The 120366-nt window shown below is 45.0% G+C and overlaps 3 protein-coding genes and 2 pseudogenes across 6 annotated transcripts; 3 read left to right on the plus strand and 2 right to left on the minus strand.

Moving 5' to 3' along the window:
• Positions 1–1300: 1300 nt before the first annotated feature.
• LOC118635431 lies at positions 1301–1833 on the minus strand (annotated as a pseudogene).
• Positions 1834–12116: 10283 nt separating this feature from the next.
• LOC118635432 lies at positions 12117–27645 on the plus strand (annotated as a pseudogene).
• Positions 27646–37625: 9980 nt separating this feature from the next.
• On the plus strand, positions 37626–40372 carry HSD17B10 (hydroxysteroid 17-beta dehydrogenase 10). Of its 3 annotated transcripts, none has more exons than XM_036270801.1 (6): positions 37626–37698; positions 38041–38205; positions 39230–39394; positions 39522–39650; positions 39732–39840; positions 40038–40372. In XM_036270801.1, exons 1-6 carry the CDS (start codon positions 37672–37674, stop codon positions 40226–40228), a joined length of 786 nt encoding a protein of 261 aa, XP_036126694.1. In that variant the 5' UTR covers positions 37626–37671; the 3' UTR covers positions 40229–40372. The 3 variants fall into 3 exon arrangements, with proteins under 3 accessions (XP_036126694.1, XP_036126693.1, XP_036126695.1); XM_036270800.1 differs by having other exon boundaries at positions 37655–37922; XM_036270802.1 differs by having other exon boundaries at positions 37655–37840; positions 39180–39394.
• A 3123-nt stretch (positions 40373–43495) lies between these two features.
• RIBC1 (RIB43A domain with coiled-coils 1) lies at positions 43496–58149 on the minus strand. Its single transcript, XM_036271233.1, has 8 exons — positions 58013–58149; positions 57598–57712; positions 50643–50759; positions 49001–49082; positions 48486–48830; positions 44766–44884; positions 43741–44135; positions 43496–43628 (listed from the first exon to the last, which is right to left on the minus strand). The coding sequence occupies exons 3-8, from the start codon at positions 50757–50759 to the stop codon at positions 43547–43549; spliced, it is 1140 nt and encodes a 379-aa protein (XP_036127126.1). The 5' UTR covers positions 57598–57712; positions 58013–58149; the 3' UTR covers positions 43496–43546.
• Positions 58150–58345: 196 nt separating this feature from the next.
• SMC1A (structural maintenance of chromosomes 1A) lies at positions 58346–92280 on the plus strand. 2 transcript variants are annotated; one of them, XM_036270366.1, is made up of 25 exons: positions 58346–58546; positions 64914–65102; positions 65214–65326; positions 66712–66915; positions 67012–67250; positions 67918–68176; positions 68273–68413; positions 69182–69264; positions 69404–69611; positions 70490–70675; positions 70864–71043; positions 71140–71286; positions 71381–71518; positions 72279–72395; positions 72499–72605; positions 75219–75360; positions 77712–77857; positions 77947–78100; positions 79067–79177; positions 86791–86947; positions 87685–87839; positions 87956–88107; positions 89199–89268; positions 89537–89647; positions 90073–92280. In XM_036270366.1, the coding sequence occupies exons 1-25, from the start codon at positions 58438–58440 to the stop codon at positions 90154–90156; spliced, it is 3702 nt and encodes a 1233-aa protein (XP_036126259.1). In that variant the 5' UTR covers positions 58346–58437; the 3' UTR covers positions 90157–92280. The 2 variants fall into 2 exon arrangements, with proteins under 2 accessions (XP_036126259.1, XP_036126260.1); XM_036270367.1 differs by lacking the exons at positions 64914–65102; positions 65214–65326 and having other exon boundaries at positions 58429–58546; positions 90073–92256.
• Positions 92281–120366: the final 28086 nt, after the last annotated feature.

Raw genomic sequence — 120366 nt, forward strand, 5'->3', positions numbered from 1 at the left:
TCAGAAGCAGGGGGCGGGGTGGGGACAGAACAGGGCCTACCTTGGGTGCCCTATTTCAGCCATGCTCAAGCTCTCCTCCACCTTCTTGAAAATAAAGAGCATATCTATAAAGTTGTTTTAAAGTCTTTGGTCTTGCCCTGGCTGGTTTGGCTCAGCGGTTAGAGCGTCCGCCTGCGGTCTGGAGAGGCCCGGGTTCAGTTCCCGCTAAGGGCATGTACCTCGGTTGCAGTTTGTCCCCGGCCCTGGTTGGTCGTGCGAGTGGCAACCACTCGATGTGTCCCTTTCACGTCGATGTTTCCCTCTCTCTCTCTTCCTCTCTCCCTCCCGCTCTGTCTGTACAAAAAAATGGAAAAGTGTCCTCGGATGAGGATTAAAAAAACAAACAAACAAAAAACATAAAGTCTTTGGTGTCAACCTGTGGGTCGTGACCCCTTTGTGGGTCAAACGACCCTTTCACAGGAGTTGCCTAAGACATAACAGTAGCAAAATTACAGTTATGAAGAAGCAACGAAAATAATTTTATGGTTGGGAGTCACCACAACATGAGGAACTGTATTAAAGGGTCGCAGCATTAGGAAGGTTGAGAACCACTGAGATGTACTTAGAGGGTATTATACTAAGTGAAAGAAGTCAAAGAAAGACAACTACTATATGATTTTACTTATATGTGGAATCCAATGAATAAAATAGACAAACAAACAAAATAGAAACAGACTCATAGATGCAGAAAACAGACCAAGGGGAGTCAGAAGGGAGGGGTATTGGGAGGCTGAGTGACAAAGATGAAGGGATTAAGAAAACAAAAACTCATAGACACAGACAACAGTATAGTGATTACCAGAAGAAAATGGGGGTGGGGGTAGGTGGAAGAGAGTAAAGGGGGGACAAATGGTGATGGAAGGAGACTGGACTTGGGGTGATGAACACACAATACAATATGCAAATGATGTATTCTAGAATTGTACACCTGATATCTATATAATTTTAATAACCAATGTCACCCCAAGAAATCCAATAAAAATTTTAAAAGAAGGAAACATGACCCTCGTAATTCCTATAAAGACCATGTCCCATCAAGCTGTGTCTTTCCCTTTTGAGCCCCATGGAATAGTTAAGGGCATATTCTCTCACTCATTATAAATTCAGAGCATACAATGCAAACAGACCTTTCAACTATTATAAATGGAAAGGTTCAAGTTAGGTAACAGACCAAGGCCTCTAAGTATCTCTTGCTTACTTTTTTCTTCAGGGTAGTTGGCAGAAGAGCCGAGGCCCCCAAATCCTTACCTCCTAGAACCTGTTAGGCAGGTTTCTGTGATTCAGGCAGGGAGGTAGAGGTGCAAAAACCTACATTCAGACCAGAAGAGAAAAGCTTTTGTAAGCATTTAATGAACTTTCCTCCATGTGGCTTCAAGCTGCCAAGACACAGTCTCCCGCCCCCAAGACCCTTAATCTTCTCCTCAGCTCTTTCTTCTGCTGAAGAACGTGGCCTTCAGGACGGCCGGCCGCTGTGGGAACTTTCCCTTCCCCAGAACTTTGCCGTAGCCCGATCGCACCACATCAATGATGGAAGCAGCTCCAGTCTTGTTTCTGGCAGCATTTCTGTGTCTGCTCACTGACCGAACTCCACGGTTTAACAAGGTTGACAGTTGGGCAAAAGCTTTGGTTCTTTTTTAATGGTAATGCCTCACATTAACTTTCCCAACTGGGCAATATTTGTGGAAGTTGGTTCTGGGATTTTACATGCCACCAGCATTACCTCGGCCTCCAGTGCTGCCGAGGCGTGGCCGACATGGCCCGAAGCTCCTGGGTCTTCCTCAGTCTCCGTGGCATGTTGATGCTGAGACGAAAGAGCCATAGCAACTTTCAAGTTTACAACGCTATATTCTTTCTGATTGGTGTTTCAGGCTTCTTAGGGTATATTCCCAGAAGTGGGATCACTGGATCAAAATGCAGTTCCATTTTTAATTTTTTGAGGAAACACCATATTGTTTTCCATAGTGGCTGCACCAGTCTGCATTCCCACCAGCAGCGTACTAGACACAGAAGTTTATATATTGCTTAACTCTGTGCCAGACCATGTTCTAGCTGCTGGGGTTACCGCAACACAGCAACCAAAGACTGTGACTTCATGGATGTCATTTTCTCACAGGACAGACACAAATAATAAACAGGTAATAAAAATAAGAAACTCAGATGACAATACTGGGTGCAAAGTAAAACAAAGGAAGAGGGTGGTTGGGGATAGGGAGGGCTTGCTATTTTATATGAGATGGGCAAAGCATATGTCACTGACATTTGAGCAGAGACCTAAAGGAAGTCTGATTATTAGGTTGATTACTTCTCATTGTCTTGTACAATACTAGGTAGAAATACAAAGCCTACATATCTCATACCATGGACACAGAATACCAAAGAGATGTGAGACCTTGCACCTTGAGACATAGAAATCTGATGTTTATATCAGATCCTGGGAAAGAAAATTTACATCAGCTCACAGATCCTCATTCCACGGCCCATTTCCACGAAAACATCATAGAGAACTTAATACCCAGAGACACCAGCCTAGAAAGAGTTCAGAGACATTTAATTCTATGATGGACTGTCCCAAACCACCTTACATGCCACACTTCTAGGAATACAGACCCACAAAGTACTTGGGCTTGATCATCTTGGACAGAAACCCAGACAGCTGAGTGACTTCAGATTCTGGTTATAGGTACTAGATCAGCTTAGAGGCCTGAAACATAACCAAGAATGAAAACCTTAAAATGCCAAAGCCTCCCTACTCAGGGATATAGACCCTCCCTCAGGATATCAAAAGCTGACCTTCAGGGAGAGTCTCAACAAATCAGCTGGGACAATTCACAACTTACAAAACAGGGCACAAAACAGCTTAGAGACCTCACATCTGGGACACGGATTGCTAAAAAGCTCAGAGACCTCACACCACAGGCCACCCACAGGCCACAGAAGAGCTCAAATTTCACTCCATGGAATGAAGACACAAGTTACTCAGATACCATACTCCATGATGTAGAGACTCTACAAAATACAGATTAAAGATATCATGACCTGTCCTGGCTGGTTTGGCTTAGCAGTTAGAGTGTCAGCCCACGGACCAAAGGGTCATGGGTTTGATTCCCAGTCAAGGGTTGTAGGTTTGATCTGCGACCCTGGTAGGGGTCGTGCGGGAGGCAACCAATCGATGTGTCTCTCTCACATCGATGTTTTGCTCTCTCCCTCCTTCCCTTCCACTTTATCTGAAAATCAATGGAAAAAATATCCTCGGGTGAGGATTAACCAAAAAGATATCGTGACCTGCACAAAGGCCCTAAAGCAGGTCAGACACCTTGTACCCTGGGACACAGAACCCCCAAACAGCTATTATCACCATATGATAAAATGCCCCCATCAGCCTTTGAGATTTCCCCCAATTATTCGTATATTTAACATCCTGCCAAGACACTAAAAATCTCATTGACCTCACATTTTGGACATAATTGCTAAATCAGCTCAGAAACCTGGCACATGGCTAAACACACCTTGGAACAGCAAGGTGGCCTCAAATTCAAGGAGATAACCTCAACAATTCTGAGATGTTTACAGTCAGGGACACTGACCCTCAAAATACCAAACACCTCACAACCATGGAAATAGACCCTCGAAGACTTCAGAGAACATGGTAAAAAATAAACCAGCTCAGCACACACTAGGAAGTATGAGATGCCACATGTTAGGTAGAAGAACCCCAAGGGGTTCAGGCGTCCCACAGTTTAAGATACAGCCTAGAGACTGAAAACATCCCAAGGTTTTCAAAGCCTGTGACAGAGAGACACTCATTCTGTGACCCAGATTCCCAAACACCTCAGGACCTCATACTGTGGGTCAGCAACTCCCAAATACCTCAGAGGGCTCCTACCCCAGAAACATAGACCCAAAGTACTCAATGTCTTCACATAGTAGGAAACAGGACCCCAAATTATGCATAGACCCCCTCACCTTAGGACCCAGATCCTTAAAGAGCTAGGGGATCTCACACCTGGAGCATGGTCCCTCAAACAGCCTAGAAGCCCTACACTGCCCCCTGCCGGAAAGGGAGACAGTCTAGCTGCTGTGGCATTGTGGCTGCTGTGTTCGTCCTCAGCCATGGGGCCAGCAAGGGAGCTTTCTCTGGATTCTCCCTTATCCTTCCTGTCTGCCAGGTAGGGTTCCTAGAGTAAAACACCACTGCCCCCTGCACTGTGGCCCCCAAAACTTCACACTCTCTTCCTAGCCTGCATTTGGTCTCCAGCAATTTGTCACAATTTCTAGCTTAACGTTCCTCTCAGCTCATATAGTGTCTGGTGGTTCCCACCCCAGGTGAGCAAATGCTCTGGTCCTGAGTGTCCGAGCAGGCACTTGGTTCTTTCTGGATTTCAGGATGGTCACTTGTCCTGTGGCCTCAGTTTTCTGATGAGTGCACACCGCTATTAATTTGCTCCCTGTAAAACGTCTTCCTTGTTGTAAAGATGGCAGTTTCTCTTCTTCAGGTTTTTACATGTCTAAGTCTTTTTTTATTTATTTCTTATCTTAACAACTTTCCTCCTCTTCAACTATTTCTCTTAAATCATTGTTGTGTTTATTTGCGCTTATATTCCTTCTAGTTTAGTCTTCGTTTCGAAAATAATTTTGTTTTTAATTCTTTCTTGAATTCTATTACTTCGTTCCTGAATTTTTCTCATTCTGATTTATATTGTTCTCTCTCTCTCTCATTTCTTAATCCCTTAGCTCATTTGGAAATACTAGCATAAAGTTTTCATTTGTTTTGTAGGCATTCCCTCGTTGTCTATAAGGGTGTTATATTGCTCCTTGTCCTCTTTTATTCTTACAATAACTTTATGTGGAATTGACCAGCATTCTTTTTTTTTTTTTTTTCCTCACCCGAGGATATTTTTCCATTTTTCGTACAGATAGAGTGGGAGGGAGAGAGAGGAAGAGAGAGAGAGAGAGAAACATCGATGTGAAGGGACACATCGAGTGGCTGCCACCCGCACGACCAACCAGGGCCGGGGACAAACTGCAACCGAAGTACGTGCCCTTAGCGGGAACTGAACCCGGGTCTCTCCGGACCGCAGGCCGACGCTCTAACCGCTGAGCCAAACCGGCCAGGGCTACCAGCATTCTTTTATATCAAGTTAATTTTCTTGGCTGTTCAGAAGGGAGGCATGGTTCAGGATCACTCTTCTAACTTCATGGATCAATTGCTTTATGACTCGATCGCTCTTCTGTTTTTGTGAAGAGCACAAAACTATAGGATCTTGCTTTGGGAGATGTCAAGTTTCTGTTCTCCCTTGCTGTTTCTTTTTTATATACTAAGTATTTTATTTGTATGCTGCTGCCAGTGTATATAAAATACTCATCCTTGTGAAATAGAAATCCATGAAAATTCAGAGAGATAGATGTTAAGAACTGACAAAAGCAGAAGCTTGTACAGTATGGCACCTCTTATAAGGTCCGCTTTGTGTACAGGTTTCAAATTTAGCTCTCTTTGAATATTCACTGGTTCAAGAAAAGATTGAGCCTTCAAAGATTCATTTCACCACAAAAAGGAATAGACTTTCTGGGATCTGAAGGGATTGGCACTTGAAGATACTCCAGTCAGCAGGGGGTCATGTTGAGCATTCCCCAGACACAATTGGTTCACACCTGCAGCCGCCTAGGAAACCTTCATGTGGTTGAACTTCCAGCTGGAGCTGTGGAGCGGTGAGGCTGGAGGAACCAGATATGGTGTACTTGAGAGCCAGGCAGACTTGTCGGTAGTGGGTCGGCCGGTCGTGGGTCTGCGGGGCCAGATGGCGGGGCAGCCCATCTGAACCTTCTTTTTCCTTGAACTCCATGTTCTTCCTGCTCACTTTGGATTCTTCTCCCAGTGTCTCCAGTGTGGTTGGGATTTTTTTGTTTTGTTTTGGGTTTTTTTTTTTTTTTTTGCTTTTATTATTTTTATATATTTATTTATTTTATTCTTTTTTTAATTTTATTTTTGTTACAGATGTTTTTCTTTTTTTACCCCATTGACATCCTCCTCCCCATCCCCCCCCCACCCCATCCCTGGCTTTGTTGTCCATGTCCCTTGGTTATGTATACATGCATATAAGTTCTGTGGTTTATCTCTTCCCACCCTCCACCACCCCCTCTTCTGAGGGTTGTCAGTCTGTACCCTACTTCTGTAATTCTGGGTCTACCCGATTCCTCAGATTGTTATATTCATTATATTCCACATATAAGCGAGATCATGTGATATTTGTCTTTTTCTGCTTGGCTTGTTTCACTTAGGATAATACTTTCCAGGTCCTTCCATGTAGTCTCAAAGGATAAGAGAGATCTTTCTTTCTTACAGCTGCATAGTACTCCATTGTGTATATGTACCACTGCTTTTTTATCCATTCATCTACTGATGGACACTTGGGTTTCTAGATCTTAGCTATTGTAAATAGTGCTGCTACAAACATGGAGATACATATATTCTTTCTGATTGGTGTTTCAGGCTTCTTAGGGTATATTCCTAGAAGTGGGATCACTGGGTCAAATGGAAGTTCAATTTTTAATTTTTTGAGGTAACACCATATTGTTTTCCATAGTGTCTGCACCAGTCTGCATTCCCACCAGCAGTGCACTAGAGTCCCCTTTTCTCCACACCCTCGCCAACACTTGTTGTTTGATGATTTGTTGATGGCGGCCATTCTGACAGGTGTGAGGTGATACCTCATTGTTGTTTTAATTTGCATCTCTCTGATGATTAGTAATGTTGAGCATTTATTCATATGTCTCTTGGCCATTTGTATGTCCTATTTGGAGAGGTGTCTATTCAGCTCCTCTGCCCATTTTTTAATTGGGTTCTTTGTCTTCCTTTTGTTGAGTTGTATGAGTACTCTATATATTTTGGAAATTAACCCCTTATCTGATGTATCATTGGCAATGATGTTCTCCCATACAGTAGGTTGCCTTTCCATTTTTATGGTTGTTTCTTTTGCTGTGCAGAAGTTTTTTAGTTTGATGTAGTCCCATGTGTTCATTTTTTCCATTGTTTCTGTTGCCCTAGGTAATGTGTCAGTGAAAATTCTGCTGCGTATGATGTCCGAAATTTTGTTGCCTACGTTTTCTTCTAGAATTTTTATGGATGCACAGGTCACATTTAAGTGTTTTATCTATTCTGAGTTTATTTTTGTGTATGGTATAAGTTGATGGTCTAGTTTCATTTTTTTGCATGTAGCTGTCCAATTTTCCCAACACCATTTATTAAAGAGGCTGTCTTTACTCCACTGTATGCTCTTGCCACCTTTGTCAAATATTAATTGAGCGTATTGCCTTGGGTCCATTTCTGGGTTCTCTATTCTGTTCCACTGGTCTATATGCCTGTTCTTGTGCAGTGTGGTTGTTTTGACAGTAGGACTCAGACTGCACAGCCCTTTCCAGGACTCTCCGGTCCACGGGCCAATGCTCTAACCGCTGAGCCAAGCCAGCCAGAGTTTTTTCTTTTTTTTTTCTTTATTGATTTTTAGAGAGAGAGGAAGGGAGAGGAAGAGAGAGATAGAAACATCAATGAGAGAGAACATCGATTGGCCGCCTCCTGCATCCCCCCACTGGGGATCAGGCCCACAACCTGGGCATCTGGCCTGACCGGGAATTGAACTGGCGGCCTCTTGGTGCATGGGTCGACGCTCAACCACTGAGCCACACTGGCCCGGCCAGAATTACTCTTTACTTTTGTGTGTGTTTGAAAAGTTCCATTAATGACTTTTTAAAAATCATTATCAGAGAGAGAGAATATGAAAACACTAGATTATATAATAATGAATACTAACGGTTAATGTGTGGGGAGGGTGTACACTGGGTAGATGGATAGTGATGGCAGGAAGTTTTCCCCTGCACACCTCTGACCTTATTGAAGTATATGCATATTACCCATTCAAAAACTAAGTAACTCTTTAAAGCATGCCTACAAAAAAAGACATCAACCCATAAGAACAAAAAGAATTGGAGAGGAAAACTCTGAAATATACTTTGGTATGTGGAAAGTGTATGGATGAGGAGTAAGGAATAAAGGAGACATTGAAAGTTAAATCCGAAGATGGCGGGTAGGTAAACGCGGTATCCGTCCTCCCACAACCACATCAAAGTTACAACTAAACTACAGAACAACCATCATTCAAACCCGCCTGAAATCAAGCTGAATGGAAGTCCTACAACTACGGAATTAAAGCAGCAGCCACATCAAGTCCCCATAACTTCTGGCTGGAAAAACCAGCGGGAACTGAGGCTCAGGGAGGCTGAGGCGGCTGGAGCCCGAAGCAGCTCCTTAAAGGGCCCGCGCACAGACTTCTCAGGCTCACTCCCTCTGAGCTTGGAGGGGAGCCAGCTCGAGGGGCACCAGAGACACACAGGGAAGAATTGAGCTGTTTGGCACTGGAGCGAGGGCTGGAGAGGGGGCTTTCTCCGGGACAAACGTGCTGTCAGAGGCCTTTGTTCCTTTGGTGAGCCCTTCCCTGGGGCGGCAGACAGAAGCCATATCTGGGACTCCAGCGACCTGGCTCACACTGGTAGCCCCGCCCTGCTGACTCCCTGAGGCCCCGCCCCACCCAACTTTCAGGCCCACCCAAGCTGTTGCCACTTGCTAAACCACAGGATTGGCCTGTCTTAGATCCTACTTCAGGTTTTTCCTAAATTCTTTCAAACAGGCAGCATCTGGTCTCAGCTAGCTCCATACCTCTCGTTAAATAATACACAGAAACAAACACAGGGAGGCAGCCAAAATGAGGAGACAAAGAAACAGGCCGCAAATGAAAGAACAGAACAAAACTCCAGGAAAAGAACTAAGTGAAATGGAGATAAGCAACCTAACAGATGCTGAGTTCAAAATACAGTGATACCTCGGTTCTCGAACGCCTCGGTTTTCGACCAAATCGGTATTCGACCAGGAGATTCGAGAAACTTTTGTCTCGGAATCCGAACAAATATTTGGAACTCGAACTTCCGAGATGAGCCGAGTTGAGCCGAATGGCGTTCATTCGGCCCAGCGCGCCTTGCTTGCGTCATCAGTGTGAGTGCAGAGAGAGAGTCACGCTTTGTGGAGTCACGCTTTTCTATTGGTTTCATTGCTTCGGTTCTCGAACAATTCGGTTCTCGACCGTCCTCCTGGCACGAATTATGTTCGAGAACCGAGGTATCACTGTACTGCTTATAAGGATGCTCAATGAACTTAGTGAGGGCCGCAAGAGCATTAAAAAACACCAGTCAGAAATGAAGGAGGCACAGTCAGAAATGAAGGAGGCACTAACTGAAATAAAGAATAATTGACACAGATTCAATAGTAGAGTAGGTAAAGCCAAGAAGCAAACCATTGATTTGGAATACAAGGAAGCAAAACACACCCAATCAGAACAGCAAAAAGAAAAAGGAATCGAAAAAAATGAGGATAGTGTAAGGAGCCTCTGGGACAACTTCAAGTGCGCCAACATTTGCATCTTGGGGGTGCCAGAAGGAGAAGAGAGAGAACAAGAAGTTGAAAACCTATTTGAAACAATAATGGCATAAAACTTCCCTAACTTCGTGAAGGAAACAGACATACAAGTCCAGGAAGCACAGAGAGTCCCAAACAAGATGAACCCCAAGAGGCTGACACCAACACACATCATTATCAAAATGCAAAAGGTTCAAGATAAAGAGAGAATCTTAAAAGCAGCGAGAGAAAAGCAGTCAGTCACTTACAAGGGAGTTCCCATAAGACTGTCAGCTGATTTCTCAAAAGAAACTTTGCAGGCCAGAAGGGAGGGGCGAGAAATATTCAGAGTGATGAAGAGCAAGAACCTACAACCAAGATCTCTCTATCCTGCAAAGCTGTCATTTAGAATCGATGGCCATATAAAGAGTTTCCCAGACAAGAAAAAGTTAAAGGAATTCATCACCACCAAACTGTTATTATGTGAAATGTTGAAGGGTCTTTTTGAAGAAAAAGATAAAATATATGAACAAACAAAATGGCAACGAATACATATCTATCGACAATTGAATCTACAAACAAAATGAACAGGCAGAACAGAAACATTCTCATAGATAGAGAACATTTTGTTGGTTGCCAGATGGGAGGGGGGTTGGGGGAATGGGTGAACAAGGTGAAGGGATTAAGAAGAACAAACTGGTTGCTAGACTGACAAACCTCAAAGAGAAGGGGGTTGGGGGACGGGATGAAATAAACCAAAGAACTTATATGCATAACCAATGGACACACAACAGTGTGGGAAAAGGCAGGAGGGAGGTGGGAATGGGGAGGAAGGCGTCAATGGGGAAAAAAGTGAGGAACATCTGTAATACATTCAACAATAAAGATAAAAAAATAAAAAATAAATTTAAAAAAACAATAAAGATAAGAATAAAAAAAAGAAAGTTAAATCCGTTACTAGCAGCTGAGAGGATGAAAATCAGCATAATATTGCACAGTGTAAGCTCTGATATTTGGTTTTTATTCTCTTTTGTAATGTAAGTGCCTGATTTAAACTTTGATTGCCTGAGACATCCATTCAAAGAGGCACCCACTTCCATTAAACACATTCCCAGCCACAGGACTAGATAAGAGCCAGGCGCTTTCCCTAACTGAGGCTTATTTGTTTTAGAGATCTTGGTTGATCTCCTTTTTCTTTTTTGAGAGAAAGTATACATTTTTATTGTTTTAAGCCACCAAGTTTATGGGGTGATAAATACACAATACAATATAGAGATGATGTATTGTAGAATTGTATACCTGAAACCTGTATAATTTTATTAACCAGTGTCACCACAATGAATTCAATTAAAAATTCTTTTTCTGATTGAATGGAATGATTTCATTAACTGACCATTTGGGCTATACGTTTGTTTTCTTTTAACCACGTTTTAGATTTCCACTCTTATGTTTTAAATTCACTAACAAAGAGTGAGCCAGCAAAACCCTATGCTCCTACCCTTGACCCCAATAAAAATAGAACCCCAGGCCGAGCCTTCCTCTCCTCCTTCCCCTCTCCCTCTGTGGCCCTGGTGGGCACTATGTAATTTCCAGGTCTGGTGAGTAATAAACCTATATCTTGTCAAAGTTTCCTGATGGTCATTGCTGAAGGGCGTCTTGCAATCACAGTAAGAGCACAAGGGCTGTTCCAGCCACAACATTGCCTGAGACCAGTACAAAACATATTGGAAGTGGAATCCCCAAAAGACTCCGAAATTAACAGCACCAGGTACCTGTGGAAGTAAGAGTGCATCCAAAAGTAAAGATGGATTGGTTACAAGTTTATTTAAGAAGAACTTAGACCCAAGCATTTTTTCCCAGTCCATGAATCTGGAAGGATATAAAACATGTGAAAAATTATTGATCGACATAAATAGGACACCACAGTCAATGACAACAGAGTAAATTTTTTTTGAACTGCAACAGTTACCAAAATTAACCATATCCATAGCTATAGAGTAAGCTTAATTAATTTTAAAGGACTGACGTCATCCTCTGATCATGGTGGAAATACATGACATCATAAATAACAATATGATAACTAGAAGATCTATAACTGCTGGGAAATTAAGTAGTATATCACTAAATAACAGAAGAGTCAATGTAGAAATCAAATTAGAAAATATTTCAGATGGAACAGTAATGAGCATAAACTATATCATGCACATACCTAGGTTGCAGGTTCGATCCCTGATTCCGGCATGAATGGGAGGCAACTGATCGATGTTTCTCTCTCACATTGATGTTTCTCTCTCACATTGATGTTTTTCTCTCTCTTCCTCTCTCTGAATCAATTAAATATATATATATGTCCTCGGGTGAGGATTAAAAAAACAAACTAGCAAGCACAGCCAAAGCAGTCCTGAAAGAAAGTTTTATAATCTTGAGTGCATGTCTTGACAGACGAAAAGCCTGAACTTCAATTCATCTTAAGGAACCAGCAAAAGAAGAACAAATAAAACCCAGTGTAGCGGTAGCTGGCTCCCCCTCTCACGGCCATTGCAGTACCTTGAGCTCCATAGAGACAGTGCCGGGGGCAAGTGCCAGCCGGACCGGCACTAGGTAACGCTGAGCTCCTTGATGAAAAACAAACGTGGGCAGAGGAGATCCTAAGATGCTGACAGGCAAAATGTCATCACTTGCTTTCTTTGTGCAAACTTGCCGGGAGGAGCACAAGAAACACCCAGATGCTTTAGTCAACTCAGTTTTCTAAGTGCTCAGAGAAGTGGAAGACCATGTCTGCTAAAGAGAAAGGAAACTTTGAAGACAAAGCAAAAGATGGACAAGGCCTGTTATGAAAGAAAGGAAAACTTATATTCCTCCTAAAGGGGAAGCAAAAAAGGAGGTCAAGGATCCCAATACACCCAAGAGGCCTCCTTTGGCCTTTTTCTTGTTTTATTCTGAGAATTGCCCAATAATCAAAGGAGAGCATCCCAGCCTGTCCATTGGTGATACTGCAAGAAGCTGGGAGAGATGTAGAATCACACTGCAGGCTGATGAAAAGAAGGCTGCTAAGCTGAAGGAGAAATACAGAAAGGAGATTGCTGCATATCGAGCTCAAGGAGAGCCTGGTGCAGCAAAGAAGGACGTTGTCAAGGCTGAAAAAAGCAAGAAAAATAAGAAAGAGGAGGAAGATGACGATAAAGAAGGTGATGATGATGAATCAGTTGGTTCTAGTGCAGTTTTTTCCCCTTGTCTATACCTCCTATATATACCTTACTACTTTTAAAGAAAAAAATGGAAATGTAAGGCTGTGTAAGACTTGATTTTGAACTGTACAGTGTCATTGCTTTTTTTTGTTTGTTTGTTTTTAATCCTCACCCAAGGATATTTTCCCATTTATCTTCAGTTAGAGTGAGTGGGAGGGTGAAAGAGAGAGAGAGAGAAACATCGATGTGCGAGAGACACATCAATTGCTTGCCTCCCACACAACCCCAAACAGGGCAGGGGATGGAACCACAACCAAGGTGCAAGCCCTTGACCAGAATCAAACCCAAGATTCTTTGGTCCTTGAGCCAACACTCTAACCGCTGAACCAAACCAGCCAGGGCTCATATATGAGGATAGCAGTTTTTTGCATCTTCAGTTGTTTCTGATGCAGCTTATACAAAATAATTGTTATGTAACTGAATACCACTGTAATTGCAAAAAAAAAAAAGTTGCAGCTGTTTTGTTGACATTCTGAATGCTTCTAAGTAAATACAAGTTTTTTATTAGGAAAAAAACCCAAGGTAGTAAGAAAAAGGGTAAAAAAGGAAGTACAGAAAAGAAACACAGAGAAACAAATGTACAAAAATATCAATAACCAAGAGTTGGTTATTAAAAATTTATCTTAAAAATTGATAAACACCTAGAAAAACTAATCAAGAATAAAGACAAGATACTGATAACAAATGTCAGGAATAAAAAGGATATTCCTATAGATCTTATGGGCATTGCAAATATTAAAACAGTGTTATGAACAACTTATGCCAATAAATTTCACAATGTAGATTAAAACGGGCTAATTCCTTGAAAAACACGACTCTCCAAATGAACCTGAGAAGATATAGCTAATCAACTTTTGGTCACAGTAAGCTGACATCATAAAATAAGGTGAGAAATATCCCTCATCCTCTCTTTTCTGTAAATTATCATGTAGGATTGATATTGATTAATCCTGATATGTTAGATTTATTCAGTGGTCACACTATCTGGGCCTGAAGTGTTTTGTGGGTGAATGTTGTTGAATGCAATTTCTTTAATAGTTATGGAGCACTTAAGAGTTTCTATTTTTTCTGATGTCAATCTCATTAATTTCATTTTCAGGGAACTTGCTCATTTTATGTAAGATATCAAATTGTTCAAGTTGGTTCATAGCAGCACTATTTATAATAGCTAAGATCTGGAAACAGCCCAAGTGTCCATCAGTAGACAAATGGATAAAAAAGCTGTGGTACATATACACAATGGAGTACTATGCAGCTGTAAGAAGGAAAGATCTCGAGGTATCACCTCATACCTGTCAGATGGCCGCCATCAACAAATCATCAAACAACAAGTGTTGGCGAGGGTGTGGAGAAAAGGGGACTCTAGTACAGTGCTGGTGGGAATGCAGACTGGTGCAGCCACTATGGAAAACACTATGGTATTACCTCAAAAAACTAAACATTGAATTGCCATTTGATCCAGTGATCCCACTTCTAGGAACATACCCTAAGAAGCCTGAAACACCAATCAGAAAGAATATATGTACCCCCATGTTTGTAGCAGCACTATTCACAATAGCTAAGATCTGGAAACAGCCCAAGTGTCCATCAGTAGATGAATGAATAAAAAAGCTGTGGTACATATACACAATGGAGTACTACGCAGCTGTAAGAAAGACCTCTTATCCTTTGAGACTACATGGAGGGACCTGGAAAGTATTATCCTAAGTGAAATAAGCCAAGCAGAAAAAAGACAAATACCACATGATCTCACTTATATACGGAATATAATGAACATAACAGTCTGAGGAATACGGTAGACCCAGAAACATGGAAGTAAGCACAGACTGACATCCTCAGAAGAGGGGGTGGGGGGATGGGAGAGATAACCACAGAACTTATATGCATGTGTGCATGACCAATGGACATGGACAACAAAGCTGGGGACAGGGTGGGGGGTGGGGTGGGGAGGGGGGTGCCAATGGGGTAAAAAAGAAGAAACATCTGTAACAAAAAAAAATAATTTAAAAAATTTAAGAAAGAAGAAAGAAAGAAAGAAAGAAAGAAAGAAAGAAAGAAAGAAAGAAAGAAAGAAAGAAAGAAAGATAGATAGATCTCTTGTCCTTTGAGATGACATGGAGGAACCTGGAAAGTATTATCCTAAGTGAAACAAGCCAAGCAGAAAAAGACAAATACCACATGATCTCACTTATTTATGGAATATAATGAACATAACAGTCTAAGGAATAGGGTAGACTCAGAAACACGAAAGTAGGGTACAGACTGACAACCCTCAGAAGAGAGGGTGGTGGAAGAAGGGAAGAGATAAACCACAAAACTTATATGCATGTACGCATAACCAATGGACATGGACAACAAAGTCGGGGATGGGGTGGGGGGAATGGGGAGGAGGGTATCAATGGGGTAGAAAAGGAGAAACATCTGTAACAAAAATAAAATTTTTTTTAATAAAATAAAATAATTGTTCAAGTTGTTTATTGTGTTTGTTTATTTGTTTGTTTGTTTATTTATTTTATCCTCACCCGAGGACACTTTTCCATTTTTTGTTCAGATAGAGTGGGAGGGAGAGGGAGAGAGAAACATCGACGTGAAAGGGACACATCTAGTTGCTGCCACCCCCTCGACCCAACCAGGACCGCAGGCCAATGCTCTAACCGCTGAGCCAAACCGGCGAGGGCCATTTATTTTTTTAATATGTTTTTATTTATTTTTTAGAGAGAGAGGAAGGGAGAGATAGAAACATTGATATGAGAGAGAAACATCCATCGGCTGCCTCCTGCACACCCCCTATTGAGGATTGAGCCCTAAACCCGGGCATGTGCCCTGACAGGGAATCAAACCAGGTCCTCTCAGCCCATGGAATGATGCTCAAGCCACTGAGCCACACCAGCTGGGTGTGTTTACTTATTATCCCTCATATATCTGTATGCTATGCAGTGATGTCCTAATTTTTATTCCTGGTAGTAGTGATTTTAATTTTCACTTTTCCTGCCTTGATCAGTTCTGCTAGGAGTTCTTCAATTTCATTGACCTTTGAAATGATTAATAAAACTTGTTTACCAAAAAAAGTGCCTACATACTGTCATTCACTACAGGTAGGAATGAAAATAGAACAAGACCTATGTAGGACAATTTGGCAATATCTATTAAAATTACAAATTACACATATACCCCTTGACCCAGCAATTCCATTTCTGGGAATATGCAAAAATGATGCATATACAAGGTTATTTATTATAGCATTTTGATAGAAACTGGAAACACCACAAGATTAAATAAATTATGGTACATGAACACAAATGAATGCTAAGAAGCTGTAAAAAAAAAAAAAGAATGAGGAAGCTTTCTATGTACTGATTTGTAAAGATTTCCAGGATATTTTGTTAATAAAGCAAGATACAGAACAGTCTATCTAGTATGCTACCTTCTGTGTACGAAACAGAGGAATACATATTCATATTTGTTTATATATGCATAAAGAAATTCTGGACAGATACAAACTAAATTAGTCAAGATGGTCACAGAAGCAAACCCAAGCTCTTTGGCTTGGAATACAAGTCTTGCTATGATATGCTAGGAAGCCAGACTGCCTGCCACTTACTTTAATATAGGACTTTGGTCAAATTATTATTTACTCATCTGCCACATAAAGATAATAGTACCTATCCTCACAGGATGGTGAGGATTAAACAGATTAATAAAAATGTTTGGCACATAGTTAACATTCAATAAATGATAGCCAATTCATCACCACTGTTATCTGGCTCTAGCCTACCTTTCCACTCGTGTCCTAACCAGCTCCCCTACAGCTACGGCTCTCAAGCCCAGCTGTATATTAGGATCACCTGGGAGACTTTTTAAACTAATGGGGGAAAAAAAGCCCGGCTGGTGTGGGTCAGTGGTTGAGTGTCCACCCAGGCACCAAGAGGTCGCTGGTTTGATTCCTGGTCAGGGCACATGCCCAGGTTGTGGGCCCGATCCCCAGTGGGGGGTATGTAGGAGGCGGCCAGTCGATGTTCTCTCTCATTGATGTTTCTATCTCTCTTCCTCTCCCTCTCTCTCTAAAAATCAATAAAGAAAACAAAAATTTTAAAACAGACTCATAGATACAGGGAACTTTTTGTTGGTTGCTAGATGGGAGGGGGATTGGGAGGATGGATGAAAAAGGTGAAGGGATTAAGAAGTACAAATTGGTTGTTAGGCTGATGAACCTCAAAGGGAAGGGGGGAGGGAGGGCGGGAAGAGAGAAACCAAAGAACTTCTATGCATGTGTGCAGAACCAATGGACACAGACAATAGTGTGGGGAAGGCAGGAGTGGGGTGGGAATGGGGAGGTGGGGTCAATGGTGGAAAAAGGGGGTACATCTGTAATACATTCAACAATAAAGGTAAGTTTAAAAATAATAAAGTAAAAAATGGGGGGGGGGGATTAAGGCCTGGGCCCCACCCGCAGACAATATCAATCAGAATCTCTACCGGAGGAGGGGAAGTAGGGCCCAGGCAGTGATATTTTCAAAAAGTGCCCCAGATGGTTTCCATCATTTCTACCAGATTGTTGGTTCCTTCACTGCACCTGACACATCAGGCTCATCCTGCCTTCATTCCTTCGCTCACACTGTTCCCCCTCCTCTCCCAACCCCCATTCATCCCACGTCCCTGCCCGGTAAATTTCTACTCGCCTTCCAAGCCCTAAGTTAGATGCCCTCTCCTCCATTAGGACCTCTCTGTTCTCCACACACTCCTCCCTTTGATGACTGCCTGTGCTGCCTGCAAGGTGAGGCCCTGACCCCTACCCCCCACATGGCACACAGGCCTATCTTTCCAGCCTCATCACCTGCTTCTCCTCCACCATATATTTACTCCCTGTGCTTCTACTGCACCAAACTATTTGCCCTTCTGTAGGTGCACTTACATCTGAGCCTTTGCGCATGCTCTTCCTAACCCTCAGCCTCAAGGATGCCTTCAGCCAACTACTACTCTTCCTTTAAGACCCAGCTCATGCAGCACTCCTGTGAAACCCTCCCATATTCTCCTCGAGGTGGAGTTAGGTGTTGTCTTCCCTCTGTTCCCTCACGCTTTGGACTAATCTCTAGCATTCAAGCACTTTGTGTTTATTGTATATGTGTCTGGGTTGCCGGTCAGTCTGAGCTTGAAGGCAAAGATTGTGGTTTCTCCATCTCTCTTACTTTCATGCAACATAGACCCTGAATAAAGGAAATACTTAGAGAATGTTTGCTGAATTATATTACCCTGTGGGGGTTTACTGGTAGTCATTGTGAAAATTGCTGCTCTCCCCTTCAAGTAAAAACCCCGTAACTGAACACAATAGTTTATGACTAGTATGAACAGCACTGAGGAAACCAGATTATCACCTCTCATTTTAGCCCATTTTTGTCCATAGATCTGGGGCTAAGATCTCAATACCTTATTTACATTGTATTATCAAGCCAGGCTTTGAGGTCTAAGATCTTATTAATGTTAACAAAACAGCCTTTGAGTACCGCCCCCTCAACGGTTTCACTGCCTGACAAATCGCTTTGCTTACTCAATTATATGCAACCAAAGTCCAAAATCAGCTGGGAAGCTTTCAACATCCTCCTGCCCAGGCAGCCCAGCAGGCCAAATACATTCGAACCTCTGGGGGTGGGTCCCAGGCATCAGTGTTTTTTGAAGTTCCAGTTGAGAGTCACAGGCAAATTTAAAGCCATACAGCTCCCTTCCCTGGCTCTGCCCCCCCCCCCTTTTTAACATCAAATCTTCAATTTATTTGAAGCAATTCAATTTCAAAACTTTTAAGTTACAGCAGTCACAAAACACAAAAAAACAGGGAACAGTCAGAAACAATAAAAGAACAATCAGAAGTACCGTGTTTTTGTTTGTTTTAACACTGTCATGGCTTTATTCAAAACACAGTTGCACAAAAGTATTAACTTCAAAGGTTTTTGAGGAGAGTTTTGAGGAATTTAACACACTATATACATACTGCCATACAAAGAAATGTTAAAATAGGACCGAAAACGTCTACAAAATATAAAACCCACCCTTACTTATTTGCATGAAAAAATCACCCACAAAGCTAAACAAGTCTTAAAAAGTTATTTGGAGGCTCTTACACACTGTTCAAACAAACCAAAGAACTCTTCATTTTGATTGCACAATATGATGATTGATAAGAAAGTCGATATATAAATTTAATTTTAAAAATAAGTATTTTATAATCTGGCAAACAATGTGATGAGAATTCTTAGGGCATGTCAATTGTTTAAAAGGAGTAAAATGTTAGCTATTTGGGTATTTGAATCCCCCCACTAAAGTTATCCCAAGAGTTTTATTTCAGTCAGTGGTGCAACATTTTTCGTTTATCTACAAATAACTCTAATTTTTACTTTAAAACCCCAAGTCATGCATTTTTAAACTAAAAAAGCAGTACTATACTCAGTAACTTAAATTTGTCCCAGTATGGAATTGTAACTTCAGTTAATTTGCTGACACTAACTTAAAAAAAAGCTTACAAGTATTCAAACGAAGGGGGCGGGGTGGGGGGTTAGAGAGCCAAGATTAAAAAAGCAATTGCCCTGAACATGGAGCCTCCACAACAAAAAGGGAAATGAACTTGTCTCCTCATATTATATAATTAGTAGCCGTATAAGAAAACACACACACATACTTTTCCCAAATATTTTTCTACTTTTAATGGACATCCACTTGAAAACAAATCTTAATTTTAATATGGATTTAGTTTTAAATATTTTTCCCACTGCCTAATATAGTCCAGTCAAATGCTGTACCTTTAAATTATAGAAAGAATAATTAAAGATTCTACTCAGAAAAATTAGAGATACTTGCAGTGGGGTAGCTAAGTCATTTGGGAAGCTAACTTAAAATTTTGACTTGAGCCCTGGCCGGTTTGGCTCAGCGGTTGGAGCGTCGGCCTGCGGACCAGAGAGACCCGGGTTCGGTTCCCGCTAAGGGCGCGAACCTCGGTTGCAGTTTGTCCCCGGCCTGGGTTGGTTGTGCGGGTGGCAGCCACTCGATGTGTCCCTTTCATATCGGTGTTTCTCTCTCTCTCTCTCTTCCTCTCTCTCCCTCCTGCTCTATCTGAACAAAAAATGGAAAAATGTCCTCGGGTGAGGATTAAAAAAATTTGACTTGAGCCCTGGCCAGTTTGGCTCAGTGGTTGAGCGTCGGCCTGCGGACCAGAGAGTCCCGGATTCGGTTCCAGCTAGGGGCACGTACCACCAAAGAAAAAAAAAATTTTTTTTTGACTTGACTGTCTCATTAATTATCAACCGGCAATTATTCTGAGTTTTGAGGAACACTATTGCTGCTTCCAAAAGCTCATCTGCTTATTTTCTTTCTTCATCCTTCTGCAGTCTATACATCTTGTCAACCAAGAAAGATTTCCAGTAAGCAGTCTGTTGCATAAAACTGCATTGATAATAATATTCTTATCTCAGAAAATACTCAGTTTGTTTCACTTAGCTTTTTAAAAACTGAGACAGGTTTGAAAAGGTAGTTGAGGTATAAGAATAAAGGTTTTCCTGGGTATTCATAAATTTCCCAACCTTTTTTTTTTTTAGAAGAGGGAGGAGTGAAACAAGAAAGGAAGGTGATCATAAAGGAATTGCTGAAAAGAAAATGCAAAATGCACACTGAAAAACTAAACAAAATAAACAACTGTTAGCATGTCATGATCTTCATTCAGCTTGAGAACAAATGGTTTACCTGCATGTCTCTGAACTTACTATAAGCAGTTTTTCCTTCGAAAAAAAAATCTTATTAGTCACCTGGCGTAAAAGGTTTCAGAAGCCTCCCAAAAGTCATGAACTATATACTGTTGAATAGAACCTTTACTATTCTGCTCCTACTTTCCAAGTTACTCATGTGACAAATAAGCACCCAAAAACCCTTAGCCAAAAAAAAGCCATTGCCTTCAAACTAAAGATCTCTGGGTCACCTCTAAAAAGAATAACCAACTTATCATGTCATATTCCAGCTGACTGTAATTTCACTTAATTCATAAATAACTTTAAAACCTTATGAATAAAATGCACCGTACTATGCTATCATGTTTTAATTATGGGCTAAAAATGACTAATACAGTAAACTTATATTAGAAAAATTAAGATTCTAAAAACTACCCTTTTATTTTGTCCTCCCTTGTCTATCCTTTCTTCCTACCCCTCAACTCCACTCTCCCCCCCCCCCCACTTGCTTGCTCTCCAGTTACTTAAACTTATTTTCTTGATATGACTCACAGTACCACCCAGATTACCACTAAGCAGTGGAAACTGCACTGAGCTGGGAGTCAGTCAGCCTAGGCCTCTGTCCCTTTGTGGTCTTGGGGTCCCGTCCCTTCATTCTCTGGATCTTTGTTTCTTCTTGAGTCACATGGGGATCATGACACTTTTTCTTTTTTTTAAATTATTTCTTTGCTAATATCCTTTCAGTTTTATTTTGTTTTTTATCCTTACCTGAGGACACTTTTTAATTTTTTGTTCAGATAGAGTGGGAAGGAGAGAGAGGAAGAGACAGAGAGAAACATCGACGTGAAAGGGACACATCGAGTGGCTGCCACCCACACGACCCAACCAGGGCCAGGAACAGACTGCAACCGAGGTACGTGCCCTTAGCAGGAACTGAACCTGGGTCTCTCTGGACCGCAGGCCAATGCTCTAACCGTTGAGCCAAACTGGCCAGGGCTCATGACACTTTTTCTGCCACTTAAGAGGCCTGTCCATGTGAACTCTAAGTTCAGAACAGTGGTAACTGGGAGAGGAAAGGAGATGCACCTGGGAAGAGCGCCTGCTTTCTTTTCAAAAATCAAATCTGACAAAAATGTGAAGATTTGATAAAACTAGGGGTGTTTTATAGTATTATCTACTTTTCTGCACATTTGAAAAGAAGATAATAAAACAACTATAATAAAACAACTTTATAATATAAAAAATTTTAAAGCAAAATAAATAAAAGGGATTCTTATCGTCATCTTGCCCTAGTGTAGTTCTATTGTCCACCCTGGTATAGTAGCAGAAAACGATAGATCTTGGAGTTGACAGTTGGTTCAAATCCATTTCATAAGATAGAGATGTACAAATCAATAACTCAATAAATTAAACACTGCCTGGCCAATGTGGCTCTTTGGATTGAGTGTCCTCCCACGGACTGAGAGGTCCGGGTTCAATTCCCGGTCAGGGCACATGCCCAGGTTGTGGTCTCGATCCCCAGTAGGAGGCATGCAGGAGGCAGCCGATTAATGCATCTCTCTCACATCCATGGTTCTCTCTCTCTCTCTAAAAAAGCAATAAAAACATTTTTTAAAATTTTTTCCCTTTATTTATTTTAGAGAGAAGCCCTGGCCAGTTTGGCTCAGCGGTTAGAGCATCGGCCTGCGGTCCGGAGAGCCCCGGGTTCGGTTCCCGCTAAGGGCACGTACTTCGGTTGCAGTTTGTCCCCGGCCCTGGTTGGTCGTGCGGGTGGCAGCCACTCGATGTGTCCCTTCACGTCGATGTTTCTCACTCTCTCTCCCTTCCTCTCTCTCCCTCCCATTCTATCTGTACAAAAAATGGAAAAATATCCTCGGGTGAGGATAAAAAACAACAACAAAACTTACAAAAACTTACAATTTGTTCAGATAGAGTGGGAGGGAGAGAGAGGAAGAGAGAGAGAGAAACATCGACGTGAAAGGGACACATCGAGTGGCTGCCACCCGCATGACCAACCAGGGCCGGGGACAAACTGCAACCGAGGTACGTGCCCTCAGCGGGAACCGAACCCGGGTCTCTCCGGACCGCAGGCCGATGCTCTAACCGCTGAGCCAAACCGGCCAGGGCCATTTTTAAAAAATAATAAAATAAGTTAAACACTTGTCTGTTTTCTCTACCTGATTTTGGAGAAATCACTGAAGACATTTTTGCATGTACTGCACCAAGTAATTAAGAGTTCAGGTTAAGCTACCCTGGCCAGTTTTGCTCAGTGGTTAGAGCGTCAGCCCATGGACCAATGGGTCACGGGTTCGATTCTGGTCAAGGGCACGTACTTTGGTTTCGATTCGTCCCTGGCCCTGGTTGGGGTCGTGCGGGAGGCAACTAGTTGATGTGTCCCTCTGATGTCAATGTTTCTCTCTCTCTCTCTCTCTCTCTTCCTCTCTCCCTCCCACTCTATCTGAACAAAAAAATGGAAAAATGTCCACGGATGAGGATAAAAAAAAGAGTTCAGGTCAAGGAAACAAAAGCAACAGGAGAGAGACCCAGGAAGAGCCTGAAGAGGGAGAGGGAAGGGGATACAGGAGGAGGAGGAAAATGGGTTCATTCATCTACATGAAGTCACAATGAAGTACCAGTAACAGACATATACTCTCGCTTGTTCAGTCGTCAGCTGCGGTTTGTCCGTGGAGGGGTTGAACACCCCCGCCCACCGCACCAGCGCTATGGGCCCTGTAAGAAGGTAGCATACATTCATTGTTCGTGGTGCTCTTTTTAAACACACCTGCTCAGCTTTTTCAGTAATCTCAACTGATCTGCTACCCTGGCAACCACTAGCTCAGCACCTGGCACACTAGCCACAGCTCGCCCGTCTAGCACCTTCATTCTATTTAGACAAAGGTGCCCTTCTGGGCAGAGACAGCCTCTCTGGCTCACAGTGCAGCTAGCTATGTTTAATAGAAAAAGGGACTGCTCCTCCTGGCTCATGCAGCCCTGCACCAGGATGCACAGCACAGCTGGGTGAGCACAGGAGAGGTTGACTTGTAGATCCCCGTTCTCACCCCATCAGTGCAAGGTGTTCTATACAGTGAAAACTTGCATGACTTTATGTAGGGGGCGGTCCTGATGTGATTTGCGATTTGGCCCCTGTCTATATCCAAGACCTCAGATTGCTATTATCCTGGCCCTGCTCTTATTCACTGCTCTCGCTGGGTTACCTGCATTCCAGAACACTGGCCTTCACTCCTGCCCTAGCAGAAGACAAGCCCAGTCCTGCCTCAGATTTACTCACACGCTCTTCCCTCTGGACTGCTCTCCTTCCCAGACCTTTGCATGTTCAGGTTCTTACTTCACCACGACAATCCCTTCTCCAGATCTCCCAGGTCTTTCATATCATCACTACCTGAAAGTTGAATTTACATGTTTATTGTTGATTCCACCTCCCTTGAGAACTGCAAAAAGAACACTCCATTCAAACACTCACCCCTGCTTAACTCAGTAAGCCTGGGCTGCTCAAACCTCGCAAATTCTGAAGGAAGGCCTGTCTTCAGGACTGGCCCTTGGCTGGTTCTTGGGAGATAACCTCTGAACCCTGGGAATACTCTGTGGATAAGAATTGTTTTTATACTTGAGGCTTTGGGTCATACTATGTCAATGTGACCTCGCAGTATTGTTGGAAAAAAGCCCACTCCACCCACCCCTATCCCTGCACAAAAGGACTAAGCCAAACTTTAGCTTGGCTTCTAGAAGCCTAATCCATGGGATGACCCAATTCCCTTCTGGAAAAGCTCACTTGACAAAGGCCCCTGACCTCCCCTGCTTAGAGCATTACTGAAAGGGGTTTCCAGCTGTGAATTCTTCCCCTGTCCCTTTGAGATGGAGATGTATCTCCTACAACTCCATTGTGTCTCTCTCAAGGACCATTCCTTTGAAATGCAACCACCAGGAAGCCTAGGGTCTCTATCTCCTGATCTCTGTGGGAGGATAGACTCCCAACTTCAATAATTGACAGCTAGCAGACACAGCGGGCCTAACTGTACTTACCCTGACCAACCCTTTGTAATTCCTCACTTTCCTGACTCCACTGAACCTCTGCTTGCTCCTCTCTCTCCTTTATTTTATTATTATTACTATTTTTAATCCTCTTTCCATTGATTTTTTTTTTTAGATGGAGGGAGGGAGGGAGAGAGAGATGTGACAGAGACGCATTGATTGGTTGCCTCCCGCACGACCCCTACTGGGGCCAGGGATTGAAACCACAACCGAGGTATGTGCCCTTGACCGGGAATTGAACCCTAGACTCTGGTCTGCAGGCCAACGCTCTAACCGGGGAACCAGGGCTCCTCTCCCTCCTTTAAAATGACCAGTCACCCCTTCACAAATGGAAATGGGGCTCAGCTTTTTTTCCTACTGTTAGTAATGACTGAATAAAATCTGTCTTCACTGTTTTAACTACTGTCCGCCTTGGTATCTTTGACACCCTCCCTCAGAGACATGAGGACAGGGACCTCGTCTATTTTGTTCAATACTGAATACTAAGTGCCTCCAAGAACGCCTGGAACAACAAACATTCACTGAACAAACAAATACATGTTTGTTAAAATGCACATAGTAAAAAAAGGGGGGCGGGGGCAAGATTGGGCGATAGGAGATCTAGATTTCATCATTTGTCTAGGTTAAGTAGTCACCTGACTCAAGTTGCTTCATCAACACAGTCCAACTACTGTCTGTGTGAGCTGGGGCAAGATATGGAACCTCTCTGCCTCAGTTTCCTCAACCAGCAATTCTTTCCTCTCTGGGGGAAGATGAAAACAGTGTGAAAGAAACACAATAGTGTGGGAGTAGGCACTCAGGAAATGAGTTCCAAATTTGACCTTTTTTCCTGGGTCTCTCTTATCTGGTCTCTTACCCAGAGCAGCAGAGTTTGTGTTCATAAGGGTGCGGCCCCTGGAGCCAGAATGTCTGAATTTGAAGTTCCTCTTTGCTCCTTACTAGTTATGTGACTTTGGAAAGTGGCTTAACTTTTCAGTACCCGCCCTAGCCTGGTTAGGTCAGTTGGTTACAGCATGGTCCCCAAGACCAAGATTGTGAGTTTGATCTCTGGTCAGGGAACATACAAGAAGCAACCAATGAATGCACAAATAAGTGGAACAACAAATCGATGTCTCTCCCCCCACCCTCTCAAATCAATAAAAAAACAACAACAACAAACAAACCAAAAAACACTTTTTAGTACTCAATTTCTTCACTTGTAAACCAAGAATGATTGTAATCATATGGTTGTGGTGAGGATCAACAGAGTAAATACACTCACAACAGAGCCTGACATGTCATATATCAGTGTTAAATAGTATGATTGGGCCTCAGGATCTTCACTCACAAGAAGCATTAGACAGAATGACTGCCATCAACAAATCTTCAAACAACAAGTGCTAGCAAAGATTTGGAGAAAAGGGGACTCTAGTCCACTGCTGGTGGGAATGCAGACTGGTGCAGCTACTATGGAAAACAATATGGTGTTTCCTCAAAAAATTAAAAATAGAACTGCATTTTGACCCAGTGATCCCAATTCTAGGAATATATCCTAAGAAGCGTGAAACACCAAACAGAAAAAATATATGTACCCCCTATGTTCATAGCAGCACTATTTACAATTGCTAAGATCTGGAAACAGCCCAAGTGTCCATCAGTAGATGAGTGGATAAAAAAGCTGTGGTACATTTACACAGTGGAGTACTATGCAGCTGTAAGAAAGAGAGATCTCTTACCCTTTGAGACCACATGGAGGGACCTGGAGAGTATTATGCTAAGCGAAATAAGCCAGTCAGAGAAAGACAAGTATCACATGATCTCACTTATATGTAGAATCTAATGAACAAATTAAACTGATGAACAAAATAGATCCAGAGACAAGGAAGTAGGGAACAGACTGACAAACCTTGGAGAGAAGGAGGGTTGGGGTTGGGAAGAGATAAACCAAAGAACTTATATGCATATATGTATAACCAATGGACACAGGCAACAGTACAGTGAAGGGGGAGGAGGAGGGGGGAGGAGGGTGTCAATGGGGGGAAAAAGGAGGGACATCTGTAATACTTTCAACAATAAAGCTACATTTTGAAAAAGAAGAAGTATTAGGCTTGAAGGTCCCTAAAGCCTCTATGATGTCTGTCACCCCTGCAGCTGGAGCAGCCAATGGCTCCTTTCCCTTTCATTCTTTTTTGAAACATGTTATTAGCCTTGCCCATACTCACCCGACCTGCCTGTAAAAAAAAAACATGTTATTAATGTATAGTTGGCATATAATAGTATATTTGTTTCAGGTGTACAACGTAGTGACACTTATATACCTTACTATGTGATCCCCACACTAAGTCTAGTACCCATGTGTCACCATGCAAAGTTATTACAGTATTATTTACGATATTCCCTGTGCTGTCCATCACATCCCTGTGGCTTAGTTACTTTATAACTGATCATCTGTACCTCTTATTCCCCTTCACCTTTTTCACCCATACCCCCCACACCCACCCCTCTGGCAACCACTTTGTTCTGTTTCTATGAGTCTATTTTTGTTTTGTTGGTTCATTTGTTTATTTTTTAGGTTCCACATGTAGGTGATAGCATAAGATATTTGTCTTTCCCTGTCTGACTTATTTCACTTAGTATAATACCTCTGAACCCATCCATGTTGTTTTTTATTGCTGGGGTCTGGGGTCAGTTTTAACCCTATGAACTGGGCAGCTTCGCACCTCCTTCAAGCTTCACTTGCTGATAGGTGGTCTGAAAACACTCTTCACAGCACGTTTCAGGCCTATCTGAGGTCTTCCTTCGACACCCATGATGAAGGCAGAGGTTCATCCAGGCTGCCAGGGCCGCTCCACAGCAGGTGTTTCAACCGCACCCCACCCCGCCCCACGGGACCCCCTGTCTTACCCAGAGTCCCCCAGAGTGTGGAGCGGGCCCTGGAAGGGACTGGAAGACTGGGGGGGGGGTTCGGGGGGCCGCGCGGTTACTGTCCAAGTCTAGCTTCCCTTTGGGGGGATGATCTGAGAAGTGACTGGACCTTGGACTGAGCCCCTTTTGGGCGTGGAGATGTGAGGATGGGATTGGGAGGAGTTTCCTTTGGGTCTAACACCCCCACTCCCTTCTGACCTCTGGTTTTCAGTCGCCCCACAGCCGAAAGGAGCTACCACAGCTGCCCGTCTACTGCTGAGGACTCTGCGCCTGCCTAAACCACCTCCTCTTCCCTCTGCGACCAGTCGCTGTCACACACCGCTTTGTCAACATCACATTACAGTCACCCCCTAAGGGCCAGACCAGAGGGCGCGGCCAGCTCTGCAGGGGCCTCGCCAACCTCACCAGACACAGAAGTGAGCGAGCACGCGTGCGCGGACAGCATCTCCACCCACAGCAGGCACCCCGCCTGCAGGCCCGGAGGGGCGGAGAGCGCATGCGCAGATTCCCGGCGCCGTTCCTGCCGGCAGGAAAAGGCAGAGTGGGTGGTGGCGCCAAGCTGACTTTGTGCGTCTCTGCGCCCCCTGCCGCCCTCTTTCTGTCCCCGGGTCTCGTTTTCCCACTCAGTCAGGTCAATAGGACAGCTCGGTCTCTCTCCGTTTCCGCTGTCAGTCCCTCTAATAAAATGAGCGAGTGAATGACAAGCATAGTGAATCTAAGGCGCCTTTGCTTAGAGTGGGTGCAGCCTGTACATGGATTGCCAGCCAATCCTTGGTTTCAGACGGGGTGTCTTTTCTTCCCCACCTAGAAGTAGCAGAAATAAAAGAGGAACTTGTCTCCAGCCCGAGATCCTTCGCCAGACCCTTTGAGTTCCATCGGGCCCTTTGAGGACCAGAGCCACCTTTGAGCTCCTGGTGATGACAGATCAGGGCCCCCAGACTAGGCCCCACACCCCTGCCACTGGGAGAGAGAGTCTCACTTGGCGCAAGTGGCCTGGGGTGGAGGGCACAGCACTAATACGGACCGCCTTTTATGGCAGACAGAACACACTCAGTTAAAGCGAGGATTCATTCCCATTTCAAGGTGGAGAAAATTGAGGCTGGGAGCCCAATACAACGTGACCCACATCCTCTCCTTCAGTGGGTGCGTGGTCAAGATTTATTACAGACACTGCCTCTAAAGTCTCACACCCCCACCCCGCTGGCTCCCCACTCCTCGGTGCTGCCCAATCACATTGGTGGGGTTTCACTAGCAGCTGCCTCCCCGCCCAGGCTGACTCCCCCCCCCCCCATTTATTCTGTTCCATTTATTCTGTTCCAAGTCTTTCCTGATTGTACCCAGGCCGAGCAGAGGGTAAAGGATTATCAGAATCTCTCCCTGGTCCTCCTGATTAGGCGCCCGAGGGAGGGACTAGAGAAATTAGTCTAACCTTGGGGCTGGAGAGCTGGGAGCCTCAGAAGGGCTAAGGCCCCGGCGTCCGCGTGTCTGGGAGGGAGAAGAAAGGTTCTGCCCGCATTGCCAGAGCCTCCCTCCTTCGGGCTCCCCTGCCCTGCCTACAGCGGCTGTCACTCCTAGCTCTGGTGCCAGCCGGCTCCCAGGTCCTTGCCTTCATTCCTACCTGCTTGCTTTCCCGCCCTCCTTGTGGTGTCCACATCCCCTCCCCCGCCCCACAGCCTCCCTGACTCCAGGCCTTTTTTCTTTCCTCTACCTCCATCTTGCCAGGATACCATCATCTCCCTCCTGCTCCTTCCCTCCCTCCAAAAACAAACAAACAAACAAACAAACACCCCCAACTGGCCCTATAATGGCTTCACTAAGCCTACAGACAACTCCCAGCTTTCTAGCTCTCCTGCTGGGTGGATGTGTAAACCATGAGGTAATTCTTCCAAGGCTGTGAAGGAATAGTGGGCATAAGTGGAATTGACACTGCACTGATCACAGTACTTACTGTTTCCACCAAATGATGCAGGTTTATTGTGATGTCACATGTACGCATTCATTCACTCAGCAAACACTGCCATCTGTTCTGCCCGGGGCCCTGTATGGCGTACCAGGGATACAGAGATCAGAACAGACCGCTGATCTGTCAGGAGATAAGTATTGGTTCAGAGGTGGGCATACAGAGCTGTGGGAGTCAGGGGGTGCATCTCATGGTCCTGAGGATAATCTGTGGGGTAGGGCTGCCAGACTTAGCAAATATAAATACAGGATGCCCACTTAGATATGAATTTAGATAAATAGCTAATAATTTTAGTTCATAACATACTTTTCATAATAGTATGTCCCAAATATTGCACGGGAGATACTCATACTAAAAATTATTTGTTGTTTATCTGAAATTCAAATTTAATTTACAAATCATCTGGCAGCACTACTGTGCGTTATTGCTGGAAAGTATAGTGTTATACAGGCTGAAGTCAGGAAGTCAGCAGCTGTGGATTATGGAGAGCCCTAAAAGTGAGGGAGAATCACTGAAAGAGTTTAAAGCAAGGAGGGTAACATAACAAAATTTGAAGTTTAGAAAGAGGCTTCTGCTGGCTTCTTGGAGGATCCTTTCAATAAGGACAGCAGTGGGATTTGACTGGATGCAACAGTACAAGAGATTTTGGATGTTGACAATAGGAAGATGAGAAAGAGGAAGTGCCAGATTTAAAAAGTATGTAGATTAGCCCTGGCCGGTTTGGCTCAGCGGTTAGAGCGTCGGCCTGTGGTCCGGAGAGACCCGGGTTCGGTTCCCGCTAAGGGCACGTACTTCGGTTGCAGTTTGTCCCCGGCCCTAGTTGGTCGTGCAGGTGGCAGCCACTCGATGTGTCCCTTTCACGTCGATGTTTCTCTCTCTCTCTCTCTTCCTCTCTCTCCCTCCCACTCTATCTGTACAAAAATTGGAAAAATGTCCTCGAGTGAGGATAAAAAAAAAAAAAAAAAAAAGTATGTAGATTAAATCAACAGGATTTAGCCATTGATTAGATGGCGTGAAAAGGGCATTGGCCCCAGGGTCTGGTTTTGGTGTCTATGAAGGTAGACACTGAGATAAAGCAAGTTTAGGGGGAAATAATGGAGTTTAATTTAAGACATGTTGGAGGTGCCTAAGAGCCATCTGGTGTAAGGGGCTACCAAATGATTGGCTATCTTATTCTGAAGTTTAGTGGAGAGGGGAGCTGGAGGTAGAGATTGGGAAGTCCTCAGCTGAGAGGCAGTATTGAAACCAGGAGATTAATGTGCTTCCCAGTGAGGGCACAGAAGAAAGGGAACCCGGGGAGGAGACCTAGAAGGAACAGTCCGAGAAGCAGGAGGAGCCAGGAAAATTAGGTGTCATGGAAGCCAAGGGGTGTTTCTAGGAGGAGGACGAAGTAATCATCCGTGTCAAACGCAGCTACAAAGTTCTGATTACACAAAGGCTGAACAAAGCCATTGATTTGGGCAATGCTAAAGCCGTCATGACCCTAGGCTGGCATCACACAGGCTCATTGGGATGTCAGCTCCATTCCTTCAAATGGTAAACACTCAGCTAGCATGTGTCCTCAGCGCACGCTCAGAGGCTCACCTGTCATTCTCATGTCCTGCACACTGCTTCAGAGTTTAAACCATTCATTCAAATTGTGCCCCAACTCACTTGGAAATAACAGGCACACATTTGGATCTTCTCTACACTCATCATTTGAGTTCCTTTATAGTTGCCCATGTCACCTCAGAACCAGCTGGAACTAGTGCAACTCTGCCTTTGCAGGGGTAACTGCAGGCCACAAGGGTTCAACAGTTTATCTTGTAGTTCTTATCTCCCAAGAGTGAAGACCACCTTTGTTTTTCTCTCATCTCCTGGTAAGGCTAATACCCCTTGGGGATTGTTTGTTCTGGGGTCCCTGACATGCCCTTTTGCTCACCTCTGGCCCTCATGCACTCAAACTGATGAATATCAGTTGAGTTAGATCTGTTCCCGATTTTCTTTTTTTTATCCTCACCTGAGGACATGTTTCCATTTTTTGTTCAGCTAGAGTGGGAGGGGGAGAGAGAGAGAAACATAGACGTGAAAGGGACACATCGAGTGGCTGCCACCCACACAACCCAACCAGGGCTGGGGACAAACTGCAACCGAGGTACGTGCCCTTAGCGGGAACCGAACCCGGGTCTCTCTGGACCACAGGCCGAAGCTCTAACCATTGAGCAAAACCAGCCAGGGCTTGATTTTATTTTTTCTTTTTTTGTTAATCCTCACCTGAGGATATTTTTCCATTTATTTTTAGAAAGAGTGGAAAGGAGAGAGAGAGAGAAAAAAAACATCGATGTGAGAAAGACACATCAATTGATTGCCTCCCACACGACCCCAACCAGGGCCAGGGATTAAACCCAAAGCCCAGGTACATGTTCCTGACAGGTAACCAAACCCGTGACCCTTTGGTCCACAGGCTGATGCTCTAACCACTGAACAAACTGGCTGGGGCTTTTCTCAATTTTCTAATGATCTTGAGGCAGAAGTTTGAACAATAAAGAAAAGGGATGTTCAATGGCACAAATCCCCAAGGAAGTGGGAGGGGCTGGGACCCAGAGCCCAGTAGGAAGAGCAAGCCCCAAACAAGACCTCGCTTCTCTGAGACCCAAGGAAAGGATAGTGTGGCTAGAGAGAATGTTGGAGATGACAAGAGGAAACATTCACCCAATGGCCTCCGTTTGCTCTAAACACAGGAGTTCTTAACCTAGAGTCCACAGCCCCTTTGGAGTCTGTAGAGAGAATTTAAGGAGCGCATTGACCTGGATAAGGGGGATGGGAACTGCATCTTTATTTTCACTAACGGAAATGTAGCATGTCCTTCTAGGGGATGTGAGTAATAAGCTATAGTAGTCTAGCAGTACCTGTGGCTTTGTCACCAATGGAAATCAGATTTTCATACCTTATTATGGTGGTTGCAGATCTCTCAAAATAATATCATTATTTTGAAATTATGGTAGTTACTAAATCTGTTGCTAGAGCTTGGTGTTTAATGTATTGATAAAGAAGCACATATAGTCGGGCTGGTGTGGCTCAGGGGTTGAGCGTCGACCCATGCACCAAGAGGTCACTGGTTCAATTCCGGGTCAGGACACATGCCCAGGTTGTGGGCCAAATCCCCATTGGGGAGCATGCGGGAGGTAGCCAATCGATGTTCTCGCTCATCAATGTTTCTATCTCTCTCTCCCTCTTCCCTCCTCTCTCTCTAAAAATCAATAAAGGGAAAAAATTAATTAAAAAAAAAAAGAAGCATATATAGTCCTGGCTGGTTTGGATCAGCAGTTAGAGCGTATGCCCATGAACCAAAGGGTTCAATTCCCGGTCAAGGGCACGTACCTGCATTGTAGGTTTGATCCCTGGCCCCATTAGGGGTCATGTGGGAAGCAGCCAATCAATGTGTCTCTCTCAGATTGATGTTTCTCTCCCTCTCTCTCCCTGCCGCCCTCCCTCCCACTCTATCTAAAAATCAATGGAGCCCTGGCCGGTTTGGCTCAGCGGTTAGAGCGTCGGCCTGCGGTACAGAGAGACCCGGGTTCGGTTCCCGCTAAGGGCACGTACCTCGGTTGCAGTTTGTCCCCGGCCCTGGTCGGTTGTGCGGGTGGCAGCCACTCGATGTGTCCCTTCATGTCGATGTTTCTCTCTCTCTGTTCCTCTCTCTCCCTCCCACTCTACCTGAACAAAAAATGGAAAAATGTCCTCGGGTGAGGATTAAAAAAAAAAGAAGAAGAAAAAATCAATGGAAAAGTATCCTTACTAACAAAGAAGAAGAAGAAGAAGAAGAAGAAGAAGAAGAAGAAGAAGAAGAAGAAGAAGAAGAAGAAGAAGAAGAAGCACATATATTAATATGTAACAGGTGTATTTCTTCTTATTATTATCCTCACCCGAGGACATTTTTTGATATTTTGTTCAGATAGAGTGGGAGGGAGAAAGAGAGAGAGAGAAACATCTACGTGAAAGGGACACATTGAGTGTTTGCCACCCACATGACCCAACCAGGGCCGGGGACAAACTGCAACCGAGGTACGTGCCCTTAGCGGGAATGGAACCCGGGTCTCTCTGGACCGCAGACCAACGCTCTAACCGCTGAGCCAAACCGGCCAGGGCTATTTCTTATTATTTTGATAATTGTATTTCTTTGTAAACCTATTTATCTTATGCATGCATTATTCTGAGAAGGGGTTTCTTAGAGTCCACCAGACTGCCAGAGGTGTCCACAGCATAAAAAAGGCTAAGGGACATTGCTCCGAAGACTAGCAGTAGCTAACATTTACATAGCTCTTGCCAAAGGCCAGGTACTGTCCGAAGTACCATATATATATATATATATATATATATATATATATATATATATATAGTTGTTAACTCTTTTATTCCTAACAACCCTACAAGGTAGGTGCTTTGATTATACCCATTTTACAGAAGAGGAAACTGAGGCACAACAGTTAAGTAATTTGCCCAAGGTCATTCAGCTAGTACATGATGGAGCCGAGATTCAAACCCAGGCCTTCTGGCTTCAGAGTCCATGCTAAAAAGTCAAGGACTTGAATTGGTAGAATGTCAAGGGGAAAATGGGTTGAGGGTGTAGCGAGAATGGGTAAAGAGAGAGGGGGAATGAGAGAGGGCCTACTCTGGCCAGGAGAAAAGTAGGAAGAGGCCACCAGGCTGGAAGAAAATAGAAAGGCTCACAGAACAGGGTTCAAGTAGATAAAAGAAGTGGTAGAGCGGAGGAGACCCGAGATGGATAAGAGAACATAGTCAGAGTGAGAGATGGTGGGGTGTAGATGCCAGGAATGGAGGGAGTCATTCCAGGGCAGGACAAGGTTAATAATGTGGCCTAGACAAAGTTGGTTAAAGTAGAGAGGAGGTGAAAGTCCCTAAAGTTGAGTAGATGAAGGAATCATGAAGCTGGGCCTGCAAATTCTCCCAAGATTGATTGGTTCATTGACTCATTAATTCATTCATGCATTTGTATTGAGTGTATAGTGCATGCCAGGCAGTGTTCTTGACACTGAGTAGCCAAGAGGTGAACCAGCAGGACAAGACTCTGCTGCCAGGGGCTTACTGTCCAGGAGGGGAAGAACCACACACACACACACACACACACACACACACACACACACACTGCCAGGTTAGACAAAGCTCAAAAGCCTTTAGCCACAATTTCACAATACCAGAAGTTCTGAAAAGAATAAGGTTGTTTTTCCATACTTTAGAGCCCAAATTCATTAGGTGACTAAACCTGACCTGAAGTAGCATGAGATTTATAGTCTCGATTCACATTTAGTGTACATTTTCATACTTCTCACACTAGAAATATTAATGTTTAATTATAAGTGATGCTCCAGACCTTTCTCAGTAGTTATGTAATATTGAGTATATGTCTTCCTTTCTAAAAATGAAAAAATTCTGAATTCTAAAACACATTTGGCCCCAAGGTTGGAAAAAAGATTATGGACCTGTAAGTGCTATGCAGAAAATTCAAGTATGCAATGTGTTGGTTTGCAAACTGACTCCTGTACACAGAAGGTAAGGAAGAAAGAGGCAAACCACTCCAGATTGGTAGGTGGCAGGTTTAATAAGCAAGGGAACTCACATATGAGGCTTGTCTTGGGTGGCCATAAAATGAATAAAACTCTATACTCACCCATTAGAATTTTAAAAGTTTATATGGAGGCCTTAACTGGGTTTGTTACCAGAAAGGGGACCTGGCCCTGAGCAGGTCTGCCTAGGGCCAGCTGGTAGTGTGTGGGTTCTTGACGTCGTGCAAGAAAAATTTAACATGAGTCCAGGTGAATTTTAGAGGACATTTATTAAAGCTGGGGACAGTGAAACAAGGAAAGGCTGAGGAAATGAGCTTAGGCTGGTCTGCTTTGGCTCACTAAGAAGTCAGAGAAAAGAGGGCCTTGGGGACAGGTTCAAGGGGTTTCCCGGGATGAACTGCTGCTGCCCATTGCTGCCCTGGTTGCAGGCCTTGTGGGGTCCCTTAGAGTCTAGGAGATGCACGCCTGTGGGGAAAGAAGGGTCGGGGGAGGCACACGAGTGCTCCTGGGAGGGAGAGCTTCAGCTGGACCTTCATTTTTTGAGGGGTTTTAAAGGTTGGGCATTTACGGGAGGTCTTAGGGGAGGATCTCGATAGAATATTCATCAGCTTTATGCTGATGTGCCAAACTGAGATTTATTCTCTTGACTTCATCTGCCTTTGGGTGTGGTTGACAAATGGCACTAATTGGATTTTGATGTCTCCCTGAGTAGGGTGATTTAAGCTATTTACGCTGTGGCTGGGGAGAAGTACAAATCATTTTCTCGTAAGTGTCCCTGGTTTAGGGAAGATAGGATTTACTAGATGGCTGCAAACTGCTGTTTAACTATCTGTCTCAGTTTCCCTATTTCACTTGTCCTGGCTTATTAGCCTGTCTCAGGTTCAGTCACATATACTGTCCTGATTGTTTCAACAGCACATTGCTCTATCAAGGCTGCATCCTTGAAACACTCCAGCTGTGGGAATGGTGGGTAGAGCATGCATTCCAAGGACAGGGGAGAGGGTGAGATGGCATCGATTTCCTGGTTCCAGCTGGCAGAACAACTGGCAGTTGCATTCTCTTGATGACCTCCTCCAACACAATGGAATAGTAACTAAGTGGCTACAGCTTGAGTGGTCAGGGAGTGGAGGTGACATTTAAGCAAATCATGCGAAAGGCAGTCATGCAAAGATCAGGGGGAGAGCATTCCAAGAAGGAACAGCTCATGTAACGATGAACACAAAAGAGGTCAATGAAGATGGAGCATACTGGGCCTGGTGAAGAGCTATAAATTGCTGGAAGGACTTTATGTAGTCAGAAAGATTGTGAGTTTGGTACTAAATCTTTTTTAAAAAAATTTTTTCTTTATTGATTTTAGAGAGAGGAAGAGAGAGATAGAAAGATTGATGAGAGAGAACACCTATTGGCCACCTCCTGCATGCTCCCCAATGGGGATTTGGCCCACAACTTGGGCATGTGCCCTGACCGGGAATAGAATCAGCGACCTCATGGTGCATGTGTCAATGCTTAACCACTGAGCCACACTGGCCAGGCAGTACTAAATCTTTTGATGAATATGGTATAATACCCATGAATGTGGTGGTTGTCAACAACCAGGAGGCCCAGAGGGAAGTCTTCCTGGGTGAGAAAATACATGGGGAGATAGTTTAATTAGAGGAAACAGCCCTGGCCGGTTTTGCTCAGCGGTTAGAGCATGGGCCTGTGGACCAGAGAGTCCCGGGTTTGGTTCCCGCTAGGGGCACATACCAATAATAATAATAATAATAATAATAATAATAATTGGAGGAAACAGACAGTCAAACAGGGCTGAACATGTAGAGTAAGATTAATGGCCTGAAGATCTTGGTTTGGGGAAAAGTACAGAAGGAAGTCAGATTAGCTAGGTTAGGTGGATTCAAGATTCTAATTGGGATGCTGGTTGAAAGATGTCATAGGATGACCACAGACTTAGGTCTTAAATAACAGCCTCTGACTGAGGTCCAATACACAATGTGTGATCTGGGCTTTGGGGTTCAAAACACCTTAAACACAGAGGACAGTAGAAAATGTTGAACTGGTGATGCCTCTCTGCTTATGCCTCTCTGGGCTTGTGCTTCTTAGTTGATCTGTCTCTGCATGTCTGTCTCCTGTCTTCTGTGTCTCTTAGTGGTTCTCCACAACCCTGTCTATATCTGTGATCCAACCTGGCATCTCTGTTCCTCACAATCTCTTTCTCAACATATTCCTCTCTATGTGACTCTCAGAATCTCCTTCTTTGTCTGTTCATGTCTGTGCCCTATTACCTGGTTCTCTTACCTTCCTTTGTCTGTGTCTATACTGTAATTGTCTCTTTTCCAACTGAACTGTGCTGTGCTGGAAGGCATGAACCCTTTCTTATTCCTCTGGGTATCCCCAGTGTCCCACACAAAACCTGCATATGAGAGTCTCTCTGTTACGTTTATACTTGAATGAAGAATTTTTCTGAGGAGTAAGGGACACTCAATCTCCTGCCCTCCCTGCCCCCCGCGGAGCTGGCTGCCTGCCCCGGGCCAGCTAAAGAGTTGGGCGGAGGGTGTGACATTCTGCTGCTCTTGGGTCCTTTCCCCAGGTGACACAACTCCTTGAGGGCACCTTGCCCTTTCCTAACTCTCTGAACAGCCAATCAGAGCAGTCAACCCACTCCCGGACGCCCCGCCCCCGCCGGCCCCGCCCCTCCGCCGGCCCCGCCCCGCTGTTCGCCATTTAGGGAGCGCGGCAGGCGGAGCAGGGGGAGACGGGAAAGATGTCCGCGGTGTGTCGGAGCGTGAAGGTATCCGGGCCCTCGCCCTTGCGGCTTGCCCCGTTGCACCTGCTGGGACTGTTGCGGCCGTGGAAGTAGGGGGAAGAGATCGGTGCTGGGAGAAATGGTCACCCGTATCTAGGCTTGGTATTGCGGCGATGGGGCTCGGAAGGTGAAGGTCAACTCTCCGTAGCACGCGTCTGTGGGGTGACTGGATGGACTGTCTGGGGAGGAAAAACCTAGAGGGCCCACTGGTAAGGAGAGGAGGCACACCTGAGTCACTCCGCAGGGGCGAATCAGAAAAGCCTGGAGAACAGGCATATATACGAAAGGGTCTGCACAGCGTAACCGTTAACCGTGCCCTCTTCCCAGGGCTTGGTCGCCATAATAACCGGAGGCGCCTCGGGCCTAGGTCTGGCCACGGCGGAACGACTGGTGGGGCAGGGGGCTACTGCTGTGCTTCTGGACGTGCCCAGCTCTGATGGGGAGGCCCAGGCCAAGAAGTTAGGGAAGAACTGCGCCTTCGCCCCAGCCGACGTAAGTGGGGTCACTTCACCTCTCCGCCGGATACTTGCCTGGGAACCCATGGGGTCCCCCCCTCCCATAGGGTACTGTCTATGTGAGTAGAGGACCCATTTCCTTTTGCCTTCACAGCAATGGGGATGGGGATTGCACATATCAGCATCTCCTGGAGTGGCTATGTATAGTTGAAAATTCATATGGTGCCCAGTAATTTTACTTATTTATTTTTAAATATTTTTCTTTATTGAGTTTAGAGAGAGAGAGGACCGGAGAGGGAGAGAGATAGAAACATTGATGAGAGAGAACATCAATTGGCCGCCTCCTACATGCCCCCCACTGGGGATTGGGCCTGCAACCTGGGCATGTGCCCTGACCAGGAATTGAACCTGGACCTCTCAGTCCAAGGGACCACACTCAATCCACTGAGCCACACTGGCCGGTCTCACCTGAGGATATTTTTCCATTGTTTTTGTGTTTGTTTGTTTTTTAAGATAGAGTGGAAGGGAGAGAGAGAGACATCAACGTGAGAGACACACATTGACTGGTTGCCTCCTGCACAATCCACCTGACCCAGGCTGGTACAGGGGATTGAACCTGCAACCCAGGCACATGCTCTTGACCGGGAATTGAACCTGTCACCTTTTGGTCTGTGGGCCGACACTCCAACCACTGAGCCAAACCAGCCAAGGCATGTATATTTCCAAAGGTGAAAAACTTCATGAAACAGACTACAGACAGTAAAACTTGATGCAGTCATCTTTGTAGATAGGGATACACAACTAGTCGTCTTCATCACTATTTCTCAAAACTGTGCTCTGATCCACAGCATCTGAGAATCTCCACTGATATGTGAATTTATCAAAAGAGGGCATAGATTTGAAAAATGTTTTGAAACACTGCTCTGTAGTGCCTAACATTTTCAGCTTTATCCCATTCTCAGGTTTTCTCTTGGCCTCTCCCTTATATAATTCTGCCCTCCTCTCCCATAGATTTAATGCTGAGTGTGTGTGCTGGGTGTGTGCTACTTCTCCCTCTAAAGGTGACCTCAGAGAAGGATGTACAAGCAGCCCTGACTCTAGCAAAAGAAAAGTTTGGCCGTGTGGACGTGGCAGTCAATTGTGCAGGCATTGCAGTAGCCGTCAAGACATACAACTTAAAGAAGAGCCAGGCCCATACCTTAGAGGACTTCCAGAGAGTTATCAATGTAAGGCCTTGGATGTTCTTCAGGGGTAGGAATAAGAGGTGTCTGGCTGTGGGTGCTCCCAAAGCTTTTAGGGGACAAAAGGCTGCCTCTGCCTCAGGTCCTAACCATGTCTCTATTGGTTCTCCAGGTGAACCTCATAGGCACCTTCAATGTGATCCGCCTTGTGGCTGGTGAGATGGGCCAGAATGAACCAGACCAGGGAGGCCAACGTGGAGTCATCATCAACACCGCCAGCGTTGCTGCCTTTGAGGGCCAGGTGTGTGAGCAGGGACAAGGCTTGTGCCTCCTCAGTGACTTGTTGGGGGCCTCCCACCTATGACCTCCACTCTTTCTCCAGGTTGGACAAGCTGCATACTCTGCTTCCAAGGGGGGCATAGTGGGCATGACACTGCCCATTGCTCGGGATCTGGCTCCCATGGGCATCCGGGTGATGACCATTGCTCCAGGTACACATATCTCCTCTCTGCCACACCTGGGACTGGATGGGATCCGTGGGCAATAGAGGGGGAAAGTGTCTGCCGCCTAAGCAGCAGCAGCCTTCCATCCAGGGCATAGGGAATCACTACAAGTAGGGCTAAGGAGACGGGGAACTGGGTAAACATGAAAGTGAGCGTGGGCCTCTGACTCTCTCTGTCTTGTCTAGGCCTGTTTGGCACCCCACTGCTGGCCAGCCTTCCAGAGAAAGTGCGCAACTTCCTGGCCAGCCAGGTGCCCTTCCCCAACCGACTGGGCGACCCTGCTGAGTATGCTCATCTGGTACAATTCATTATTGAGAACCCGTTCATCAATGGAGAGGTCATCCGGCTGGATGGGGCCATCCGCATGCAGCCTTGAAGGGAGAGGGCAAAGAAAATACATACTCTTTTACCCTTCCTTCCCCTGGCATACTGTACTCCAGTTTGGGAGGAAACCCAGTAGCCCTTTTGTAACCGCCCACTAGTCACCTTCTGTGCCTAATAAAGTCTATTTCTTTCTTTCTTTTTTTTTTATTTTTATTGTTGAATGTATTACAACTGTTCTTCATTTTTCCCCCATTAACCCCCCTCCTCCCCACTTCCGCCCCCTCCTGCCTTTTCCCACACTGTTGTCTGTGTCCATAGGTTATGCATATAAGTTCTTTGGTTTATTTCTTCCCTCCCCCCCCAACCCCCTTCCCTTTGAGATCTGTCAGTCTAGCAACCAATTTGTACTTATTTTTTTAAATTTATTTTTTATCCTCACCGGAGGACATTTTTTCCATTTTTTGTTCAGATAGAGTGGGAGAGAGAGAGAGAGAGAAAGAGAAACATTGGTGTGAAAGGGACACATCGAGTGGCTGCCACCCACACGACCCAATCAGGGCCGGGGACAAACTGCAACTGAGCTACGCACCCTTAGCAGGAACCGAATCCGGGTCTCTCTAGACCGCAGGCCAATGCTCTAACCGCTGAGCCAAGCCGGCCAGGGCCAATTTGTACTCCTTAATCCCTTTACCTTTTTCACCCATTCCCCCAACCCCCCTCCCATCTGGCAACCAACAAAATGTTCTCTATCTATGAGAATGTTTCTGTTCTGCCTGTTCATTTTGTTTGTAGATTCAATTGTCAATAGATATGTATTCGTTGCCATTTTGTTTGTTCATATATTTTATCTTTTTCTTCAAAAAGACCCTTCAACATTTCATATAATAACAGTTTGGTGGTGATGAACTCTTTTAACTTTTTCTTGTGTGGGAAACTCTTTATATGGCCATCGATTCTAAGTGACAGCTTTGCAGGATAGAGTCATCTTGGTTGTAGGTTCTTGCTCTTCATCACTCTGGATATTGCTTGCCCCTCCCTTCTGGCCTGCAAAGTTTCTTTTGAGAAATCAGCTGACAGTTTTATGGGAACTCCCTTGTAGGTAAATAACTGCTTTTCTCTTGCTGCTTGTAAGATTCTCTCCTTGTCTTGAACCTTCTGCATTTTGATGATGATGTGTGTTGGTGTCAGCCTCTTGGGGTTCATCTTGTTTGGGACTCTGTGCTTCCTGGACTTGTATCGTCTGTTTCCTTCACCAAGTTAGGGAAGTTTTATGCCATTATTGTTTCAGATAGGTTTTCAATTTCTTGTTCTCTCTCTTCTTCTGGCACCCCCAAGATGCGAATGTTGGCACGCTTGAAGTTGTCCCAGTGGCTCCTTACACTATCCTCATTTTTTTTTTTATCCTCACCCGAGGACATTTTTCCATTTTTTGCTGAGATAAAGTGGGAGGAAGAGAGAGAGAGAAACATTGACGTGAAAGGGACACATGGAGTGGTTGCCACCCACACAACCCAACCAGGGCCGGAGACAAACTGCAACCGAAGTACGTGCCCTTAGTGGGAACCGACCCTGGGACTCTCTGGACCGCAGGCCGATGCTCTAACTGCTGAGCCAAACTGGCCAGGCATACTATCCTCATTATTTTCGATTCTTATTTCTTTTTGCTGTTCTGATTGGGTATTTTTTGCTTCCTTATAGTCCATATCGATGGTTTGCTTCTTGGCTTTACCTGCTCTATTATTGAATCTGTGTAAATTATGTGTTTTTTATTTTTTATTTTTTTTATTTTAGAGAGAGAGGAAAGGATGAGAGAGAACATCGATTGGCCACCTCCTCCATGCCCCCCACTGGGGATTGGGCCCACAACCTGGGCATGTGCCCAACTGGGAATTGAACCGATGACCTCTTGGTGCATGGGTCAATGCTCAACCACTGAGCTACACCAGCCGGAATGTGTAAATTATTCTTTATTTCAGTTAGTGCCTCTTTCATTTCTGACTGTGTATCCCTCATTTCTGACTGGTCCTTTTTTATGCTCTTGAGGCCCTCACTAAGTTCATTGAGCATCCTTATAAGCAGTATTTTGAACTCAGCATCTGTTAGGTTGCTTATCTCCATTTCACTTAGTTCTTTTCCTGGGGTTTTTTTCTGTTCTTTCATCTGGGACCTGTTTCTTTGTCTCCTCATTTTGGCTGCCTCCCTGTGTTTGTTTCTATGTATTACTTAACGAGAGGTATGGGGCTCGCTGAGACCAGATGCTGCTTGTTTGAAAGAATTTAGGAAAACCTGAAGCAGGATCCAAGACAGGCCAATCCTATGGTTAAGCAACTGGCAACAGCTTGGGTGGGCCTGAAAGTTGGGTGGGGCGGGGCCTCAGGGAATCACCAGGGCGGGGCTACCAGTGTGAGCCAGGTCGCTGGAGTCCCAGATGTGGCTTCTGTCTGCCGCCCCAGGGAAGGGCTCACCAAAGGAACAAAGGCCTCTGACAGCACGTTTGTCCTGGAGAAAGCCCCCTCTCCAGCCCTCGCTCCAGTGCCAAACAGCTCAGTTCTTCCTTGTGTGTCTCTGGTGCCCCTCGAGCTGCCTCCCCTCCAAGCTTAGAGGGAGAGAGTCCGACAAGTCCGTGCGTGGGCCCTTTAAGAGGAGCTGCTGCCTGGGGCTCCAGCCACCTCAGCCTCCCTGAGCCTCAGTTCCCGCTGGTTTTATGGCCAGAAGTTATGGGGATTCTCTTCCTGGCACTGGAACCCTGAGCGGGGCACCTGGTGTGGGACGGGGACCCTCAGTCCTCAGGGAGGACCTTCCCAGGCAAGGTGTCCTGATTTTTATCCGCCACACGTGGGTGTGGGGCCAGCCCGTTCACCTCCGCCCCTCCCACCAATCTCGATGTGGCTGCTGCTTTAATTCGTAGTTGTAGGACTTCCACTCAGCTTGATTTCAGGCGGTTTTGAATGACGATTGTTCTGTAGTTGTAACTTTGATGTGGTTGTGGGAGGACGCGATACCGCGTTTACCTACCCGCCATCTTGACCGGAAGTAAGTCTCTATTTCTTACAGGAAGTGGGCAGTGTTGTGTGCTGGGGGAACTGACATAGGGAAGAAAGGTGAATGGGTGAAGGCCCATGGGGTCGAATGCACAGATCCCAGGGGTAGCATGGGAAAAACAGTACCTCACACATTTTGTGTCCTATTACAACACGTGGCCTTGATTTTTGTGAACAGCTTTATTACCTAGGCTCGTAGGTGGGGGTACTGGCTCAACTATCTTCCTTTGGGAAATGGATTCTGGTGGGGGGGGGGTTGCAGCATTTTCCTTTCTGACTCCTGTGAACTTGATGCGGGTGGGGGGAAGGAAGAGATGACCATCTTGAGCTCAGCGGCTGCTGGTGTTGAACTGTAGGTGATATTGAGCCGTAGGTTGGTTGGTATAGATTATTGAATTCAGGTAATTCTGACTGTAAAGGAAGTGCAAAGGTCTCAGCCGATGGGCTTTTCCTCTCTCCCTGGCCCTCGCCATTCCTCCCCATCCCTTGGCCGTCATCCCTGACGCCAACCCCTAGAACTCACTGGGCTCTTTGTTCGCTAGCCAGCTGCTGGTTGAAGGAGCCCAGCCCCCTCCGGAATTCAGCACACAATTCCCTCTCCTGCTCTTCTAGCTCCATGGCTGCTTGGGCCAGGCATTTGGCCTGGCTTTCCCATTCGGCGTCCCGTGCTTGTTCGGCCTGGCGCTGTGCCTCCTTTTCATGGCGTTGCGCCTCCTGGGCTTTCCTGATGACAGCTCGCTGCTCTGCAGTCATGCCCTTCCAGCGATGGGGCAGGACCGGGCAGGGAGCCCCAGAGTATTGGGTAACCTGGGGTTTCTCACTCAGTAGGTCACTCTTGATCTGGTTCTGGATCTCCTTTAAGTTGGCCTCCTGTTCACGCCGATACTCATGGCACCGCTGCTCAGCCATCTCAGCTGCCTGGTGGGATCCCCGAATGTGAGCATTTGGGTGCCCAACCTCAGGGAACTCTCAGTCACAGGGAGGGGGAGACATGGCCCTATTCTCCTCCATCTCAGAGACAGAAGGAACAGATATTGCATGGCCCTTGAATGACCTAAGGTGGGAAAGGGGTGGAATGGACAGGGAACTTCCCTGCCCTACAGAAGCCCTTCCAGTGGTTCTCAACCTTCCTACTGCCGCAGCCCTTTAATACAGTTCTTCATGTTGTGGTGACCCCCAACCATAAAATTATTTTCATTGCTACTTCATAACTAATTTTGCTACTATTATGTCTTAGGCGACCCCTGTGAAAGGGTCATTCGATCCCCAAAGGGGTTGCGACCCACAGGTTGAGAACCACTGCCTTAGACTAAGCAGATGGGGAAGGAAGGGCAGTATTCTGTTCTCAGGTCATCCTGAGTCTGGAGGTGGGGAATGGCATCTTCTGCCCTAAGAGGGCCCTTGGGTAAAGGGGGAAGTTGTTAGGTAGATGAGAGGGCTGGTGTTGATTCGAGAAGTATTGTGAGGGGAAAGATGTGGCTAAGATTTCCCAGGACTTTGTTCAGGGGGTTAGGGAGAGCCCAGAGCACTGGATGGTTCGGGCCATACCTGGGCTTTGTTGGCGTTGGCCATGGCACACCTCATGGATATGCGACAGGACTCCTCCAGCTTGGCCAACTGGGCGGCCCTTGTTTCCATGGCTAGGCGCAGCTTGTCATGGAGATCATCTACACAGAGAAATATGGTCAGGGTATTGTACTGGCCTGCTTCATTCCTGGTTCACTCATTCAGCCATTTGTTCAACAAGCATTGTTGATTGTGTGTGTGTGTGTGTGTGTGTGTGTGTGCATGTTTTGAAGTGGGAGTAATATCCTAATTGTAGGAATGGGAAAATAACTACTCTGTAGGGCTAAGGGTAAGCCAAAGTGGCAGTAACATGGATTTCTCAAGTACCTAACTGAAAGATGCCTTCAGTGGGCCTGGATCCCAATGCGAGCTCTGTTACTTTTGAGCTGTGTGACCTTGGGGAAATCATTCCATCTCTCTGAGCCTCAGTCTAAGAGCCATGTGTTGGGTTCTGAGGACACCACAGAATTAGATCCTGTCCTCAGAGAGCTCCCTGTCTATCAAACGGATCATCATACCACAGTGTGGTAAGGTCAATGACAGATGTGTACAGGGCATTACAAGAGCTTTAGATGGTGGGTGAGAGGAAGGCTTCCAGGGGGAGGTGATCCTTGAAATACAAGTTGCATATAGGCAGAAAGAGCAAAGGGCATTTCAAGCCATGAGCATAGCATGAGCAAACGTATTAACACTTACTTTTTTTTATCCTTACCCGAGGACATTTTTCCATTTTTTGTTCAGATAAAGTGGGAGGGAGACAGAGAGAGAGAAACATCGACATGAAAGGGACACATGGAGTGGTTGCCACCCACACGACCCAACCAGAGCCGGGGACAAACTGCAACCGAGGTACGTGCCCTTAGCAGGAACCAAACCCGGGTTTCTCTGGACCGCAGGCCAATGCTCTAACCAACTACTCTGCCCTGGCTGGTTTGACTCAGCAGTAGAGCATTGGCTCGCAGACCAATGGGCCACGGGTTCGATTCCAGTCAAGGGCATGTACCTTGGTTGTGGTTCATCCCCAGCCCTGGTTGGGGTCGTGCAGGAGGCAACCAATCAACGTGTCCTTCTCACATCGATGTTTCTCTCTCTCTCTCTCTCCCTTTTTCTCCCTCCCACTCTATCTGAACATAAATAGAAAGATATCCTCGGGTGAAGATTTAAAAAAAGAAAAGAAAAGAAGTCACCAACTACTCCTAATTTCCAAATCCGATACACAGGTCTCTGTTCCTCTCTAAACTGCTCTGGGGCATTTGACATCATTGATGACTCCCTGTCTGAAATTCCTTTCTTAGCCTCTGAGGCCCCACTATCTCATGGAGACTGATGGAAGGCTAGTACGGCATAGTGGTCAAGAGCATGGGCTCTGCAGCCAGTCTGCCTGAGTTCATTTCCTGTTTCCATCACCCACTAGCTATGTGACTCTGGACAAGTAACTTCTGTTCTTTAGTTTCCTCTGCTGAAAATGGGCATAATACTAGTACTTGTCTTATAGGGCTGTTGTGATGATTAAATGAGTTACATGTTGGAAAGCTTAGCACAGTATCTCGTACTCCATAAGTGCTCATTAAAGGTTTGCTATTATTATTGTTGTTGTTATTATTTTATGCATCTTTTTCCTACCTCCCTGATCCCTTCTCAGTCTTTATTATAGGCTCCTTTTCCTCTACTCATTCATTCACTCAAGATACAATCACTGACCATCTACTATGTACCAGGCCCTGTGTAAGTCACCAGGGTTGTAGTTCCTAATAAGAACAAAGTGGTCTTTGTTCTTACAGGGTGCACCATTTGCTCACTCTTTTCCCAGGCTCCAGGTTTAGCACCTTGCTCATTTGCATACCCCCCACTGCCACCGTGACCCCCAGATCTTTTCCTGCAACCCAGACTGGCCCCGGAACTTTGGGATCACATAGCCATATAGCTGCCTGTAAGCTACCTCCTCTTGGCTGCAATAGTCTTCTACCTGATCTCCTTGCCTCTAGTCTAACCCCCTCTAATCCAACCTCCATATTGGCTGACAGAGTTATCTGTCTAAAATACAAATCATGTGACCCCAATGATCAAAACTTTCCTGTGGCTCCTGTCTCACTCAGTAAAAGCTGAAGTCCTCCTCACCATGGCCCATAAGGCCAACTTTATCTGGCCCCTATCACCTCTCTAACCTCACTTCCTACCACTCTTCCCCTCACTCTACTACAGCTACTCTGGCTCCACTGCTCTCCCTCAAATATTCCAGACACCCTCTCTCCTGCCTCAGGGCCTTTGCACTATTTCCTCTACCTGGACAGCTCTTCCCTCAGGTATTTATGCTGCTCACTCCTTCATCTTCAGATCTGTTTTCAAATGTTACCTCAGTGAGATTTTCCTTATTTAAAATTGCAACTGTGCAGCCCCTCCAAAAGTCCCCTTATACTGTATTGTGCATTATTTTTCTCCCCACCAATTATTTTAACCACTTTATATATTTCACTATTTTATCTTGTTTATTGTCTGTCGGTCCTCATTAGAGTGTGAACTCCATGACAGCAAGGATTGTTCTGTTTTTTTTTTCACTGTGCCAGGTACAAAGTAGGTAGCTTAATATTTGCTGCATATTGAAACGGTCTTGTCACTCTTCTGCTTAAAACCCCAAAGTGGTTACCCACAGCCTACATAGTTAAGTCACAATTTCTTAGTTTGGTGTAAAAGGTTCTTGCCCATTTTCTCTTCCCCCAAGTCCTCAACCCTGGGCTGCACTAACACTGAACTGTGTATCTTAAAACACCCAGACCATACCCAGCCGGTGTGACTCCGTGGTTGAGCACCGACCCAGGCACCAAGAGGTCGCTTGTTCGATTCTGGTCAGGGCACATGCCCAGCCTATGGGCCCGATCCCCAGTGGGGGGCATGCAGGAGGCGGCCAATCAAAGTTTCTATCTCTCTCTCCCTCTCCCATCCTCTCTCTCTAAAAATCAACAAAGAAAAAAAAATGTTTAAACTCCCAGACCATTCACAGCCTGGAGCTCTTCCTCTTGCTACCCCTCTGCCTAGAAGGCCTTTTTGTGTTCCCCCTTCCCGTCCTGACAAAATTGTATCCAACTTTCTAAAACTGGTTCCTGACAGCTAACCCATCCACCTCCCACCCTGTCTCCCTTTCCTTGTAAAAATTTACCACTTCCATTTTGATGATCCTTCCACATTCTACATGCACTTCTATCACAGTTCCTGTCCGAGTAGCTAACACAGTGTTAAAGCATAAATATTTGCTGAGGGAAATATTCTGCATGTATCTTTCCCTCTTACTCTAAACTGGTTCTCTGGAAGGCATAGTTCTGGGGGCTTCTGGAGGACAGGGTGCCTGTCTTGTTGACTTTGGTCTTCAGCTGATCATTCAGCAATGATTCATTGAGCTCCCGACACAGTGGCAGGCACTGTACTAGGCAACTGGGATGGGATACAGGGGTGCAAATGCAGCGGAGCTAGTAGGTGTTCTCACAGTGCTGCGTCCAGGTAATAAAATGCCAGGCTGATCGGGGACCAATGGCTAAACTGTCAATTACTGAAGGACGTCACGGAGGTTGGAGTCATCAGTCTTTCAGCAGCAGCCCAATGGGTAATTGAACCTCCCTGCCACAGCTCTGGTCTCCTGGGTGTTGTACCCGACTCAGATCTGCTCCCTGCCAGGCCTCAGGTCTCAGCCTAGAGGACCCAGCTGCTTACCTATATACATTTCATCAATCCTGGCTTGCTGTCGCTCCTGTATCTGCTTCTCCAGACTGCACCTGAACTGCTCCTGCTGCATTCTCAGGCATGTGGCCTTCTCCAGGTCCTCCCCAGAGAAGCACTGCATGCTGGCCAGGCCGCAGTAGGGATCATTGTTACTATGAAGGCCTGGAAACCCCTTCCAGAGTTGGTTTGGATCCCAAAGGTCAAATTCACGCCTACTCTTGTTCTGCTGCTTCTGCTCCCGAAAATCCTGGACTTTTCTGGCCAGCCGACGTGTCCGTTCTGCTTCTTCCTTCTCTAGCATCTGGGCTACCAGATCATACTGTACCTGGCTGGTACCTGGGAGTAGAGGGCAGGGACATGGAGAAAGCCCCAGGGAAGGGACAGAGTCCAATCAGCATGGCCTCTGCTGGTTTGTTCCACCACACCCCAGCCCTCAGGCCCCCCACATCTCAGTCTACTCGGTCCCTTACATTATCCTTGGCAGGCCTCTGGCCTTGGGCTTTTACCGTAAGCTTCCTCCTTGCTCCTCTCTGTTGCCTCCCGAAGTTTCCGCTCTTCCACCTGGCTGTTCAGGGCTCCAACATCCACCTGATCCCAAAGAAATGAGCTAAATCATGGTAGGGGCCCAGCAGCGGAAATCCTACTTCAAAATCCTCCTATAGATCCCCAATGCCTACTGGATAATATTCCACCATCTCAGCATGGTTTGTAAGCCCCTCAATGGTCTAGCATCTACCTCATTCTCCAACCTCATCTCAGTACCCTGTTCCTCTGCCCCACCCTCAAGAGCTCTGTGCTTAGTTTCCTGCATATCTTAGGCTGCTTCACACAGACAGTTTTTGATCCAGCCAATCCATTCACTTGGAACACCCTTCCTCCCCTCCTTACCGAAACCTGTCATTCATCCCTCCAGCTCAGGCTTCTCTTTCCTGACCCCGCTGGCAGGTGCTACTCCCACAGGACCTGGGACCCACTGTACAGTCTATTGAAGTTTGCCTCTATTGGTGATTTCCTCCAACAGACTGTGAGGTCATTAAGGGCTGAGACCAGGCCTTAGCTTTGTGTCCCTCCTGCACAACCCAGTGCTTGGCACAGAGCAGGCCCTAGGAAACACTTGCCAACTAGATCTCAGTCCTACCACTCAACCCTCAGCCAACTGCTTACTTATGTCAGGCACTATGCTCTGCTTTCCAGAGCCACCAATATAAGTTAATACCTCAACATATCCTTTAGCTTCATTTTACTGAGGAGGAGCTTAGAGCTCAGAGAAGACATGTGACTCATCCACAGCCACACATCTAGTGAACAGCGGACCTAGCCTTTGAGCACAGGTCTTTTTTCCAGAATACCATGCTGCATCCTCCCTTTGTCCACCCCACCCAGCAATCTATCTATTTTTTATTAAACTATCGATATTTTCTCTTTATTTTTATTATAATTCATTCCTTTAGAATGTTTCAAAATCATGCAAAAGGGAATATAGTTTAGTGAGGAATCAGTGTCCCTCCCATCTCTGTCCCTCAGCCTAGTTAATAGTTTCTTATGTAGCCTTCTAGAGACAGCTTAGGCATATATAATATCAAACATGCTTTAGAATACTTTTGGTTCCATGTTGTTTGTCTCTCAAGAACCAGGTCTCGCCCAGCCGGTGTGGCTCAGTGGATTGAGTGTCGCCCCATGGACTGAGAGGTCCCGGTTCCATTCCTGGTCAGGGCACATGCCCCGGTTGCCGGCTGGATCCCTAGTAAGGGGCGTGCAGGAGGCGGCCGATCTATGCCTCTCTCTCTCTCTCTCTCCCCCACTCTATCTAAAGATGTTTCTATCTCTCTCTCCCTTCTTCTATCTCTAAAAAAATCAATAAAAACACATTTAAAACAAAAAAGAACCAGGTCTCTTGGCTCAGAGGTGACTAGAGAAGAGTCAGCTGTCACCAGCTCCTCTTCCCCCAGTCTCTTCTCCTGCAGCCCTACCTCCTCCTCTGGCCCTTTTGCACACCTGTGGGTGGGTGCCTTCTCCCTCTCTCCTGTCTTTCCAGCCCCAGGGGCTGCTCAAATAAGGGAGGGGCTATAGCAGGCACTGCTATGTTCCTCTCCAGGTGCAAAAGTGAGGTGACTCTGTGTCCCAAGAAAATCCCCACTGCCCACTTACCCCCATGACTCGGGTCCGCACATCAAAGACTCTTTTCTGTCGCTCCTTTTCTCGATTTCTTCTAGCCTCAATGGCTGCCATTTCTTTCGGATCTGGTGGCATGTTTAGCGAAAACATCTGCAGAAAGGATGAGGTGGGATGGCCCATCAGTGCTATACCCCACCCCATGGTATCTCACCAGTTATTGATTCTTACTGATTTTACTTCCTGTTATATTTCATATTTGTGTCCTCCATCTCCGCTGTCACCACCCGAATTCAGGCCTCACAATCTGGTGCCAGGTAGTACTTCCAGGAGCCTCACTGGCCTCCCTTGCTCTAGTGTTACCCTATTTCTTTCTCTGCACTGGCTAACAGGGTGATCCACCTGAAAGTGAATCTGACCATGGCACCCCTCAGCTTACAACCTGTAAAAAGCGCCTTGGCCGGTTTGGCTCAGTGGTTGGAGCATCGGCCTGTGGACCAGAGAGTCCTGGGTTCAGTTCCCGCTAGGGGCATGTACCAGAAAACAAACAAATAAAAAACCTGTAAAAAGCAGCAGTAAAGCAAGTGGTTTGCCAGTGTTCACAAGATACAGTCTCCCCCCATCTGCTAGATTTATAAGGATGTCTCCATGACCTGATCCCTGCTCACCTTTTCAGTCTCAGACTCATTCACAACACTCTCCGTTTCACATTATGCCTTATACAGTTTTCCTCATTTCAGTAAGTGGCACCACCATTCTCATTTTATTTTATTTTATTAGAGAGAGAGGAAGGGAGAGAGAGATAAAAACATCAATGTGAGAGATGAACATGGATTGGCTGCCTCCTGCACGCCCCGCACTGGGAATCGAGCTCACAACCCGGGCATGTTTGAACCAGGACCTCTCAGTCCATGGGATGACACAGTCCACTGAGCCACACGGGCAAGGCATTCTCATTTATTTAGTTTTATTATTCTCTAGTCAAATGAAAGGTTGGAGGGCTGAAATTTGCCTGTGTTCCTTCATATTTTGGGAAGCCAGCCAAAGTCACAGCCAAAAATACTGTGCAAGTATAAATCTTATGTCCCTCAGGGACTCTCAAAGACTGATGAAATGTGTTCCTAAGGGCACAGAGCCTTTTCAGCCTCCAGGAAATCATCCTAACACAGAAGCCTCAGCTATTCTGTGGAAAGAAACCAGATTTTGGTTTTTGAAATCGATTGGGATCTAAAGCCTGAAATAGTCATACTTTAAATTAAAAAATCTTATTATGTCTCTTACCTGCTTAAAACCCTCCAATGTCTTCCCACTGCATTTAGAATCAGATCCAAACTACTAACTGTGGGACTTCAAGATCTGGTTCCTGCGTACCTCTCCCGTTCATCTCATGTTTACAGTGCTCCAGGTACACCAGTATTGAGTCCTCCAGTAAAACAACTGTTCCCACCTCAGGGCCTTCATACACAGCTATTGTTTTGTTGGGAACACCACTCCTCAACTCTGCCTACAGCTAGTTCCCATCTTTTGTTTTTAAAATCATGTTGTAATTGTGAAATATTAGCTACATACAGGGAAATATATATAACCTGTGTGTAAGTTAGGAAGCATGATAAAATAGAGGCCCATGACCCAACTCTCCAACTTAAGAAATAGAATGTGATCAATACTATTAAGTATCTTATATCTCTTGGATAACCGTTGTCCAAAATGTTAGCGCTTCCTTGCTAATATGCATTAATATACTATGTGTACCATTCCCTGAACGGTATTTTAAAACATTTTCTTGTATTGGAACTTTATAAAATATCAGGAAGTATGTATTATTCTACATCTTGCTTTTTCTTTTTCTTTTTTTGCTCATGTTCATTCTATCATTTAACAAATATTTGTGGAGTGTCTACTGTCAGACACTCTTTTAAGCATTGGGAGACATCAAGGAGCATAAGTGATAAAAATCTGAGCCCTTGTGGAGGTTATTTTCTAGTGGGGGCAGACATGCAATACAATAAAGAGTACATTAGTTTGTAAGATGATAGCGCTAAGGGAAAAATACAGAGCAGGATAAGGGGAAATGAAAGTGCCAAGGAAATGGGGATGGTGTTTCAATTTTAAATATGGAAGTCAGGGGACACATAACAAAGAAGGTAATATTTGCGTGAATACTTGAAGGTGAAGGAGTCACCTCTGCAGATATCTAGGACAGCACTCTAGGCAGAGGGAACAGCAAGTGAGAAGGCTTTAAGATGGACACACATTCAAGGAAACAGCACGAGGCAAGGGTGGGAGTAAAGAAGAGTTGGTAGGAAATGTCATTAGATAATGCAGGGGCCAGAGCATTTAGGATTTTGCAAACCATAGTAAAGGCTGTGGCTTTTACTGAGAGAAATGGGCAGCCATTGGAGGATTTTGAGCAGTGGAAGTGACGTGTTTTGCCTTTGCCTTTTATTGATTGATTGACTGATTGATTTTTAGAGAGAGAGGAAGGGAGAGGGAGAGATAGAAACATCAATGAGAGAGAACATCGATTGGCCGCCTCCTGCATGCCCCCCACTGGGGATCGGGCCCACAACCTGGACATGTGCCCTGACTGGGAATCAAACCAGCGACCTCTTGGTGCATGGGTCGATGCTCAACCACTGAGCCACACCAGCCAGGCTGCCTTTGCCTTTTAAAGGACGACTCTGGTTGCTGTGTTAAGAATAGACTGGGGGAGTCCGGTCGGTGTGGCTCAGTGATTAAGCATCAACCCATGCACCAAGAGGTCCCCGGTTCAATTCCCGGTCAGGACACATACCCGGGTTGTGGGCCCGATCCCCAGTGGGGGGCATGCAGGAGGCGGCCAATAGATGGTCTCTCTCATCGATGTTTCTATCTCTCTCTCCCTCTCACTTCCTCTCTCTCTAAAGTCAACAAAGGAAAACAATTTTTAAAAAAAGAATAGACTCGGGGTAGGGGAGGCAAGGCTAGAAGCCAGGAGACCAGACAGGAGGCTATATCATCCAGGCAAGAGATGATGGTGACTCACACCAGGTTGGTAACAGCAGAGGTGGTGAAAAGTGGTCAGATTCTGGAAATATTTTGAAGGCAGACCTGACAGGACTTTCTGATGGATTGGATATGTGCTGTGAGAACAGTATCAAGAATAACTTGAAGCCCTGGCCGATTTGGCTCAGCAGTCAGAGTGACGAGCCCGTGGACTGAAGGGTCACGGGTTCGATCCCCAATCAAGGGCACATACCTGAGTTGCAGGTTCAATCCCTGGCCCTAGTTGGGGCACATGAGGGAGGCAACTCACTGATGTGTCTCTCTCACATTCATCTTTCTCTCTCTCTCTCCCCCTCCCTCCCTTCCACTCTATCTAAAAATCAATGGAAAAATATCCTCGGATGAGGATTAACAACAACAACAAAATAACTTCGAAGATTTGGGCCTACAAAAAAAAAAATTTGGGCCTATAGAAGGATTATACATCCTTATCTCATTGCCCTCAAGGTTAGCCAGTGATTTGCTTTGCCCTTTCCAGTGTGAGAATTGACATGTGTCATTGCCAAGCAGAACTAAGAGCCATTAGGTGACAGCCATTTTTTCTCTTCACTCTCTGCTATGAGACTGGCAATGTCCCAGGTAAGGGCTGCCCCTTCAGCCTCGGTCCTGGAATGATGACACAGAGCAGAGATGCAGCCAACCTACAGTGGACAAGAAGCAGGAGTGAAAAATAAATGTTTATTTTTATAACCTGCTGAGATTTGGGGATTGTTTGTAACTTCAGCATAATGTAGCCTATCCTGGCTGATACAAAGAAATTTAAAGCTATAAAGGCTGTAAGAGACCACTAAGGGAGTGAGTGTAGATAGATAAGAATGTCCCAGGGGTGCCCTGGCCGGTTTGGCTCAGCAGTTAGAGCGTCGGCCAGTGGACCAGAGAGTCCCAGGTTCAGTTCCCGCTAAGGGCACGTACCTCGGTTGCAGTCTGTCCCCGGCCCTGGTTGGGGTCCTGTGGGTGGCGGCCACTCAATGTGTCTCTCTCACATTGATGATTCTCTCTCTCTCTTCCTCCCTCTCTCCTTCCCGCTGTATCTGAAGATAAATGCAAAAAAGTCCTCGAGTGAGGATTAAAAGAATGTCCCAGGGGAGGCATGGAGAGGAGGAGCCAGCACTGTAGGCGAAGGAGGAACAACCAGTGAAGTGGGAGTAAAACCAGGAGTGTAGTGTCAGAGAAACCAAGTGAAGAAAGTGCTTTTGGGAGGAGAGAGTGAGCAACTGTTGATGAGTTAAGAAGAGAACTGAGAATTGACTGACTTAGTAATATTAGGATTGCTGATGACCATGACAAGAACATTTTTGGTAGAGTTGTGGGGATGAAAGCCTGATTGAAGTGGATTTAAGAGAAACAAGGACTCTGGCCCTGGCCAGTGTGGCTCAGTGGTTAGAGTGTCGGCCTGAGCCTTGACGGGTCCTGGGTTTGATTCCAGGTCAAGGACACATATCTGGGTTGCAGGAGGCAACCAATCGATGTGTCTTTCTCACATCTATGTCTCTCTCTCTCTCTCTCCCTCCCTCATTTCCTTCCACTCTCTCTAAAAATCAATGGAAAAAATATTCTTGGGCCTGGTTGATGTGGCTTAGTGGTTGAGCGTCAACCCACGCACCAAGATCACCAGTTCAATTCCCAGTCAGGGCACATGCCCAGGTTGCAGGCCGATCCCCAGTGGGGGTGTGCAGGAGGCAGCTGATTGATGTTCTCTCTCATCAATGTTTCTATTTCTCTCTCCCTTCTTCTCTCTAAAATTAATAAAGAAAACTATTTTAAAAAATAAAATAAAAAGCATATATACAGGTGGGAAAGTTTCTCTAGCATGTACCTAGGAGTGGAAGTGCTGGATGCTAGCACTTAAAGCATATTTAACTTTACAAGATAGTCCTAATTTGTTTTCTAAGGAGACTGTACCAATTTACACCTCCATTATGATGTATAAAAACTCCAGGCACTCCAGCCCTGGCTGGTTTGGCTCAGCAGTTAGAGTGTCGGCCGGAGGACCAATGAGTTGCAGATTCGATTTCTGGTCAAAGGCATGTGCTTCAGTTATGGTTCATCCCTGGCCCTTGCTGGTTCATGCAGGAGGCAACCAGTCGATGTGGCTCTATCACATCGATGTTTCTATCTGTCTCTCTTTCTCTCTCCCTCCCTCCCACTCTATCTGATGATGAATAGAAAAATATCCTCACCCTGGCCGGTTTGGCTCAGTGGTAGAGCAACGGTCCGCGAACCAATGAGTCACGGGTTCAATTCCAGCCAAGGACATGTACCTCGGTTGCGGTTCGTCCCCAGCCCTGGTTGGGGTCGTGTGGGAGGCAGGCAGTCGATGTGTCTCTCTCACATCGATGTTTCTATCTCTCTCTCCCTTTCTCTCCCTCCCACTCTGTCTGAAGATAAATAGTAAAATATCCTCAGGTGAGGATTAAACTATAAATATATATATATATATATATATATATATATATATATATATATATATATATATATCTCCATCCTTGGGTGATGAATTAAAAAAACTCCAGGCACTCCACATCTTCACTAACACCTGGCATTGCAGACTTTTACATTTTTGCCCATTTGTGGGTATAAAAGTATAATTATCTATTTTTTTTAAATCTTCACCTGAGGACATTTTTGCATTTATCTTCAGATAGAGCAGGAGGGAGAGAGGGAGGAAGAGAGAGAGAAACATTGATGTGAGAGAGACACATCAACTGGCTGCCACCCACACAACCCTATGGGGCCAGGGACAAACTGCAGCTGAAGTACACGCCCCTAGTGGGAACCGAACCCAGAACTCTCTAGTCCATGGACCGACACTCTAACTGCTGAGCCAAACCCGCCAAGGCATAATTATCTATTTTAATTGGAATTGTCCTTATTGCTAATGAGGTTACACATCTTTTCATGTGTGTTTTGGTCATTTTTGTTTACTCTTCTCCTAAGTGTCCATTCATATCTTTTGTCCATTTTTAAAAAAAAAAATCAGGTTGTTTGCTCTTATTAATTTTAGGAGCTCCTTATGTATTCTACACAACAATCATTTCTTAGTTTATATGTGTCAAACATGTCCAATTTGTGGCTGGTCTTTTCACTTTATGATGTTTGATAAAAGCTTTTATTATTTAAGAAATCCCGAGGTCATGAAGACATTCTCCCATGTATTCTTCTAAAATTTATACAGTTTTGCATTTTTCATTTAAGTTTTCAACCCATTTGGAATTGCATTTTGTATATGGTTTGAGAGGTAGGGATTCAATTTGATTCCCCCGCCCCAAGTTCCATTTCCTATCAGCTTGCTGTCCTTTGGTCATTTTATCCCCTCAGCCTGATGGTGACTGTTTCTCCAAGTTGAACATCATTTATGGCTCCTGTACTAGATTCCGTCAACCAAGCTTTCTCACTTTCCCGGACTTGTCCTAAGCCTTTACGACCCTTCTCATCCTCCAGACATCATTTAAAAAATAGTTACCGGAATGGCTATGGCAACCACCAGATTCTTTCCATGTCTAAGTTTAAGCACCAACCCCAGCCTACTCATTTTATTTGTCACCACAATATAAGGTCACTGAAAGGGAAGAGTAGGCAGACATTTTAAGCTTCTTGAACTGCTAAGGTCATGGCCTTAGTAATGAATAGGTATACGGTGATGAAGGAGAGGGTTATAAAAGATGGGGAACAGAGAGGGGAAACGGACAGAGAGGGCAGAGTTGGGGGGGCAGAGAAGGAAAGAGGAAGGAGGGCAACAGGGTGGTTGACAGGGGTCGAGGACAGAGCAGAGAAAAAAAGAGGAAGGGGAAAGCAAGGGATGGGGCAGAGGGGGATGAGGAGGAGGGAACAGGATAGGGGTGAGGCATAAAGAGAAAGGATGTGGAGAGAAGGTAAGAAGGATATAGGTTTAAGGTGGAGAATACTGGCTTTGGGACCCTGATTCCCAAGGGTTCACAAAAAATACCTTTCTCAGCAAGGACTCCCAACTTTGAAGCTCCTAGCTGGAGTCTAGGTTCAGGTAGCCAACCAGTGGCTCAGGTCCACGACTGCTGTTGGACTACAGCGTCAGTCTCTGAACTCTGCATGGAGGAACAGGAGGGAGACAGGGGATGGGGCAGAACCTCTAGCCGTAACTTTCTCCAGCCCATATGCCTGTCGCTCCACAGTACCCTCATCTCCCTTCACATCCCATCCAACCTCTAACTTCATTCCACTTCGCCTCCACCCACAGCAAGGTCTGAGCTCACCTAATACTGAATCCTCCCGCTGGCCCCTTCTTCCCGTACAGTCCAGAGTTCCCCCGTGTCCTTCTAATTCCCGACCCTGTTCTTGTTTGAGCCTTCTAACTGGCCAGGCTAAAGCCACAACCCATCTCCCACCTTCCTCCTGTCCTGGAGAGCATAAAACCCTACTGTGACTTCTGACTCATCTCAGCAATTATGATCTCCGATCCCGTGTGCTTCCTGGGATCCCCAAATCTTCTGTGCTCCAGGAGCCCTTACTTTTCCTATTCCGTTAGTATTGGGTGTGGCTTATGTTGCCAAGCAACAAGAAAGGGGGCGGGACCCAAACGTTTGTCAAATGCTCGCACCCTGGCAACCGGTCAACAAAACTTTCACGCCAGCCGGAAGGCCCTGCCCCAGGCTCCCGCCCACGCCGGAAGCCGGAAATCGCGTTTGGTCTGGACTTATTCTCGCGAGGTTTGCTATCCGCCCGGCCTGCACTGCGGTGTTTCCCGCGCAGGGTACTCCAGTTCCCGGCGTCCGGCGCGGCGATTCGTACCGCAGCCGGCGCCCCCGCCGTCATGGGTTTCCTGAAATTGATTGAGATCGAGAACTTTAAGTCTTACAAGGGTCGACAGATTATCGGACCATTTCAGAGGTTCACCGCCATCATTGGACCCAATGGCTCTGGTGAGATAAACCCTGCGGCCCTGCGCACGTCCCGCCCTGGACCCCTATCCGGGATCATAGTAGAACCCAGCCCGTGCCACCTGAAATGTCGCGAACCTTAGCAGGTTTCTTGCCCTTCCTTAAGGGTTTCAGTCTAAACCAGTTTTACTGCTCCGGAGCTCTGACTTGAACTTCCTCCCCAGGTGTCAGTTGCCTGCTCTTTGTGCGGCCCCCTCTCTCGCCTGAGTGGTACGCTCCGGACTGGACGTTCCCCTCTCTCTGTCCCCTCCCGCCAAAAGTGGCAGTCCCACGTCCGCTGCCAGCTGGATTCCCCTTTTCGTTTGACCCTCTGGAAGATATGGGACCTCTGGTAGCCCTCCTGTGGCCTCTGGTCCCAAACGGTACATTTAATCCGCCCCCCCTCACAGTGGTACGCTCCAATTTTGCTCCTTTTCTTTTTTTAAAAAAAAACTCTCCTTTGGAGGCGGGCAATTTTGAATTTGAGACCCAGCGCTTGCATCTCCAGAGTACCTGCAGTCTCAACCCTTCATTCCCGCGCCCCCCACCCCCCGCCCCCGCCATCTCAGGTGGGGATGCCTCGAGCTCGCCTCTGTGCTCTCACTGAAACCGCTAAAAGATTAGGACTTAACTTGCTTACCAAATTTATTAAATGTTTACTGTCTCATAAGGAATTATGCAAGGTGTTGTGGAAACGGGAGAATAGAGTAAGTCATGCTCCCAGGGAACTTAACATAATAAAGAAAGAAAATAAAATAATTTTCAGCTGTGATAAGTGCTGTGCAGGAAATGAAACAGGTTGATGTGATACAGTGACTTGGGTGGTGTCAGTAGCTAATAGAAAGAGTGGTCAGTAGTTAACAATACTGTATTGTACATTTAAAAGTTGCTAAGCGAGCCCTGGCCAGTTTGGCTCGGCGGTTAGAGCGTCGCCCCCCCCCCCAAACTATAAGAGAACATTTATTTGGAAAATCACAGAGATAGAAGTAATTTGTAGAAGAAATGGGCTTAGGAAACAAGTTACAGAGGTAAAGGAAGGGCCCTTGGAGTTTGGGGGTAAGGATGGGAATGGTAATGTGCCTGGGGGAGAGGGGAGGGGAAAGGGAGAGCCAGAGAGTAGATCTTAAAAGTTCTCATCACAACCAAAAATTGTAATTATGTGAGGTGATGGATGTTAACTAAACTTATTGTGGTGATCATTTTGCAGTATATACAAATATGGAACCACTTGAAACTAATATAATGTTATGTCAGTTATATTTCTTTTTTAATCCTCACCCGAGGATATTTTTCATTTAACTTCATAGAGAGTGAGAGGGAGAGAGAGAGAAATATTGATGTGAGAGAGACACATGGACTGGCTGCCTCCATCACAACCCCAACCAGGGCTGGGGACCAAACTGCAACCTAGTTATGTGCCCTCGACCGGAATCCAACTCAAGACTCTTTGGTGCGAGGGCTGACACTCCAACCACTAAACCAAATTGGTCAGGGCTGTGTCAGTTATATTAAAATAAAACTGGGGGGAAAAAAGAAAGGGTGGTCCATCAGGCCTCTATTTCATATTTTAACTCCCTATCTCTAAATGATACATCATCATTCCTTCCATCTATCCCCTCAAGGGTTTGTTTGGAATCCTGCTGTGCTCCTCCACCCAGGTGTTGTTCTAGCTAAATCATTTCCTAGCCTGAGGTGGCTGCCTTTGTTGAAGTAGCTCTAACTGACCTCCCTTTGAGTCTTCCCTATGTTTGGCTCAGTGGAGAGCAGGGTTTCTCAACAGGGGCATTCTTTGCTGTGGTGTTGGTCCTGTGCATGGAAGGATGTTTAGCTTCAGCAGCATCCTTGGCTTCTACTCACTCGATGACAGCAGCACCCCCACCCCCCAGGTGTGACAACCAAAAATGTCTCCAGACATGCTAAATGTCCCCTGGGGGCTGCAAAATCACTCCCCCTCCCAACCTCTGGCCTAGAAGGCTAATGCTTAAGGTTCCACTCCAGTTTCTTAGGATTTGGGTGTGGTGGAAAGAGGATACACCTCTTGGCATTCAATCCCCTCAGTATGGGTAGATTTGTATACCCAGCTGTTCCAAAAAAGGCCCTTGGTCTGACTGCCCCTCTTACTACCATTTGTTTTTATTTTTTTAATCCTCACCTGAAGATATTTACATTTCTATTCAGATAGAGCAAGAGGGAGAGAGAGCGAAACATCGATTGGTTGCCACTCACATGACCCAGGGCCAGAAACAAACTGCAACTGAGGTACCTGCCCTTGGCCGGAATTGAACCCTGGACTCTTTGGTCCACGGGCTGAGGCTCTAATCGCTGAGCCAAACTGGCCAGGCCTTACCACCATTTTTTTTTTTTTTTAATCCTCACCTGAGGACATTTTTCTACTTTTTGTTCAGACAGAGCGGGAGGGAGAGAGAGGAAGAGAGAGAGAAATATCGACGTGAAAGGGACACATCGAGTGGCTGCCACCCGCATGACCCAACCAGGGCTGGGAACAAACTGCAACTGAGGCACGTGCCCTTAGCGGGAACCGAACCCGGGTCTCTCTGGACCACGGGCCGACGCTCTAACCGCTAAGCCAAACCGGCCAGGGCCTTACCACCATTCTTTAATGCTCACCTCCACAAGGCATTCCTTGTTTCCCCACAGTGAATTGCTCTTCTCTGGCACGCAGTAGGCAACTTGATACATGTTTTCTCCTGTCTTATACTCATGGTATGTTTTTCTATCTTCATCACTGGTCTATGAGTGTCCCAAAGAAGACATTTATTAAAACATTTATCACTGTTTAGCTCATAATGCATGTTATAAAAATGTTTATAATACTGAATGATTGTGAATAGGTAGGCCTTTAGTGGTGTAATGTTCTTACCGTCCCCTGAGAGCATGGGAGAAGCCCAAAGGTTAGGAATGGGGGCCTAAAAGGCTGACTCCTGGTCTGCATGATGTGCTAATTCTGCTGTGATGAGGGAGACATTGCTGAGTCCAGACTTGTTGTTAGAATAGGACTTCCATTTATTGAGCACTTACTGTGTATTAAGGACTTTATTTATTGGGATCTTTTACATCAAAATGATCACAATGACCCTAGGAGGGCGATCCCATTATCTCTTTTGTATATGAAGAGACTGAGGCACAAAGAGTTGTGATCACTACTGATTCCCAGAGCCAGGATCACAACTCAAGTCTGTCAAAGCTTCTGTTCCTGCCACTCCCGACAGAGAACTGTGTGCCAAGCATTGTTGTCGATGTTTTACCCACGAGTCATGGTTTTTCACATTTTCCAGGTGAGGGAATGGAAGGTCAGGTAGGAAGCAGTGAAACTAAGATTACAACCTGATCTATTGGACTAGAACCCAAGCCCTTAATCTGTCTTGTACTGCCTCCCTGGAAGGACCCGGGCTACCATTTTTATAGCTGGGTAGTAGATAGATGTTGGAAATCAGGTCCTCAGTTCTCAGTTACATAACATGTTTGGAGAATCTTGAGATAGAATTTATAGAGATTAAACTGTTCCCCACCCCCTAACCCAGTCTAAATTATTATTATTATTATTATTATTATTACTATTTTGGTACGTGCCCCTAGTGGGAACCGAACCTGGGACTCTCTGGTCTGCAGGCCGATGCTCCAACCACTGAGCCAAACCGGCCAGGGCCCCAGTCTTAATTTTTAAAATATTTTTTTTTCTGAGTCTAAACTGAAGAAAGAAAAACTGTGACTTCTCTACTGAAGAGATGACCACTCTTAATGTTAAAACTCATACTTATTGCTCTGGCTGGTTTGGCTCAGCAGTTAGAGTGTCAGCCCGTGGACCAGAGAGGCCTGGATTCAGTTCCTGCTAAGGGCATGTACCTTGGTTGCAGTTTGTCCTGGCCCTGGTTGGGGTCATATGGGTGGCAACCACTCGATGTGTCTCTCTCACATCAATGTTTCTCTCTCTCTCCTCCTCCCTCTCTCCCTCCTGCTCTGTCTGAAGATAAATGCAAAAAAATGTCCTCGGGTGAGGATTTAAAAAAAATCATACTTATTTATTTGAATAGCTAATAAATGCACATGTTATAAAATTCAAAAAATCCCAAACATGTACAGTAAAAAGAAGATTCCATCTCTCTCTCTTTTTTTGTTTTGTTTTTACATTTATCCTCAGACTGTGGAAGGAAGGGAAAGAGAGAGAAACATTGATGTGAAAGGGACACATCAATTGGTTGCCACCCAAATGACCCCAACCGGGGCCGGGGACGAACCGCAACTCTGGTACGTCCCTTGGCCGGAATCGAACCTGGGACTCTTTGGTCTGCAGGCCAATGCTCTAACCACCGAGCCAAACTGGCCAGGGTGAAGAAGAATCCATCACTTCCATGACTTGTTACCTACTTTCCTTTCTAGAAGTGCCCACTGTTATACTATTTACATATTCATTTTTTTTTCCTGTGCCTTTCCCTCTCCCCAAGTTTTTATTATGGAAAATTTCAAACATACATGTGAGTTTTGCTTCACCATTTGCAAGTAAAGTGTAGACTTAATGACATTTACCCCAAAGGGATTCAGCATTCATCTCCTAAAACCATTCTCCCGTGTTACCAATATACCATTATCACACCTAAGAAAATTAATTTCCTCATGTCGTCAATCATCCAGTTCATATTCAGGCTTCCTTAATTGCTCCCAAAAATGTCTTTTGGGGGATTTTTTGGGAACAAAATCCAATCAGAGTTTGTGCACTGCCTTTGCTTATGTCTCTGTAATCTCTAGAGTTCTGGAATGGTTCTCCTAACCTTTCTTTTTTGACACTGACTTTTTGAAAATCCCAGGCCAGTTGTCTTGTAGAACATCCCACATTGTTTGTCTTAAGGTTTCCTCATGGTCTCATTTACCATGTTCCTCTAACTGCTGTATTTCCTGTCAACCTGAAGGGAGGTCTCAAGACTTGTTTAAATTCAGGTTAAATATTTTTGACAAGATAATTCGTAGATGATGCTGTGTCCTTCATATTATATCACAATAGGAATGTGCCTTTTTTAAAAAATTTTTTTATTCCTCACCCAAGGATACTTTTCTATTTATCCTCAGATAGAGGTGGAGGGAGGGAGAAAGAGAGGGAGACAGAGAAAAACATCGATGTGATAGTCACATCAACTGGTTGCCTCCCACACGACTCGACCAGGGCCAGGGACAAACCGCAACCGAGGTACGTGCCATTGACCAGAATTGAACCTGTGACTGATTGGTCCGCGGGCCGACGCTCTAACCACTGCAACCGGCCAGGGCAGGAATGTGCCTTTTAAAAAAATTGTGGTAAAATACACAACATAAATTTACCCTCATCACCACTATTATTTTTTTAAATCCTCAACTGAGGATATGATTTTATTGATTTTAGAGAGAGAGGAAAGGGGAGAGAGAAACATCAATGTGAGTGAGAAACATCCATCTGTTGCCTCCTGTACATGCCCTATCAGGGATTGAACCCCCAACCTGGGTACATGCCCTGACTAGAAATTGAACCTGTGACCCTTTGGTGCATGGGATGCTCCAACCAACTGAGCCACACCAGCCAGGATATTGTCACCATTTCTAAGTGTGCAGGTCAGTAGTGTTAAGTACATTCACATTGTTGTGCAACTGATCTGAACATTTTCATCTTGGCAAAACTGAAACACTACCCATTAAACAATTCCTTATTCCCTTCCCTCAGCCTTGTGTTTTTTTAAAACTTGGTTAAGATCAGACTATATTGGGTTTTGTGTCTTGCTTGTTTTTCCTATTGTGGGCATTTTCCCATGTCATTAAAGGTTGTAGAACAGCTCTGGCTGGTGTTTCCCAGGGTTTAGAGCATTAGCCTGCACACCGAAGGGTCACAGGTTTGATTCCCGGTCAAGGGCACGTACCTGGGTTGCAGGTTTGATCCCTGCCCATGTTGGGGCATGCAGGAGGCAACCAATTGATGTGTCTCTCTCACATTGATGTTTCTCTCTCTCCCTCTCTCCCTCCTTCCCTCCCTCCCACTCTCTCTAAAATCAATGGAAAAAATATTCTCCGGGAAGAAATAACAAAAACAAAACAAAAAAACAAAAGTTGTAGAATAGTCTATTCTGTAAATATAGCTTTTCCTTAGATGGGGTTCTAGTTTTTGACTGCTATAAGTAATAACTGTAGAGAGACTGTTTTTCTAAGCTTTTGACCCAGGGCTTTGGTTGGACTCAGTCTTTTGGGAAGCAGAGCAATATTTTCTCCTCCCGTGAGTCTGAGAACTGAATGCATAGGGAACATTCCTGTTCCTCTCAATATCTCCTTTATTCCTTTTCCACTTCCCTTCTTCCTGAGTTCCCCTCCTCTTCTTTGTCCCCTCCACCCTTAGGTAAGTCAAATCTCATGGATGCGATCAGCTTTGTATTGGGCGAAAAAACCAGCAACCTGCGAGTAAAGACCCTGAGAGATCTGATCCATGGAGCTCCTGTGGGCAAACCAGCTGCCAACCGGGCCTTTGTCAGCATGGTCTACTCTGAGGATGGTGCTGAGGACCGCACCTTTGCCCGTGTTATTGTTGGTAGGTGAGGCTGGCCAGAAGGCTTGCCTTGGGTCCTGGGAGGTGGCTAGACTAGTTGGCTGGGGAGAGAGGGAGACCTGACCCTTGGCCAACTCATGCATTGCCTTTTAGGAGGTTCCTCTGAATACAAGATCAACAACAAAGTGGTCCAGCTACATGAGTACAGTGAGGAATTAGAGAAGTTGGGCATTCTCATCAAAGCTCGTAACTTCCTCGTCTTCCAGGTGGGCATTTTTAATAATTATTGGCTCTCTGATTTTTGCCAGCGCTTGGGCCTGCTCCATCCCTGGCTTCCTCTCTGCCCTGAACTAATGTAGCAGCTTCTTCACTGGGCTTCCCAACTCCAGTCTGGCCCTTGTAATCTCCAGCTCCGCATCAACTGGGGACATATTAGAAGTGTACATTCTAGGCTCCATCCTAGACCAATAGACTCAGAGACTATGGGGTGTTTTACCAAGCTCTCCAGGTTATGATTATACATGCTCAAATTTGAGAGCCACTGCCTTAGTATGAAATCCAAACTCCTGTCCTTCAGGAAACACCATCTTTTAAATCCTCTCCCAAGGATATTTTTCCATTTATCTTCAAATAGAGCGGGAGGGAGGGAGGGAGAGAGAAACATCGATGTGAGAGGGACACATCAACTGGTTGCCTCCCATACGACCCCGACCAGGGCCGGGACGAACCACAACTGAGGTACGTGCCCTTGGCCAGAATCGAACCCACAACTCTTTGGTCCTTGGGCTGATGCTCTAACTGCTGAGCCAAACTAGCCAGGACCGCCCTGGCCGGTTTGACTCAGCTCGGTTTGACTCAGCGGTTGGAGCGTCAGCCTGCGGTCCCGAGAGACCCGGGTTCGGTTCCCGCTAAGGGCATGTACCTCGGTTGCAGTTTGTCCCCGGCCCTGGTTGGTCGTGCGGGTGGCAACCACTCGATGTGTCCCTTTCACATTGATGTTTCTCTCTCTCTCTCTCTCTCTCTCTCTGTTCCTCTCTCTCCCTCCCACTCTACCTGAACAAAAAATGGAAAAATGTCCTTGGGTGAGGATAAAAACAAACAAACAAACAAACTAGCCAGGACCAGGAAACACCATCTTTTGGTTCCTGCCTACCTTACTCACCTCATCTGCCAATGATCTTACCCTCCAAGTCTGTACTTGAGCCTAATTATACCATTTATTGTTCCCAAATTCACCTGCTTTCTTTGGCCTGTGGGCCTTTGCACATTCATTTTTCTCTACATGGAATAACTTCGTCTCTCTCACTTTTTTTGGTTAGTTCTTCCCTATCTTCCAAACTCAGCTTAGATGTCACCTTTGCGAAGCCTTTCCATGTAGACACTCCTACCAGTCTCCTCCTCCCAAGCTTCATTTAGTCCTGTTCTGTGCTACTTCTGTCACTGCATATAATACATGGTGTTGGCTTTGCTTCTGTGTCTCCTGCTTCCTGTGTACCTCAAAAGGCTGGCAATGTGTCCTCAGAGCTCAATGTGAACTGCAGCACCTAGTGTGGGGAAGGGGGGGTCGGTGACCTTGAATGATTGAGTGAGAGTAGGTAGGAGGAACTGGGCTGGCTAGAGTCTAAGTGGGGAGTGTTTCCACCTTTTCTAGGGTGCTGTGGAGTCTATTGCCATGAAGAACCCCAAAGAGAGGACAGCTCTATTTGAAGAGATTAGTCGTTCTGGAGAGCTGGCCCAGGAGTATGACAAGCGAAAGAAGGAGATGGTGAAAGCTGAAGAGGACACACAATTTAATTACCATCGAAAGAAAAACATCGCGGCAGAACGCAAGGAGGCCAAACAGGAGAAAGAAGAGGTAGGTGGCCAGGCTACCTCTGGGCCCTGAGAGGCCAGGATGGGGAGCCAGTGCCTTACTGATGCACCTACTGCCTCCGTGCCCCTATTTGCACAGGCCGACCGCTACCAGCGCCTGAAGGATGAGGTGGTGCGAGCTCAGGTGCAGCTGCAGCTCTTTAAGCTTTATCATAATGAAGTGGAAATTGAGAAGCTCAATAAGGAACTGGCCTCTAAGAATAAGGAGATCGAGAAGGACAAGAAGCGGATGGACAAGGTAGAGGATGAGCTGAAGGAGAAGAAGAAGGAGCTGGGCAAAATGATGCGGGAGCAGCAGCAGATTGAGAAGGAGATCAAGTAAGAGGCAGGCCTGGGCGTGTAATTAGTGGGAAACCAAGAGGTTGTCCTGTTTCCTAGGGCTTCTCTGAGCCTGGAGTTCAGCGCCCATACTAGTTTCTCTATTTTCCCCTTGACTTGCTTTGTCCAGAACCAGGTACATTTCTTGACTTGCATTTAGACAAATAGAGTATATAAGTACTTAGGCTTCAGGTACATAGGTACTCAGAAGAGGGAGACCTTGAAAGGGTGGTGACTTGCCAAGCGAGAGGGAGTGATGAGAACCCCAGGTACTGAGTGGTTGGAAATGCCTTCCTAGAAGAGGAAAACTGGAGCTAGAAGTTTAAGGGACAGGACTTTTAAAAGGTTAGATCAGATGGGGGACAGCTAAGTGAACAAGGGATACTTTCAGAGTTGTTACTGAGGGTTCTGGCCTGGCTGATTGAGGCCAGGGTGGTAGCTTTACCTATGGAGTGCCTGGAATGCCAGGCTGAAGGTTCCTCGGAGTAGTCAGACTACCTCTTTTTTTGAGGATCTGTGGGGCATCAAGTTGTCATTCTTTTAGGCAATTTCCTAAGACTGGCCGTTTGCGGTGGTGCTCAGGCCCTCCTTTCTTTGGGTAAAAAGTCTAGGAACCCTCCCTTCTCCAGCAGTGTTGACTGGTTTTCCTCTTCACCTCTGGCAAAAGGGAAAAGGATTCAGAATTGAACCAGAAGCGGCCTCAGTATATCAAAGCTAAAGAGAATACCTCCCACAAAATCAAGAAGCTGGAAGCAGCCAAGAAGTCCCTACAGAATGCTCAGAAGCATTACAAAAAACGGAAAGGTGACATGGATGAGCTGGAAAAGGAGATGTTGTCGGTGGAGAAAGCCCGGCAGGAGTTTGAGGAACGGATGGAAGAGGAGAGTCAGAGTCAGGGCAGAGACTTGACCCTGGAGGAGAATCAGGTAAGCTCTGGGAGGGTTGTGGCGGAGGATGGGGAGATTGCTGGGCTGACATGGGCTGACAGTCATCTGTATCTTCCTTCCCTGTCTGTAACACAGGTGAAGAAATACCACCGGTTGAAAGAAGAAGCCAGCAAGAGAGCAGCTACCCTGGCCCAGGAGCTGGAGAAATTCAATCGAGACCAGAAAGCTGACCAGGACCGGCTGGATCTGGAAGAACGGAAGAAAGTAGAGACAGAGGTGGGCATGTTACAGGATTGGGGCTGATGGTCCAGAGAAAAGGAAGTAATGATAGTCTTAATTGTAATGACAATAGCTAACATCGAGCAAGCACTTACTTGTGTGGTAGGCACTATACTCTACATGTATTCATTCATTTAATTTCTCTTTTTTCCAAACGAGGAAACTATATCACAGAGTGAAGCAATTTGCCTAAGGTCACCTCACTATTAAGTGGCAGAACCAGGATATGAACCTGAGCAATCTACCTCTAAAGCCTTATCAAGTATATGTCATTTACTGCCTTCCTAATAATGATGATAGTAAAATAATAACAGTAAGAGAAAATTGTTATACTACCCCAAGAGCTTAGAGCATTCCACATATTTTGCTAAGCACTTCTTTTGGTGCTAAGCATTAATATTAATAGCTACCTTATATTAAGCACTTAATATGTATTTCTGAAGTGGAAGTTACCTACATTTCACAGATGAGAAGACAGGTGCAGAAAAGGCCCACAAAGTTTTACTTGACCTTGGCTTGAGCTGTCCCAAGTAATGAGGAAGGTGGCCCACGCTGGGTCTCATCAGGCCCTGGGAGGCCCCGTCAGCAGAGCCACACTGAGCACTGTCTGTGTGCCCGCTTTTTAGTAAGCCTCCTGCAATAGTGACAGATTGTCCTGGACTGTTGGGCTCTTGGATAAGCAGGCACGCTGTAAGCCTGGGCCTCATGGTCTTGGAGCTTTCTTGCTCAGCTCCTGGTGATGGAGTATATTTGTCTCTCTTCCAGGCCAAGATCAAGCAAAAGCTGCGGGAGATTGAAGAGAATCAGAAGCGGATTGAGAAACTGGAGGAATACATCACGACTAGCAAGTATGTGACTCTGCAGCCTTCCCTCTTATTTCCAGGCCTATTCCTGTGAACCCTGCCTTTCCTGACCCTCCCCAGGCAGGACCCCTAGGCCCTCAGCCTGGAGTATTTCCTGACCAGCCAGGGTAACCTTACTTTGTAGGCAATCTCTAGAGGAGCAGAAGAAGCTAGAAGGGGAGCTGACAGAGGAGGTGGAGATGGCCAAGCGGCGTATTGATGAGATCAATAAGGAGCTGAACCAAGTGATGGAGCAGCTGGGGGATGCCCGCATCGACCGCCAGGAGAGCAGCCGCCAACAGCGAAAGGCAGAGATTATGGAAAGCATCAAACGCTTGTATCCCGGCTCTGTGGTAAGAGTGAAGAGAGAACTCATCTCCTGAGCACTCACTTTCACACTCTGGTCATTGTCCCAGCAGCCCTATGAGGATAGGATTGCTATTGCCACTTTTACAGCTGGGGAAACTGAGATGAAGGTTAAATTAACCTGCCCCAAAGAGCACAGATTATGAGTGGAAGAACTGCAGTTTACACCAACTGCATCTTCCTGAAGGTTTTGTCTTGCTGTGTCCATTCTTTCATGGGAGGCGGGAAAACTAGAGAGGCCCTTGGAAGGTGGAGGGGCCATGGGGCAGAAATTAGTCTCCCAGGAAGTAGTTCTGTGCAGGCTTCAATATGAGCTCCCTTGCTATGTACCAACTGGCTCATTCGCCAGGCTTGATCAATACTCTTGGCCTCTTGAACCAAGTCCTTAGTTCCCAGGTTCCCTGAATATTACCCCTCTATTGCTGTAATCCCATCCCTGGATTCAACTTAGTTAGCACTGCTGGGCAAACTAGGCTCAGTGTCTGCCCTTGAAGATCTTTCTCTTTATCTGATAATTCTTAGGGAACCATGGTTGGTTTGGGGAGAATGGGCAGAATGAACTGGGAAAAGAGGTTTCTTTTGCTGGGTGCTTGTGAGAATTTGAAATGATGTGTATAGGGTATCTGGTATAGTGTCAGGTGGCAGTGGTCTGTGAAATGGTCAAAGTGAGGTTTAGAAAGATGATTTTGGATGCAGACATGACCGCCTGAAGTCGTCATTGCTTTGGGCCTGGAGTAGGCTTTTTCTTCATAACCTGGGGGCTATGTTCCTGATACAGATTCTGATCTGCCCAAGCTGGGAACGGGGTGCTTCTGAGCCAGCTCCCAAAGTCTCATGCTTCAGTTTTCTTTTCTGACTTCCCCAGTACGGCCGCCTCATTGACCTCTGCCAGCCCACACAAAAGAAGTATCAGATTGCTGTAACCAAGGTTTTGGGTAAGAACATGGATGCCATTATCGTGGACTCCGAGAAGACAGGCCGGGACTGCATTCAGTATATCAAGGAGCAGCGTGGGGAGCCTGAGACCTTCTTACCTCTTGACTACCTGGAGGTGAGGCTGGTGGGGATGGGGTCAAGAGCCTTATATTAATAGACAATTAGATTCTGTTTCTTTCTGTGCTACGGTCCCATAGAACTTATAAAAACAAGCCCTGTTGGCCATTAGAGACAAGCGGTGTAGAAAGGCAAAAAGCTAAAGCACCAGATATGTTCTGCTACCTACTGAGCTTCTTCCTACAGGTGAAACCTACAGATGAGAAACTCCGGGAGCTGAAGGGGGCCAAGTTGGTAATTGATGTCATTCGCTATGAGCCACCTCACATCAAAAAGGCCCTGCAGTACGCTTGTGGCAATGCCCTTGTCTGTGACAACGTGGAGGATGCCCGCCGCATTGCTTTTGGAGGCCACCAGCGCCACAAGGTATGGATTCCCTTGCTCAGATTGGAGCTGGACGGGCTTAGTATTGGAGATTCCTCTGTTCAACTTCTCCTTCTCTCTTCTCCCTCCTGTGTGTAGACAGTGGCACTGGATGGGACCCTGTTCCAGAAGTCAGGAGTGATCTCTGGTGGGGCCAGTGACCTGAAGGCCAAGGCGCGGCGCTGGGATGAGAAAGCGGTTGACAAGTTGAAAGAGAAGAAGGAGCGGTTGACAGAGGAGCTAAAAGTAAGCCACAGGCAGCACTGACCCTAGGAGGGGGTTCCTAAGCTCAGGCTGGCCACCTTCTTACCACCCCGCCCTCCGTTCTTGTTCACGTCAGGAACAGATGAAGGCAAAGCGGAAAGAGGCAGAGCTACGCCAGGTGCAGTCTCAGGCCCACGGACTGCAGATGCGGCTCAAGTACTCTCAGAGTGACCTGGAACAGACCAAGACACGGCATCTAGCCCTGAATCTGCAGGTGGGGTCTGGCCTCAGCCCTGTTTTCGAAAGGCAATCTTCCCTTTCCTGGCTTGGGTTTCTCAGGCGGTAGGGAACTTGTCATACTTCCCTCTCTCCTCCCAGGGTGCTCCAGGGAACCAAGTATAGAGCATAGAGTCAGACAGCCAGGGGTTCAGATCTTGGCTCTGTGTAATATTCAAGTTATTTAATCTCTCGGTGTTAGTTTCTTTTATCATTAGCTGTAAAATGGGAGTTAGAATACTACCTACTTTATAGGGTCGTTGTAAAGATTGAAAGTTAGTACATTAAAGTACTTAGACTGATTCTTCGCTCCCAGTAAGTGCTCAGTAAATGTTAGGTGCTATTATTAGCATAATTTATTCATTTAATAAATATTTGAGCTTCTTCTAAAAGTGAATTGAAAGCGAGCTTTAGGCATTTCAGTCCCTATGGGTGAGCGTACTCTTCTAGATAGGTTAATATGTTTGATCACGAGGTGCTTCCCCAGACCACCATGGAGGTGTTCGGTAATGTGATGGGTATGTGTACTTGTGTGTATACATATAGTTTTGCCTTTTTCTAAAATCAAAAAGTCTGAATTCTCAAACATACCTGAAGCTGTGTGGTAGTTCGAGAGATGATGGGGCTTTGGTGCTAAGTCACGTCCTCTCAGCGTGTGGAGAGCTAGCCCTTTGTGTCTATGGCGCCAGGGTGCTTATGGTGGCTCTTTTCCTCTAAGGCACCTGGTCTCTTTACCCTTTCAACCCCGTTTCCTGCAGGAAAAGTCCAAGTTGGAGAGCGAACTGGCCAACTTTGGGCCTCGCATCAATGATATCAAGAGGATTATTCAGAGTCGAGAGAGAGAAATGAAAGACTTGAAGGAGAAGATGAACCAGGTTGGTGGGGGATGAGCCATGCCAGCATGTGCATTGGGGCAGGACTGGGGCTGGAAGCAGCACTCTGACCCAAAGGGCCTTTGCCCTCCTTTGCTTCTGTCAGGTAGAGGACGAGGTGTTTGAAGAGTTTTGTCGGGAGATTGGTGTGCGTAACATTCGGGAGTTTGAGGAAGAGAAAGTGAAGAGGCAGAATGAAATCGCCAAGAAGCGGTAAGTGCCTGTGAGACCCCGGCCCGGTATCCTGGAAAGTCAGATGCCACAAAGCAGGGAGCAGCTCCTAGAAAGATGGGCGTTTATTGTAGGTCAGCCTTAGAGAACAGGGACATTAGGGAGGTGGTGTCGCATGGTCTAGTTGTTAAGAGTTCCAGCTTTACACATGGTTTCCCTGGGGTAAAAATCCCAGCTCCACAACTCCTGTTGGAGTGACGGATCTCTCTGAGCCTAAGTTTCCTTATCCGTAAAGCGGGAGAATAGTGACACCTGTCTCGTGGCATTGTTGGGTGGATCAGGTACAATAGTCCTTATAAAGTATTTAGCATAATACTTAACACCTAAGAAAAGCAATAAATATGAGCTTTTATTATTATTATCCTGATGGACAATGCAGGGGAAGAGGAACGAGGTTCTAGGTTGGAAAAATGGTAAGAACAAAACAACAGTTCTCTTCCACATTCAGTTTATTGATTTGTTCAACAGACCTTTCTGGAGGACCTATGTTGTGCCAAGTCGTCCTGTGCTAGGTATTGGAGGGGGTTGGGAGATGGGGATAAGACAGACGAACACAATAGTCTCCCTGAAGGAGTTCATCTACTGGACCCTGGGCCTCAGTCGACAGTTCGTAACCCATACAGTAAATATTCCTTGCTCTTCTACCACTAAGCCAAGCTCAAGGGATATAGAATTGAATCAGAGACTGTCCCTGGCCTCAGGGAGTTGAGGTATGGCGTAGTAGGGGAGACAAACAACTAGATCTGCAATTTCAGAACAGTCATAATTTGGTATTAGGATGTTGGTGACAGTGTAGATGGCCATCATTGGGGAAACTATAAGTTAAATGTGATGACTATACAGACTATTGAATACTGTGTAGCAGTTTAAAGCAAGTACTGGATTTATAGACAGTACCATGGATAAATTTATAGCATCATGCATTTTTGTAAATTTAAAAAAAATGACATTTTATAAGGATGTGCATTTTAAGGCTATATACGTATGTATGTGTATATATATATATATACACATACATATACACACGTGTGTGTGCGTGTATGTGTGTTGTCTTGGAGTATGTGTTCACTGTAAGGAAGATAATGGGAGTGAAAATCAGGGATTGGACTAAAAGACAAAGGAGGGGCCTTGCACAGACAGCAATCATAAGTGTGTGAGGAACTGTGGGATGTGATTAATTGAACTGGGCCAAAAAGGGAGGAACCCAACAAAGTATAATAGAAACTAAGAACCTGCTCACAGCCCTCAGGAAAGGTTTTACAGAACAAGGAATGATGAAATGGAGACCTGTAGAGTGAGTAGGATTTAGCCAGCCGGGCAGCAGAGTCCCAGGCAGTGAGAACAGCATGCCCAGAGGTGTGAGAGACCACGCCTTGTTCTGGGAACTAAATAGTTTTGAATGTCTGGAGCATAGAAACAGGGTCAGGTGGAAGGCAGGGATGGTGGAGAGGTCAGCGGTGGCCAGATCACAGAGGGCTTTATGAGTCATGCTTAGGAGATTGGACTTAAAATTGCATGGCTCAAAATTATAGAGTTAATTACATTCCATTTAGATTATAGTTACTAATAGGTTTAAACTGCTAGCATGGCATCTGGCAGCATCTGTTACACCATATTGGGGGGTGTGGGGCCGTTGGAAGTTTGCTCTGCCTGGCCTGCTAGTATCTGTATGCTGGTTACATGCTCTTTGAGTTTCTGAAGAGATGGGGAGGAGGGAAATAGCAGGAATCTAGTATTTTCTCCTTGGTTTTTACTACCCAAGCTCTGCCCCTTAGAAGTTCTGGAATTTCGGGGTAGGGGTGTGCATGTGGGGCAGTACTTGGAAGGAGTCAATATGAGCTGAATACCTGGCAATAATGATGGTAAGTAAAATTTACTGAGTACTTACTGGGTGCCAGGCATGGTTCTAAGGACATTATGCATATTAACTCATTTAAAAAAACTCCCAGTGACTCTGGGGTAGGTACTGTTATTTCCATTTTACAGATGAGGAAACAGAAGCATGGAGAGGATGACTAACTTGCCCAAGAGTACATTACCAGTGAATGGCAGAGTTGGAATACCAGTCTCTTATCCCACCACACTAGACTGGACCAGTGCCCTAGGAGAAGGAGCCTGGGTTCGGTGCTAGACCTGGGTTTCAATCTCACATTTGCCATTTACTAGCTCTGTGACCTTGGGCAAAGTCTTCTATCTCTTCACCCAAGTTTTCTTATTTGTAAAGTTAGGATAATAATGCCTATTTGTAGAGCTGTTGATTAGAGGATTAGAGGTAATGTATGCAAAGTACACAGAAGCTTAATAAATAGGAATTATCATAGCTGGTAGGTTGAGGTGGACCTTTTTGTGCTTCCATCTAGGAAGCTGGGGGGTGGGGGTTCTGGGGTCCTCCAGTGTTTAAAGGGAAACTAATGGATTTTGGACCAGTCTCCCCTGGCTTGTGCCATTTCCACAAGGCTAGGCTGAGGAATTTAATTCTCCAACTTCAGTGAACACTTTTATGTCGGTGTGGATGGATGAGCTGAGTGGTGACTGAAATTCAGCAGTAACCCTGGGTCCCTACGCCCTGGGCCTAGTTCTCCTTTCTCCCCACAGTTTGGAGTTTGAGAATCAGAAGACTCGCTTGGGCATCCAGTTGGATTTTGAAAAGAACCAACTGAAGGAGGACCAGGATAAAGTACACATGTGGGAGCAAACAGTGAAAAAGGATGAGAATGAGATAGAAAAGCTCAAGAAGGTAAGGAAGGAGGGCATGAGAAGACAGACTAAAATCAGGGAGAAAACTTGGAAGAGATATGATAGAAGGATAATATCCATAATTTATAAAGCTTTAATCAAAAGAAGAAAAACACCAAGACCTAAGTAGGACATAAAAAGGTGTATGTTGCAGAAACGGTTCAAGAAGATATTCAGGTAGCCCATAAACATACACATAATTTAGTTACTGGAAATCAGAGAGATGCAAATTAAAGCAATAATCAGACGTAATTTGTTTCCCATCACATTACCCAAGAGTTTTTTTTAAAAAGACTAATGCTCAATACTGCCCATGGCGCACTAGACCAGCATTCTTTTTTTTAAATCCTCATCCGAGGAGATGTGTGTGTGTGTGTATATATATATTTACATTTATCTTCAGATAGAGTGGGAAGGGGGGAGAGAGAGATACATATCAATGTGAGAGAGACACATCGACTGATTGCCACTCGCATGACCTCAACCGGAGACGAACCGCAACCAAGCTACATGCCCTTGACCGGAATCAAACCCAGGACTCTTTAGTCTGAGGGACGATGCTCTAACCGCTGAGCAAAACCAGCCAGGGCAAGACCAGCATTCTTAAGCCACGTGGCACCATGCATCAAGAGTCTTGAGAATATGTTTCTCTCCTCTGACTCAGTGGTAGCTGAGGAATTCCAAAATGCTGGCACAGTTTTGTGCACACAGGTTCATGTTTATTACAAGCACTTCTAGTTCCATATGGGAAACTATCCAGTGCCCCTGGGAATTAGGAATTTAGCAAGTTATACTACTTTCGTACAAGTATTTGTGTAGTTTAATGTTTTTAAAATTTCTGTAATACATGGACCCCGTTTAAAGGATTTTTCCTGAGATCTTTAAAAATCCTTAATACTGCTTAAACATATACAGGGTTGGGCAAAAATAGGTCTACGTACAGTTGTTTGTATGGCACATACAATAATACAAGAGTAAACTGTTTCACATGCTCACAACTTTAAAGCTACTTTTGCCCCACTCTGCACATTTGGGACATCTAACCAGAAAACCAAGACAGTTACAAATTGAATTTTATCATTAACCACGTTAATTCAGTGCACCAGATGATGGTGTTCAGCCGAAACCGAGTCCCTTTTCATAGTAACTGCCACAGCTAAGTTCCTCTAAGTTGAGTGTGCCTGTGCCACTGGGTATAACCTGATGACTTGCTTTTCCCACACCCCTTCTCTTTAATTCCTGTGAAATCTTTGCTCCTCGTAGCATCACCTCCGGAGGTACTTTGGTCCTCATTTGGTTTGAACATATTATGACTTCTTTGTCTGCCTATGTTGTTATTGGTTTTTTTCTCATTAAACCTTGATGGTGAAAGTAGTCTTTGGGGTCACCAGAATTTTAAATGCAAATGCAGATTGGGCAGTAAAATCCTGGGGCAGGACTAGATGGATATCTAGATGACCCAGAATCATATATTTTAATAATTTTTTGACTTTTAATTTTGAAATCATTTAAAATGTAGCAGAAAGTTATAAGAATAGTACAAAGAACTCCCATCTATCCATCACCAAGATTCATCAGTTATTAACGTGTTGCCATATTTGCTTTTGCGTACTCTCTGTGTATGTGTGTTCTTTTTTATGAGCCATTTGATAGTAAGTTGTCAATATGTCCTCTTTATGTGACTTTAAGATCAAGATGAAAACAAAACATTCTCCTTTTAAACAATCAGAACATTATAAGTAAGACTACAGTCCCCTTTGACCACTCCTTCCCAATCCCCTCGCTCTTCCCAGGACTAATCCCATGGAGTGTGTATTCTTGCAGACCTGCAGCTATTGATTGAATACTTCTACGTTTATATATGTGTACTCATAGAAAAAATACACCATATTGTTTGTGTGGGTTTTTAAAAAAATTAATGTTATTATGTAGCTCACAACAGCAGTTATGATGTGGAAAGATGCTCAAGTATAACATTAAGTCAGAATATCGAGTTTTAATTACAATCTAGTGTCAACTATGTAGAGCTGTCTGTAAGTAATGCTGGGAGGAAATAGGCTAAAATATTGACTGGTTATCTCTAGCTGGTGGGATTATGAGTGATTTTTGTACCCCTGCTTAATACTTTTTCTATACTTTGAACTTTTCTATAGTAGACAACTGATCAAATGGGGGCAACTAGATAAATTAGAATAAGATAAAAGAAGCTTGAGGGTGAGGGGGGTTTGTGAAAGCAGAGCTCATTGAAGAGAGGCTCCAACAAACTGGTGGGAAAGGTGGGGACAAAGGGAGAAGATCCTAAGAGAGAAGGAAAGCCGTCACCCCTTGTCCTGTTTCCCCTGCTGTGACCAGGAGGAGCAAAGACACATGAAGATCATAGATGAGACCATGGCCCAGCTACAAGATCTGAAGAATCAGCATCTAGCCAAGAAGTCAGAGGTGAATGATAAGAATCACGAGATGGAGGAGATTCGTAAAAAACTGGGGGGCGCTAACAAGTGAGTGGGTTCAGACCTGGGGTTGGGCACATAGGTAAAGCAGGCAGTATGCTGAATTCGAATCTCACCTCTTCCCTGGATCTTCTTAGGGAAATGACCCATTTACAGAAGGAGGTGACAGCCATTGAGACCAAGCTTGAACAGAAGCGCAGTGACCGCCACAACCTGCTACAGGCCTGTAAGATGCAAGACATTAAGTTGCCACTGTCTAGGGGCACCATGGACGATATTAGTCAGGAAGAGGTGAGTATCACAGCTGGTGTTCGGAGTGGGCTGTGAGCAACATTAACCAGGGATGGGGGATGAAAATGTGAGAGTGGCCAGGGAGGGCAGGAGAGAGAAGGGTGGTGAGGGACGAGAGTGATGGCAGGGTGAGGCTATGAAGATAGGTGAGGGGACAGGCAGTGGCCTGGTGTGAGAGGGAAGTTGTGCGGGGGGTAGAGCTGTATGTCAGTAGGTGGTGAGGGAGGTGAGCCAGAAGATGAAATCATTCATTAAGACTTGAGCTAAGTTAGCTCCAGGCAGATGATGGATGGTGGGAAGAGTAGGAATTGAGAGACATTAGCCAAGAGGAAAGGAAGTTGGAAGTTGGAGGACCTAAGGGATGATAGCTTAGCTGCAGTGAAGGAAGTTGGCCAGGAGAGGGTTGGGTAAGGGACATCAGCAATGCAGAGGTGACGAAGCTTGGTTATAGGAAAGGGAGGAACACTAGCTGATAAAGGGGCCAAGGTGTTTTATCTACTGAAAGTGAAGCTTGGTAGTGAGGGGGGGGAATGTTAACTGGGAGGAAGTTTGTGTGGGTCTTGCCTTCTACCTGAATGTATATCTCAGCCCCACATGTCTTTCTCCCTCCCCTCTTCCAAAATAGCATTTCAGTTTGATTCAGCAAAATATCTTGAACACTAGAAATGCACCAGGCCTCATGGTATCACATGACATAATAACTCCTAATCTGAACCACGGCTCTGTCAGGCCGGCATTGCCCCACATTACAGATGAGAGAACTCAGATCTGACAGCATGACTTGTCCAGGACCACACCCTTAAGCAGTGATAGAACCCAATTTTAAACTCAGATCTTTCTCCCTTCAAAGCTGCTGTCCTGCCACAAGGTGCTTTCTCAATGGAGGCTGCAAAGGAGCCCCCAGCCCTTCCTAGAGGGGCCCTCTCATGCCAGTCTGTTCCATTCCACTCTCTGTTGTCATTACAGGGTAGCTCCCAGGGGGAGGATTCAGTGAGTGGTTCTCAGCGAACTTCTAGCATCTATGCACGAGAGGCCCTCATCGAGATTGACTACGGTGACCTATGTGAGGATCTGAAGGTAAGGATCAGCCTCAGGCTGTGGGTTCCCAACTGTCCAAAGCGAGGGTCAGTTCATCTGGGGCCCTCTGGAGACCAGGGCCAGAAAGAAGGGCAAGCTGGCAAGAGAGGGAGGGTTGAGTTATGATCCAGGGTGTCTCCCTATATGCACATAGACACCTGCACACACACACACACACACCCACGTCCCAAGTTGCACCCAACCCTGCTTGCTGCTTGTCTTCCCCTTCCATGCATTTACGTCAGCCCTGGTACACACACACACAGCAGGTTCCCGAACGGATAGATCTTGGGGGTTCCTCAGCACGCTGTCCGGGCACTCTTTGCTTCTGTCATCCTGGGTCTTTCTTTCACTCCCCTGCCTTCAGCTGCCATCTCTATGCTAGTCCCACAGGTACCTCAAACTCCAGCCCTCCTTCCCCAGTCTGCCCCTTCTCAGAGCCAGCCATAGGTTCAGACCAGAAATCTGTGACTCATCCTTGATTCCCTCTCTCACTTTGCTTGTTCAGTGAATTACCAAGGCCTGTCCATTCTAACTCCTAAGTAGCTATTGAATTTTCTTTTATTCTGTTCCCACTAGTACAGGCCACTTGGGACTACTCACATGGATTACTGCAGGAGTCTCTTACATAGTTTCTGATGTTTTCTAATCCATCATAGCCAGGGCAACTTGATTTTTTGAAAAACTTTTTTTAATGGAAAATTTCAAATGTACACAGGAGTATAGAGAATGCTATAAGAAACCCCCAGGTATCCATCACCCAGCTTCAGCAATTAGTAACATATGGTCAATCTCATTTTTTATACCCTTCCCTCTCCCCATTGGACTATTTTATTTAAATCAAATTCCAGATATTCCATTCATAGAAGGACCCTTTGAAAAAAATAACCACAGTATCATACCAAAAATAATTTTAACCACAACTCTATAATATCATCTAATACTTCGTAAATGTTTAGATTTCATGAACGTCCCATAAATTTCTTCTTCTTCTTCTTTGCACAGTTTGTGTGTTAAATCAGGATTCAAGTGAGGTCCATATGTTAGAATTGGTTTCTTCTAGTCTATAACATTTTTTTTCTTCCTATTTATGGAAGAAACTGGGTCATTGGACCTGCACAATTTCTACATTCCAAATTTGGCTGATTATGTCCCATGATGTTATTTAACATGTTCTTCCATCCCCTGTATTTCCTGTAAAGTAGTAGTTAAATCTAGGGTTTGATTGAGTTCAGATTCATTTTTTATTTTTGCCAAGAATCCATCATAGGTGGTGCTGTGTAGTGTGAACTTCCTTTTGCTTTGCAGCAGTGGGCACTGATGTCAGTCTTGTCTCTGTCATGATAAGATTGATCATTGTTCAGCATTGCTTATGAAATATTCTTGCCTAAAACTCAAGGATTTGATCAACCTTTTATGTCCATAAATTGTAAGAAATGCTAGTGCTAGAGGAACGTGTAAAATAAAAGCTCACGGTTGCATTCAGCCAAATCTAGACTGGGAAACTGAAGGACAAAAGACCTGTTCTCTTCCATAAATAAATGGGAAGAAAGAAAATAAATACAGTGGGAGAACTTTTATAGACTGTAGGAGACAGATCAACTGATTGGAATATGTGGCCCTCCCTTGAATTCATTGCAAAGAATAGAAAGGAAAGGAAACTTACAGATTGAATGAGATTTAAGAGACATATCAACCAGTTGCAATGTGTATACCTTACTTGGAACTTGCCTTGAAAACCTGTAAATTTTTTTTATAAAAGAATCAAGAAGACTTAAACACTGACCAGATCGTTTATAATGTTCAGGAATTGCTGTTAATGTTTTTAGTCGAGTTAATGGTATTGGGTGTTTATTTTAAACCGTCCAGTGTTTTACAGCGGTGGTTCAAAATAGGGGTGGGGTGGGGTGGATTTTGCATCCCTAGAGGACATTTGGTAATTTCTGGAGATACTCCTCATACCCACTTGTCACAGCTGGGGCAGAGGTTACTACTGGCATCTAGGGATGCTGCTAAACATCCTACAGTACACAAGACAGCCCCCCAGAAACTGCATCTGGCCCAAAATGTCAGTAGTGCTGAAATTCAGAAACCCTGTTTTAGAGATCATGTTGACGTATTTATGGATGAAATGATATATCTGAGATTTGTTTTAAAATACTTGAATTAGCCCTGGCCAGTTTGGCTCAGCGGTTGGAGCGTCCGCCTGCGGTCCGGAGAGACCCGGGTTCGGTTCCCGCTAAGGGCATGTACCTCGGCTGCAATTTGTCCCCGGCCCTGGTTGGTCGTGCGGGTGGCAGCCACTCGATGTGTCCCTTTCACATCGATGTTTCCCTCTCTCTCTCTTCCTCTCTCTCCCTCCCACTCTGTCTGTACAAAAAAATAAAATAAAATACTTGAATTAGGTAGAGATGGCAGATTATTTGCCATGAGTTGATGATTACCGAAGCTGAGTACTAGGTACATGGGAGTTCATTATAGTCTCTGCATTTTGTGTATGTTTGAAAAATAGAAAAACAGCCATGATTACTAACTAGGTTTAGGTGTTACTAGCCTTATCCATTTTTATGAAGTTCCATGTTGGCCTTTCATGAGTTGGTTTTAGCAGCTCTTCATGATTGTTGCCTAGATTCCTTAAGGGTTTCAAAATGGTAGTTTTCTATTTTTTAATCCCTCCTCCACTTATTAATGGGGTATCTAAAAAGAACTTCCTCACATCATCTATTTAGTTCCATTGAAATGTAGTTAATATAGAAAAGGTCGGATAAATACTTAATTGTTTTTCCTTTATTTACCAGTTCTTAGAATGAGTTGGTTGCCTTCGTAACCTTTAAAGGTGACCAATGAGGTTTTTAATTTGTATTTGTTATAAACATAAGTATTCAAATGTGTTTTTATCTGTTTCAGTCTATTGGAGTTATTTTCCTTTTCGATGTTCAAATCGTCCCATCCTTGGCCAGTGGGAACCGTTTCAAGTTGATTTTTGTTTTTGTCCTTATTTTTAGATTTTTATTATGGAAAATTTCATATGCAGAAGGAAAATAATACAGTGCTATCTCATGTTGCCACGGCCAGTTTCAATAGTGATCAACTCGTGGCCAAACTTGTTTGCTGTGCACCCCCGTACGCTCCTTCCTTCTCTCCCACCCCAGGTTATTTAAAAATAAATTCTGGACATCATGTCATTTCTTTTGTAAATATTTCAGAATGTGTTTCTAAAAGAAAGAATTTCTTCTTTATTTATTAGCTAGAGTAGTGTAAAGAGAGATTTCCTTTCATCAATTATTTGGTTACCCTGAGGTACAGTTTGTATAGGAAAGGCAGGATACATATGTTTGGTTCTTTTCCTTTATTATCATTTTATAAAATAAAGAGTTGTTTCTATGGTATTCTCAAGATTTGTCCACTGAATTGTTTTCTTATCATTATGAACTTAGGGGTTTAAACACCTTTTGTGTGTGGTGATTATTCGTATTGACCAAGTTGTCACATCTTTGACCAGTGAGAACTTATTCAAGTTGGCTTCTGAATCATTTTGACACAACTCTTGTAGTCGTCGGTATCTTCCTTGCTTTCTGGTACTTCCAGGCTCATCCTCTACATTTCCTACCCCAAACCTGGAATTAGCCATTTCTCTGATAAACTCTGACTTTTTTTAGTAGGAAATGCTATTATTTAGTGACTACCGTCTGGACACTGGAGTCCTCATGACAGCTGGGTTGCTTGGTGCTTCTAGAACTTTTTGGTAGACTGGACTACAAAATGTGTATTTTTCTATTTTGAAGGAAAATGTATTGTTTATATTGATACTTGCAATTTAAGTAGTAACTCTCACAGTTCAACATCACTGATTTTATGTTTGAGTTTCCAGTTATTTTTGTTAAAAATCTTCCTAGCAACACTAACATAGTAACATATTTATCCTATTCTGTAATAGTTTGGAAATCACAATAAAATACTATTATTAACAATGTAATTTTTGAACGCTGTTTAAGATTTCCTTTTTTGTTGTTAAGCTAATAGGTCATTGGGCATGTACAGTTGTGCTTCTGTGTTTTAAAGTACTTTGAAAGAATTCTCTGAGTGTAACCAACTTAATATAAACAGGTTTCTTTGATTACTTTTCAGTTTCTAAGGGATTTCTCTTTTTAGCATTTTGATTTTTCCCAACTTTAATTTTGAAAATGTTCACACCTGTAAAAAAATTGAAAGAATAGTACAGTGAACATCCTTACATCCTTACAACTTTCACCTTAAATTCACTAATGAATATTTTTTCATTGTGCTTTCTCTCTCATCTCAATTCCCTCCCTCCACACTACATACTTTTTTTGTTTTTTGCTGAACTATTTGAAGGAAGTTGCAGGCTTCAACTCTAAATATTTCATGCTGAGAACAAGGGATTCTCCTCCATAGCCACAATTCTATATTATACCTAAGAAAAGTACTAGTAATTTCATATTTAATATCCTGCCCATATTCAGAATTCCCTAGTTGTTTCAAAAGTGGCTTTTTAAAAAATATGTTTTTTATTGATTTTTTTAAAGAGAGAGGAAGGAGGGAGAGAGAGAAACATCGATGTGAGAGCAGAACATTAATCAGCTGCCTCCTGCATGCCCCCTACTACTGGGGATCGAGCCCACAACACGGGCATGTGCCCTGACCAGGAACTGAACTGGGACCTCTCAGTCCATGGGGCGACGCTCAATCCACTGAGCCACTCCAGGCTGGGTTATACCTAGGTATCTTAATTTTTTTGTTGCAATGGTAAATGGGATTGTTTTTTAGTTTCTCTTTCTGTGTGTTCATTATCGGTGTATAAAAATGCCAGCAATTTCTGGATGTTGATTTTGTATCTTGCTACTTTGCCAAATTCATTAATTTATTTATTTATTTTGTATATGCCCCTAGCGGAGTCCGAACCCAGGACTCTCTGGTCTGCAGGCTGATGCTCCAACTGCTGAGCCAAACCGGTCAGGGCTCAAATTCATTTATTAAATCTAGTAGAATTTTGATGGAGTCTTTAGGGTTTTCTGTATACAATATAATGTCATCTACAAATAATGACAGTTTCACTTCCTCCTTTCCAGTTTGGATCCCTTTTATTTTTTCTTCTTGTCTGATTTCTGTGGCTAAGACTTCCAGTACTAGGTTAAATAAGAGGGGCGAAAGTGGGCATCCCTGTCTTGTTCCTGTTCTTAAGGGGAAATGTTTTTAGTTTTTGTCCATTGAGTATGATGTTGGCTGTAGGTTTGTCATAAGTGGCCCCTATTATGTTGAGATATGATCCTTCTATGCCCACTTTGCTGAGAGTTTTCCAAGAATTTTTAAAACTTTTTTTTTTTTTTTTGTGGTACGTGCCCCTAGCAAGAACCGAACCCAGGACTCTGGTCCGCAGGCCGACGCTCAACCGCTGAGCCAAACTGGCCAGGGCAGAATTTTTAAAAATGTATTTTTTTATTAAAAAATTTTAATTTTGACATTATTGCAGGTGTTCCCCCTCTTTGTCCACCTTCACCCATCTCTACCTCTCCCACCTCCTCCTCTCTTGGCCTTCACCAAACTATTGTCCATGTCCATGGGTGTGCATGCACGTTCTGTAGCTAATCCCTTTACCTTTATTCCGTCACCCCCACCCAACAGTTTTTTTATCCAGTGTTTTTCACATTTTGATTTAATTTTGTCCTATAATTATGTAGTCCTCATATGGCTCTAAAACCAAAATGATAGTACAAGGTACGAGAAGAGAAGTTTAGCTTCCTTTTCTGTCCTCTTCACCTCACTTCCTTTATGCGTAACCATTTTAATTAGTTTTTGGATTATCGTTTTGTTGTTGTGCTTTTAAAATACAAATACATTTGTATGCAAATATATTCATATTTCTTCTCTCAGATAAAAGATAGCATTGTATTGTGTACCTTTCATATTTCATTTAACATATCCTGGAGACTACTTTACACTGGTATTTAGCAATCTTCAGAAGGGCTTTTCTAAAATATATTTATTTATATATTCATGTCATTCCTGTGCTTAAAGTCATACAGTAGAGCCTCACCTCTTTTGGATAAAGTCTAAACCTCTTACAAGACCTAAAGGATCCTTCATCATCGGGCTTCCACCTGTGCCTCCAGTCTTACCTCTTTCCAGTACACGTGCACTTGTACACGCACACATGCACACACATTTGCTACTTTTGCCATATTGAATTACCTTTTCTATGAGGTGGGGGAGGCTTTTGAAGTTACTTTTTTTAAAAAAATTTTTCTTTTATTGATTTTAGAGAGAGAGAAAAATTTTTGAGAGAGAACATCGATTGGCTGCCTCCTGCATGCCCCCCTCCAGGGATCAGGCCCACAACCTGAGCATGTGCCCTGACTGGGAATCAAACTGGCGACCTCTTGGTCATGGGTTGACTCTCAACCAGTGAGCCACACCGACTGGGCACTTGTGAAGTTTTTGTTGTTGTTGTTGCTGACACTATTGCACATGTCCCCTGCCCACCCCACCCCCCTGCCCATCTCCACCCAGTGAAGTTTATTAAGGTTGATTACTCTTTTGTTTCTTTTTTTTTTCATTATTTGTTCAGATAGAGTGGGAGGGAGGAGGGAGGGGGAGAGAGAGAGAGAAACATTGACGTGAAAGGTACACATCAAGTGGCTGCTACCCACACCACCCAGCCAGGGCCGGGGACAAACTGCAACCGAGGTACATGCCCTTAGCGGGAACCGAACCCTGGTCTTCTGGACCACAGGCCGACGCTCTAACCGCTGAGCCAAACCGGCCAGAGCTTGATTACTCTTGAATTGCTTTGAATTCCTTGAATGAACCACAAGCAAACCCCTGGTTTTGCATATGATGCTCTAGTCTGCCTAGAAGCCTGTTCTTTCTCTCTGACCTCACCATTCATTCTGTAGGCCTGAGCTTAAACATACTCCTAGAAGCCTTCCCTGGCCCCAGAGTCTGAGTTAGGTGACCTTCTTGTGTGCTGACCCAACATGTCGGTTTATTGTAGTTTTGGAATCACCATGCAGTATTCTGATTATTTATTTACACGCATTCCTGTTAGTCTGTAAGCTCTGTGAGCATAGGAACCTTGGCTCACAGACTCTGAGGGCCCCAGTGCTTGGCACTTGGAAGGCATTCAGTAAATATTTATTGACTAAAAGTGGCAGAAAGGCACAAGCCCGGACATGCACTGCAATATCCATAAAACCTAAAACTAAACTCAAGTGGGATTTACTCAGATGTAGTGATCTGGACAGGAAACCGAGTTGCCTTATTGTACAGTCCAGACCGGCCTGTGTGGGAGCCTCTAGGTCACCCTGGGATGGTGCTGGCTCATGGCCTGGGCTGAGAGCCAGAGAGGGGCACCACCAGCTGCTCCTCTTGAGAGACAGAGAAGTTGACAGGACTTGGGGGAAGGGCTAGAGATGAGAAAGCAGCATCAGCCTGTAATTTTCAGGGATGGTTGGAATGGTTACCATGGGAGGGACCGAGCTAGGGAGGAACCTGAATTCTACTCAGGAGCAGGTCCCCACGTGGTCAGGCATCTCTGTGGGGGCCTGGGCTCGGGGACCTGCCCTTCTTGATGTTGCTGGGCCTGGGATTTACAGGATGCCCAGGCTGAGGAGGAGATCAAGCAGGAGATGAACACACTGCAGCAGAAGCTAAATGAGCAGCAGAGTGTGCTACAGCGGATCGCTGCCCCCAACATGAAGGCCATGGAAAAGCTGGAAAGTGTCCGAGACAAGTTCCAGGAGACCTCAGATGGTAGGATTTCCCTCTTTCACTTGGGCCTAAGATGAAGACAGGAGACTGCAGGTGTGGTACATGCCTATATTATGCATCCCAATAGCTCCTGTTTTTACATGCTTTCTTACTTAAAACTTTCAAGAGGCCTAAACAGTAGGGGTGATCACACCTGTTTTATAGAATGGAATACTGCCGAGGTTCAGAGAGGGCGAAGTACCTGCCAAGGTTACACAGCCAGTCGCTGGTAGAGCCCAGGGAAGAATCCATGTTTGTTTGTTTTTTTTTATCCTCACCCGAGGACATTTTTCAATTTTTTTTGTTCAGATAGAGTGGGAGGTAGAGAGAGAGAGAAACATAAACATGAAAGGAACACATCGAGTGGCTGCCACTCGCACAACCCAACCAGGGCCGGGGACAAATTGCAACCGTGGCACATGCCCTTAGCGGGAACCGAACCCGGGTCTCTCTGGACCGCAGGCCGACGCTCTAACCACTGGGCAAAACTGGCCAGGGCAAGAATCCATGTTTATGTAGCTCCAAGCCCGTTTTTTTCCCTTTGCACAGTGTGGTCAGCCCAGTGGATACAGCTGGTGTGGGACTCTCTTCCTGGGACTCTCCCCAGGCATTCATCTCTCCCTCTGGGATATCCCTGCTCTGTGGATTGTCATTTGCAGGTCATTCTTGTCAGATGGCATGATCCTCAGCCTTGGCTGAGCCTAGGCACTGAGGAATCACCTGTCTTTCCCTTGTGGCAGAGTTTGAGGCAGCCCGAAAGCGAGCCAAGAAGGCCAAGCAGGCATTTGAACAGATCAAGAAGGAGCGCTTTGACCGCTTCAATGCTTGTTTTGAATCTGTGGCCACCAACATTGATGAGATCTACAAGGCCCTGTCCCGCAACAGCAGTGCCCAGGTAGATGAGCCCCTTACCCAGCCAGCCCCTGTCATTCTCAATTGCCCTTCCCTCTGGGCTCCCTGTCCCCATCCCCATCCCCATCCAGATCCTCACCCATCTGCCTTGCCCCACAGGCATTCCTGGGCCCTGAGAACCCGGAGGAGCCCTATTTGGACGGCATCAACTACAACTGTGTGGCCCCTGGCAAACGCTTCCGGCCTATGGATAACTTGTCAGGAGGGGAGAAAACAGTGGCAGCTCTGGCCCTGCTCTTTGCCATTCATAGGTAAGGCTGTGGCCTCCGGGGCAGTTGGCAGAGAGACTGAACTGAGGCCACTGGAGACTCTGGGGCCCAAGGATATGCAGAGACCTGCAGAGGTGAAGATATTCTGGTGGAATCTGGATTGTGTCCTGGTTTCCCTGCCTACTACAACATATCTGGCCTTGGTTTCCTGGACCTGTCTTTCTCATCCACCCTCATCCACCCTCATCCACTCGGCGTGCCCTCACTGGCCCTTGCATGCATTCGGTCCTACCACCAGGCTTTTGCTCACGTGGTTGCTAGCTGATCAGCCTTTTCCTTGTAAATCTAGCTCGACCGTCACCTACCACCCCTTTATGCTCCTGTTCCTCTAGGAAGCCTGCTTTGACCACTGTGGCATACGCTGACCTTCCCCTCCTGAATGCCAGTGGTACTTGAATCTGACCCCCACAACTTAGTGCTTGATTGTACAGTGTCATTCAGTGAATATTTTTTGAGGGCTGCTCTATACCAGATCCTCTGGGGGCAACAGGGACAGAGATGTGATCTCTGTTGTCAAGGAGCTCATGGTTTGGTAGAAGCCAGATGTGTAGACAGTTAGCTATGTTGTAACCATGTGAGCATGTGCTGTGGATGCACAGAGGAGGGACACCAACCCAATCTGGAGAAGGGTGTGGGTGGCCAGGGAAGGCTTTCAAAGGTAGAGTAAGTAACACTTGAGCAGGAAATGTAAAGAATGAGTAGAAATTGGCCAGGGAGACCAGTAGGCATTCGCGGTGGACAGTGCAGAATGCATGCAGGCAGGGAGACATGAGAGCATGGTACAGGTGGGCAGGGCAGACCTCGAGGTAGCTCGGTCAGTACGGCCAGAGCCTAGGACAGCTTCATCTCCCCAGCCAGCCTGGAAGGTCCGGAGAGGACCATGTCTTGTGGTTCTATAGGATCCAGGAGCACAGGGCTGGATGCAGAAAAGGGTTCAGTTGGTCTCTTGGCCTTAGGGGCTCGGGGAACATTAAGGCCTGGGATTTTAGTCTCTGAAGAAGTGGAGGGGAAGCTGGTCTATGTGGTGGGCCCGGGGCTGTCCTGTGGCAGCTCACCTACTGGTTCTCTCTCAGCTACAAGCCAGCCCCTTTCTTCGTCCTGGATGAGATTGATGCTGCCCTGGATAACACCAACATTGGCAAGGTGGGTGCAAGGAAAGCAGGGCCTGGGAGGGAGGCCCCTAGATTGGGGCTGGGTTTCGGGGAGCAGCTCCTGAGTGAGCCCTAGCTCTTCCTGCTGCTTGCTCTCTGAGCTGGAGAGGCTGGGCCCGGGGTCATTCACACTGTGCTAGTCAGTGGCCTCTTCTCAGTTCTCATCCCCCTGAACTACCTCCTCTGCCTCTGGTTCTGACTGGAAAACACAGGGTATTATTAGGGCTTCAGCCCTGCTGTGTTGGTGGCTCCTCCCACAGGTGGCCAATTACATCAAGGAGCAGTCGACTTGCAACTTCCAGGCCATCGTCATCTCTCTCAAGGAGGAGTTCTACACCAAGGCCGAGAGCCTCATTGGAGTCTACCCTGAGGTAGGGCCGGCCTGGCTCCGAAGCCAGCCCACTCCCTGCCTGACTCCCTAGGGCAGGAAGGGAAGGCGGTAGCGAGGGGTTCAGGGTGGGGCAGCATAGAGACTCAGGTCCCGAACCCCCATCTGGGCTCTTGAAGCTCTGCCCTGGAGGCTTACCCAGCCCAGCGGGGCGGGGCCGTTGCAATGGGGACAGGTGGGAAGGCCAGCCCTAGGCAGCCAGACGACAGAAGGGGAGCCGCATGCAGAGGTAGGCAGGGAGGGCAGGCGCATGGGACCCAGCACTCGTCTCACACCCACAGAGAACCGTTGCCTGGCTTTGGGCAGGTGTGTAGAGAGGAGGGTTGAGGCCCCCAGGCCTTGGGACGATGGACCCCTGTTAATTCTCTCTTTACAATTTCCTTTTTTGTCTTCTCCCTCCTCCTTCAGCAAGGGGACTGTGTGATCAGCAAAGTCCTGACCTTTGACCTCACCAAGTACCCAGATGCCAACCCCAATCCCAATGAGCAGTAGCAGTCGTTCTGCCCTCCTGTCCTGTCTGGATCCCTAAGCTGCCCATCTGCCAATCTCTGGATATGGGACTCCCAACCTTCCCCCGCCTCCTGTCCTGTTTGCTATAGTCATGGGATTTAGGCACTGCCATCGAGCACAAAGAGGAACAGAGGTGATGTTAGGTCTGGAGCAGAAACTCCGGAGCTACAGGGAGCAACCTGGCCTCTGAAAGGAGGTGCTGAGCTGAACAGGGCATCTGTCTATCCCCCGCTCACCCTGTCCCAAACCTCCCTTTCTGTCACCCATAATCATGAGTCTATGGGACCCCTTACAGTTTGCTTATGTGTGAGTGTGTATGTGTGTGTCTGTATGTGCGCACGTGGGTGTGGTTGCAAAATAATGAAGATATTGGAAACTAATTTTAGAAGGAACCTAGGTTGAATTTGACCCGGGAGAGCTTAGTATGACCGCACCCCAGAATAGGGCAAAAGTATTTAGGACCTCATAGGAAGAAGTCAGGCAGTGACAGGAAACTGCCTGCATTCACTCATTTTTTTCATTTATTCATGTATTTGTCAAACATACTGAACACTCTATTTGTCAGGCTCTCTGATAGGAATGCAGAGCTGAATCAGGCATGACCCCTCCTAAGGAGATGCAGTGGGTTCATGAGTTCCTGTGGTTAGCTGAATCATGTCCAGGCACTTGGAATTGGAGAAGACGACGATCACCTCCAGGCTTCCTGGAGAAGGTCACATTTGAGCTAGACCTTGATAAATCGGTGGGATTTGTTCAGGCACTAGGAGTAAAGCCCGGGCACTAGGAGCAAAGCCCAGGCTCTGGGGACAGACAGTTGCAGGTTCTAGTCCCTTTTTTTTTAATCACTCGTTTGACATTGGGCAAGTCATTTGACCTTTCTGTGCCTCAGCTTCCTTATGTATTAAATAGGGCTAACAATATTACCTACCTCACATAGGAGTTAATGATGTCAAGCTTCTCCCTGGAGGCCTTATCCCTGCTTGGAGCCCACTAGGTGCTGAACCCTCAGAATGCAGCCGTTGTGCCTGGATCCCTGAGGGCTTCTATCCCAGTTGTTAGGAAAAGAAGGAGTCTCCAAATCTGGGAGGTGCTGAGTGCCCTGGTTACTAGGAAAGTTCCAGGGCATTGATGGGGTTTACCTGGTAAGTGGAGGGCCTAAGGAAATCTGTAGCTTCAATCATGTATAATCAATCACTGGGTGCCTGGGCCCCAACCTGAATTGTGAGGAAATAAGGGAGAGGTAGCCTGGGCCACACCCTAGCCAAACACAGGTGATGTTTGTTTTGGGAACTAATTACGTTAGCTGCACGGGCTGCAGAGGCAGCATTGCCTGCTGCCCTGAGGTCAATCTTTGCTTGTTCACACACACACACCGTCAGACCATCACTCTGTCCCACTGTATACTGCATTTTTGTTTTTGGAAAGTTAAGTCAGTTCTAATTACTCGAGTAATACATGAATCCATCCTTTATAAGAAATTAGATTATTACAAATAAAGCTAGCCTCATTTTTCCTCCCTCCCTTAACTGCTGTTCTGTTTGTTGTGCACCTATTTATCTTGACTTTGTTTTGAGACTTTGACATACATTATAATTGGAAATATTGTGTTTAATGCGGACGGTATATGGACACGTTCTGCAATTTGCTTTCTTGGCTTAATGTTTCTGAGATCTATGCATGTTGCTAATAGATTCAGGTCATCCTTTGTAATTGCTGTAGATTGCCATCATATGACTCTCACATTTTACCCATCTCTCTTGTGACAGTAAGACTATTCTCTGGTTTTTTGATATTACAAAGTACTACATAGGAGCATGGCGTGTGTGTGTGTGTGTGTGTGTGTGTGTGTGTGTGTGTGTGTAAATTTACCTATGATTGATTCCTAGAAGTTGAATTAAAAATCATAGGCTATTTATATTTTTGTTTTTAATAGATAATTCCAAATTGCCCTCTTGTACTACTCACTCAATATTCTTTTTGAGTTTGTCTTAGGTTTAACATCATTATCTACTTCAATTTCATCTTAAATAGTGATATTGTGAAACCATGGGTTTTATGTGCTATGATATTGTTTTTTAATGCATAATAAAAGATAACTATCGAAACAAATTTGTGTTCAATCAAAGAAGTCCCATACCAGTAGTATGGGTGCCAGAGTTTGGGAAGTACGGGCTTATCTATAAGAGCACGATTTGGGAGTCATTCTGGTTCAAGTCCCAACTGTAGCAGCTTGAGCCTATTACTTCACCTGCGTGAGCCTGTTTCCTCATGGAGAGAAGGAGCTAATGTAGGCCTACCTTGCAGCAGTGTAGGGAGCATGAAATGCAATACATCGGAAGCAGTTTGGTTGGCACAGATCATCACAGGCCTTTAAAGGTAGCAATTGCTATTCTCCCCATTTACAGATGGGGAAACTGAGGTCCAGGAAGGTTAAGTTATCCAGCTACCAGATAACAGTGAGAGTTTGAACTCCAGCCCTCCGATTCAGTCTTGGGGTTTCTCCACAGTGAGGGTGATTATCAACCTTAGCTTTGCACTTGCATTGCGTGTGAGGTGTCTTTTTAAAAATCAAAGCAATATGCCCTGGCCGGTTTTGCCCAGTGGTTAGAGCATCAGCCTGCGGACCAAAGATTTGCAGATTCGATTCTGGTCAAGGTCATGTACCTCGGTTGCGGTTCGATCCCTGGCCCTGGTCGGGGTCGTGTGGGAGGCAACCAATCGATGTGTCTCACATCAGTGTTCCTCCCACTTTATCTGAAAATCAATGGAAAACTATCCTGAGGTGAGTATTAAAAAAATCAAAGCAATATATGCACAGGTTGGAAAATGAAGTCGTGCAGAAGGGCATATAATCACCAGTTCCCAAAGGCTGTGGAACTTGCTCTGGTCTTGTCCCTGAAAATCTCATTCAATAGGGTATGGAAAAGACTAGATCAGCGATTGTCAACCTTTTTCATCTCATGGCACATAAACTTAAAATTCTGCAGCACACCAAGAAATATATTTCTTGCTGATCTGACAGAAAAAGAGGTATCATTTTGATTTATTCACACTGGATAGCTGTGTTGTCCGTTGTCATTTTTTTATTTGATGATATAAGGAAAAAGGTCAGTGCCCCTCACTAAATAGTTACTGCACGTTTTAAAAATTCTTGGGGCACACCTGTTGAAAATCACTGATCTAGATAGGTAATTCCTACCTCACAGGATAGAAAGGGTTACATGGTATGCCTTGGACTAAGGCCCTGGAACGCAGAACACAGTTGCTAAAAGATCTTAAATCCTGAGGATCACAGGTGAGCTGACTTGCCTGCCATCCGAGTGCTTCAGTGTGAGAGCCTGAACTTCAACATGAACCTTCTCTGTGCTTGCCCACTGCCTCGTGTCGTCACAAGGTGACATGTCAGTGAAGTCTGAGCTCAGAGAGCAGACACCAGGGGGTGCTTTCAAGAGGAAGCTGGATCTGAGTAACATCCTTAGGGCTCCCTGGAAGACACTGGGTTGAGTCCCTTATACCCCAGACCCTGTAGCCTTGCTCTAGGGAGGTGCGGAGTACTCCACGACAGTGTGTACTTTTAACTGGGCACCTCACTCTGGGAATTACGATGGTGCACACCAAGGACACAAACATGAGTCAAATCTCTATCCTGCCATCGAGGAGCTCACTCTCTGGGGAGGCAATTCCTAACACAGCCGTTAACCATCCAGTGTCAGTGTGATCGGTGTCTGACAGGAGCACGGAGAAAGGCGGGGCATCTGCTTAGGTAGAGGTTCAGGGGAGGCAGCCTCTAGTCTAGGAGGCGACACCTGAGCTCAGTCCTGAGGGACTGGTAGAAATGATCCAGTTGAAGTGGAAGGAATTTCCAGGTAGTGGGAATGCTATGTGCACAAAGACCTGAAGGCAAGAAACAGCAAAGCAGTTCAGAAATACTGAAGCATAAGGTTTCCTGGGGGTGGGGAAGAGCAGCAGGAAGTAAAGCTGGAGAGGTAGTCAGCGACCAGATTTAAAGAGGGTCTGAAGAGCCCGGCTCCGGAGCCCAGGTTTATCTCATGGGACAGTGTGGTTCCCAAACGGGCTGCACACCAGAAACACATGGGGCATCCTGAAGCCAATCCCTGCAAGTTCAGTGTCAGTAACTCTGGGCTGGGGCGTCCGGATCCTGCGTGCTTATGAAGGTCAGCACATGACTTGAGGGTGCAGCCAGCTAGAACTGTAGCATGAAGGCAGTGGGGGAGCCATGGAGTGGTTTTACGCAAGGGAGACTCGGTCACTTGTGAATTTAGCAACCCCCTTTCGGGCCAGCCAGTGTGGAAGGGATCAGGTTAGATATTCATGCTGTAGGCTCCCATGCCTGTAGTTTCCCGGTTGTTCAGTTCTCACAGTGTATTATCTTTGCTTATTTTGTCTCTCTGAATAAGCTGCAAGCACAGGGGTGGGCCCAGGGTTATCTTCCTACTGGTATTTTCCCAGCAAAAAGCACAGTGCCTGCCTGGCTGATGTGGCTCAGTGGATTGGTCCCAGGGACTGAAAGGTCCATGCCCGAGGTTTCAGGCTTGATCCCCAGTGGGGAGCGTGCAGGAGGCAGCCAATCGATGTTTCTCTCTCACATTGATGTTTCTCTCTTCCCCTTCCTTTCTCTCTAAAAAATCAATAAAAACATGTTTTTTTTTAAAAGCACAGTGCCTGACCCAAAACAGACACCCAATAGATAGTTTCTGAATAAATAAATGAATCAGTGAATACATTTGTGAGAGAGAGAGAAGGAAACAGGGAGATTGGGTAGGAAACTGTTGAAAATACCAGGAAGCCTGCCTACTCAAGGGCCAAGGGCAGTAGGACTGGCTTGGAGGTGATAAGGTATGAGCTGATAAGGGATGATGATGAACCAGATTTGGTGACTGATTATTGGACTTGGAGGGTGACTGAGAGGATAGAGTGAGCACCCATTAATAGTCAAGACCCCTACCCTATTCCAGTAATTCTCCTTCCTCATCTATCTTAGTCTCCTTCCAGATTCCTCAGCACCTGCAACTCCCTCCTCAAGTTAATCAAACATTCTCTGTGTGCTCGGTGGTCTCCCCCTCTCCCTAGCCATTGATTCATTTCTCCAGTTCAACAAATCTTGGCTAAGCACCTCCTGTGTACACTGAGGCCCTTCCAAACCAAGACTGACGACTCTTTCCTACCTCAAGAGATGTTTTTGAGGACTTACCCCAGGAAGACTTACACTCTTTTTTTTTTTAATCCTCACCCGAGGAGATTTTTTTTCCATTTTTTGTTCAGATAGAGTGGAAGGGAGGAAGAGAGAGAGAGAGAGAGAGAGAGAGAGAGAGAGAGAGAAACATCGACGTGAAAGGAGCACATCGAATGGCTGCCACCTGCACGACCGACCAGGGCCGGGGACAAACTGCAACCGAAGTACGTGCCCTTAGTGGGAACCGAACCCGGGTCTCTCTGGACCGCAGGCCGACGCTCTAACCGCTGGGCCAAACTGGCCAGGGCAAGACTTACACTCTTATACAGTAACCTAAAGTGAGATGCCCAGACGTTAGACCTGTAAGGCAACTTATAGACTTTGTCCAACCTCCTCCTGAGGCCCTTGGAGGGAAAGGAACTTCCCCAAGGTCCTACTACTAGGTGTTGAATCCAGAACTGGAACCTAAATTCCCTTTCCACGTCACCCCTAGAGCCATACAGGTGGGACTTAGGTTGGTCTTGAAGGTCGGTGTACTGGACAGGCCAAACAAGAAGCTTGCCAATTATACTGCCCCCTTCTGGAAACCCTCGGCAAACCTGCCATGCCCACAGTCCCTTCTAAGGGGTTTCTTAAGTATGAGTTGCCATGCTCTGCACCATGTGACCTCGAAATCCTGGCTACTGATGGTTAGGTTGGAACAATATCTGACTCAAGGACAGCAAACCTCTAGGCTGGCCTTCGGCCTGTTGGGTGGACTGATGTAAGAACTCTGCCTCGGGGAGAGCCTATATTGAATGACAAATGTATAAAACAATCAGATCCTTTTTTAGAGAGGCTGAATGTGAGGCATTCAGAAGTGAACAATTAATTAGATTTTCATGCAGCCGAAGTGGCAGTGGGTTTGAGGTGCCAGCAAGGAGAAAGCTGCAGAAACCTTGAGACATTTGTATCATAACAACACGGGGCCGGAAGGTAGCAGAAGCCATGAAACAGCAAGACAGCGATAGGCCAGAAGGACACAGGAACCATGAAGCAATCGGAGCGATGAGGAACAGAAACCATGAGACAAAACCCTGAATCCGTGAGATCCACACAGCAGCAGAAGTGACGAGGCTGCAGGAGCCACGAGGGAGCTGCAGCCACGTGGCAGCAAGGCAGCCGGATCGAGGAGGCAGCGGGATCGCAACGCAAGCAGAAGCCACAGCACAGGGAAGCCCTGGACTCTGGAACCGAAGCCCCGGGAGCCAAGAAGCTGCGGGTGACAGGAAGCCCAGAAGTTGTGAGGCCCTGGAAGCCCTGGGGTAACGAGGGGGGAGCAGAAGGGAGGTAGTCAGTGGCAGTAGGAGTATAAATACAGGCAGAAAGAAGTTGAGTCACCATTTTGGGAAGCACCAGAGAAGGGAGCAACAGATGCCTGCAGCTGAGGGGGTGAAAGATAAGCCAGGCTCCAGAGCTACTTTGGATCACGAACCATTTTCAAGTCTCTGTTCTTCTGTGAAGCTGCCTGTATAGCTGTTTTTGACTTCTTTATTGCCCTGTGAATACTCCAGTAAATCTCCTCTAGCCTGAGTGCGTCTGTTCCTTGTAATCTAAAGCAGGTTAACACTGCGGTATGCGCTGCGTGGGTGGGGAGCAGGGCGGAAGATCTAGGTGGGTTTGAACCAAGACACGGGGGTGGGAATTCACTGATTCTCTCTCATACTCTCACTGCCACAGGCACTTTTCATCCATTTACTTACTATCTTGTTTTTTTCATTCATTCATCCACTTATCACTTATTCACTTATTTATGCGTAACTCACTCATTAACTTATTCATTCATGCATTACTATAAACACTCCTTTGCTCATTTGTTCTTTTTTTTTTAATGTCAGTACTTCAGCCTCCCTTTATTTATGTTTTAAATTTTTTATTAATTTATTTTTGTTACAGATGTTTCTCCTTTTTTTCCCCATTGGCACCCTCCTCCCCATCCCCCCCCCCCCCATACCCGGCTTTGTTGTCCGAGTCCATCGGTTATGCGTACATGCATACAAGTTCTGTGGTTTATCTCTCCCCTCCCCCCACCACTGTCTCTTCTGAGGGTTGTCGGTCTGTACCCTACTTCCATGTCTCTGGGTCTACCCAATTCCTCAGACTGTTATGTTCATTATATTCCACACAAAAAGTGAGATCATGTGATATTTGTCTTTCTCTATTTGGCTTGTTTCGCTTAGGATAATACTTTCCAGGTACCTCCATGTTGTCTCAAAGGATAAGGGATCTATCTTTCTTTCTTACAACTGCGTAGTACTCCATTGTGTATATGTACCACCGCTTTTTTATCCATTCATTTACTGATGGACACTTGGGCTGTTTCCAGATCTTAGCTATTGTAAATAGTGCTGCTATGAACGTAGGGGTACGTATATTCTTTCTGATTGGTGTTTCAGGCTTCTTAGGGTATATTCCTAGAAGTGGGATCACTGGGTCAAATGGAAGTTCAATTTTTAATTTTTTGAGGTAACACCATAGTGTTTTCCACAGTGGCTGCACCAGTCTGCATGCCCACCAGCAGTGTACTAGAGTCCCCTTTTCTCCACACCCTCGCCAACACTTGTTGTTTGATGATTTGTTGATGGCGGCCATTCTGACAGGTGTGAGTGATACCTCATTGTTTTAATTTGCATCTCTCTGATGATTAGTGATGTTGAGCATTTCTTCATATGTCTCTTGGCCATTTGTATGTCCTGTTTGGAGAGGTGTCTATTTAGCTCCTCTGCCCATTTTTTCATTGGGCTCTTTGTCTTCCTTTTGTGGAGTTGTATGAGCACTCTATATATTTTGGAAATTAACCCGTTATCTGATGTATCATTGGCAATGATGCTCTCCCATACAGTGGGTTGCCTTTCCATTTTGATGATTGTTTCTTTTGCTGTGCAGAAGCTTTTTAGTTTGATGTAGTCCTATGTGTTTATTTTCGCCTTTGTTTCTGTTGCCTTAGGTGATATATCAGTGAAAATTCTGCTGCATATGATGTCTGAAATTTTGTTGCCTACATTTTCTTCTAGGATTTTTATGGATTCATGAGTCACATTTAAGTCTTTTATCCATTTTGAATTTATTCTTGGGTATGGTGTAAGTTGATGGTTTCCTTTTTTTGCATGTAGCTGTCCAATTTACCCAACGCCATTTATTAAAGAGGCTGTCTTTACGCCATTGTATGCTCTTGCCACCTTTGTCAAATATTAGTTGAGCATATTGCCTTGGGTGCATTTCTGGGTTCTCTTGTTCCACTGGTCTGTATGCCTGTTCTTGTGCCAGTAGCAGGCCGTTTTGATTACAGTGGCTTTGGAGTATAACCTGATATCCAGTATTGTGATCCCACCTACTTTGTTCTTCTTTTTCAAGATTGCTGTGGCTATTCAGGGTCTTTTTTGTTCCATATGAACTTTTGAAGTATTTGTTCTAGTTCTGTGAAGTATGCCATTGGCATTTTAATGGGGATTGCATTGAATCTATAGATCGTTTTGGGTAATATGGACATTTTAATGATGTTAATTCTTCCAATCCATGAACAAGGTATGTGCTTCCACTTTTTTATATCTTCCTCTATTTCTTTTCTCAATGTCCTGTAGTTTTCTGTAAATAGGTCCTTTACTTCTTTGGTTAAGTTTATTCCTAGGTATCTTAAATTTTTGCCATGATGGTAAATTGGATTTTTTTTTAGTTTATCTTTCTGTGAGTTCATCATTGGTGTACAAGAATGCCGTCGATTTCTTGACATTAATTTTGTGTCCTGCTACTTTGCCAAATTCATTTATTAAGTCTAGTGGATTTTTGATGGAGTCTTTAGGGTTTTCTTTTTTTTTTTTATCCTCACCAGAGGATTTTTTCCATTTTTTGTACAGATAGAGTGGGAGGGAGAGAGAGGAAGAGAGAGAGAGTGAGAGAAACATCGACGTGAAGGGACGCATCGAGTGGATGCCACCCGCACGACCAACCAGGGCCGGGGACAAACTGCAACCGAAGTACGTGCCCTTAGCGGGAACCGAACCCCGGTCTCTCCGGGCCACAGGCCGACGCTCTAACCGCTGAGCCAAACCGGCCAGGGCTAGGGTTTTCTATGTATAATACCATGTCATCTGCAAACAATGAGTTTCACTTCCTCCTTTCCAATTTGGATCCCTTTTATTTTTTCTTCATGTCTGATTGCTGTAGCTAAGACTTCCAGTACTATGTTAAATAAGAGTGCCAAAAGTGGGCATCCCTGTCTTGTTTCATTTGTTCTTTTCTATATTCACTAAGTCATCACTTTTCTATCCATTTGTTCAGCAAGCATACGTTGAGTGCCTGCTGTATGTCAGGCCCTGTGCTGGGTTCTGGAATAAGACATACTCCCTGAACTCCAAGAATTCATAGTTAATTGAGGACTTAAGTAAGTAAGCAGGGAAGTGCAGCAAAGGTGATGGATGATACACAGAAGTCCAGGTGAGGCAGAGAGAGAATGTAGAACCATTGGGCATTTCTTCCTGGGTGGAGCAGGATGGAAGGAATACTCAAGAAAGCCTTTTATAGAGCAGGGGGCGCTTGAATTGAGTCTTTTTTTTTTTTTTATCCTCACCAGAGGACATTTTTTTATTTTTTTTGCATTTATCTTCACATAGAGCAGAAGGGAGAGAGAGAAACATTGACTAGTTGCCACCCACACAACCCCAACCGGGGCCGGGGACAAACTGCAACCAAGGTACATGCCCTTAGCAGGAACCAAACCAGGGACTGTCTGGTCCGTGGGCCAATGCTCTAACTGCTGAGCCAAACCGGCCAGGGCAAGTCTTTTTTTTTTTTTATCCTCACCCGAGGACTTTTTTCCATTTTTGTTCAGATAGAGTGGGAGGGAGAGAGAGAGAAACATTGACATGAAAGGGACACATTGAGTGGCTGCCTCCCGCACGACCTTAACCAGGGCCGGGGACGAATCACAACCAAGGTACATGCCCTTGACTGGAATTGAACCCGCAACTCATTGGTCTGCAGGCTGACACTCTAACCGCTGAGCCAAACCGTCCAGGGCTTGAATTGAGTCTTGAAGGAAGAGCTGGTGTTTACCATGTGGAAAGGGGGGAAAGAACATTCCAAGCAGAGGAGGTGCCTAAGTAAAGTTATGTGAAGAGTGTGAAAGTGCATGGGTTGGTGGGGTGGGGGTGGGGGGGTGGAGCGGCGGCATTGTCCCATGCCCTGGAAGAGGTGACAGAAGCCAGGCAATCAAGCTTAGTTTTGATCCTTGGGCAATGGAAGGGTTTGAAACAGGGTAGTGGCAGAGCTAGAGTGGTATTTTAGGAAGATCACTCTTGTAGATGGTTGTGGACATGAAGCACAGACCAAATTAATGTACTTGAAAAAAATTGTGTCATCAGTAGAGGAAAAAACAAAGACTAGGGAGTCTGGGAGGAGGAAGTTCTACTGGAAGACTAAGGAAGACTTTGTAGGAGGTGGAATTTGAATTGAGCCTTGAAGAATAGGAAGGATTCCAACTGGTAGAGATAAGGAATAAGGGCTTTCCAGGCCTGGGAGACAGGGAAACAACAAGGTGATGGGTGTGAATGCAGTAAGTTTGGACTAACAAATATTCCAGTTTGACCGCAGCCAAAGCTGCATATGAGGAAGAGGCAAGAAGGGAGACTGAAGGTTTCCCCAAGTTTTCTATATTTTGTTTCCATTAGTTCTGCAAGGACAAGGGAATTTGCAGGAAGGTGGTAAGTGGTGGGCAGGAGTGTCCTTTTTTTGTTTTTAAAAATCAATTTTAAATTCATGTTTCTTATAGGCCAATATCCCTGATGAACATAGATGTTAAAATACTCAACAAAATACTAGCAAAACAGACCCAGCAATACATTTAAAAGATCATACACAATGACCAAGTGGGATTTATTCCAGGGATGCAAGGCTGGTACAATATCCACAAATCAATACATGTGACACATAAACAAAATCAAAAATAAAAATCATTCAATAAAGCATTCAATAAAATCAAGCCCCAATTTGTGATAAAAACTCTCAGCAAGTTGGGAATAGAGGGGTCATACCTCAACATAATAAAGACCATATATGAAAAACTTACAACCAATATACTCAATGGGTAAAAACTAAAAGTGTTTCCCTTAAGATCAGAAACAAGACAGGAATGTCCGCTTTCACCACTCTCATTCAACATAGTACTGGAAGTCCTAGCCACAGTGATCAGACAAGAATAAGAAATAAAAGGGATCCAAACTGGAAAGGAGGAAGTAAAACTGTCATTATTTGCAGATGACATAATATTGTACATAGAAAACTCTAAAGACTCCACCAAAAAAACCACTAGATCTAATAAATGAATTTGGGAAAGTAGTAGGATACAAAATTAATATCCAGAAATCAGTGGCATTTTTATGCACCGAAAATAAATTCCCAGAAAGAGAAATTCAGAAAACAATCCCATTTACTATTGCAACAACAAAAAATAAGGCACCTAGGAATAAACTTAACCAAGGATGTAAAAAGATCTGTACTTGGAAAACTATAGGACATTGAAGAAAGAAATTGAGGAAGGTACAAACAAGTAGAAGCATATACCATGTTCATGGATTAGAATAATCAATATCATTAAAATGTCCATACTACCCAAAGCAATCTATAGATTCAACATAATTTCTATCAAGATACCAATGGCATATTTCACAGATCTAGAACAAATACTCCAAAAATTTATACAGAACCAAAAAAGACCTGGAATACCCTCAGCAATCTTGAGAAAGAAGAACAAAGTTGGATCACAATACCGAATATCAAACTATATATTACAAAGCCACTATAATAAAAAAAAGCCTAGCCCTGGCCGGTTTGGCTTAGTGGTAGAGCATCGGCCTCCGGTGCAGAGAGACCCGGGTTCAGTTCCCGCTAAGGGCACGTACCTCGCTCGGTTGCAGTTTGTCCCCGGCCCTGGTTGGTCATGTGGGTGGCAGCCACTCGATGTGTCCCTTTCACGTCAATGTTTCTCTCTCTCTCTCCCTCTCCCACTCTACCTGAACAAAAAGTGGAAAATGTCCTCGAGTAAGGATTTAAAAAAAAAAAAAAAGCCTAGTACTGACCCAAGAACAGGCACCTAGATCAATGGAACAGAACAGAGAACCCAGAAATCCACTGAAGGCATTACACTCAATTAATATTTGACAAAGGAGGCAAGAGCACACAATGGAGTAAAAACTGTCTCTTCAATAAATGGTGGTGGGCCCTGGCCATGTGGCTTAGTTGTTGGCTGGGCACTGTCCCCAGCACTGAAAGGTTGCCGGTTTGATTCCCGGTCAGGGCACATGCCTAGGTTGCAGGTTTGACCCCGGAAGGTGATGTGCAGAAGGCAGCGAATCCATGTTTCTTTCTCTCTCCCCTCTCTCTCCCCTTCCGTTCTTTCTAAAAAGCTATTTAAAAAATCTTTTGAAAATAAATAAAAATGCATGGTTTTATTCTTTAAAAATGAAATAGGGAAAATCGAACAGGTACATGCAAAATAATAATAATAATAATAATAATAAAGCGACTACCAACTTACACCATACATAAGAATAAACTCCAAATGGATAAAAGACTTAAATGTAAGTCATGAAACTATAAAAATCCTAGAAGAAAACATAGGCAGTAAAATCTCAGACATCTCTTGGAAGAATATTTTTGCTGATATGTCTCCAAGGGCAAGGGAAACACAGGAAAAACATAAACAAATGGGACTACATCAAACTAAAAAGTTTTTGCACAACAAAAGAAACCAGCATCAAAATGAAAAGGGAACCCACTGTATGGGAGAACATATTCGCCAATGATACATCTGATAAGAGGTTAATGTCCAAAATATATAAAGAACTTATACAACTCAACACCAGGAAGACAAACAATCCAATTAAAAATGGGCAAAGGTCTGGCCAGTGTAGCTTAGTGGATTGATCATCATCCCATGGACTGAGGGGTCCTGCTTTGATTCCCGGTCAGGGCACACGCCTGGGTTGTAGGCTCCATCTCCACTGGGGGATGTGCAGGAGGCAGCCCATCTATGTTTCTCTCTCTCTCTCTCTCTCTCTCTCTCTCTCTCTCTCTCTCTCTCCCTCCCATCTATCTAAAGATCAAATAACAAATAACAAATAAAACAAATAAATAAATAACGGGCAAAGGACCTGAATAGACACCTCTCCAAAGAGGACATAAAGATGTCCAATAGACATATGAAAAAATGCTCAAAGTCAATAATCATCAGAGAGACGCAAATTAAAACTACAATGAGATATCACCTCATACTTGTCAGAATGGCTACTATTAATAAATCAACAAACAACCAGTGCTGGTGAGGGTGTGGAGAAAAGGGAACCCTAGTGCACTGTTGGTGAGAATGCAGACTGGTGCAGCCACTGTGGAAAACAGTATGGAGGTTCCTCAAAAAATTAAAAATGGAACTGCCTTTTGACCCAGTGATCCCACTTCTATCCTGAGAATCCCAAAACACCAATCAGAAAAAAATATATGTACCCTCATGTTCATAGCAGCATTATTTACAATAGCTAAGATCTAGAAACAGCCCAAGTGTCCATCAGTGGATGAGTGGGTAAAAAAAACTGTGGTACATTTATAGGATCTTAACTCTTGTTTATATCAATTAGCCTATAGTAAAATTGGTTTTCTTATATGTCATTTTGCTTAAAGTCTCAGAACCTATTAATGATATTAAGTGAGGACTTCCTGTCTATTCAGCAATCGTGTTCCTGAGTAGATAGTCCAGAGACATTCTCACACAGGTCCTTAAGGAAACATAGTTGAGGTTGTTTGTTGTAGCATTGATTGTGGTGGTGAAAAATTAATTGGAAGCAACCCAGATGTCCATCACCATGGGACTAGATAAGCAAAGTAGTATATTCATAGGATGAAAAATATAAAACAATGAAAAGAAATGAGCCAAATTTATTATAGCCACATCAGGTTATAGCCAAAATCTAATGTTAAGTGAAAAGGTAAAAGCAGAATGAGAGTTACACATAATACTGTTTATGTAAATATAAAGCAACACTGTGTATTTTTATGGCTATGCACATATCTAAGTAAACATATGGAAGGTGGATTTGAGGAAGTGTGTGCATATTGAGTAGCTCACACAGGTAAGCAGGAGGATGGGAGTGAGGATGGGGACAGGGAAAGGTAACAATACAATAAAATAAAACAAAAGAGGAGCCTCAACGGACTGAGGAAAATAATATGCCATGGATTTGAGAAGCAGGAGTAACACATTCCCGAAGTTGACTACAAATAAATAAGAACAGACAGGAAGATGGTTGTCATTCAAGTGCAGTAGCGTATGATGGTAGGATGACGTCCAGGGGTCGCAGCGGTGGGGGGTAGCAGTGCCAGGAGCAGCTTTCTAGCCTGGCTGTTAACACAGTGTGGCCTTAGTGTGGCTTCTCTTGCCTGATTCTCCAGACTTCTGTGACCTGTGATAACCTTGCAATAAATCCCTTTTCTGCTGAAATTGACTAGCGTCAGTTTCTGTTACTTGCATCCAGAGTCCTGACTGATAACATCACATTTTATTGGAAAACATCCTCAAATTACTTCTTCAGAAAGGTAAATGTTGGGGTCTTTGCATGTCTGAAAATGTAGCATTATTTGACTTTCATATTTGAATAATAGTTTGTCTTTAGAATTTTATGTTAAAATATATTTCCTCTGAATTTACAGGTATTGCTTTTAGTGTGTAGTGTTACTAATTAGATGTCAGATGTTAATATTATTCTTATTCCTTTGTTGGCAATCTGTTTTCCCCACCTTTGAAAACTTACATTTTTCCCCCTTTATGTTAAGTGAAAAGGTAAAAGCAGAATGAGAATTACACATAATCCTGTTTATGTAAATGTAAAGCAACAATGATGAGTCCGGAAGTGTGTTTTTCCCCATCTGTTTTGCTGGGCATCTGGCGGTTGGGCCCTTTCAATCTGAAGAATCATGTCCTTCTCCTCTGAGAAATCAGTTTTATTTCTTTGCTAATTTTCTCTCCTTTATTTTCTCTGTTCTCTTTCTAGACCTCTTATTAGTTGGATTTGGAGATCCTGGGTGACTGTCTTTGTCTTTTCATTTTCTCTCACATTTCCTATGTCTTTTTTTTTTTTTTAATTCTGCATTCTGGGGCATTTTCTTCACTTTATCTTCTATTGAACTTTTTTATTTTGGCAGTCATTTTTAATTTCTAAGCAATCTGTCTTATTTTCCAAAGGTGCCTTTTCATAGCATCCTTTTAAAAAATGGATGCAGTATCTTTTGTTTTTGTGTGCTTAATAGAACTTCACTGTAGTCTTGAGGATAACAGATGATAATTACTAGGCCAGAAAGAAAAAAATTTTAATAGATATTAGATATTACCTCTTCAAGAGAATGTCACCCATGCCCCTTTGAAGGAGGTTGTCTATTGGTTGTCTCTCTCCTTAGCCCCCTAGTATGATACTGTGTGTGGGAAGCATGATTGTCTACCTACTGGATGGTTTGGGGCCATATGCTCCCTACCTGGCATCCAGATCTCCACTCTCACCTTGACATTAGAGAGGGGAGGTTATTGTTCTGTTTTCCAGTCCCAAGCCAACTGCATTTTCTGCTCCAGCATAATACTCCGCATAACTATTTTATTCCCCGGATATTCTCATACCTGCCTCCCATGATGCTGATGTGATCCCCATGGCCCACCTGAGACAATCGCAGTACTCAGCAGCACATTTCACAGAGTGGATTGTTTTTAATGGTAAATAACAATATATGTAGTGGAAACAATCCAGTCTAGTTCTTTTTTACACTTTCCTCCAATAGGAGTCCATAGTAATACAAGCCTGCAGATCTCTTGATATGGCCCAAACTGAGTATCTCTGTGAACAAATGCTTGGGAAAAAATATGCATACACATCTCTCAAGAACAAATAATAATTTTCAGGGACAGTCCAGTCCAGACCCATGTTTAGGACAAAAAATGAACTCAGTGGACGTATAATACTCTTAAAGTACACCCAAATTATGTCACTGCTAAGAACATTTAACATTTTAATCAGAGTGGATAGCATTTTCTGAGTGCTTACTCTATAACAGGCACTTGAATTACCTTCATTTCATAAAGAAGGTAAGCGAGGCTCCCTGGTGTCACTCCCTTAGGGTCACAGAGCTTGTAAATGGCAGACAGGAAATTGTACCAGTACCTTCAAACCACAGTCAACCCATGTAACTGCTACAATGTGCTAATCTGGTTTCTACCAGTCATATTCAGGTTAATGGTGTAGAACAATCTACTCTAAGATCAGTGGGTGGAAACCTGAGATACCTTAGTCTAAGTAAACAACCTATTCTGGTCAGTTTGCTTCCAGGTGAATTGATGTCCTTTCCTCTGGAGATACAAACTGCCACCAACTTTTATTTAAAATTTTTCATAGAAACCACTTTATTTCTAAATTTTAATTTTTCATCAAAGTAATACTTGTAGCCCAGCAGGTGTGGCTCAGTGGATTGAGCGTCGTCTCATGGACTGAGAGGTCCCGGTTCAATCCCTGATCAGGGCGCATGCCTGGGTTTCAGGCTCCATCCCCAGTGAGGGGCGTGCAGGAGGCAGCTGATCAATGTATCTCTCTCACATCGGTGTTTCTATCTCTCTTAAAAATCAATAAAATATTTTTTAAAGTAATACGTGCACACACTTCAAAAATAAAATAGTGCTAAAGAGCTAATAATAAAAATCCAGCAATATCCTGTCCCACTCCAACGGCAAGTGTTGCTCCCTAGAGGTAGCTACTTTAAACTATTTTATTAATCTTTGCCTGTTTCTTCTGGCATTTACCACTCCCACCCCCTTCTCCTTGGCTGTCTTCCACTCAGAAGCTGAAGAACCAGATACATTCTTAGCCTCTCTTGCAGCTAGAAATGGTTATGTGTCCCAGTTATGGCCATGAGATGTTTTCTTGGAGCCTTCTGGAAAGGATTTGGCTTTCCTGATACACACATGTCCCCTTCCTTCTTCTCTCTGCCCTGAATATAGTCATGCTGCCTGGAGCTGTGACTGCAATCTTGTGACCCTGAGGGGACGAGCATGAGGAATAAGACTCCACACGTTAAGGAAGAAAAAGTTAGAAAGAGCCTGGTTTCTTAATGGCATCATTGAGCAGCTGAATGCATGCCACACTTTCATTAATAATAAATTAACTTTCTGAGAAAAAAAGAAAGAAAGCCATATGTATTGAAGCCACTGTCAGTTCATTATTTGTTGTTGTTGTTGTTGTTGTTGTTATTGCTTATAGTTGAAAGGATTTTAACCTCAAGGACCACTATGTTTCAGTATAATATGCTTATGCTACTATTTCTTAACAATTTGAGACATTATTTCTTGATATCTTGTTATGATAGAAGAGGATTTTTATCCCTCTTCCACACACACATAACCTATTTCCCTCCCTTTACTCTTCCAATATGTTTATAGACCAATTCCTAGTAAATCAGTAGTTGCTACAGAGCCAAGGAATGTACTATAATTATCTGGAGTTCTTTTACCTTTTTTTTTTGTATTCCTGAATTTAATAATTCTTGGTTCTTCCACTTGAAATGTGCTTAGCCTTAGTTTTTCCCACTTGCTTCATCAGTTTGTTCATAAACCTATTTGCATATTTTTTCACACCTATTCAAATCTCTCAGCTCCTTGATTTAAGAAGAAACCAATAAAAAGTTGATTGGTTGGGAGCCTGTGTAAGAGGCAGGGGCTGGTCAAGTCCACTGCTAGACTTTTGTTTAAGGTGACTGGGTGGGGACCTGCTCATTCTGCTGGAGGACTCCTGAGTTCAGAAAGTGAAGACTTTGCTCTGAGACAGTTTGATTTCTTTGGGGAACACTCTGTAATTCGTTCGAGTGTGGATGCTTGGCTCTTGTGATTTCTATCCACAAGCTCAGGGAAGGGCAGAGGGAGGGTGGAGCAGTCAACTGCTCCGATATATACTTTCAATTCTCTTCCTGTCGGGGTCTCTACATCTCAGACCCACTGTCAGGATACCTTTTCTGCACCAGAGCCTCACCAGGATTTTGCAAGGCAGACCGACATTCTTCATGCGGATCCCCTCCCACGTGTGGACTGTGCCTCTACCTTTCCTGGCCCTGCTTTCTCCGTTACCTCCCCTCCAGTCCCTTTCTGCTTGCCAGGAAATTATTGAAATTTCTTCCCCATTGATGGGACCTCCTCCAGTTTCCTTGGAGATGTGGGTTTATACACTTGATTCCTTTACTTTTATTCTATGGGGTGTCAGGAGTTAGAGGAGACAGAGGCATTCCACCTTCTTGAATGGAAATTAGAATAAGAATTTTTAACAGCCCCAGATTATTCAGATAGGCCCCAAGCGTGTAGACCAGCTTTCGCGAACCATTGGCAATGGAAAATCCTGGCTTTGGGATTCTGATGGGTTTGAGTCTGAATCTGACTCTCTGGCCTCCTTACTCAAGTCACATCCATGGGCCTCAATTTTCTCCTTTGCAAAATGGGAATCATAATGTCTATCTGATAGAGTTCTGGGAGATTATTCTTAGCTACTATATATAAAGCATCCAACATAGGGCTTGGCAGACAGTAGGTGCTCAAAATTGGAGTGATCACTTTTTAATGGCAGCAAGTAGGAAATGTAATTGAAAAGATCTGAATCAGGTTTCAGGAGGGCCTTGGGTGCCAGGAATTAGTCTTGTGACACTGAGGAATCCTGGCAGGTTGGTGAGCAGGGAACTGACTTGATCTCAAAGAATCTGTCAGCTAGTTCCTCAGTCGGGTGTGGAGCTGGAGGAAGAAGCCCTTGGCCCGGCAGCTCTTGGGTTAAAATCTTCTTCTGCATCTGAGTTATTTGTAACCGTTGTCATAGCAACAAGTTTGGCAAGTGAGCCAGTGTTGCAAGCTCCTGGCAGTAAGGAGGGGAGGGCAGTGAGTGAAGACGGGAGATTTGGAAGGGGGGATCGTCTGTGACCAGCGCCTCACTTTCCTCTGATTTGTCTGAAGCATTCAGCTGGAGATGAGGGTGACTGTCCTCCAGGGAGAATCAATGGATGTTGGAGACTCTCCTCCCCAATCTCCTGATGTGAAAATAAATCCATCCAGAGAGGTCCAGTAGCTGGCTCAAGACCACACAGGAAGTCAGAGATAGAGACAGGACAAGATTTTTAAAAAGGTGCTCAGAGTCATAGAACTGAAGCATAGTAAAGCTAGAGAGAACCTTTGGGAACATTTCATTCACCTCTGTACCAAAACACACGCTTTTATTGTCATTGTTGCTCACATGGCAAACCTGGGACCCAGAGTGGGTGTGAAGTGACTCAGGGTCACACAGCAACTCAGGTGCTGACTTGAGATCAGAACTCAGAGGGCTCGGGCCTCCCAGGCCTGGGTACTTCCTGAGGAAGTGGCGGTCTGGGGTTCACAGCTCAGAGAAGCCGCTCACTGCCGACTTCCAAGGTAGAGTCTTGCAAGGTAAAATTGATATGGCTTCCTTGGCCTTTGACCCTCCTCAAAACCAACAGGCATATATTCAGGTCACACTGTCCCTCCCCACACACTTCTTTCTTCTGCAAGTATGTGTGTCCTCCTCCCAATGACAACGCTGTTGCACAAAGGATAGCCCAGCCTCCCTCCACCCTGGACCAAACACACCTGCCACAGGTCTCCGCCTTCAAATCACCCACAGGGCTAAGCACTTCCTGGACATTCTTTTGGGTGATTCATTCCTCACAATTATCATTCTTTGTCTCCCAACTTATGAGGTGGAAACTTAGAGGACCAGAGAAAGATCAAGTGACTGGTCCAAGGTCAGACGGTGAGTCTTAGCCTGAACCCCTCCACCACCAGGCAATGTTTCTGTCCCTTCTGTCCCACACTGGTTTGGCAGCACTCAGAGTTCCTCCCGCCGTTATCTCTGCCTTAATCACCCCCTTGGCACTTGTGCCGTAGTTTCCTCTGTGTCCTCTGCCTTATGTGCAGCCCGAACTCCCCTTCTCTCCTCATAGCCAATCCCTCACCAAGTCCAGATGATTCTTCTTTCTGTCTCTCAAATCCAATCTCTTTCCTCATCCTCTGCCACTGCCCTGCTCCCGCCCCAACACCCCTCACGTGAAAGACCCCAAGTCCAATTCCTGCCTCCCGGCTTCTGGACGGGCCATCTTCAGCTTACGCTTCTGCACAGCAGCAGTGACAGGGCATGGGCATAGAGGCCAACACATCACTTCCTCCTGTGACACCCCTCCCCCGACAAGGATAAAGTTCTAGCTCCTTGTTTGGCAGCTAAGTCCACCCACAGTTCTAGCCTCGCCAAACCTCTCAAGCTGCATCTCTCTCTTTTTTATCCTCACTCGAGGACATTTTTGCATTCATCTTCAGATAGAGCAGGAGGGACAGAGGGAGGAAGAGAGAGAGAGAGAAACATTGATGTGAGAGAGACACATCGACTGGCTGCCACCCACACGACCCCAACCGGGGTCAGGGACAAACTGCAACCGAGGTACGTGCCCTTAGGGGGAATCAAACCTGGATCTCTCTGGACCGCAGGCCGACGCTCTAACCGCTGAGCCAAACTGGCCAGGGCTTGACCTGCATCTCTTGCCACTCTCGGTCTGACTTGCTGTGCTCTGACCGCTGAACTAACTACAAGTGGTTCCGATAATGTACCCAGCTCTCTCTTGTCTAGGTGTCTTCGCAATGTGTTCTGCAAGGAAGGCCCTTCACAACAACTCCCCAAACCTATGAACTCACCTCAAGTGTCACTTCATCCAAGTAGCCTACCCTGATCTTGACCTCTGGGCTCAGAGGCCCTAGAGCAGCGGTTCTCAACCTGTGGGTCATGACCCCTTCGGGGGTGGAACAACCCTTTCACAGGGGTCGCCTTAGACATAACAGTAGCAAAATTAGTTATGAAGTAGCAATGAAAATAATTTTATGGTTGGGGGTCACCACAACATGAGGAGCTATATTAAAGAGTAGTGGCATTAGGAAGGTTGAGAACCACTACGCCGCCCTGGCCAGTTTGGCTCAGCAGTTAGAGCGCCGGCCTGCGGACCGGAGAGACCCGGGTTCGGTTCCGCTAAGGGCATGTACCACGGTTGCAGTTTGTCCCCTGCCCTGGTTGGTTCATGCGGGTGGCAGCCACTTGATGTGTTCCTTTCATGTCGATGTTTCTCTCTCTCTCTCTCCCCATCCCACTCTATCTGAACAAAAAATGAAGAAATATCCATGGGTGAAGATAAAAAAGAGAGAGAGAGAGAGAGAGAACCACTGTGCCTAGAGCATCCCTCTGCCCCTGGCCCACGTGGAACTGATGTCTGGGGATCTCTCTCCTATCAAATCGGAAGCTCCCTTGGGGCAGGGCCTCTGTCTCCAGCAAAGCTCAGCACCCTGCCAGTCACAGAGGAAAGGTCAGCAAATAGTCACCGCATGGATTCAGGTGCATGAGTGGTTGAATAAGGACTGGAATTTGGGTGCAGCTCTGCCCTTGAACACTCCTGCACAAAAGGGCTTGTTGCCTGGCGGGTTTCTATCTGCGCCGGGCGGGCGTGGTTTATGCGGAAGGAGGCGTGGCTTGGGTCAGCTGATACAGGGTGAGGCCCAACCAGCTAAGTGGAGAGCGTGGAGGTGGAGCAAGGTGAAGGAGAAGGGGTGCAGTGAGGGATTGAAATCGGGGGTGCCCATTGAGGTAGGTGCTACTTCCTGTCCTCCTTATAGGTAAGTGAACTGAGGCCCAGGGAGGCTCGAACCAGGGTCTTAGAGTAACAATCGTTAAGTCAGAAGAGAGGGAGGAATCATAATCTGAACACCTACTGTGACTTTGTGCTGTGGGGACACCAAGTGGATTGTGGGGCAGGGGATGGAGCTTAAATATTTAATATTTAATGAACTTCTTTCTGTTGTTTCCTCAAGACTCTCTATACATAACCTTTCAGCACTGAAAACAGTCCCTTCATGTGGAAATTATCAATATCCCCTTTGATCTCTGAAAAGCAGGCTCCTAAAGAGGATGTGACTTACATAAGTTTAGGCACCTAGTAAGCAGCAAGGGCAAGACTTAAGCAGATGTGTCAGGCTCCACCATGAATCGGGAATAAAGACTCAGATGCAAGTTGGGTCTTGGCTTCTGCCAGGGGGTGGGCACGAGTGGCTGGAGTGAGAGCGCCCGCTAGGGGTGGGGCCGGGTTTTGAAAGAAAGGGTGGGGTTTGGCCATAGAGGACCTAGAGCTAGAATGCCAGGCCCAGATAGAAATAGTGAATCTATATATATTAATATATAACTATATATATATAATTATATATATATATGAATTATTTCTATATGATAGAAAGGATACATTCTGAGAAATGTGTCATTAGGGAATTTCATTGTGTGAGAATCACAGAGTGCACTTACACAAACCTAGATGGTATAGCCTGCTACACACACAGGCTCTGTGGTATAGCTTATTGCTCCTAGGCTACACACCTGTGCAGCATGTTACTGTATAAAACAACGTGAAATTAAATCAAGCACAAGAGAAAATGATCAAGAGACATGGTAAACACAAGATGTCTGAGGCTCCTGCCTGAGTAACGGGCATAGTTTTACAGCAAACTTTTTTTTAAAATCCTCACCCGAGGACATTTTTCCATTTTTTGTTCAGATAGAGTGGCGGGGGGGGAGAGAGAAACATCAATGTGAAAGGAACACATCGAGTGGCTGCCTCCTGCACGACCCAACCAGGGCCGGGGACAAACTACAACCGAGGTACATGCCCCTAGTGGGAACCGAACCTGGGTCTCACCAGACCGCAGGCCGACGCTTTAACCGCTGAGCCAAACCGGCCAGGGCTACAGCAAACTTTTCAAAATAAGTAGAAAGAGTATGTCACTGACCACCAAATGCTCTCTGTTGGAGTCTTGGGAGATGGGCAATGTCTGCCTGTAAAAGTTGTTGGGTATTTGTTTCTCTTGAAAGCAAGTTGTACCTTGGGATGTGGTACCACAGAGAATCATGGGAAGGAGCAGAATGGAAGATGAGTAGCAATGAGGCTGTTCTGGAAGAGGAGAAGGAATAATAACGGTCAGTAGCTTCCATCGAGTGAGAACTTAGTGTGTGCCATATAGTGGGCTGGAAGATTTGCAAACATTATCTCTGATCCTAGAGTAATTCTGGAAGGTGCAGTGAGGTTGACTGACTAGCTAGTAATAACTGAGCCCCTGTAAGAACCCAGAGAGAGAGAGGAAGGAAAATGGTGGGAGAGGCCATTGAAGGGGCAAAGAACTCTGGTGTAATAAGCTAGAAATCTGAGGTCTGGGGCTCTGGTCTTGGCTCTGCCACCCGTTGATTGTGAGATCTGAGGTGGCCATGTAGCCTCTTTGAACCTTAGTTTCATTGCCTGGCAACCTCACAGCATTGTTATTAGAATCAAATTAATGGCTCCAAAAGCAGATCTGTAGACCCTGAAGTGCTACACATATGCAGATGGTTATTATTTACCCAGCCTAATGAGTCTGGAGTCTCCTTTTCCACCAGAGACCACGATTCCCTTGAAAGCACAATCGATCTAGGTTATATAAAAACCCTGAAGACCCATGTCTCTCCTTATCTCCATGTGCCATGAAACTTCTGGGACATTCCTTTAGCAAACTTTGAGTTAACGAATGTTACCAAACCTTCCATAACCTACATTTCTTAATAACTGTGGCAGGTAGCCTCTAAGGTGAGCCCCCACTGATCCCTGACTTGGTATTCTCACCCTTGTGTAATCCCCTCCCTGTGAGTGTAGCTGACCTAGGGACTTACTTCTAACCAATAGAATGGAGCAAAGGTGATGAGATGTCACTTAGGGACTTGACTACATAAAGCTGGGACTTCGATCCTGCTAGTAGACTTTCTCCCTTGCTGGCTTTAATGAAGGAAGTTGCCACTTTAGGGAAGTCCATGTGTCAAGTAAGTGAAGACCAGCACACAGCCAGGAACTGAGTCTCTCAGCCCAGCAGCCCTTGATGAACTGAAAATCTGTCAACAACCAAGTGATCTTGGACATGGATCCTTCCTCTATCAAACCCTCAGGAGAGACCCAGCCTGGGTCAACACCTTGATTTCAGCCTGTGAGAGACCCCGAAACAGAGGATCCAGCAGAGGACCTGCACTCAGCTAAGCCTACAGAAACCAGGACATGAATAATGTTTCAAGACACCAAGTGTGTGTTTAGTTTTTACTCAGCAATAGATAACTAGTACAGTACCCATCTTTTACATTAACTCTCTAATCATCTGTTTTCTCTTATATTTCATACAACTCTGTGCTTTTCCGGCCTTGAGCCAAACTTGACCTGCCTTTCTTCCTCTGTAACCTTTCCACTGTGCCCTCCGAAAACTTCCTTCTATGGTTGACAAGCTCCCCTATAGAATATAAAACATTTGAATAAACAAAGAGACATATTTGGTTTCTGGATAGGGAGATTCACTATTTCTAAAGATGTCAATACTCCTCAAATTAATTTATGAATTTAATATAACCAAAATACTTTTAAAATCACATTGATTTTCTAAATTGTACCTTGTTAGAACATTATTTATTAACATAGAAAATATATGGATGAGCCCTGGTTGGTTTGGCTCAGCAGTAGAGCATCGGCCCATGGACCAGAGTCCCGGGTTCAATTTCAGCCAAGGGCACGTACCTCGGTTGTGGTTAGTCCCCAGCCCCGGTTGGGGTCCTGCGGGTGGCAACCAATTGATGTGTCTCTCTCACATCAATGTTTCTCTCTCTCCCTCCCACTCTGCCTGAAGATAAATGTAAAAATATCCTTGGATGAGGAATATACACATACATCCAGAACTAACCAGGAAAATTGTGAAAAAGAAGAGTGGTGAGTACCAACCGGTGTTACCTCTTATTGAAACATATTATGAGGCTATAGGAATTAAAGTACAGTGGTACTAGGTCAAAATTGACTATTAGATCAATGGAGTACAATAGAAAGTCCAGGGGAAAAAACAGTCTATGGAGAATTTAACAAATTAAGAGATTTTTTCTTTAAATTTTAATTTCTTAGAGAGAGAGAAACATCGACTTGTTGTTCCACTTATTTATGCATTCATTGATTGATTCTTGCATGTGCCCTGACTGGGGATCGAACCCACAAACTTGGTGTATTGGAACGATGTTCTAATCAACAGAGCTACCTGGCCAAGGTCTTGAAAGATAATATTTTAATTCATTGGTGAAAAGATGGATTATGCAATAAATGGTTTTGAGATAATTGGCTTGGACATGGCAAATGAAGTTGGATCTCCATCTTATTTACACCAAAATAAATTCTAGATGTATGAAAAGTATTAATGTTCAAAAACTAGTCATACTTTATTCATAATTACACAAAACCTGGAAACAACCCAAATGGCCATCAACAGGTGAATGTTGAAACAAATTGTGGTACAGACATAGGTTGGAATATTATTCAGCACCAAAAAGAAACAAAATTAAAACTTGATGTGGAAAGATTATCCTGGTTATTTGGGTGAGATCAATGTAATCACAAGGGAGGAAGGAGATCAAAGTCAGAGAAGGAAATGTGACAACACACAGAGATCAGAGAGAGAGCGATGCTGCAGTGCTGGCCTTGTACACGAAGAAGGGACCATGAATTCAGGTGGCCTCTCAAAGATGGAAAAGGCAAGGAATTGAATTCTCCCCTAAAGTCTCCAGAAGGAATGCAATCTTTGATATTAGCTCCTTAAGCCTCATTTCAGATTTCTGACTTCTAGAAGTACAAGATAATAAATTTGAGTTGTTTTAAGCCACTAAATATGTGCTAATATTTTATAATGGCAATAAGAAATCTAATGTATGTAGTTTAAAAATCAAAACTATGTAAATAGGTGTACACTGAGGTATATTGCTTATGCCCTGTTTCCATCTACTTGTTCCCCATTGAGCCCTATAGGTGACCAGTATTATTAATTTCTTGTTCATCCAATGTTTTTGTGTGCCAGTATGAGCAAATATAAACATTTATTCCTATTCCCTCCTTTTGTACACAAAGGGTAATATACGATATATATGTTTCTGCCCCTCACTTTTTCCCCAAGAATGTAAGGATAGACATATTTAACTGTATGAAAATTTAACTTCAGTTTAGTGAACGATACTATAAATAAAGTCAAAGGATAAACTTGAAAAAATATTTGCATGTCACACCCAGTAAAAAGGAAAAGCTGATTGTCCTGATAGGAAATTTCTCAAGTACAATATGTTGGATTAATGTAATGGAATACTACACAGTCATTCAAACATTTGCAAGGGCCGGGAGGAAATTAGAATTGGGTGATGGTCGACTTCCGGTCAAGATGGCGGGTAGGTAAACGTGTTATCATGTCCACCCACACCCACGTCAAAGTTACAACTAAACTACAGAACAATCATCGTTCAAAACCGCCTGAAATCCCCTGAATGGCAGTCCTACAGCTACGGAATTAAAGCAGCAGCCACATCCAGACTGGAGCGAGGGGCGGAGGCGGACGGGCTGGCCCCACACCCACGTGTGGCGGATAAAATCAGGAGGACACCTCGGCTGGGAAGGTCCTCCCTGAGGACTGAGGGTCCCCGTCCCACACCAGGCGCCCAGTTCAGGGTTCCAGTGCCAGGAAGAGAGTCCCCATAACTTCTGGCCATAAAACCAGCGGGAACTGAGGCTCAGGGAGGCTGAGGCGGCTGGAGCCCCAGGCAGCTCCTTAAAGGGCCCGCGCACGGACTTGTCGGACTCTCTCCCTCTAAGCTCGGAGGGGAGGCAGCTCGAGGGGCGCCAGAGACACACAGGGAAGAACTGAGCTGTTTGGCACTGGAGCGAGGGCTGGAGAGGGGGCTTTCTCGGGGACAAACGTGCTGTCAGAGGCCTTTGTTCCTTTGGTGAGCCCTTCCCTGGGCGGCAGACAGAAGCCACATCTGGGACTCCAGCGACCTGGCTCACACTGGTAGCCCCGCCCTGCTGACTCCCTGAGGCCCCGCCCCACCCAACTTTCAGGCCCACCCAAGCTGTTGCCACTTGCTTAACCATAGGATGGGCCTGTCTTGGATCCTGCTTCAGGTTTTCCTAAATTCTTTCAAATGAGCAGCATCTGGTCTCAGCAAGCCCCATACCTCTCGTTAAGTAATACATACAAACAAACACAGGGAGGCAGCCAAAATGAGGAGACAAAGAAACAGGTCCCAGATGAAAGAACAGAATAAAACCCCAGGAAAAGAACTAAGTGAAATGGAGATAAGCAACCTAACAGATGCTGAGTTCAAAATACTGCTTATAAGGATGTTCAATGAACTTAGTGAGAACCTCAGCGAACTTAGTGAGGGCCTCAAGAGCATAAAAAAAGGACCAGTCAGAAATGAAGGAGGCACTAACTGAAATAAAGAATAATTTACACAGACTCAATAGTAAAGTAGGTAAAGCCAAGAAACAAACCATGGATTTGGATTATAAGGAAGCAAAAAACACCCAATCAGAACAGCAAAAAGAAAAAAGAATCCAGAAAAAATGAAAAGAGTGTAAGGAGCCTCTGGGACAACTTCAAGCGTGCCAACATCTGCATCTTAGGGGTGCCAGAAGGAGAAGAGAGAGAGAGAAATCGAAAACCTATTTGAAACAATAATGGCAGAAAACTTCCCTAACTTGGTGAAGGAAACAGACATACAAGTCCAGGAAGCACAGAGAGTCCCAAACAAGATGAACCCCAAGAGGCCCACACCAAGACACATCATCATCAAAATGCAAAAGGTTCAAGCCAAAGAAAGAATCTTAAAAGCAGCAATGAAAAGCAGTTAGTTACCTACAAGGGAGTTCCCATAAAACTGTCAGCTGATTTCTCAAAAGAAACTTTGCAGGCCAGAAGGGAGCAGCAAGAAATATTCAGAGTGATGAAAAGCAAGAACCTACAACCAAGATTACTCTATCCTGCAAAGCTGTCATTTAGAATTGATGGCCATATAAAGAGTTTCCCAGACAAGAAAAAGTTAAAGGAGTTCATCACCACCAAACCGTTATTATATGAAATGTTGAAGGGTCTTTTTGAAGAAAAAGATAAAATATATGAACAAACAAAATGGCAATGAATATATATTTGTAGACAATTGAATCTACAAACAAAATGAACAGGCAGAACAGAGACAATCTCATAGATACAGAGAACATTTTGTTGGTTGCCAGATGGGAGAGGGGTTGGGGAAATGGGTGAAAAAGGTGAAGGGATTAAGAAGAACGAATTGGTTGCTAGATTGACAAACCTCAAGGGGAAGGTGGTTGGGCGGTGGGCGGTGGGCGGTGGGCGGTGGGAAGAAATAAACCTAAGAACTTATATGCATAACGAATGGACACAGACAACAGTGTGGGAAAAGGCAGGAGGGGGGCGTCAATGGTGGAAAAATGAGGAACATCTGTAATACATTCAACAATAAAGATAAAAATTAAATAAAAAAAATAATTGGGTGATGGCCAGAAAGAACTTCAGCCTCACCTTAAAGCTTTAAAATTTGTTAAATGATAACCTACTCTTATATTACTTATGAAATTAAAAATCATTTAAATAAAAATGGGGAAAAACAAGAAAAGTATAGATTTTTTTTTTTAGGAAATGTATGATTTTTTAATTGTAAAGTATGGAAAATACTGTCATTAAAGTCTTCAGACACTTCGTGGTGACTCCTCTTCTGGTTTAACAATAACATAAATATTTGTTAAACTGCTCTGTCATTGTAGGCTGAGTGTCATTTTCATATGACTATTTTAAGAAAAGTATAGATCTATATAACTTGAAACAATGACACATATATAGTGTTAAGTGAAGAAAGCATTGGCAAAATAGTAACTACAATATGATCCTATTTTGTTGTTTTTATTTTTATTTTTTTCTTTATTGATTTTAGAGAGAGAGGAAGGGAGAGGGGGAGAAAGATAGAAACGTCAATGAGAGAACATCTACTGGCTTCTTCCTGCATGCCCCCCACAACCTGGGCATGTGCCCCGACCTGCAGTCGAACCAGCAACCTCTTGGTGCATGGGTCAATGCTGAGCCACACTGGCCAGGCAGTATGATCCTATTTTAGATAAAATGTTACTATTAGCATAAAATATACGGAGAAAGACTATATAACAAACTATTGATAATAGTTATCTTGGGGGATGTGGGAGCGTGAGGGGCTTTTCACATTCTACATTAAATGTTTATGGAATATTCAAATTTGTAAAAATGTATATATCACTTTATAGTAAAAAATTTTAACCTGGCCGGTGTGGCTCAGAAGTTGAGCGTGGACCAACGCACCAAGAGGTCACCAGTTTGATTCCCGGTCAGGACACATGCCCAGGTTGTGGGTCAAATCCTCAGTGGGGGGCATGCAGGAGGCAGCCAATCAATGTTGTCTCTCATCAGCGTTTCTCTCTCTCTCTCTCCTTCTTCCTTCCTCTCTCTCTAAAACCAGTAAAGAAAAAAATTTTTAAGATATATATTTTTATATATTATAATCTCCATATCCTTTACTATTCAGGGTTCTTTTTTGGTTGTTAATCCTCACCCGAGGATATTTTTTCCATTGATTTAAAAATTTTTTTTTTCCTTTATTGATTTTAGAGACAGAGGAAGTGAGAGGGAGAGAGATAGAAACATCAATGAGAGAGAACATCGATTAGCCGCCTCCTGCATGCTCCCCACTGGGGATCTGGCCCACAACCTGGGCATGTGCACCGACCGGGAATCCAACCAACAACCTCCTGGTGCTCAACCACTGAGCCACACCAGCCGGACCCACTGATTTTTTTTTAAAGAGAGAGTGGAACGGAGGGAGAGAGAGGGAGAAAAACATTCAGGTGAGAGAGACATATCAATTGGTTGCCTCCTGCACGTGCCTGGGGCTGGGGATCGAACCTGCAACCCAGGTACATACCCTTGACCAGGAATCAAACCCACGACCATTTTGGTA

The sequence above is a fragment of the Molossus molossus genome, unplaced genomic scaffold, assembly GCF_014108415.1.
Source record: "Molossus molossus isolate mMolMol1 unplaced genomic scaffold, mMolMol1.p scaffold_m16_p_2, whole genome shotgun sequence".
NCBI classification, from domain to species: Eukaryota; Metazoa; Chordata; class Mammalia; order Chiroptera; family Molossidae; genus Molossus; species Molossus molossus.

What these genes read in the sequence shown, in the direction of transcription:
- HSD17B10 (XM_036270800.1), top strand. Translation starts at nt 37,884, where the DNA reads ATGGACTGTCTGGGGAGGAAAAACCTAGAGGGCCCACTG. An exon ending in AAAACCTAGAGGGCCCACTG is followed by an intron (nt 37,923 to 38,040) that starts GTAAGGAGAGGA and finishes CCCTCTTCCCAG; the next exon opens with GGCTTGGTCGCCATAATAAC. An exon ending in ACTTCCAGAGAGTTATCAAT is followed by an intron (nt 39,395 to 39,521) that starts GTAAGGCCTTGG and finishes TTGGTTCTCCAG; the next exon opens with GTGAACCTCATAGGCACCTT.
- RIBC1 (XM_036271233.1), bottom strand. Translation starts at nt 50,759, where the DNA reads ATGTTTTCGCTAAACATGCCACCAGATCCGAAAGAAATGGCAGCCATT. An exon ending in TGCGGACCCGAGTCATGGGG is followed by an intron (nt 49,083 to 50,642) that starts GTAAGTGGGCAG and finishes CTTTGGGATCAG; the next exon opens with GTGGATGTTGGAGCCCTGAA. An exon ending in GATTGATGAAATGTATATAG is followed by an intron (nt 44,885 to 48,485) that starts GTAAGCAGCTGG and finishes TTCTCTGTGTAG; the next exon opens with ATGATCTCCATGACAAGCTG.
- SMC1A (XM_036270366.1), top strand. Translation starts at nt 58,438, where the DNA reads ATGGGTTTCCTGAAATTGATTGAGATCGAGAACTTTAAGTCTTACAAG. An exon ending in TACCTCTTGACTACCTGGAG is followed by an intron (nt 70,676 to 70,863) that starts GTGAGGCTGGTG and finishes TTCTTCCTACAG; the next exon opens with GTGAAACCTACAGATGAGAA. An exon ending in AGATAGAAAAGCTCAAGAAG is followed by an intron (nt 75,361 to 77,711) that starts GTAAGGAAGGAG and finishes TGCTGTGACCAG; the next exon opens with GAGGAGCAAAGACACATGAA.